This window comes from Prosopis cineraria, unplaced genomic scaffold (genome assembly GCF_029017545.1).
Source record: "Prosopis cineraria cultivar Desert tree isolate PC_DT_omini unplaced genomic scaffold, ASM2901754v1 PC12, whole genome shotgun sequence".
Classification (NCBI taxonomy): domain Eukaryota; kingdom Viridiplantae; phylum Streptophyta; class Magnoliopsida; order Fabales; family Fabaceae; genus Prosopis; species Prosopis cineraria.
The window spans coordinates 789923-934101 of NW_026555343.1; the positions used below are offsets into that span (position 1 = coordinate 789923).

Sequence of the window (144179 nt, forward strand, 5' to 3'; positions counted from 1 at the left end):
AGCTTGTGCCATTGAACTACCAGGTAGTTGGGATAATCATTTGCCATTAGCTGAATTTGCTTATAATAACAGCTATCATTCTAGTATTGGGATGGCGCCTTATGAGGCCTTGTATGGAAGGAAGTGTAGATCGCCTTTGTGTTGGACAGAATTAAGTGAGAGGAGTATCATTGGTCCAGAAATTGTAGAGCAGACCACCCAGAAGATTGCAATGATTAAGCAAAAATTGCTAACCGCTCAGAGCCGACAGAAGAGCTATGCTGATAAGAGGAGACGGCCGTTAGAGTTTGAAGTAGGAGATCATGTATTTTTGAAGGTTTCTCCAGTGACAGGCATTGGTAGATCCATTAAGGCAAAAAAGTTGACACCTAGATTTATGGGCCCGTATGAGATCTTGGAGCGAATTGGATCTACTGCATATAGAGTTGCATTACCTCCACAGATTGCAGGTATCCATAATGTGTTCCACGTATCACAGTTGAAGAAGTACAACCCGGATCCCTCCCATGTTATTGAACCTGAAGAAGTAGAATTGAGGGAGAATTTGACCTTTAGATCCGAACCGGAGCGAATTGAGGACTTTAAGGACAAACAACTACGCAATAAGACCATCCGACTCGTGAAGGTGATTTGGAAGGGTGGAGCCCTAGGTGATGCTACTTGGGAACCGAGGAGAGTATGAGGCGAGATTATCCACATTTATTTGCTTAGGTACATAGTTTCTATGCTTATCTATTAAATTTTGAGGACAAAATTTCTAAAAGGAGGGGAGAATTGTAACATCCTGATTTTTTATATAATAAAGAAATTGTGGAATTTAGGTTTTGAGAAAAAAAATGATAATAATAGGAATTTATATTATTTGAGGTTATTTAGAAATAATATTATGGTTAGGTATTTAATTATGAATTTAAAAATTTAAATTTAAAACCACATAAGCAATATTTAGTTAAGATATAATACATAAATAATTTTTTTTATGTATGTGTTAAAAAAAAAAGAGAGAAGGTAGAAGGAACAAAAAAAAGGGGGTGGAAGGTTGTTGTTTCTAAGTCCCACATTGGTTAGATGAGGGAAGAGAAGAGGTGCCTTCATGTATAAAAAGGAGGGGGTGTGTGCATTAGGAAGCATGAGAGGCTAAGATGCAATTTAGAGAAAATTGCAACTTTTGGCCCAAAGGTTTGAATAATTAAATTCAAACCTATAGTTTTTTTTAATATAATTTTGGGACTCACAATCCCATTTTTATATTATTTTTCTCTCTTCCTCTCACGTTGCTCGGCGTTTTCTCACAAGGGGGATTATTTTCTTTTTCTTCAGGTATGTTCTAACTTTCCTGTTTAGATTAGCATTTAAAAATTTATTTAATTACAAAATTAATTTTATAGTTATTTTTAAATAATATTAGCTTTCTAGTGATATGATTATTTTGTAGGATAGAGTAAATATTTTGATTAGGATTTTTCTATAGGATAGTTAATCTGATGATATGATGGATTAAAAATATAGGTTAAAATTCTTAGGGATATAATAAATATTATAGAATATTTTCTTGAGGTTGAAACTCATGTTTAAGAATTTTTGAGTTAAAATCTAGATCTATATGGTTGAATTATGTGGAATCTGAGATGTAGGGATAAACCTATGATTATTAAATATTTATTTAAGTATGAATAGGTATTTTTGAGGTTATAGAAAGGTGATTTGAGGCTTCAGGATAATTCTAAATTTTTAATTTATTTTTGGATGAATTTTTAGAATATAGAAGGATGAAATTGTGATACTAGAAGTGAATTGAGGATAAAAAAAAATAGTTCATTAGGGTACGAGAATTTTAGAAAAGAATTTGGGAAGTTAAATGAGGCATAAATCTTAAATTAGTGTTAATATGGATATAGATCTAAGACTTTCTAACTCTTTAAATTAGAGTTATTTATTTTAATGTAAAATTAATATATAGTATTGTGAAATAATTATGTAGATTATATTGACAAAGATAGTGGTGAAAAAGGAGTTGTGAAGGGAACTTGTTATTCAAGACACAAGGTAACCATTATTAATGTGTTGTGATGAGTGTGTTTGTGAATGGTTATGTGTTGTTTTGTTGTTTGGAAAAATTATGAATTATTGAAAATAAATACTGTATATACTTGTTTAAAATTATTGCCAAGTGGGTTAAAAATTTATTTTTGTTTATCATGATGAGATATTATTGTTCGGATATATTCCTGTTTGGATATTTGAATGATGCATGACTTGTCAGGGTATTTTAATGTATGGTGTTAATGGGAATTTCTGTTCGGTTAATTATTACCACGTGGTAAGCCCTCATTGGACCCAATGAGTGGCGTGTCGCTTGGTCCAACTCACCTTTGGCCGGGTGATTTGGCGTCCGAGCATGGCGAAAGGAGGATATAAGGTGCAGTCATGCAAATTAAATACTTGTTCGGTTTGTTTGAAAGTATTGTTCGGTTAATGTTTTGTGTGCCCACTTAGCAATCGCATGATTAGTTACATCCGCATGCATCATTACATATTAATTTTTGGTTACTGGGACTTTTAAGTCTCATTCCCCGTGGTTAATATTTTTACAGGAGCGAGTCCGGCCGAGAAAGCACCAGAGGTGTAACTTGGTGTATGAGACACCATCTTTTACGTTGCCTCTTATTTTAGATTATACAATGTATCTTGTGCCAACTTAGGACATATCTTTTGTGAAGCATGTAAACTCTAATCCTTTTTATTAAAAGTATTTATATGACCAAGAGGATTATGTCTGTCCCTCTTGATTTCTGATTTGAATAACATGCTATGAGGATCATGTCTGTCCCTCATGGTTCTAATTGTTTTTTAGATATTTTAAGACCTGTGGTATATTGTCTTGGATGTATCATGGTAGAAATTTTTCTACCATGATAATGGTTTGAATAATTTGCGAAAAATCGGTCTGTAAATTTGAGGGGTTACATTGTTGATGTTGAAAATGTATTTGGACTCTAGGTGCACATATGCTATGTTATGTGAGCCTTTTAGAAAGACCAAAATAATTAGTGTAAAAAAAAGAATGTGTATGTGTGATTGTGACGAATATTGCAATGTTTTACATGAAATTGACTTCTCCTATTTTTTTTCGATTTAAGAGTAAGCTGAGAATTAATGTATATGTTTATTAGAGGATGGTGGTGTATTACATAGTTATATTGACATATTGAGTGTGGTCGCACTAGTTGTGAGAATATGTTTGGTCATTAATTTTAAAACACTCTAATTGTATTTTGAAAGTATAAAGAAAGAGATTTTGCATTTGAGTATTCAACTTTTTATTGAGAAATGATTTGAAAGTAAAGCTAGTGCTATTAGTCAAAGCTCTGAAAGAGCTTTTTATAAACACTAGATCACCTTAATCGGATATCGGATGGAGATTCAAGGCACGTCAAAATTTTACCCCTGGTTACTGTCAAATTACAACAACAAATCTATCAATTATATGTAATGCATCATGGCACATGAAATAGAGAGGATTGTGCCACGCCACATGGGAGACATGTGTAGTGCACCTCCCTTTTTCTGCACTAAAATGATGTTTTCACCTTGATGCAAATGCTTTATAACAAATTGATATCTCATACTTCGTGAACATATTGTACTCTAATATTGCTTCATAGCATTACTTTCTATCACTTTTGGAACTTTTAAAATTTATGATTTTTCTAATGTCTTGACAATCCATTTGAGTTAACTCATTGATTATCATTGAATGTTATAATTAAGTTAAAGTAGTAAAGACAACCTTACAAAAACACTAGGTTACAAAGTCTCCTTATAGTACTAACGTTACCTTAGGAGGATGTGAGTATGGATTTTATGATCGGACTACCCAAACATAGAGGTAAAAAGACTCTATCATGGTTGTTTTATATTATTGATTTTCAAATAGCATATTTCATTCCATGCCAAAAGACAAATGACATAATTCAAGTTGTAATTTGTACTTTAAAGAAATTGTTATCTTCATGGCATTCTCAAGTCTATTATCTTTAATCGTAATGTTATGTTTCTTAACCACTTTTGGAGAACATATAGAAGAAAATGAAAACTAAGATTCAATTTAGTAGTAAAAGTCATCCCAGACAAATGGCCAAATTGAAGCTATAAATAGAATTCTTGATCATCTCCTTTACAGTTTTTTTGGGAAAAATTTGAAGTAATGGAATCTTATTCTTACTCAAGTTGAATTTGCTCATAACAATTCTGTCAACCATATGAAGCTGTGTATGGCACCCATCCTCTTAGCCCACTTGGTTTGACTCCTTACTTGATAAGCAATACTATAGTTCTTATGCAAATCAAAGGGCTAAAGAAATGAATAAAAATTGCATGAACAAGTTTGTGACCAATCCAAAAGAAGAATTTGTCATCTAGAGTTGATGGACCATTCAAGATTATACAAAAGATCAATAAAATACATTAAAGTTGAATTGCCTTGTGCTTATGATGTTTCTGCTACTTCAATGCTACTGATCTATCTTAATATTTGTTGATAATGATGTTAAATTTGACTTAAGGGGCGGTCACATCTAACTCGAGGAAGATGAAATAGAAAAATCTCATAGAATTCCAGAAACTTAATTTTGCCTCTCCATGAATTCTAATAACACTTTCATTATTACATAATTCTTTATGAATTCTCATGACCCTCATAAATTGTGTAACTCCTATTTAGTTTTAATGTTATTGTTTGAAATTTGACTCTAGGAATTAGTATAAATAAGGCCTCACTCCTTGTACTTCATCATTGAAGAATTGAATTTGAGCATTCTTAAAGTGAAAGTTCTCCCTCTTGAGTTTTTATACCATATACTCCTTCCATTTAGTATTACTCTCTTCGAATCACAAGATAATATATCTTATAGAGCTCTACTTAGTCTAAAAGCATAGGACATTATGTAATTTTTATAATTATTTTTTCAACTATACACATATTTCATTATTACTCTTTTAAAAAAAAATGAGGCATTAGAATTTCAATTATCATTAATAAAAACTTATATATGATATTAATAAGAGTATAATTAAAAAGATATAATTATTTATTCTCTTTGATTTTAATATAAGACAAAGTTACAAAACTGCATCTTTTATTAAGAATCAAAGTAGTACTTATTTACTCTTATTTAATGAGACAACAGTATATGTTTGTGATATTTCAATTCAAAAAAAACTTTGCTTATTACACTCTTAATGAGGATATTTAAAAAAAATTATTGATCACATGTTAAAGACCTAAAATGTCTTATGTATTGAACATAATACTTTAACAAAAGGTCTATAAAACTAAAGGGATGGGATGGTTGGATCATAAGTTGTTGCAATAGGATAGCTAAGTGGAAATTAATTTTATAAGGTATAAGTGGGACACAGTGATGAGCTACAGTGAGACGCGTTAAGGAGACATTGAAAGGGAATTCTGATTCTTGATTCGGCAAATATGTGCATATGAATTCAATGCCATTTTCTTTATTGATTTCGTTATATTCCCACCTTGCATCTATGGGACTACTTTCAATCATACCACCAGTTTTTCTTTCAAGTCATTTGGTACTCTCTTTGTTCATCATTACTAATTCGAAGTTATATTGTCGGTAAACAAAAACCTGTTCAACCTCACCATCGTGTTAAGATTTCATCGCTTATCCTTTTTTCTTCTACCACCACTCAACTAATATTCATCTGCATCAGACTTTTTTCCCATGTAAAGCAATCCGTGTGTTATACATAACTACTACCACCTTCGTGTTTTTATCTTATTTAAGGTTTTACACCCTTCGAAATATTTAATTATTAAATAAACTTTTCAAATTTCTAATACACTCTTATTTTATTTTGTCTATCTCTTTCCCTGTATAATATACCCATGATTAAAGTTCCTGAAAATAAGAATATAGCAATTGAAGAAAATATTTTTACCCCTCCCTCGGGGTGCCCTTCATCCTCCCGCATTCTAGGGATTGCCACCACTTCCCTCCCACCCAACATTTTTCCTTATTAAATTTTTTTTTTGGTGTCGGGTAAAATAGACTTTTTACTAGTACATATTTTATTGACAGAACTATAATCATGTCTCGCATATAAAAAAAATCTCAATATTTACATGTCAGGCTTTCGTATTCTTTGCTATAGAAAAGGAGTAAACTTTCTTATGCGATATATAATGGGGCTATCCTAATTTTTTGACAGTGAATAAATAAATAGTTAAGTATAGCTTACAAAAGTTAGTAATTAGACTCATACGACACAGGGATTTTAATTAGTTCAAATCTTATTACTGATTTGATAAGGACAACATTAATGGATAATTGTAAGTGCTTTTTAAGTAGTGATGCACTGATGCTTGTCTTAACATGAACAAGCACCTCATTTACTCGATTATTTTGTTTATGAAAGACCAAATGCTAATCTATATAGAGATTACACTTTATTTGCATGCGATGATGCAGAAAGGCACGCTTAATGTAAACTCCTAAAATGCAATGTGATAATTAATTTTCAAATATGAAAATCGGGGATTTGACTAATTTTTCTCTCTGTGCTGGAAAGTTTTGACTTCGATGCTTACATCACTCATTGACCAAGTTTGAAACAAGGGCGATTTTGAGAATGTGGGATGTGTTTCAGTCAAAGCACCAAAGTGTGACATGAGTTGATAATGATTAAAAATTACAATAAGGGAAGAAGAGGGTATGGCATGAAGGTTGAAATGAGAAAGGTGACGCAGGGGATAAGGGAGGCATAGTGCGTGGGAAGCAACCTGGCTATTATGGTCATCCATTCCAATAATTTCATCCACTTTAATTCTCTCTCGTGGGTTTCACCGCTTCCACTGTTTTTGTGCTTCTTTATTTCCCCACTGGCTCACTCAATCCTTCACATTTATCCTCCTTTTTTCCCTTCACAATTTCCATCTACATAATTCATTTTAAAATTTGATCCCACTATCAACAATTCTAATCGTCATGATAGTGTCCATCGGTCTATATGTGCCCCATTAACATGTTAAGGATGTCAAGTGTAAGTTGACTTGACTTGGTATTGAGACAATTGAACAAGTCCTGCATCAAATGAAGTGAGGCTAGAAAAGAGGTATATATAAATTTTCAATGTCTTAAAATTTTAAATATTGTGTAGCACACATTTATGTATGGGTCTTTGGAAATTGTTAGGGGGCCAACTGTGTTCTCCTTACTTCCGAACTGCTACTAGGCACAACAAAACATGCCCTGATGCTCTCCTTGAAATTTTGATTTGAACAATTGACTTGTAGCAACTACAACAAATTACTTTAATTTGGACAAACCATTTCAAACACCCACTAATAAGTCCTATGAACACCTTATTCAGTGTCTGACCGAGCCTGATATGCTTGTGCAACCAAATTTCTTAGGTAAGGCCGCATAATCTATCAGAGTACGTAGGACTAATTGAACATCATTGATTCCATTCCAAATCTATTCAGTGCTATATATATTTAGAAAATATAATTTTGAAATTGATGTGGAGGAATTATTGGGAAGGATTTTGGCGATTATGATAGAAGAGGTAGGCATGAAAACGATAGAATTAGCTTCAGTATATGATGGATTTGACATGACTTTGGGGGAACTCTTCTCTCCCTGCGCGCTTTGCATTTTGCTGATATGCGCCATGAAACTTGAAAAGCGACACCGGCATTACTTCTGTTCGTTCTATTTTCATGAGGTTCTTGTTTTCGTATGTTATATTAAATATTGTGGCTTTCCTTTCTGGCGGAAACAATCATTTGGCTAACTTTTCGCTATTTGTTCCAAAACAAAAAGTTTCTGTGTTTGGGCGTTGAGATGGTCCCCCTTCGATGCTATAATGTAATACAAGTTGTACCTCCTCTGGCGGTACAAAACCCTGTGCCCTCACAGTGCAAACCCTGACATGTTTATTTATTTTCCTCCTCAGCTTCGCGTTTTTGAGTGGTTCCTATGGGTTCCACGGAGGCCACCCCACTGCTACTGGATTACCACCCCCTTTTTGTTATTCACTCAACTAGTAAATGTATATTGTACACACGTAGTAGTAAAAAGATAATATTTTTACTCTCAAGGCTGAAATTTGTAAATCCTTCTACTTCCTTATATATTAATTATAAAACTCAACTTTATTTAAGATTTTTTTTTTTTAATCAACTCAAATCTACCCACCGTTGAACACCCGGGAAAGAATAGGACATCGTTGGGTTAAGGAGAGCCAGAAAGGGTGTGGCAGCTGGCAATGATTGAAATGAACGGGGGAGAACAGGCTGGTGGAGAATTTCGGGATGCAGAGAGGGGAGCAACCGAAACTGTTGGGAATTGTCGTCATCAAAAGCAAAATAGTCAAACCCAGCCGTACTATATCCTCTTCCTGGGGTGGGCCCCGAATAATCCGACATTATCTTTCCATCCTGCTTCGTCCCTCTCTTGCATCCCGCGCCATTACCGGATCTCAGCGCCCATCCCTATCATTCTCATTTCTACTTATTTTCCTTAGTCCTTACCATTCATCTTTTTATAAGGGCAGTCCTACTCGACATCTTTCTTCACTTGTTCAACAATTTCTTGCATGATCACTTAGCCCACTCCCCAGGCACGTTCAAGGCTGCGGCCCATTCCATGATTCCAAAGCCCATATTTCAAACTTCCAAACTCCATCCTCATTTCAGGTGCCAACCATAACCAACCCTTGGTGGAAAACAACAGATGGAGGAATGCAGGTTGACGAGAAATGATTAAGGATTCGGAAGGAATATGCCTAGCTTTAAATTCCCATAAACTCACCACCAGATCATCCTTTTAAGACCAGACAAAGCATGTTTCATTCAAATTTTGTATTGTTTGCCACAATAAACAATTCCCTCCTCATAAATTTGCAAAACAAAGAGAACGCACATAATCTCGTCCCTTTCCCCCATCTCGCACATAATTTTTTTCCCACTTCCAAGCCGGGCAGCTTCCCAAGTTACAAGCACCTTCTACTTGTCTGAAGCGCAGAGATTAGTTGCCATCATGAATCAAGAATATTGATACTTGCATAGGAATCTACAAGAGATGGAATAGCAGCTCATTCCACACATCAGGTACGCCTGGCAGGCACCAATGTATGCAATCCGAGTAAGATGGAGGATTTGACAGTTGTTCGGGTCGCAAGGGCTCCCAAAACTTCCGGAAGATTGATGGGTGGCCGTCCTTTCTGTACTCTGACAGCTGCGTTATGTTGAGGACAGAAACTTTAGAGCTCAACCTGCCCAGGATATTCTCCACCATGCGCATTGTTGGCAAATCGGAACCACTTCCCAATATCCCTCAACATCGATGGGCTTCTTCTCCCCGTAACAGTTTCCCTCACTTTCTGGCTTCCACTCTCTGCTCCTGAATAAGATTAGAGCTCAACTCAATCAGATATGTAGTGCAAAACTTGTGTTTGTTACCAGCAAAGATAATAGTCAAAACTTGAAAGACCAAATGAAGAACAGTATTGCATTACAAATTTACAGTATGACGTGGGATATTTTCATTTTTACTCTGCAATTATCATTGTTTGTATTAAGGTCAAGGATATCCTTGGGAATCAATCAGGCAAAGTTCTTTGTCGGGTAATCTCAACGTCACCCTTCCCAATATCGGCTCACTGATATTTTATTCTTAGATGCTTGTATGATAATCGAATCCAAGTTGACCAGAAGAGATATTATCTCCTTTTATCAACCAAGTTAACTCCTTTGGATCCCATCAAGAATCATAACTGAACTCTCATCCCATAACTCACCAAGTAGTTGTCTTGTCACGTGTTACACTAACTGTGTTCAGATAGACGCTTTAGTAAAACTCTACCCATAGGATAATAGTTCAAAAACCAAGTATTCCACTTCACAGAATCATTCTAAACAATTCTCTATCCAACAACAAAATGGCCATTGCACAAGCTAGTTGGACTTGCTTACCATAATGTACTCTAGGTGAAAGAGGGGGGCAGCCTGATTCTCATCAATGAGAAAGTTAGTTCCAGAAAACCCTGAAGAGAATTTCTTTGAATAAGAATATAAATAAAATCACACCATGAATTAAGTAGGGAGTTGTGACACTGGAAAATTTCATGAGAGATTCATTCAGGAAGCCAAGGGAGGGGGATCCGGTCTGCCAATACCTTGGTCACTAATCATAACCAACCATAACACGGAGCCTACATTGGACTATCGATAATGAAGCAACCTTGATGGTCATTTACGTAAGTGTAGCTATCAATTTCTTCAATAGAAGCTTAACAACGGAGGAGCTTGGGTGAAGGATCAGTATTGTGGTGTTGAGTATGAAAAATGTTCACATGTTATACTGTATTTTCATTAGAGAACTTGGAAACACTTAACAGCCACCTAATGAATTAAAACAGTGAGTTATCTAATGAACATTAGCTCAGCTCGAATGTGGCCCAAAGTTTGCTTCGAAGTATGAAAATTGGTATAGATAATTCCTGCAATGGTACTAACTCTAAAACACAATCAGATATAAGGTAAGTGCTCACCAAAGATGTGTCGGGGACATGGTCACAAAGAAAACCCGCTTCTTAAGTGGATCAACTTTAGAAGATACCCAGTCTGCCCAGGCTCCCATAGCCAACTCCATGGCTCCTAAACCATCTAATTCTTCACAGACCCCCTTTTCTGCATCAGTCCATCTGCAGAAGCACATAAGACAATTAGACGACAGTGGAAAGATCTTGTGATTCCATTCATATATTGATGTATAAACACTGACAATAGCTTGACTGGGCCTTGTCTCCACCACAAGTAAGTGTTGAAAACAAGTATATCAGCACTCTCAAACCGTGATGCGTGCTTAAGAACAGAATCTGGACGAATTATCCGATCATTTAATCTGTGATTTACAGGATCATCAGAATTAGATTCAACAAGCAATGGAGCCCAGAGGAATTCCACAGTAGCATTGTACTCCTGCAAATGAGAGATAAATAACAGGACAATGATGTTAATGGGATTTTCAGCTATTAGTTCAATTGATAAGCGAAACATACCCATAAGCTCAAAATCTTAGACCATCACATGGCATAACGATAAGATAGAAAAGTAAACTGGTCATTGAAAAAATGGAGGAACACTAAATTAATATGAAGGCACATATATATTATGGTAACTACAATTGGCGAAACTTTTTTGCTGACCTCTGCTCGGAAAATTGTCAAATGGGCATTTGGTGACATTGACCTCTTATCAGCAGGAATTGATGATTGTAACAAACACACCATAGATATCCATTGTCCTCTGTTTAGGGAATCGCCAACAAACATCAGCCTTTTATTTCTCAACTTCTCCCACATTTCAGCCACATTCCATCTGTTTGAAAAAGAACTCAATAAACCTTAACAGAATGTACTTGTCACAGTATTAATTACATTTTCCACATCCTAACTCAAATACTTCAATAGACAGCACAAAGATTAAGTTCTGCTTGAACTCTACGTATTCATACTTAGTCCTCCATTAAGTACTTTAAAAATGTTATAACCTTAATTAAACCTTCTATTTTGGGCATTCAATCTAATGCCACCAAAGTAGCATAGATTATGCATAAATAGAAAACCATGTCAAGGGGGAAGCGAGATCCTAAATGCCCAAATAGTTTGCCCTTGTAATAAAAATCCTAACTAATAATAGCAGCGGGTTGTTGGGGGTGGGGGAAGCTAAGAAAAAGAAGCACCTCTTCAAATTACAGTTATGTGGTTGCCATCTCCAGTATTGGTACCCCAAATCCGACCGTCCATGCCTGTGGCAAGCCAATTGGTCCGACATGTAAGGACAATCCGATTCATTGTATAGCGGGTACGAAGTATTGTCATAAACCCATTTCCCGAGAAGATGTCACAGCCTTCGAGATTCTCTCTCCGGCTGCTGGAATGCTGGGAAGGGTCTGCCCACGAAATTTTCGGGCACTGTACTCTTGGTGGAGTTGCACCTACTGAATCTATCCAGAATCCCTAAAATCCAACCAGACCAACTTCAAAATCCAAGCTAAAAGAAGCAAAAATAAATAAATAAATAAATAAAAAAAGGCAAGGAAATGGACGAAAAATCCCGAAGTCTTGAGTGAACAACCATACCTGAATCACGGTTGAGGTAAGCAGGAAGATTGGGTTTGACATAAGTGAATGGAGAAGCTTCTTGGTGATTATGAACATGATCGGGGTTTTCATGAATTTGAAGTATACTATTTTCACTGTGGAGGAAGGTTGTGATGACTAAGAAGATTAGGAAGGAGAGCACCAGCAAAGGAAAATGGGCCTTCTTTCTGTTCCACCTCTGCATGATGAGGACGATGGTGATTCACATATGAAAGAAAGGAAGGAACGAGATCGTGGTGAAGGCTAAAGTTTGACCAAGTAGACCAGTGAAAGGACCGCGAACTGGCTTAGGATTTGTTCCTAAATTTGGGATCCGTTATTATTAAGCGTAATGAGCATGATGGGGTGCTTTACTCTTGTTGGAAACCCCAAAAAGGCCCTTCGCTTCATTAGTAACCACCACTCTTCCATTTTCCTCCTGCCTTAACCACTTCTGTCGGGAATAATTTAGTTTGATCATATCTTGCTCATTAATTTGTCTTTCATTAAATTATTATGAAATTAATATTATTGTATATGTTTACACAGTAGTTGAATAAATAATTTGGTGGTCTGGTAAGCTTGGCGTCAATCATATTAAATTGGATGTAATTTTTTTGCTTTTTCTTTTTTTTTTTGGGGATGGGGGTAAATTGAGCAACCAAGTTGAACATGGTTACAGATAACAGAATATTAATTGAAGAGGAAAGTGAATGATGTGGAAGTTTACTGTGATTGTGTGGAAGCCATCTACATCTTGACAAGGTAGCAGTACCTTAATCATGCTTCCCAAGACATCATACAAAAAATCTCTGATATTATTTGTAAGATTTAATTTTGTGTAAAAGGAAGTTAAATTGTATTGGTAACAGTTTAGCTAAGAAAGCTCATAACTTTACAAATTACTTTTGTATCTTTGATATTCTTATTCTTTATAAGGAGGCAGCTAATGATGAAATATGATCTTGTAAGTCTCTTTGACAACCTTATTGCACTCAAAACCATTGTTATCCCTGTGCGTTGAGGACAAGAGAGTATACTGTATTCTTTTGGTTTTAATTATCGGACAAAATTTTAAAGACACATAATTAAAAGTTAAATTTTTTATAAGTTTAAGAATATAACCATCATTTTTGAGAACTTTTTATGAGTGACTTTGCCACATAATTAAATATGGAGGGAATGCATGACAATTGGTACATTGGGGAGTTCTTGTTATTATTTTTTTTCTTTTTTTAGTTTTTTAATAAATGAGAGTTACCGGGTATCAAAAGGTGCTTGGAGCAAGATTAGGAAATTGTCAAAGTGATGACTTTCTAGGGAAGCAGAGATGAAAGAAATGAGGCTGACGGAAGCATGTTCAAACTCTGCCTTACGGTTGGTAGGACCTCACTGTTCAAAGCTGTATTTGTCTCATTTGCTCTTCTGGGCACCGAAGACTCCTATTTTGATTAAGCATTCCCCACTTATATCGTTTTTGAAGCTACACCGTAACCTCTTCTTATGAATTTCAATTCTTCGGGATACCATGGAATTTCAAACAACATCATGATTATGACTTTTCTTCAAATAATATGAAACACGCCTAGGGGATTTTTACTTTTTTTATTTTCCAGGAGCAATGCCTTCACCTCCTGAGCAACCTCCATGATTCTGGACCCTTATCAACTAGATAACCAAAAACCACAATTAACAAAAAAAAAAAACTTTATATAACATTTTGAGGATTAGGAGACTTACAATATTGTTTACACTTCCGCCCCCTTCCCAGACCAAAAATGACAAAAAAAAAAAAAGGAAAAAGGAAAAACTCAGACACTCGACAGTAGAATATGCGCACTAACATAATCCAGTCATTCAAGAATGTGTACACATGTGTTACCTAGAATGTGTCTGGAAATATTTGTGTCATTGAGGAAGAAGATGGGCATAGAGGAGGTGATTCCAGACATCAGAACTCCAGGGAGGCACCAGTGAATGCAATCTGCATAAGTAATTGGATTAGCCATTTGTTGTGGAGTCAAAGGCTCCCACTGCTTCCTGTAGATGGAAGGGTGGCCTTCTTTTCTGTACTCTGAGAGCTGTGTGATGTTCAGCATCTCAACATTTATGCCTCTTCCTCTCAGATCTTCCAGCACTCTCTCAACCACTCTCATCATTCTTGGTTCTGATCCACTCCCACTGAATCCCTCTTTCTCTATCATTCTTTCTTCTCTGTAACAGTTCTCATCCTCCTGTCTCCTCCCCACTCCTCTGCCCTGAAATTGTTACATTTCATCCATGCAATGGGATGTTAGAAAATGGGCGGGCAGGGAAAGGCCCAATGGGCCCATCTCATTCATAAGTACCGAAGTGAATGAAGTACATATAGATCAAAAGGATGAAAAGGAAAGGTACGTTTGATGCGTTGGTGACATGCTGACAAAGAACAATTTGGTCTTGTTATGATTGACGTGAACCTCCAACCATCAGACCAAGTCCTCAGTGCCATTTCATACACCCTCACCATCCCCACTCCTTTGTAAATCCCATCTGGGTCATCGAATGAGCCCCACCTGCCCCATCAATTGCCCCGCGTGCAGAAAAAGAAAACGTTTGAATTAAGTGAGTTGCGGAGTAGGGATGCAAAATCAGGGATCATCAAAGAGAGTGATATGATAGTTAGATGAATAAATAAGCAATGCATGTTGGCACTTACAGGACATTCATAACAGGTCTCTTCCACCAGAGGTAAGTGTTGAAAACCAGAATGTCAGCATCAGTCCAGTACCTGGCATGCTTTTCAATGGCCTTCACTCTCACAATCCGATCCGGTACCCGGGTGATGACCGATCATCCGAGTTCGATTCCACCAGCAGGGGAGCCCAGTAGAACTCTATGGTGGCATTGTATTCCTTGTGTATGTTTCCAATTAAGTGGCCATTCATTAGAACCATGAACAATATATATATATTATAATATATAAACTTCACAGGAATTGTCACAAGAATGAAGCTAAGGCTGCCATACTTTGGCCCTGAAAATGCTGAGCGAACCATTGGCGATGGTGCGCATGGATTTGAGGGATGAAGGGATGGCAGCGTCAACAAGGCAAACCACGGAAACCCATTGGCCTCTGTTGAGGGAATCCCCCACACGAGCCTCTTGTTCCTTAGCCTTTCAAGCAGTGCTGTGGCATTGAACCTTATTAACATAGAAACGACAACATTCCACAAACCTCAAAACATCATCAACGTACGTACCCTTCATTCCTTCTACACTCCATTTTTTGTGGCGACACACCACAAGAAACTTCCAACAAAATTTGCCAGGAACTTGAGTGTTTCATCCGAGTAAAACATACGAGTATTTCTTAATTGTTTTTAATATTGTTTAAAAACTTATATAAATATATTTGCCACAAAATTGAATCTATTTAAACTTGATGAGTAATTTCAACATTATAATGCGGGTCAAAAACCATTACTATATGCAAAACAATGAAATGTAATTATTAAAGGATGTGGTATATATTGAGTGGAAGGCATGTGAAGCTGAGAGCGAGGGAGGAGGGAGACCTGGGTAGGTCACACTGGTGGGGCTGCCATCTCCAATATTGATAGCTCAAGTCCTCTCTGCCAAACTTCTCGCAGGCCACTGATCCGACATGAACGTGCATTGTTCCTCTTTGTAAAGTGGGTAAGATTCGTTGTCGAAAACCCACTTCCCAGAGAAGAAGTCGCACTTTGATGATGAAGATGATGATGATGATAAGACAGTCTCTTGTGTGTTGGACAGCCATGTTAATCCTCCTTCCTGTGTCATAGAAATGGCTGTCACGACGAGAACAGTGGCGAGAATGGCCACAAGAGAATGGAAGGTGTTTCTGATTCCCCATGAACTCCTACCACCACTACTTGCGGCGGCGGCGGTGTCTTTGCCATTTCGATTCTGATTCTTCTCTGTCTCTGAAGCTGACCCTCCCCCTTTAACAAGCTTCTTTTCCTACGGTAGTTGGCGGCAACACAGAAAAATCAAGGCTCTTATGTTTTCCATATCAGCCCACTTGCGCATAGTAGGTACATCATGATGCATTTAGACGTTTCCTCCTGCTGCTTGCAAACCACAATTTATTTTCTCTGTATTTCACACAAATATATATATATATATATATCCAATTCACCCTATTCAACTTCTGAAATTCAATATATAGTTAATTTTTCAAATGCATATGTATATAAACTACATCGATCGACATTCTATTTTTAAGGCGTAGTCACTCATGTGGAACACAGGTATTTAAAAGTCACATGTTTAACGATTATTGTTGAAGTCGCTCATGGATCATGGGCAAGACTTTTGTTTTCTTAGTTAAAATCTGTTGGTCAAGTACGCATACATGACGAAATAAATAATATATGCCACGATGCTATGTATTTATATATATATATATATATATATATGGAGTTTCAAATTAACTTTGGTTTCGGCATGACTGAGAAGGGACATTTAATTTAAGAAACCCCCCCCCCCCAATTAGGTTGTGTTATTGACGTTTCCGCAACCGAGTACATTGCTTCAAGAAAGCTCAACGCCCGTCTTCCTCAACCCCCCCTTCTCCCCCATAAATATGTAATATGTAATATGTAATAATTAATATTCTTTTTGTTGGATTTTCTGTGTGGATTTTATAAATAATGTTTTGTTTACTAAAACTCATTTGATATAATTTATGAGCTTGTAATCTCATATTCTGTTATTCCTCTTACATTAGACTTAACCTTTTAATGCCATTATGCCGACGAGTTCATACATATACATGCAATAGTTTTTGTGTGAATTATAGGGATACATTCACTTTCGTCCTATTGTACATGTGGAACGAGGAATAAACATACTTTGATTTGATTATCTGTTAGCTTCTTGTCTTCTATACAAACAATAACATCAAGACAATACTAAATACATACTACTACATACATATATATATATATATATATATAGCAGCTTGTGCTAATGGAGACTCGGGAGGGGATCCTCTCATTCTCCGTTCTCTTCTAACTATTGGATCAAAATTTAATGGTTGAGATTTAATATTTTATAAAAACATTATTATAATTTTACATAAAAATATCTAGATAAATTTAATAGTATAATTAAAATATGCATTTTTCTTTCTATAATTTCCTTTGAGAAGCGTTGAACACCATATGCTAATAAGTGTGGCATTTTTTTTCGAACCATTTTGTTGAGAAAAAATCTCCTGTCATAAGTGATCCATGAACTCTACCACTTTCTATCGACATGGTATATCCTTTAGTATTAATTTGTCTATAAACTCTTTTTCTATGAATGTTAGGCATTTGAAGTTTGGTTAAAATAAAATTTAATAAATATGTTAAAATATTTAATATTGATTAAGTATTTTAAATTTTTAGGCCATTTTTTATAATTTTTTATCAACTAATAATCAAATTAACGGATGTTTAAAATTGTAGTGTCACTTATTCTTAATTGATATTTTTATAATATGAAATATATTTTCAATTTTAAAACTGAAAAAAATGAGTAATTCAACAAGACAATATTAATTTTATCCTTTTTTTGGAGGTTCATTCCCTTCTTTTTAATACAAAGTTATAAAATATTAAAATATTAAATTTAAATTATGCAATTTTTGAAAAAAAAAAATGTTAGTTGACAAAAAAAATTATAGAGGATGACCTAAAAGATATCTAAAAGGACTTAATCATTATCAATTTTCTTATAAGATCATTTTCTATGTTTATTTAAAAATATTATTGTTATTATTATTAGGGTTAAACTGTATTTCCTCCCTGTATTTCTGTTCAAAGAGTGTTGAATATCTTGTATTAATAAGTGAGGTATTTTATCTCTCTGAATCCTTTCTTACAGGAGCAAAAACCCTCCTCCATTAACAGATCACTAATGGGGGGATTTCGTCTTTTCAGAAAAATTGTTTAGGAAAAAAAAACCCCACTTTTCAAAATAATCCCTTACACTGTAATTTGAGGTTTTTTAGCCGACGAAGTTCTCTTAGCTCATGGAACAGCCCACGACATCAGCACAATCCCCTCCTCCGGCTATTGCCGCTATGTCGTCTTTGCCTCCCATCGTTTGGGGTCCATTCCATTGTTTGCCAAAATTTTGAGATGACGAAGAAGAAGAAGAATGAGGAGTAATGAGAGAACAATGACACGCTGCAGCAATGGTTAATGCTTAATCAGCAAGGGAAAACCAGACGACAAAAGTCAGCTGAAAATTTCTATGGTCAAAGTTACATTTTAACAGTCAACTAATATATAATCTAATATTTAACAGCAAAGCAACATTAATTACACTGTTTTAAAAAGTCTTGGAATGTCATTGCTCAAAATAATAATTAAAATACTAGATATTTTTGAGGAAAAGTTGTAGGATGTTTTTGTCTTTTTGTCTAATGTCAAATGCTGAAATTTAAATTCAATGACAGGGATGACAAGAGTCGAGGAGAAGCCGGTCACAGGCTCATGAAACATCAGAAGGAGGGAGAAAGGTGGCGTGAGAGGTGAGAGAGAGAAAGGGGGAGTCCACCTTAGTCAAGTCAAAACTAACAAAAAAGAAAAAGAGAATGCACGAGAATTTCATTTTGTGAAGATGAAGCATCTCTTTCGCCCTCTCATTCTCTGCTCATCTTCTTCCCACTTGCTCCCCCAACTTGCATCCCCCTCCCACGCTCCTTCTTCAATCTTTCCCCACCAAATGTCACCCCCACTTGCCCCCTCCCTCGTTTAATTTCATTTCTCATTATACAAATGAGTACTCAAAACCTATCACTCCTAAACCGTTTCCATCTAATTTTTATAATTTAAATTTATAGTTTTTAAACAGGAGTTTTTAAATTTTGTATCCATTAAAATAATTTTTTTAAAAAAAATAAAAAATAAAAATTTTAAATCTAGATCATTCAAATTAAATCTGAACAACCCAAAAGTGATAAGATCTTTTCATTTTTATTGTTTACATGTATTCTCTTTTTCATTTTTAAAAAAACAAAACAAATGAAAGTAGCAAGTTAAAAGCACTGAAACTCCCTAATTCTCTTTTCATATATTTTCATATGGGTACTATCATTCCTGACATAGTTAGACATGAAATGTAGGCATATTTTTTAATGATGATTTAAATATTGGTTTGACGTGAAGAATTAGCTCCTCGCAAATACAAAATCACACTTTTTTTAAATTATAAATCCATGAACCATCAATTTCCACAAAAAAAAAATCAAAACAAATGAAAATAGCAAGCTACAGCTTTTAACTTCTTAAGAAGCAAAACTTCTCTACAAGTCAAGTAAATTGAACAAACAATTCAACATATAATCCTTCAATTTCAAAAATATAAAACATTTTTTAAAAAGTGTATTTAAAAAATGTAAAGTATTTTTAGTCTTTCAAAATTATAATTATTGTTTTTTTTTAAAGTGTCTCTATTGATAATGACTTTGTATTTATTATAGACTATCTAATAAAAGTAAATATAAAAAATAGGGTTAATTAAAAAAGCAGATAAATTTTTTATTGAGGGGTGAGATTTAATTAAAATTGTTTTTATATTTTTAAATAAGAGGAAACATAATATATATCTTATATAGATAGATAGATAGAGAGAGAGAGAGAGAGATGGGGGTGTCTAACCCCACCTTCCGTAACTCTTTCCTATCGATCCCCTTTACTCATTTCTGTATTTCCCACTTTTGGCTCTTCTTCACAGTTCTCTTATTATTTGTTTTTTTACTGCTACAAAAATAAGAGGAAAGTTCAGAGTGCTGCCTCTTTAATATAATATATATATATATATATTTATAATAATACTGCAACTTGCATGTCACTTTTTTTCCCTTTCATGTGCATCCAGAAATTATTTAATTATTCACAAAAAGGTCTCGGTACAGCTTATCACAGCTAGCTATTACCAGAGACTCATGTTCCCTCCTCCTCAGGCTACCCCTCACCTTATTTTATCATCCCCAAATTAAAACTCTATTTTCTCTTTCATTTCTTTCTTTCTTTTTAAATGCTATATATTTTCTCTTTTGTAATTTCATCCATCCATTTCCTTGCTTCGTAAACAAATACCAATATATCCATAACATTCAGTATTCTTCTATCTGTCAATGCTCATACATGAATATTGCATCAATTAAAAATACACTTTTAAAACTGATTAAAATTTAAGATAAAAAAAATTCAGGACTAAAAAAAATTACAACGTTGTATAGATTTACGTGACAATGAATGGACTACCATAGCTTCAGCAACTCTTTTTTTTTCTTTTTAATTAAACTAGCTAGTGATGCCCGCACACATATAATTCACTCAATTATCATATGCATTGCAGGGTGAAGCGTGATCTCACTTCATGCAAGCTAAGACAACTCAAAAACTAGACAGCTAGAGTTGACCCCAAACCCCAAAAAAAAAAAACAAAAGAAAAAAACCTAGACAGCCAGCCATGTCCAAGAAGCCAACTTGCTATCTTCGTAATCGGTAAGCCACAAAACAAGGCGGTGCCCTATTTCAAGAATACAGAAACATAATAAAATACTATTGAACTTCTAATATTCGGAAAATATCTCAATAAAAAAAAAGAACAAAGAACAATTACGAAGAACAATTTGCTAATGGTGGATGTCGTTTAGTCGTCTGGCCAGGTCCTCGGCCTTTTGCGCCAGTGACTGTAGGTTGCACCGGACGATCGTGTCCGCGAACACGCACGTGTCCTCCTTCGTGTTCCCCTGCGGCACGTCCACCACGTACGACTCCACCACCACCGTGCCCTCGCCGTCGCCGGAGGGGTGAAGCGTCGTCACGGAGCGGTAGTTGGACAGCCTGTGCTCCCCGCCGACGACGCTGAAGCTGAGAACGTGGCGCTCGTCGTCGAGGATCTCAAGACGCTCCGTGCTGTTGGCTGCGGGAAGGCCGGATATGACGTGGACCTCGCGGAGGGTGCCGACGTCGCCGTCTCCGACGAGGACGTGGCAGCTCTTGACGAAGTGTTTGTAAGCCTGGGGGTTATCGAAGCGGCGCACGACGGACCAGACGGTGGGAACCGGGGCGATGATGTTCTGCGTGACGGCGGAGCAGCACTGGTTGGGAGAAATGGCGTGGGTATGGTAGCGAGCCACCTGGTCGGGTATGGTGGCGGTGGAAGAAGCGGCGAGAGGATCGTCCCAGAGGCGGCGGTGGGGGACGGCGGAGGCCTCGTGGTCGATTCTGTGAAGGAGAAAAGAAGATTTAGGAGGCATTTTCGACAATGAAGATTTGCGCGTGTGAATTTGGAGGGTGTGGGGGGATTCGGTGGTTACGCGGTGAGTTATAGAGCAATGGTAAGATCAGAAGGAAGGAAGGGGAAGAAGGTGGTAATGATGGGGGGTGGACTTTGGAAAGATGGAAAGGTTAACGAAGTTCTTGTGGGCTGATACAGTTAGGGCCAAGTTGCTCGCTATGAATTCACCAAAATGGCCTTTCTTTGACCATTCCGAAATACCACTTCGCCCCTGTCAAGTGTCACCTACCCGCGTGCATGCTTACTTCAAACTTCTCAGTATATTTGATTTGAAAGAAACATTCCACTGCCTCAGAATTCATTATTTCGGTACTGATACAAATTTTTCTTGAAATATTTCTGAGAAACACTCAATATTTTAACGTATTTGTTGAAACATTTTTACTTATAAAATAATTAAATCAGGGCAGCTTTTACCTTGCCATTATAAACTCCCAAAAAGCGTTCATTAAGTTAGAGTTTAACCTAAGTCAAATTTTTTTAACAAACATTCTGAAAATCTAATGACAAGGTAGAAGATGTCCCAGTTTGATTCCTTTAAAGAAAAAATCCTCAAATAAATACTTTCAAATACTGGATATTTCTTAAAAAATATTTTAAAAATAAAAATACGCATTTATTCTTCATTATTTTGGTAGGCTTGCACAGTCTGGTAAATAACAAGTTAATTTCATCTATGGGTGCCAAATTGTCAGACAACTTGTGAGGTCAACTTGTCAAATCACAATTTTTGAACCTTATAAGGCGGTTGTCATAGAAACTTTTCACAATGGTGGGATATATGATTTATCCAAATATAACTGAATTTGTTTCTTATAAAAACAAATTTTCTTTTACTACCCCCTCACAAATACTTCAAAAATATTGTTTTGCCAATAAAAGTTGGATTTATTCAAAAAGGTAGTTTCTACAAATCAAAATTTAAATTCTTACTATGAGTTATGCTTTTTTTTAATGCTTAATCATACCTCATACAAAATTTTCCCCAATAACAAAACACATGTACATAATAAAAAAATAATTAGTATCAATTTTGTTATAGTGTTGTCTGTAATTTTTTAGATCCTTTTACACAATCCTAGAGTTTTTTTTTTGTAAATTTTAATCAACTAATGATTAAAATTAATATTTATTGATAAAAGTATAACGTTATATCATTTTTAAATATTGAAAGGGGATAATGTATTAAAAAAATTTAGAGTTTTTAATTTCACACTCATGGACTCATAGATTTATAGTTGAAAAATAAAATTATCCTTTAACCTAACTGAAATTATGATAATATTTTCAACAAATTCATCATCAAAACTCGTTTTTAGTGTTTTAGGAGAGGTTCAAATCAAGAAATTTGAGGTCTCTTCATTTTTTATTTTTTTCATTTCTCTCATTTCCACCATTCATTAATTTAATTATTTAAAAAAATTATTTAATAAAATAATTTAAATAATAGAAATTAAAACAATAAAAAAAAAAAAATAGAGAGACCCTTCCCCAAGTCAGGGCCTTAGTCTTTTTTTAAAAAAAAAAAAAGTCGTTTGTTGAAAAGCAAAAAGCGGGCGGCGGGGGTATTAATGGGAATAGCGAAGAGTAGAGAAATGAAAGGTGAATGGCAGTTTAGTAAATATGAGGGCACAGAAAGGCAAGAGTGCATCCAAAGAAGGATCAACTTGCAACGAGATGATGACATCCTCTCCATCCTCATTTAATCACAATGCTGAATGCTCACAACATGGACGCCTCTTCTTTTATGATTTCCTTCCCTGCACCTTCCAATGACTTGTATTAATTATTCATGAATTTTATAAAATGGTCTTATATTTATCACTCATTTCACTCTCTGCCGTCACATGCATCCATCAAAATGGGGGACCACGCACAAAAGAAATCAACCAAAATTAAGAGTTGCTTCTGTTTGGAAGCGAGTGAAAGGATAGCTTAACTTCTTGAGAGACTCAATAAAATTAGTTTTGTTTAGTTTCTTAGAAACATATAATTTCCTGAAAAAGCTTTTTTCCCCTTTTGCCTAAATTTTGAAGGTAACTACGGTTCCCACTTCCCAGCTTTTTTTTTTATTAAGAGTAACTAATATGTGTAATAATTTAAATAAATAATAATATATAAGTTAAATTATAAACTTACATTGTTATTACAGAAAAATAACTTTTAAATTAAAGAAATTGATTTTTTAATAATAATAATAATAATAGGTTAAATGTAATAATGATTTAAAAATATCCCTGTAACTTCTCCACATAATGAATTTAAAAACTAAATATTTTTTATAAAAATATATTTAAATTAAGATTTTATAATTAAATTTAAATTTTTGAATAAGAAGTTAGAAATTATAATAATGGATAGGATTATGGGAGGGAAGATTTAAGGAGAAAAGTAGTTTCACAGTTTTAGAGATACTGTTGTTATTATTTTTAGAGATGAAAAGAAGTTGTTTTTACGATAGAGACAAGAATGTTGAATTATGAAATTTGGAGAGAATATTACTTATCATGATTTTCTATTTAAATTCAAGAATTCAGGTAAATCAATGCTGCCACTTAGAGAGTTAAAGTCATAATTTCATGACTTATGTATTGCCCATTACATTGAAATTTAAGAAAAGACTGCAAGACTAAATATAGACATAAAATTATGACTAAATATTGCTAGTTACCTTTCTGTTGTGATTATTTGTGGAACAAAATATTGACTACGCTTGCTATATCATAGTATATATATCTTTAATATCTTCGAACATTTTAAAGAAAGTATCAAAACATCACTGTATTTGCATTCATCACACATACACACATATTTGAGGATAAATATGATATTTTCATTTGTATATATAAGGTATTTAATAAGCACACATACATAAGACAATCTCATAACTAGTCAATCAATAATTTACACTATAAAGCATTCATGAGTTCCAAAGTTTGCAATCCACACACCATTTTCCCTTGTTTTTGCTACCTTTGTTCATATATCTCCTTAAATTATGTTCCTGATAAACATATGAAGAGATTATGCCTACACTAGTATAAAATAAGCTTATAAGAATGCTTTTTTTTTAACCTTAGAAAAGCGCTCCCATATTAAGTGCTTCGAAATATACCATAGCGCTTTACATATGTTTTAAATGCATGAACTCTTTTCAAAAAGCGTTCCCATATGTATAAAAATAAAAAAAGCATTAGAAATGGCCTACGAAAGCGCTCTCATAAGGGTGACCAAACGGGAGCGCTCTTGTAAAAGATTTACTATTATTGAAAGAATTTTTAACAATAATTATTTTAAACTTTTTACATTGGTTATTAGGAGAAAGTAAAATAAATGAAAGTAAAAAGTTGCCTTTTTATGTCAGTTGTTTAACCAACATGGAAAAGACTTTCCACAACAGTTATTTCCTTTTAATTGTTGTAGAAAGTTTTTTTACAATAGTTTTCTGCATAACTATTGTTAAAAGTATATTTTTTTTATTTTTTTATATATCCATAATCCATAATTTAAAACCTATAAATTGTATAGATTACACAACACATAAACATTCAGCCAACAGAATTACAATGACTATATAACAAGTTACAACTATACTAAATATACATAATTAATCCAATATCAATAGCAATGTTAACTAAGCAACCAAACAATTTAAATACCCAATTTCATTTATACAAATACCTAATAACTATCATAAAATATAAATTTGAAAATTAAAATAAAGATTTGAAGGCACAAATTCATCTATTAAAATACCTAACTATACAAATATTCAGTTAAATCAACTATTTATAGTACCAATAAGCAATAAAAATTGACAAAAATAAATAAAAATAAAGATTTATGGTAGATTTTGCAAAAATTCTCTAATAAAAGAGGAAAATGGAAGAAGATGAGTAGCACCCACACTTGTAAGTTGAAATGGCAAGGCGAGGAGAAAAGTGAAAGGTTTGAGTGAGAAAGAAAAAAGAGAGAAGATAAGAGTTTACTCACAGATTTGAAAAAGTTGAAAAAAATGTATTTGAAGAGTCGTTCAACCAAACAATGGAAGAGGAAAAAGATGAAAGAACCTAAAGAGAAAATGTATTTGAAGAAGATTATCAACAATTGAAGAAAGAAGGAAAGAAAATGGAGAAAAAGACCTCCAGAATGAAACCTACTAACCTCTAAAGTACTCAAAATAGCGAATGACAATGAATAGAGAATGGCCGACGGCAACAAATTGACAAAGAATGGCATGAGTTGACGCAACTATGATGAAAGGTCAAACCTTTTCGACATCTTATGGATGTGAGAGAGTTGTTTTTTAAAACACAAAATGGTATGTTGAATTAGTTAAACTGATATTGTTTCATACTTGTTATGTTAGTTTATATAAAAAATTGATGTAAAAAGTGCATATTTTTTAGTCTTTTTTTGTTTTTGAAAGTTTTCCATGTCTTTTTCCTATATAATCAATGTGAAAAAACTTTTTTTTGTCAGTTGTTTGTCTAACCAACATTAAAAATCTTATATATAATTACATTTATGTCAGCATCTTTTTTTATTATGGTTTTTTTATAAACCTAACATTAATTAGCAACATAAAAAGCTTATTTTTCAGTAGTGATTCTCATCATGCATGTTCAACATCAACAAATCCAGTAAAATTATTTTTTACCTTAAGGGAAAAGAAGTGGCTTTTAAAATAATTAAGATAATTGATAACATCATGCTTTTAAGATAAAGTTTGAGTAGAAGAGAAAGAAGTATGAGATAGTTAAGAAATTATAAATATAAATTTATTAAAGTGTATATACGGAAATATAAATGTGGAGGCAGTAAATCACAAGCTTGTTTGATTCATTGTAAAATATAAAAATAGAATCATAAGCATAAGCTTGCATGGTTCATTGTAATATATCATTGATATTAAAAGTCAAATTTTAGTAACATCAAATATGCATGTTAGTTATAATATTCTTCCTGACATTATCAAGTTTATCTACAAATAATATAAAAAGATAAATAAATGTCCTTTAAACCTCTAAATTTCCTAAATTACAAATATTAAAAAAATAGAGAAATCAATTCTTTTAAAATAGTTGGGATCCAAAAACCCTCTCGAAAAACAGTTCAAACCTTTTTTCAAGATTAGGTGGTGCTCATTCAGCAGATTTTGATGGATGCTAATGAAGCTGCTAACCTTCTTTCCAAGCTAGCTTTTTCTTGTGTTAATGGGTACCTTGTCTTCTCCCCTCCCCTTGAGTTCATTTTTGTTTTGGTGTAGGACATTAGCACTGGCATTTAGTTTCTTACTTTGTAATAAAAAATAAAACCAAATGTGTACCAGTGTAATGCATTGAAATTTGAATAACAGAATATGGATATCGGATAGCGTGAGTCGAAAATAATTTGTTTATTGCATAATATTAAAAAGAAAAAGAAATTTTCCCTAGTTTTTTATCCAAGTACATAAAAACATAAAATCGCTTTTTTAATAACATGGCCACAATCGAAGTCGTGCAAAACTACACTAAAATGGCAATCCCAAGCTGCTTTTTTAGAAAAGGCGAGTCAAGCCTCCACCAAAGTCCAAATTAAGGTATATCATCTCCACCCTCGGGGTTTGGCGGTTGAACCAATTAAGGAGATTTGATGAAGAATCATATCATTGGGAAGTTTAGAGCAGGCCATTCTGTTGTAATTCCATCTTCTTGTGGAGGTCATGATGTTGGCAACTCCTATGTGGATCTGTATTCAACAAGCAGTCTAGAAAGAGACTTGATCATATGAATTTACCTTCCAAGTCAAAGAGGGTGAGCTCTCGCTTTGTGGGAATATAATAATATGCTTGTTACATTTATATTTGTCCTCAAAACCTTCACCCGCAAGCTATTGAATTTAGTGATCTGATTCTAACAAAGCTTTATGATAAAAGTAATGTTTTAATTTTGTGAGCTTTCTAAAATTGATATTATCGTCTTTTTCTAAATTAACTCTTAACTGACTTGCAGGGCTCTATTGACATTAACATTTTTTAAACAAAAGATTTTTTATTTACAAGTATTAATTCTTTTCTTTGTCTTCAAGCTAAGCCATATAGAAATCTTTCTGTTGGATAAATTAAATCTTGCTTGGTTGAGAGACATATATGCAAATAACATTAAGTCATTAGTGAAAGAGTGATGGGATATATAGGAGGAACCTTAGTTGATGAGAGTTATGGGCCTTCATTCATTTCCATCAACACTACTAAAAATGTGATGGCTAAATTTTGCAATGCAAAGAACAAAGATAATGAAAGAGAGTCTCTATCTGATACCATACGAAGGGTTGAACTCCTTAGAGGAATCGCGGTTGTAAAGTGCTCTCATACAATTGTCATGACTCATGATTATTTTCTTGAGGTGATTATTAGCATCAATAATGTTAATTATTTTTGTTTTTATTACTAATACGGGTACGAAATTAAGTCAAGCCTAGAAAATAAACTGACTGGGTTCTTTTTGGGTGTATCCAAGTTTCTTGGCATTAATGTAATATTAGACACAGAGGCACTTTTTTGAGGGGTAGGTCTTAAAAATAAAGAAAATGAAGGTCTTAAAAATGTGGACGGCGTAAACTGGGAAATCGCATGTGAGCTGGTGACTTGAAATTAATAGCACATGTGTTCCCTTTGATTCGTAGTTTCGTACCCTTATCTCCCTCCCTCCTTCAAGTGGACCCCAACATCCCCACACCATTTTTTGACTTTTGACCTGTCCTCCTTCCTCACGCTCAGCTTCTTCTTCTTCTTCTTCTTCTCCTCCTCCTCCCCCATTTTTTATAGGTAGGTGGAAATTCTTAAAATATGCAATTAATTAATGTGCCTCAATTTTCTCAAACTCATTTGCAGGTTATATATGGATTAATCCATCACGTTGGGCTCATATTTCTGGCTTTGATTGATGACCATCATCACATTAGGAGTGCTGTGTGCTTGTATATCAATGTTCAACCCCCCCCCCGGGGGGAATAGGAACAACCTTTTGCATGGAACATATGATGCCCTACATCCATCCCATATTAAATTGAGACAATGAGACATTTTTGGGCAAAAACTTTATCACTTTAACTATGTTTGCATTCCCAAAATTTTAATTCAAGATTTTTTATTTAAAATAATCTTGAAATACATTCAACATTAAATATAAGAACCTCTATTCTAATTTTTAATTAAGTTATACAACTCTTTATCATTTGAATTTTGGTGAGATGGTTGAATGGTACCTTCCTTCATTGGGAAGTCAACTCCACAAACTTTAGAGAAGTACATGTGCCATTGGTGATTGGCCCAAGAGGCCAAGAGATTAGTGGCAAGTGGCACCTTACTCGTATGCTTATTTTAATTTTCTGCTCTGTTTTATTTAATAAGATGGTATTTATATATTTTTTTAATGGAAAGGAAAATTTCATTTAAAAAACTGTACAGTTACAAAAAGGCAAAAGCGAATAACATCATACTAGTATTTATATTTTAAATTGGGAGGTTGCATATTCAAATTAAATATCAAGAAAGTTCATATTTTCTCTCTTTCCATGTTTCTTCCAGTGATGGCTGCATGCCAATGGATCCGTATGGCAATATGACCGATTCCTATTGGCCCCCCCGCCCACCCCCCCCCCCAAAAAAAAACCCCCAAATAGAAAGAAAAGCCTTGTTAAAGTATCTAAATTATTCATAAACAACAGAACTTTAATATTAACACGGTAGATATCTTGTATTCCATTTTTAAAATTAAGTAAGAACTTTCTGCAGCCTCAGTTTTTTTTTAATTTATTCCCAAAAGATAAAAGCTAAATGAAAAGTAATATCTGGGGATACTATACGATATCTTGTATGTACTTTTACAAGTGAATTGAAGTTCATAGATGTCACCCTTGCTATAATTAATATCAATGAACTATATAAGACCGATGAAATATTCAAAAGGTGAAGTGGCTTCTGGGAATCTGCTGGTCATCAAACGCCTTATGTTAAATATCATTTTCCCGAGAAAATAAAGGCGAAAATAATCATGGAGAATCATACTTCCAAATTTTGCAGAACAAGTCGTAACTAGCTACAAGAAGCATCCTCCAGAATTTTCCACAACAATACCAACCACTTGGCTATTGTAAGACTTTGATTCACTCCAGAATCGATCGACCGCCTTATCCAAGAGTTCAAGTTAAGTTTGTATTTATTACTAGATGGAAAAATTGGGATAGTACGTAAAATTTTTAATTTTTTTAAGTTTGTCTTAATTATTAACTTGACCCTTTAGATTTAATTTTTATCAATTTGATTCCTTAACTTTGTTTCAGTTATTGATTTAGTACTTATTGTTTAAATAGGAGGTAACACCATTAAAATTTATTAACATGAATGATGAATATTAACAGCAACTGCACAAATTAATGAACATAGGGGAGGGGAGAGGAGGAAAGGAGTTTTAATAAACCTTTATTTAATTTAAGAGGGGAGGAGAGGGGAATAAAAAATAAGTTAACAATTTTATTTTTGTCAAATTTAACTTGATTTTTTTTTTTGCTTTGAACAACAATTGTGACATTATAATTTGTTAAATTTTAATTTTAATAATTTGAACTTATATTAATAAAAAATTGAAGAATAAATACATTAATATTATATTTTATTAGTGAGTCTAATGAAAAATATTACAATTTTATGCATTAGAAAATTATATATTAATTTTTATAAGGTGATAAAATTTATTTTATTATAAGAAAGAGAGAAAGAAAGATAATATATAATCTCTTAACATTAAAGGTATTTTAAAATTTTTAAAATAAATGTTTAAATTATTTTAAATTATTTTCTCACTTTTCTCCCCTCCAAAAAACCCCCAAATTGAAGAGAAGGGCCCTCCCCTCTAATTTTTAAACCAAATAAGGGGCTGCCTTCCTCTTCCTTTATTAGATACCTTGTGGGACAGGAAGCAAGCCCCCTCCCCTCTCATCCTCTCTAAAAACTTTCAACCAAACACACTTTTAATGATGAGTTTTATTGGTAAATATGTTTTTTTTAAAAGTATCTTATCAATTAAAATTGAGAGAGTATTTTGTTAGCTTGAATTTTATCCCTTTTGTTAAATAAGAGATAAATCTTAAAACTATGTTGACTTTACTATCAAAAATGATATTCCCTTGATCCAAACTACAATATAAATTTTTTTCTAGAAATACTGCTTGATCCAAAATATATGGAAATAGGTAGGTTTTATATATTATTTTTCAATTATCGCCTTACTTTATTATACTTCACTTAAGTAATTAATGATAATATTTTAAATAAATTTAATTTTATATTTATTCCACTATAATGATACAATTGGAAAGATGTGGATTTTTAAAAAAAAAAATTTAACCAACTCTTTTTGAGGAATGTAAATTAATTAGCAATGATTTATATTGTAGTTTAGAAAGAGTATACATAAATAAAATTTAAATCATTTAAAGTTAAGATTTGCACATTTATGTGAAGTTTGCATTTTCAAGAAAGGAGAAGAATATTTTATATTTTATATAAAAAATTCACAAAAGTTTAGGAATTTTAACTTTACAAGAAAATATGCATTTTGAAAATATATAGTAAATTGTGAGTTAAAATTTTATTTAAAAGTAAGAGATTGAATAGGTCAACTAAAATAAGAATTTTTTAATATGGATTCAATCTTAATTTATTATATTATGAGAGATTAGCCTTTTTTACTATATTAGTCCTTATTAAATGTATCTTTTAGTAGTTAATAAATAAATCATTATGTGGGGTCATGAGCATCATACAGAACTAAATCATTGAGCCACGTTATGGGATATGGTAAATTTTTAAATATACAAATACAAATATAAATGTGTTATGAATATAATTAAAAGTGTGGGTATCCATTTTTCTTACCTCCTCCATAAAATTTCCACCGTCACGAGTGTTACATTAATTATGTTTTATATGCCATTGCATTTATATAACTCTTGATGTAAGCTCATGTTTAAGACATGCCATTTTTATTTTATGTATGAAAGAGAATATAAGAGAAGTCATCCTCATTTCTGTTACTTTTATTCTTCTCTTCCTCCTCTTTCTTTTCATTTTTATTCTTTTCATATTTTATTCATAACAAAATGTAAATATATAAGAATATATAAAAGGTTGAATTACTTTGATTATCCTCATAAAATATATATCTCTTGATGTTTGTTGATCCTAAACATTTTTTTAACAATATTCTTTGGCAATTTTTAACAATATTATACATACTTAATTTTTTTTTATTAATATTTATTTATATAGTATAATTTTATAGTTATTATTATTGCTAATAAAATTATATATTACAGAAACCCAAAAAAAAAAACATAAGACAGAACAGAGACATTCCAATCGTTACATTTGATCCCGTGACAATATTTTATTGTATTTTTATCTAATGAGATTTTTTAATTCGGTGTACTGTAGATTCTAGGTTTTGGAAAACTAATAATGATCAGTAAAGTAATTAAGAACTGATATTTGAAAACTGTATTGTTGGGAACGTCCGAGTCATGCACATATGACCTAACCATGGAAAAGAATTATAAGATAATGAATACTGACATCTAACAAATGTATTTATTTTTAGGGTTAATATATACTTCAAACATTGAACTATAGATTCAAAAGTGATTTGAATCCTAGACATATTTGATACATTTTAAACCCTTAACAAATAAAATTTGTATGATTTTGCTCCTACTATTAAATTAAAACAAATGTATGTTATTTTAAAAAAATTAAGTATAATATGTTATTTTTATCAAATTTTACTCCCTCTCTCTCCTACTCTCATTTAAAAAAAATTGCACATTAGACATTAATTTTTTAAAATATAATAGTGTTTGTTTTAATTTAACAATGAGGTGAAATTATATAAACTTTAATTGTTTAAATTCAAAATGTACAGGATAAGAATTTAGGGTTTAAATCACCTTTAAATTTATAGTTTAAAATTTAAATTATATATTAACCCTCACTTTTATTTAAGAATGAATTTGAACTTCATTGGTGGCTAATTAAGGAAATGCAACGAGGCATGTAGGGCCAAAAGAAAGAGTGGGCAGCGAGGCTGGTTCTCCTTCTCCTTCGCTCTGAAAATTTCGTTGTTTTCTCTTCCCCTGGGGACGAAGAGAGAAAGAGACTCAAGGGTTCAATTTTGCGATCGACCAGATTTGACAATGGATCAAGTGGTCAACGTTGTCGGAACATACTGGTTCAAGGACAAGGCTACCAAGGAACTCACTTCTGTTGGCAATGATATCAATGTATCTCATCCATTTTCTTTGCTTTTTTCCATTTCCTTTGTTCCTTTTTTCAATTTTGTTCATAATATTAATTACAACCTCTCTAGCTCTAAAACCTGGCTCGTACAGATTTCGTTGATATCAAAGTGTGAAAGAGGTGCATGTGTCTCACAAGTCACATTCTAAAAGTCAACAACTCAAATTTGTGCAAGGATAACACCCGCAAATCGAGAATAACTCAAAATTTTGGATTCAAATCAAATCTCAATAGTACCTTCTGCACACCCACCCATATATCATATAACTTTGCAATTATGATGTCTTTTTACACGTTGGGTTCATGGTTTAATTTCCTATTTAATTATTAGATGATCCTTAGTGGGGAACCCCATTAACTTGATGGTCTTTTTTTTTTTTTTTCATGTTTAGTTCTTTGAATGTTTCCACTAAACTACAAAAATTGAAAATGACTTTTGAAATATGATCCATTCGTTATATGAGCTTTTGACATAAAATATTTTTTTTCCATCTTTGCGCTAATCAATTTTTTTTTTAATGATTGGTAATTATATAGTCATTGACAAACAGTATTGAAGGAGGAACAAAATGGTTGGTTAACAAAGTTAAAGGTTTGTATCTCTTTCCTTGTTGCACCTTATAGATTAGAAATCATCATATATATCACATTCCATTTACTTAGTATCATTGGATGAATGTCAGTTAAAAATGAATTTTGTTAAAAATTTTGTCTCTGTAGGAAAGATGCAAAAGCCATTGGCAGAGTTTCTAAAGGACAATGATCTACCTATAGGAATGTTTCCGCGAGACGCAACAAACTATGAATATAATGAACAAACAAAGAAATTGATGGTTTACATTCCAAAGGTGTGTGAGGTAGGATACAAGGATTCATCAGTATTGCGTTTTGATAAAACGGTGAGTGGTGTTTTGGGAACGGGGAGGCTGGTAGAAATAGAGGGAATGAAGACCAAGATGTTGATTTGGATCAAAGTGACCAACATTGCTTCTGAAGGGCCTTCTAAGCTCCACATCACAGCAGGCTTGAAGAAAACTAGGAGCAGGGAAGCTTACGAAGTTTCTAGGGATGGTGTTGGTGTAGAAAAATTCTAATTCTGTTTTAGACCATTTTAATGCTTTTGTTTTCCCGTTGTATTGATGCATTGTTGCAAGTAGAATGATTGATGATCTATACTTTTAAGACTGCGTTTGGGAAAGAAGGAAGTGCTGTGATTCGGACTTCGGTGAATTCCAACATAACATGCAAATTGCAAAATGGAAAAGACAAACAAAGACATGCACCAGCCGGGAATCGAACCCGGGTCTGTACCGTGGCAGGGTACTATTCTACCACTAGACCACTGGTGCTGGGTGGCGAGAAGGTGAATATATAGTCAATATGAAAATATCCGTTCCAATTTGTCCTGCCCAAAGCAACATTCATTTCAGAGTGGTGTTCTGGTGTGATGAATGATTTGGCTCTCTTTATATTTTTATTTTTAACTTTATTTATTTAGTTGAATGCATTTCATTTTTCATCCCAAAAAAGAAATTATCCAAATAACTAAGTCAGGGATTTGATTTAATCTCATTAACCTAATGATATCAATTCTTTTCATGTAAAAAATACTAATAACATTTCTTAGTCTAATAAACAACAAGTTTTCATGGGGGGAAAAAAAACTTTTTCCATGGACCTGTTATTTGTGTGACAATCATGTATTTCACAGCAAAAGCAGTTCATAGAGATGTACATATATAATTATATACAGAGCACTCGTACATTTCACGGGAGGAGGCTAGCCAGGATAGTTGGGTTTGGTTTGGGATAATGATTACTAAATTGGACATTCCATGGTAGCCACATAAACACAGAATTTAGACTCTGCTCCAAGACAGAAGCAAGCACATGGCCGTGTTTTGGAAGATCCAAATGAGGTAGGGAAAGTAGAGTCAGTACGTAATTCAAAAACGGAGGAAGAAAGATTTGGAAGCTTCATAAGAGGACCAACAAATAGCAGCGGCGGGAGCATGAAAGAGCATCCTCGGCAGACAGCCTCTCATGAGCCCTCTGTATCCCTCCTTCTTGATCACGCTCTCAATCACATCCCCTATCGAACTGCTGCACAATTTATCACACCCACAAACCCCCTGTCACAATCCACATCAAATTTCATTACTTTCATTTTCTTAATCAACCAACCACCAATGACCAATCCAAATTTATACATCACTTACTTACCTGGCATTGCAGCTGAGTTTTCACTACATCTAGTGGCGTAGTCACCGCCGCAGCCGCCACCCCTGACACCGCTCCCGCTGTGGCGTGTACCACCACTCTTTCATCTTCTTCTGAATTCACCGGCGACAACTCCGTCAGCCCCCTCTTCACAGCCTCGTATGTCGCAAAATGCACCGCTGTGAACGGCGCATTCATCACCACCGTCGTCCTGTACGACGCGTACAACGCACCCGCCCCTTCTTCCTTCAACACCTTCTTCACGCAATCCCACACACCCTTGTACGGACTGCTCTTCAGCTGTAATCTCTGCTTCACTACATCCATCGGCGTCATCACGCCGTCGCTCGCGATGGTGGCGCAGACTCCGGAAGCTGCGTGGGCGGCGGGGTTGTTCCGGTTTCCCCCGGAGAATTTCTCTTTGCAGATTTCGTACACCGAGAAATACACGGCGTGTGCGGGACCAGCTCCGAGACCCATGGCGGCAATCCCGCGATAGAGTCCCGAAGGGCCTTCCAGCTTCAGGATGGAACCGAGGGCTCGCCGGACTCCGCCATGATGGCCTGGGTCCAACCCGGTCATGGCTTGCATTCGGGTCTTGAGCGTGTCCACGGGAAACATCGCCATGTGCTCGATTGAACCAGCGATTGACCCCGCTGCCATGTACTGGCAGAACTCTAAGCCGTCATGGGTTAGCAACGGAGAGGCGTCGGTGACCATTGGGGGCGGTTTACGAAGCAGGTACGAATATGATAACTTAGAATATAACACTTGAAATTATATTCTAACTGGTTGGGGAGGCTTAAAGAGAGAGTGAAGGGGGAGGGGCTTGAGGGTAAGTGAAAAATATCTGAACTTGCTTTCAGTGGGAGAATATTTGAGAGATGGAAGAGGGGATGGGGAAGAACAAAGAGACTGAAAGGGGAAGAAAAGGAGCTTTCAGGATTACATTTTTCTTGCTATTATTGGAGACCCAAAAGGAGGAGCAGAATCTAGGAATACCAGGTGTATGACAGTGAAAATGGGTGCGAAATTGATGGAAAGGAAGGAATTGAAGCTACAATGTTATTATCTGAATTGGCCATCTCGCTGTACTCTTCTTGCCAGAACGACTTGCATAAGCTTAGTGTCTAGCGAGATGACATTAATTAAGGGCATTATTTGTCAACTCATAAGAATCCAATCGAGCGGATGGCATATGATCTCTTAATTAGCCCCTCTACGTCACACGTGTTTATGTTACCTTGTGAGGCTAAACAATTGTCAATCTTTAAAGCTGCTTTGTTTTAGATCCTTCGTTTTGTCTCACATGTCGCTTTATTCCTGTATGTAACTGATAACCCCTTTGAAAGACTTCAACTTTAGGGTAAATCGGTGCACTACTCAAATATTCCAAATGATATATGATATATTTTGCATCATATCATGCTGACTCTGAAGTTACATGTGTGCTTGTGCTTAATTTGATTTTTTCTAAGGACACGCGTGTTATGTCGAATTTACCATCTGAACATCAATGAGTAGAATATAGCAAGTAATATCACGTATAGCTGTGGCCAGATGCCTCGTCTTCTTGTGTTCAATCTCAAGTAGCTGTTTTAACATCATATCGTTGGAAAGCATCTTACCAATTTTCACCTATCAGGTAACTCTCATTGAGCTGAAATATCCCCATAGGATGAACAAGACAAGACATGCACGTTTCATTATGTGAATGTGTTTTTAACTTCATATATAAAGTTTTGTTAAAAGACCTTAATTTTTTTATTTTGGACCCTGTATAATCATGTTTTCAAGTCATGATATCGCTTGGCCTAGGATGCCTTGTTGCTTATAGATGAACTGCAAGATTATGTTCAGCTTGTTTCAAAATATAAGTACATTTTAACCATTTTACAAGAATTAAGAAAAAAATAATTAAAAATATTTTGTATAATTAAAATGATAAAAAAAAATAATCTCTTTCGAATGTTACTCTCCAATTAAAATCAATTCATCTTAATTATATTTAATTTTTTTAATACAGTCTCTCTGGAAATTTATATATATATATATATAACCTCTTTTTATAATATAATTCATAAAAAAATATGAAAAAGAAGAATTTAATATTATTGACTTTTTGTAAAGTGTCATTCCCTTTGTTTAAATTATAAGACATTTTTAAATAAAATCTCACATATTAATAAATCTTATTAAATACATTTAATAATTTTATTTTTTAAAATAAATATATAAACTTTCAAAAATATCTTTAATTTAATTAACATTAAATAAAAAGAAAGAGAAAATAATATTAAAATAAATATATTTAATAAAACTTTAATCTTTTTAAAATATTTTATATTTTAATATAATAATTTTTTTAAAAAATATTTTATAATTTAAGAAAAAAAATATAGTTGCTAGTAGAAAAGGGTTTATATTTTGAAAAGGGCGGGGGGTATTGTATATGCCGATATAATTTATTAACTCAAGACCTCTATACATGCCAACAGCAGCACTAATATTTTAAAATGTTCTTAAACGTCACCTACTGTGCACGCGTGCAATTATGATTCAAATTTCACTAAGTGTTGAATATGAGAAATACTGGTTATAGGGGTTATCCTAGCTGTGTTGGCTTGTGATTGTGATCCTGGTGATAGGGGTTTAGCCTAAGTGGGCTTGGTTTCGTCGCTTGTATTTAAAAAAAAAAAAAGAAAGAAATACTTGTATTATATGTTATCCTATAGTTTTTTTTTTTTCCCAATGACATTACCTTTTTAATGTAGAACCCTAAACCCTAAATCCAATAAAAATTAAAATCAAATAAAAAAAATACTCGATTGATATGTGAAATAAACCTCCCATTTAATTATTTTTTTAAGGATAATAAAAAGAGATCAATACGTATTATTGATTAACAAAGGCAAAAAATTTACTAAAACATTCAATTTTGATCCTCAAAAACTTCATGTTTCTAATTATCAAAGGAGTTAACAATAAACATCAAATTAATCTTTTTATTAATTTAATCTTGAAATCTTGCGTGTTTTGAAAAGATCAAGAGATCATTCATTTTCTTTTGTAGGTAAACCTTTTTTTTTGTCAAGGCAGATCATTCCTAGGCAGAGAGCAAGCTCAGAAGACAAGCCCAAAAGTACAAAGACTAAAAACCCGTTAATGTTTGATCGAGCAACGAGCCCGGTTTCTCTAATCATTATTCAAAATTGTTACTTCTGTATTACCAAAAAAAAAAAAAAGGAAGTATTACTCCTATTCCTGTAGATGAAATGAATGCGAAAACTTGTAAAGTTTACTGTATGAGAGTGAAATTGCACCTTTGGAAGCTTTGTTGACAGGTAGGAAAAGTGCTCTGACATCTTTGAACATAAATTACTCGTTTTTTGGCCGGAGGAGCTGAATTTCTCAGGCTACTTGGGTTACCGATCACTGCATATTTCCAAACATGCACTCAATTATTTGTCCGAAAGCACTATACAAAAGATGGTTAGTCTTTTCTTCTCGAAACGTTAAAAAAAATTATCATATATATTTTTTATTTATAAACAAAATTATAAATTTTAATAAGTTTTTATTACATTTTTTTAAATTGTCATTCATGAAGTCCATGTTTATTTTTAGCTAAATAAATTTATTTCATCAATTACAAGAATAATTTAGTCTAAATTTTTTAATTTTAGATATAATTATATACTTAATCAACTTTTTTAAACTACACATGAATTAATTATTTTTTTTGCATATTTAAAAAATGTTTAGGAGTAAAATTTGACAAGAAGAGCTTCTTTGTTCCCGTACGAATCAAAGTGAGGAAATAAATATGGCAACAGGAATGAGCAAAACATGAGTGATCACCGGAAACATGTTTAAGTGAAAAGCAAAAAATGTGAACCAATTAGAAGGCAGTATGAACCAATGGCAATTCATTGGAAAAGCCACGTGGCTTTCATGCTTCATAAACAAGAGCTCCACTGCAATAACATGAACAGATCGTTTCCTGAACCAATCAACGTTGTGACACGCGTAGAAGCTTGGAGGGGAATAGTGGCCGTAATTGTGAGGGTGGCAACATTTTGGATCAACACCGCCAATGCATCTCATTGGTGCTCAAGGTGGCAGCCCCCTTGTTACCTTATGCATGCACGTGCTGACTAATCAAAACATCACACGTCATAAAATTTTAATCAGAGTTAGGCAGCCAGCACGCATTTGTAAATATAAATAAGAAAAATATAAATGGCAAGTCACAGCTTAAATTAAAATGCACAATTAGAGGTACTCGCTCTGAGTCCATCCAAGGAATTTTTCACTGTTATATTAGTATGTTCTTTACATGTCAAAGATATTTCTTCAATCTTCACATTTTTTATCATAACTTCAACAAACTCAAGCATTTTAAACCCCAATCCCTCCAACAAGGATCAGCCTCATTCATGTCAACTATTTAAGCCGCTCTTTTGGGATGTAACTTCGGTTTACATGCACAACACAACTCTCTTCATATTTCATGATGATTTGGCTTGTCAAAATTAAATGCTCATTTTTCTATGCATAAAAAATAGGGTTATGATATAATCTACTATCAATGTGTCCATGCAGTTGCACTTCATGTCTTTAATTTTTTTTTGACTCGTCCCAATTTTTTTGGTATGACTAACAAATTTAAATAGATTGGAGTTTCAGTATATGCAATATATTTTTTTTAATTCTATTTATAAGTTACTATATGTGCCGTATACTTTTTTCAATTCTATTTATAAGTTATTTATAATTATATTATCAAAATTAAGGAAATGTAATCAAATCATTAACGTTGTTTAATTTTTTTTTTTCAAATTATCCTTATTAAATGTATTGTTTTTAAAAATAATTTCTCTCCGACAAGTTTTTTGTTTTTGCTCATCAAATATTGTGAAAGAATAACATTAAAAAAATTAATAAAACCACCTTTTAATACGAGGTGACTTGTTAAAAAAAAAAAAATCTTTTAGAGAAGGACTCATACATGGAGAGCATCGTTCTACTTTCTAGTGCCAAACCCACGAGTCCGCCACACGCCTGAGCTTTTCCCAAGATCGCGATCGTCCACCTGTTCTCGATTCGACGGGCTATATTGAAATACATTCAGCTTCTGTCACGGCTCCTCGCCACGATTGCTTCCTTTCACCTTTACCATTCAAAGTTTTAGCACACCACCGTTCATTGATTCTTCTTCATTGCTGCTTCTCAAATCTATTATCTTTTCCACTGCTGGTTTTCCAGATTACACCGACTTGTGTCAGAAATGGCTCTTGCATGTTCCCGAGTATCTTCCTTTTCTCTTTCGCCCATTGGTGCGGGTGGTCTCCCAATAAATCACACTTCTTTGCGTTCTTCGTCTCTGAGTCTTGCGAAGATCAGAGGACGCCGAAGAAATTTCATGGTCAGGGCGTCGCCTCAGGCGAACTCTGCAGCCACTGCCGTTATTTTCGAACCATTTCAGGAGATCGAGAAGGAGGTTCTTGCTGTTCCCATTTCCCCTCAAGTTTCGTTGGCTCGCCAGTTCTACCAAGATGAATGTGAAGCTGCCATCAACGAGCAGATCAAGTGAGTGCTTGTCATCTTACTCATGACATCTTTTTCTTCTTAGCCAAAAGGCCGAAAAGATATTTTGTATCATATTTTTTCTTTTCTTTAGAGTACTGTTGGTAATAACTCTAATTAAATTCGCCTGACAGTGTGGAGTACAATGTTTCCTATGTGTACCACTCCATGTTTGCATACTTTGACAGAGACAACGTTGCTCTGAAGGGCTTTGCCAAGTAACATTCGGACAAACCCATAGGCTTCCTTCATATAATTCATTCTCTAATGAATTGCATGTTATGATTTCCTGGAGGAAACAGGTTTTTCAAGGCATCAAGTGAAGAAGAAAGAGGTCATGCTGAAAAACTTATGAAATATCAGGTTTTTGCCTCCTCATAATCCATGAGCTAAAACCTTTTAGATTCTTGCTTGAGGTATATAGATGGGTCCACCTAATGATTCTTGTAACTGAGAATTTTATAGAACGATCGTGGTGGACGAGTGTTACTTCACCCTATCAAGAATCCTCCCTCGGATTTTGAGCATGTTGAAAAGGGGGATGCTTTGTATGGTGAGTCTTCTGGTTGCATTATTCAAATCACTTGGTAAATTTCATCGTGAAGTATATGTTCATGCTCTTCAGTCGGATTGTGATTCTCCATATCTATTCAAAAATTGACATTCTTTAATCACTCCTTATCCCAGCTATTATATAATTCACTTGCTTAAACTTTCATTTTTTATACTACTAAACTTTTGGTTCCCTATTTTACTTGCGTGATTTATGCAGCTATGGAATTAGCTCTGTCTTTGGAGAAGTTAACAAACGAGAAACTGCTGAATGTGTACAGTGTAATGTCTTTTTCTTTCGCTTCCGGTTGAAAATTTTCCGGTTTTCCCTGATAGCAAACTGCAAATTATTATTATACCTTTGTGTTTAAAGGCTAATCAATACTAGATTTTCCTTGTTCTTGAATCTTGATCAATGGTAGGTTGCAGACCGCAACAATGATCCTGAATTGGCCCACTTCATTCAGAGCGAGTTTCTCCGTGAGCAGGTAACATTGATCCGTTTTATGGCCCTTTTTAACTCACTTGAATTCTGGAGCTAGAGCCAAGAGATAGGCACGAAATTTGAAAGGAAATCCCTATATAGTCATTCTTATAATTTCTTGAGTATTCCATTGTGTTTTTTTTCCGTGAGTATTTTATTACGTTAAAGGATTAAAAGGAAAAAATACTTCAAAAGTGTTTTAAAAGGAATGTTGGATACCCTTGCATTTTAGAAGAAGTAACATTGCCCTGAAAGCATAAAAAGTAGAGCAATGTTGTCCTTTTCTAATGGTTGACTAATGTTGGCTAATGGGTTGCTGAAATCACTTGAAGACTGTCACAACCACAAGCTATTTGGGTAGAACTCACTTTCAAAAGGCATCTCCTAAGGGGAGGGTGCCTAGCTGACTTATAAACCACATTCCACTAATGTGGTCTCCCATTGTGGGACTCATGACATAGCCCACCCTTTAAGAGCTGACATCCGCGACAACTCACGCTCCACGAGGCTTTACTCAGCCTTCGGCCAATCAGCCCCTCCGTGGGTAGCCCTTTCTGCAAATGGCAACTCTCAATGAAAGCACCAATGTGACGAATACAAACTCAAAGGGAGAGCCCATCCCAAAAGACTAACTTGTTGGGTAGGAGAGCCCCTCACATTTATAAACCCCACAATATTTATGAGGCTCCTTGATGTGGGACTTGTGACAATGCCACCCCGTCAAGAGCCGACGTCCCTAGCGGTTTCACTCCACAGCACTTTACTTGGCCTTCTGCAGATCAGAACCCTTCGTGGGTAGCCCTTTCCATGACACCGAACTCTCAATGAAAGCACCAATGTAACGAGCACAAGCCTAAAGGGAGAGCCCATCCCAAAAGACTAGCCTGTTGGGTGGGAGAGTTTCTCACACTTATAAACCCTACAATACTTGTGAGGCTCCCTGATGTGGGACTCGTGACAATCAATGTCACAACCACAAGCCATCTGGGTAGAACTTATCCCCAAAAGGCGCCTCATAAGAGGAGGATTCCCAACTGACTTATAAACCACATTCCACTAATGTGGCCTCCCGATATGGGACTCATGATATAGCCCACCCCTTAAGAGTCGACGTCCGCGACAGCTCACATTCCACGACGCTTCACTTGGCTTTTGGCCAGTCAGTCCCTCTATGGATAGCCCTTTCTGCAAACAACGACTCTCAATGAGAGCACCAATGTCACAATCATAAGCCATCTGGGTAGAACTCACCCCCAAAAGGCCCTTTGTAAGGGGAGGGTGCCCAACTGACTTATAAATCATATTCCATCAATGTGGCCTCCCGATATGGGACTTATGACATAGCCCACCCTTAAAGAGCCGACGTTCGTGAAGGCTCACACTCCACGATGCTTTACTCAGCCTTCGGCCGGTTAACCCCTTCATGGGTAGCCCTTTTCGCGAACGTCGACTCTCAATGAAAGCACCAATATCATAACCACAAGCTATCTGCATAGAACTCACCCTCAAAAGATGCCTCACAAGGGGAGGGTGCCCGACTGACTTATAAACCACATTCCACTAATGTGGCCTCCCGATGTGGGACTCATGACAAAGATTGAACACTTGGAATGATGCAATAGGGCTAGAACGATTGTGGGGCAAGCAAGCTCAAATTTTCATGGTTTTACAAAAGAGAGGAATTTGGAAACTGATTCATGTCGCATTCTAGGTGTTCAATCTTCAGGAATCACCGTGTAAGGGCCGAGCTATTGAACTATACTATTTTCAAGAAGGGAAGAAGATGCAGCATAATTTCTTCACTACAAAGGGAAGAAGATGCAGCATAATTTCTTCACTACTATGTGTATTTCAAAGGTAATGGATGGGTGTAAGGGCACTCAGATCTACACTGATGCTCTGACTGCCACTGCCGGCGGCGACAAGCTAGGCCACCTTAGAGCCCAATCTATTTGGTCCAAATCGATTAGGAATCTGAACGCTACAGTAATTGCTGACATTGTCTAAGGGCCTTCTGCCTTATGGGTTACCTTTGATTGATCTTCTAGAACTAAAAATTGAACTATTATCAAGCCCATTGATTTTCTTGAAACTCTAGCTGATTTATATCAAAGAATCAACACTTGCCCTCAATTCGAGAAACCCAAGGTGTGTTTCGAGCAATACGCAATATTTCATGGGTTGTCGGATTCGAAGTTGCTTCGACGAAGCCTTCAGTCAGCAAGACAACATGCAGTTGATGTGCATTCTAAGGTCGTCTTGGCTTCTTGGTTAAGGTAGGAAAGAAAAGAGGATGAGCTTATTGGATCATCTGCTATGAATTGTGGACGAAACATTGAGTGTCCCAAAGTTACCTAACAGCCTGTGTATGACTCAGAACTAGTATTTGATCCTTGTATGTATACTTCTCGAATGCTTTGTACTCCTCTAGAGGAGGTCGATGATGAAACTTCAATGGATGATTTCAAAGCTTATTTGCCATGTCACGTTCTCAGTGTTCAGGAGATTTGAATAAGCTGTCAATCAACGTTAGTTAACCATTGAAAAATGGCGACATTGCTCTATTTTTTTTTTATTGGGTAACATTGCTCATTCTAAAAATAAGAATATTCAATACTCCTTTTAAAAAAATTTTGAACATTTTTGCCCTTTAAACCAAAAAATATAGAGAAGGAAACATGAAAATTGATGCAACACATACTCGCTCATTTAAAAAAGAAAGGGAAATGGGAGATGAAACAGAAACCAGAGAGTGAGAGATGAGGGGACAAGAACATAGAGGGAGAGAAGAGAAACAGAATACTTGAAAAAGATGAAGGCAAAAGAGTGGAGGGGAAGGAGGCAGATGAAGAGGGAGTGAGAGTGAGCTTCCAGAGAATCATAATACTCAAATATTCTTTCTTCCAAGTCTGATCCCACTTACATGAGACAACCTATTTATAAGCATGAGGTTTCCTTCCCAACAAAGAAACCTCTACCCACTTGCTAAAACAAAATATTTAAAATCTTCCCACTTGCTGGCTGGTTTCCTTCATAGGGAAATTTACAAAAAGTAGTTAAACAAAAAGTAACACAAAGCTATTTAACTATTTTCTTCTAAAGTAATATTTACCATATTTTCTATCAACAATGTTCTTCAGTAAGGTAAACCAAACACGTTTTCCTTTGTACAGGTTGAAGCAATCGAGGAGATAGCGAACTATGTGGCTCAATTGAGAATGGTTGGCAAGGGTCACGGTATGTATCCATTTATAATACATTTCATTCCCTATTGTTCATCCAATATTGCTTTGTGTATTAACGCAACAAAATTCAAAATATATAGACTCAAACCAATCATAAGTAGGCGTATAGTTTAGAAACTTGTCAAAAGTGAATTCCCTGATAGTCCACTGGATAAAAAAAAATTGTTACATTCATGGATGATTATTATCACAATTGCTGGTTCTTGGCTTGTAGGCGTGTGGCACTTTGATCAAAGACTTCGTCATCATGCGTGAGGAAGACAAGGGATGACCAGTTTGGTCTTGTGATTCTCAGACGATTGCTTTGCTCTAGTTTGGCTTGTCGGTTTGCTGTTTTCGTGTTTGCAGGATGTTGAAATTAGTGCGGCTAGGTGGTTTATTAATTAACGGTGAGAACTGGAATGGAAATAATAGTTCTACGCAATCGCCTTGGGTTAGAAATGAAAATCGCCGTTTCAATCGTGCACATGAGCTCACACAGAAATTCCACGAGACCAATTAAAGCTTCACTTCAAATCCAGAGCCGTCATAGGAAATGTTAAATTTAGTTCTGCCGCTTGCATAATAGCATAGCCGGAATTGCACTACTTTATATGGAAAGACTAATTCTACGTGGAAACATTCAACATAATACCGAAAACAAGAGAAATTAAAATTAAAAAAACAATTGAGTTGCTCAAAATTTCACTGTTGAATTGAACAAAATTGAAAAGGAAAAAAAAGAGACTACTCTCAAACTAAGCCGCAAGGCCAACTCTGACGAACAATCTAAGAGTCGAAATATGATGCGAATCAGATTTATGCAGCTGCCTCATTTTGAGCAGCAAGTCTCTTTCTAGCCTCCTCAATGATAGACAACTTGATACCACGGCCTTTAGGAAGAGACACCCACGGCTTTGACCCTTTACCGATAATGAACACATTACCCATGCGAGTAGCAAACTCATGCCCAGTAGCATCCTGGACGTGGATGGTTTCAAAGCTTCCCTTGTGCTTTTCTCTGTTCTTGATCACCCCGACACGACCTCTGTTCCTTCCTCCAGTCACCATAACAACATTCCCAACATCAAATTTGATGAAGTCAGTGATCTTGTTGGTTTCCAGGTCCAGCTTAATGGTGTCATTTGCTTTGATCAACGGATCTGGATATCGGATGGTGCGGCCATCATAGGTGTTCAGATAAGGGATGCCCTTCTGTCCAAACTGAACAGATCGAACCTTGCAAAGCTTAAACTGCAATGTGTAAAATACAGAAATCACTTAGGCAAAAACTACAACAACTAACATAAATCCAGGTAAAAGGTCCAAAGTGTCCATACAACCGCGTGCTTCCTTTTGCAATGTCAATTAGCAACAGCAACTAATGATACGGTAATATAGTCTACTTGAGAAGTTTTTGGAAAGCGAAGCACAAATTAATCATTCGCAACATCCACATACTATAGACATGTTACTGTTAAGATTTGATATCGTAGGTTGAAAAATCAGATCAGACATACCTTTGCCTCTTCATCCCTTAATGAGTGGAGACGGAAACGGCCCTTTGTGTCATAGAGAAGCCGGAAGCTTTCATTGGTCTTTGGAATAGATACAACATCTGATAATAATGATGGAAAAGAAGAAAGGTAACCATATGAAACAGTTGCAACATTATCAAGAATAACTAATCACGTTTATTGCAGGCTGTTGGACCATACAAAAGTAGTGTGGAGAAAGATATTACTCCGAATGAAAAATTACTTGAACAAAGAAATGGCAACCGACTAAGATTTTGAGTTTTGTTGCTTAGACATCTATATCCGAAGCATTGAAACGAATTATACTTGAAAAGTTGCACCATTGTCCAATAAATCAAATCAATAATAAGCTGAAAACACAGTTTGATCAACATCATCCAGCAATCAAGTTGAATTCACATACCCATGAAACCAGCCGGGTATGTCTTATCTGTCCTAACCTTGCCATCAACAAGAACATGGCGCTGCATCAAGATGGAAATGACTTCTCTATATGTGAGAGCATATTTCAATCTGTTTCGCAGTATAAGGATAAGAGGTAAACATTCCCTTGACTTGTGGGGTCCAGATGATGGCTTCGGTGCCTGCACAAACAGAATTTTGAGTAGGTGCATTGGAACGTAAATGAATGTTTCAAAAGAAAACAAGTAAATAAAACCAAAACAAGAACTAGAAAAGAAGCATACAAAGGCACCACCAAGCTTATCAAGCATCCAATGCTTGGGAGCATTGAGCCTCTTCAAGTGTTTCTTCAATCCCCTAGCCTGAAATTCAAGAAAAAAGTTACCACAGATAATATGAGTTTATAAGCGCATACCATTATCCGCAGTATTACAGCAAATATCATAAAGTCGTTCAAAAAATAAATAAGTGAACATTGAAATTAGGACAAATGGGTTAAAATAGCCTTTAGTCACAAACAGATATCAAATTGAAAGTATTGAATATGTTGGGTACAATGGATCCAGGCTTTTGAACCCATGCAACAAATGGAAGCATTAAGCATGTAGAACAACATTTTCTACATTGATAGAATATCGACGGAAAACATTTTGATTGACGACCTTGATTGAACCGAAGGAGAGAATATCCACGGGACTAATAATTCCAATAGCAAAATGTGAAAGTGGGAAAACATTTTCTCGTCCAGGATCAGGCATATAGAACTTTGAGATAAGTTGTAAACTCCATAGGAGCTCGAACTCATATTTTCATTTTTCAGGGGTTTATCTACCCAGCAGATAATGTAGATATCTTCTACAGCGCAAAAACGCATCAGCGAATAGAGCACACAGGAAGAAGGAGCATCGCTGTTCGCAGCTATGAAATAAACCGACAGTACATACCATAACATGACACACCGAAATTTATCTCCCTCCGCACTGGAAGGCCGATCGATCAAAGTCATAAAAAATAAAAATATAAGCATCATGGTCAAAATCAAGAACTTATTTAATTCACATAGACGCTAAATACGCCAGTCAGAAGCATGGGGCTCCGACCATGGATGAAAAAGATCACAAATGAGGAAACTTTGAAGCTACAGGTAAGAAACTGTAATCACATAGGAAAGCGTAATAAGATTTGGGAGGAATGACTGACCATCTTGGTATCCTGAGCTCAGTAATGAAATCCTTAGTCCGCTAGCCACTGCTCCCAGTCCCTGGCCTGAAACCCTAGGCTGCGTTTAAGTATATATATCGAGTCGAAGAAGAAGAGGAATTTCGGGGATTTAGCGAGTTTAAAATGAAACGGGTTATGGGTAGTTTTGATTTATTGTCCAAACAAAGTTGGACTTTTTTCTTCTTCTGGGCTGATGAATGTTGGAATTTTTCCAGTTTTTATGTGGATTTTTTTTACCCAAATAAAAAAGGAGAAAACCCATTTCTTAACCTTTGTTTGGTTTTTTTAACCAACAATCCATTTCTTAACGTTAAGTCTTATACTTTGTAATTTTCCTTTTCTTTGCTTTGTAAATTCTCTTTTATGAAATTTTACTTTCCATTAAAAAAGTGAAAAAACCCGGACATTTTTAGGTCATAAATGTCAAGTTAATAAAATAAAACCATACAATTAAATCTTAAAGTTAAAGGATAAAAATGTCCTGAAATGTTTTCTCTACGAACACCTATCACCCTATTATTAATAAAAAATAAAAAATTATTAAAAATAATTTTTTATTTTAAAATTTCTATGTTGAGTATAATAATTTATGAATGTAGATAAAATTAATTTTAATAATTTATTTTTAAATATATTTAAATTAAATTATGATCATATTTTATATTTTAATTATTCAATCATATATTTTTAAATGCTATTTATTAATAAATGTAAATTCTTATATATTTATAATTTGAGTTTATGTTTTGAGTTTAGATTTCTGTCATAAATTTACTTAAAGTTGTGGCCATTATATGAATGATGGAACTATTTCATTGTCAACAACAGTTACAATAATTAACACACGTCATAATTCATAATTTTTTTAACCAACATAATTCATTTTGTTAACGAATTTATAGTATTGCCATTTAATGTCACTAGCTCGATGCTTTATTTTGTTTGTTATGATTCTAAATTTATGCAAACTCATTTAAAGCATAGAGTGTTAAGGTGTCTTTTAACAAAAGAAAGGTGAGAAATAATATTAAGTTTTAATTATAAATATGTATTTTTAGATTACTATAAATGTTTATATTATTTAGGGATCTATTGAATACAAATTGCCATTAAAACTTGGATTTAGTGAACAGGCACAGGTGGTAAAACGAGAAAGGTCAATCAAATTTAGAGTTGGAGTTTGTACACAAGCACAAGTGGTGGAATGATAATTGATTAATGAAATGTGAAAATTTAGACTTTGTCAGTAGGAACCAATTTCAATAATGCTCATCATACGTATGAGTATTTAGAGCTTATAATCTTTTGATTGTTCAATTCCAATTTTCATAGTCTAAATTTATAGTTTTTTAATGGGTGCTTTTTGAATAAAAATTACTCCCTTCGTTTAAAAATATAATGTATTTTTTTAAGGGTTTGGTGTTAAAAAAATATAAAATATTTTTAACTTTTCAAAGTATAATCATTACTTTTTTAAAAAAATACTTCTATTAAATAAATCACTTTATATTTATTTTAAGGTGAAATATCTTATTATTAAATAGAAATAAATATAAAAATATAGAGTTAGTTTGAAAATAAATAACTACTTTATTGGAGGTAAGATTCAATTAAAATTGTTTTATATTTTTTTAACAGAAGGAGTATTTTTTTTAAATTGATAGTTAAGAGATTGTCTTTATTTTAGATTTTATATCCATTAAAATAATTATTTAAAAAATGAAAGTACAAAAATTTTAAATCAAAACCATTTAGAGCTGAATGGTCTAGATGTGATGAACTCTCAGTGCTAGATGAGCAATGAAACTGGATTCTATTGTTGGTATTCAAGAAAATATTTCAATACAGTTATTAATTGATTATCAATTGATGTAAATATTTTTAAAAAGCACCTCTCTCAAGGGAATTCTTTCTATTACATCATCGTGCATGCTGAAGTCAATTTCCTTCGTTTTCATCATATGGATACACAATATTTTAAACCTGCTTGTTGTTGATCATTAGTAATTTTTTTGATTGATTCATGTCAATTTATGTAAGAATTAAACCAAATTGAATTCACTATAACTCAAATTCAATTGTTTTATTTTGTCAAACTAACTTGTTCAATTGAACTTCATCATAATAAAAAATGAAATTGAACTGAATCAACCTTTGAAACCTATTAAATTAACTTATGGTTGAAGTAGTTTCTTCGTTTGCTCTCTTAAGGTTTCTCCTAAGTTTTTGGATTTTTCTATGGTGGGAGTATGGTTGTGCTCTCGACAGCTACGATGGCCAATGAATAAAGGTGAGATGATGTTTGTTGAGTGTCTAAATGGAAGTGAGTGGTAGATTGTTGAAGGATTATGGCTGGAAGGAAAGCAAAGGAGGGCAATGGAGTAGAAGATGCCAACACTTTGAAGATCTTGATTCAAATGATTGGCAAGCTTCTTTTGGCTTCAAAGTTGGGGATGGCTATGGAATCAAAACTTAAGAGCTAGAGCTATATTGACAATGTGTTTGGTACATATTCAAAGGTTGGGAAATGAGAGCAAAAGGACGGTTCGAGTAAAGGAATTAAGACAATAGTAGATAAATCCAAGGCTATGAAGGTAGATAATTCAAGGCTTTGATGGAATTCAATAACACAAGTTTGCAATGTTGAGGGCACTAGGCATATGCTAAACACATTGAGCCAGTTGTTGTGAATTTTGACTGTTTACTCTAAGCTTCTTGGTGGCTATTCTGCAGCTACCTTAGGACATCGGGAGAATCATGGTAGTGTGGCTAGGAATGGGGATTCCCTAGGTTTGCTTAGATTACTTGGTACCCCTTGGCTATGTCTAGGATTATCTTTTATCATGTATTTGTGTTTTTTTCTAGCTTGTTTCTTCTTTTTAGGAGTTTTATTGTTTTCTGGATTTTTTTTTTGTTAATAGATATGGCTAGTTTGAGCCTACTATAATTTTTCTAATTTTGAAAGTTGTTTTCAATTTTCAAAAATCTATTATTCCTCTTCTTGAAGAAGGAGCTTCCTTTTTTGCAGTGATATATTTGCAACTCTGTGTTACGGGATCATTACTCTTTTCTCAAAAAGCTAGTTTATTAGGGTGTGCAACGCACCCACTTATATAGTGGGGATCTTTCCCAAGTCTCTCCAATGTGAGATCAAACAACTCCTCTAGCCAACCCATGATGCCCCATCACAGGTGACCCACCAACTGAATAAATTTAGATCTAGCTATGACACTATTTTGTCATGGGGTCATTACTCTCTCCTCAAAAAGCTAGCTGACTGGAGTGTACAGTACACCCACTTATATAGTGGGGACCCTCCTTAAGTCTCTTAATGTGGAACCTGACATTTGGCATCAAAGGCTGTGGGACATCCATCACCTATTGCTTTTTTTTTTTCCCTTCTGATCATAATAGACAAAAAACTATTCACTCCTCTTAATTTGCAAGGCACGGGGTTTGCTAATGTTGGCTATTGGTCTCTTTTTCATGTGATTTTCGTACTCTTTACTTTGTTTTGTTTCATGCCTCTCCCATGGCCTTGTGGCTTTTATTTGAACCCTTGTCTTGTTCTCAATAAATATATCAATATTGCTGATTGGTTAAAAAACAATTAAATTATATAAATTATTTAATATTTAATTCAATATACAAAATGTCACTCACAATTCTATTAATAATAAAGGAAAAATCACACTTAAGGACCATTGAATAATATTATTCACAGACAATGACTAATAACAAGTTATCACTTAACAAAAAATAAATTTATATTCTCATTTTAAAAACAATCAATTTCATATTAGTCTTTATTTATGAATAATATTTTTCAATGATATTCTTGTATGCAATTTTTTTAAATAATAAATACTAATGTGATGCGATGGTCAAAAAATAATAAATACTAATGTATTACGACTATCTTGGTAAGTGTTCTCTTCTTTGGGCATGACAACTCCTGGTAAATGGACAAATAAAAATAGTACTAAAAATGTGATAATTAAGCCAAAAAAGAAAAAAGAATTGTTGAAATTAAAAGGGTTTAAGGTCACTCTCACTTGCACAAGTAAAAAAGGGGGGAAGTGACAATGCGAGAGATATATACCTAACTTGCATGAAAAGCCTAGTATGCAAGAAATACACAACACAAACAAGTGAAGCAAAGTCCTGTACTTGAAAATGAAAATGCCAAATCGGTCCTCTTCTTGTTCTCCTCGTTCTGTCTTCTTCTTCATCCTGTGCTTCCTCCTTCTTCCTCTGTCGTTGCTCTTGCTGTTGCTACTGGTCGTCCCTTCTTCTTCTTCTTCTTCTTCTTCTTCTTCTGCTTCTTCATCATCTTCTTCACATGGAGGAGATCGCCTCGAAGCCGAGAAGGTGACGGTGTCTGTGTACTACGAGACTCTGTGTCCGTATTGTGCAGAATTCATAGTGAATCATCTGGTGAGAATCTTCCAAACGGGTCTCATCTCCATTGTTAATCTCGCAATGATCCCCTGGGGCAACGCCTTCATCACACCCGATGGTTCCTTTCTTTGTCAGGTTGCCCACCGTTCTTCAAGCCACTGTTTGAATGACTGACTCATAAGTAGTCATTATTATCATTAGCATTTTCATGTCATATTTCATCACTCTTGCCCATTAATATCTTGTCTTCAAATGGATGATGTTCAAGAATATATTGCTGTTTGGCTTTTAAAATATTTATTATTATTTTTTTTTGTTTTTTGCCAACGAATTTCTTTGCACTACTCCTCTAATTATTCAAGGGAACTCTGAATTTTGTGATGACGAAACGAAATTTATTACAGAAACTGGTCTTTTAATTTTCTGGAATCATTATCACATCAACATAGGTACTCTGACTTTTATTAATTTCATGTTTATGTTGCTGATTTATTACCCATCTATGTTTTTCATCTACCACCAGTTTATCTATTTTTTTCAAATTTAACACCGACAACAAGGACTTGATAGATCATGTCGTTATGACATTAATGATTAATGATTTCATATTTCAAGTTACACTATACAACAGCTTAATTAATATAGTACTTTTTTTTTGAACTAATAGTAGATTTATTTATAATTCTGTAATGTTAACAACGATTTTTATTATGGTTTAAAGTGCAGCATGGAGAGGAGGAATGCTTACTCAACACAGTCGAGGCCTGCACTATCAAAATCTATCCTGATGTGGTATGTACTACCACCTTTACATTTTCATTTGCTCATGCATAGTTCTCAAATTGATTTATTTCTTAATCACTGTTTTTATAAAGTGAGAGATGTCTTCGAATTTTGCATTCTGGTTTTAATATTATGCAACTAAGCAAGCACAAAGATCCTAAAAATTCTGTTTTTATAGCAAGAACCTTCAATTGATAATCTTACTTAGCCAATGATGCTCACAAGAACTGATATAATGGCTCTCTGTTTTTAGTTCACTGGATCACATTTTGCATGCCACTGTCTTAATGATGAATTATTATATATTTTACAATTTTATTAGATATTATGTTTTTTCTTGTTCAAGTCGGACACTTATTATATTTTTTTTAATTTTAAAATTAGGAAACTTGAATTAGGTTATGTAAACAAGTACTCTTGTGAAACTTGTTTTGAATTTCATAGAACAAGTTGATTGTTAAAACTTAAAGCCATTGAGAAAAACAAAAATTCAAATCAACATCCTAACTTCAAAGACTTTCAAATGGATAGGAATTTTGAATTTTATTACAGATCATAATATAGAATATAAAATATAAAATTATTACAAATAGCAACTTATTTTCCAGCAGTTGTACTGCAATGAAGGAAGACCCACCTAGTTAGAAATAATCCTAGCTTTTTTTAATTTGATACTCATCTTTTCAATCTTTCAATTCTATTAAAATATTTGGCCCAAAAAAGAAAAAATCTATTAAAATATATAGAAACGGAAAAATAAAATAGAACTGCATTCTTGCATGTTGTATTTTTATAAGTCAAGAGCCCAATATAATCCCGATCGCCCGATGAGTGGATTTTGAGGCCCAACAATATTTGAACTTCACGGCTTTTTAGACTATTGCATGCAGTTGTAGTGTCTTCTTGTTTTTTTTTTTTTTTTAAATAAAAGATATGATGCTGAGAATTAATTAAAAGGAGGCATGTTCAGATGAAGCATTTCAGATTCATACACTGCGTGGAGAGAGTAACGCTAGAGAAGATGCAAAACCAATGGGTGAACTGCTTCCAAATGAGCGGCTTAGACTCTTCTCCTCTTGATTGCTACTCCAACGGCTCTGGCAGATTGGTCTCTTCTTTGTCCTTTTCCTCTCCGTTTCCGTTCCTTTTCTTTTTCTTTCATTATTCACCACATCATCAATCTCACCTTCATTTTCTTGTAATATGAAAAACGAAGCAGATTGAGCAAATATACGCCAACCAAACTGCTCAGCTTGATCCACCCATTAGATTTGTTCCCTGGGTGGTAGTGGACAACCACTCACTTCAAGAGGTTTCGTCTTCTTAACCAAACTTAATTCAAGTAAGGATCTCGACTCAATCACTGTGAAGGCAACATTTTGGTCTGACTCTGCTTTTTATTGTGACTGCAGGACTATCCCAATTTTCTCAAGTATATCTGCGCTGCTTTCAAGGGCAATCCTAAACCAGATGCTTGTCTTTCACTTTCAGTCCCCACCACCACTGACTCTAATCACTACACCAATTCCTTTATTCCTGTTTGCCATGCCTCTCACTATCTACCACATTAGGGACAGATTCCTCCTAAATATTACATATAATTATTTTTCCTGTTCTGCATCCTTTTTGGAAATATTCTGAAGGTTACACAGCATGTCTGCGAATGTGCGAGCCAAAATTATTATAAATCGTTCGATTTGTCTTTATAGACTGCAAAATTTGTTTGCATTTTGCACTAAATTGCTGTAAACTTTATAATTGTAATTGGATCGGATATAAATTTTAGACGATCATCATGTACTAAAATCTATCTAATGAGAGAATCTAAATTTTAAAGTCTGAAATGAATTTTTTTTTTAATCTTGATTTGAAGTCATATCACAAAAAGAACCATAATGATTAAGTTGGAGTAATCATATTAACTCAACCATTTGCACTGTTAAACTATTGAATTAGTATTTCAATTGACTTAATAAAATGCTTTGTTCGTAACCAATTTAACATGATTCAACTATGTTTTAAACATTTTCTTTTGAACTAGTCTCTAGACCAATTCAATTACCTGTTTGGTGTTGGAGTGGACTATAGAGCTCTGTGCTTCCTCTGAATATTGTGAACATCATGCCCCTTTGGTAACCCTAAACAAAGAAGAGATTCTTTTAGTTTCCATAAAAGAACTCAAACTTGACCTAACCAACAGAAATAGAAACTACCTAACGGTTGTAGTATTGAGGTTTTATAGATAAAGAAACATAAAAACACCTTTTGTCAACGACTTGACTTTTATTGATACGTATTCCCTCTCCTCTTCAGAATCAGACTCGGAATGGAGATTCCGAAAATGGCTTCTTTCAAACTAGCAATCACAATTATAATATCCTTTTCCCTCTGCTTTCTAATGCTTGAAACTGAGGCTGCTGCTTCGTCTTCCGAGAAAGTTAATCTAACAGTGTACTATGAAAGCCTCAGCAAACCTTGTGCTGAATTCATCATAAGAAATTTAGTCGAAGTCTTTAACAGAGACCTCAGCGATATCTTGAGTCTGCAGCTAGTCCCTTGGGCAAATGCTTCAATCAACAGCACCAACAACTCCATCTCATGTCAGGTTCCTGTTTAATCTCTGCATCATCAATACTACCTTTGGTCTGTATTTGTGTTCATATCTTACTTCTTTTTTTGATATACTCATATCTTGCTTCTTTCATACTATCATCTTGGTTATGTAATTTACAGAAAACTGAGGGAGTGCAAATTGTGGTCTTTCTGCTAATTCATAATTATTTTCACGTGTGGTGTTCCTTCTTATATCCGGCTTATAATTATACAAAACTTGGCAGAATGGCCTGGATGAATGTAACCTGAACTCTTTGGAATCCTGTATCCTCAATCTTTCCGATGATGTGGTACGCTTGAGATGCTTTCTCTGCTGCTGCTGCTTCTTCTTTTTTAATACTATGCTGGCTCTGCTTCTTTAAGAGCATGTATGGATTAGAAAGAAAATGGGATATCTTGATCTTTAGTTTGAAATCAAACAGTTTCTTTGTTTTTTTTTTTTGGGCCAGTAAATCAAACAGTTTCAGTTCGTTCATTCTCTTCCATCTAAACATGTTCTTCAATACGTATAAAGAAATCTGGCCTCTGAGAAGGTATGTGACAGAATATATAATAAAACTGTTATGCAGAGCAAAAATTATGCTTTGATTTACTGCTTTGAATTTCTGGTTATTGAGGGAAGGCTCAAGCAGTGGGAAAGCTGCTTCAGTGAATTGGATCTGCCTCAAAAGCCTGTACTCAAGTGTTATAACCAAGGCAATGGAACACAGGTTCTTTCACATCTCTCTGACTTTATCCATATATACTCTTCTTCCATAGGCCTGTATGCTTCTCAAAATGTAAATTATAAAGTTTTAAAGCTATAACTACTATTAATCCATCAATACTATTGTCTTCAAATTTAACATTATTTGAATTTCTGTGCAGCCGGGAAGAAAATATGTGAATGAAACCGCAAATCTTAGGCCATCCCATAAATTTCTCCCATGGGTGGTGGTGAACAATCAACCTATTGGAAAGGTTTCTCTCTTTAACCGTCTTTGCCTTCCTTTAATTCAAAGATTTTCATCAAGATTAATTGATTAATCGATGTTTTTGGTAATGCAGGACTATGCAAATTTTACAACTTACGTTTGCAGGGCCTACAATGGCCCTGCTTTGCCAGCAGCCTGCAATAAACAACAAAGCAACTGATCACTTTGTGAAATGAATTCAGGAAAAGAGCAGTTGTTATTATCCCGGATTTAAAAATGATTGCTGGAAAGGCTCTTTGCACTTCCTGAAAGGCTGAAACAATATTGAAACTACGGAGTATGGCAGATTCATCTTGATCTATCTCACAGTATTATATCAACTTAACATTTTTAATATTACGAGCTTATAATCAATGCAAAGAACTCATTAATTTACCAACTAATTAAAGTTGGTGTAAGTAGTGTGTGTTTGGTCTGGGAAGCATCTTGAAAACACCCACACATAGAAACTAGTGGGTTTCCAAGATCTTTTTCACACTATAGGTTCACTTGTTAGGATCGGGAGCATCTAGAAAGAGGTGAGAACACAGCTACACCACCAATGGTTTCAAGAAGATATATATAAGTAAGCATGATACTACATCTTTATCTAAAACATTAAAGCGTTTATTTTATTAATCCTTTTCACTCCTATACCTCTTTTTTAATTCAAATTTATTTGATGTGAGATTTTTTTATCATGTCACATCAACCTAAGTAACACTTAATATTTAAAAGTATCAACTCTCGTTATTTAAGGGAGTGGATTAGAGGTTTGAATCTCATCTCTTGTATATGAAACGACTTAGTTGAGAGGTATTTATTTTTTACTCTCAGTACTTTGGGAAAGATAATCTTTGTTATCAAGCAGAGACTATTCCTCATGCTTATAAAAAAGAACTCATTAATTTGTGATTTGATCTTCACTCATAAAAGGAGTAGACGAGCAACTTGGAACACAGATGAAATATGCGATAGAATATCTCACTAAGAATAAAATAATTTTTCATGTTTAGTTATTTAAAAACTAATTTACTTGAAACTCTACTTGTGGCCTTTCTTTGATTCAACGGCGTGAAGGAAAGGCACGAGCACGACATATGCATGAAACAGAAATAGATACATGCACGTAAGTGACGATGTTCACATAATTATTAGCTTATTGCCGTATTCCATCACACGAGACAAAAGGTTCATCAAAGAGACTAAAGAAGGCATTTGGCATCTCAGATGCTGTATAAATATACTAAAAGCCTGAGTGAGAGTTTATTCAAATCAAAGCATATATTATGCACAGGCTCTGAAAGAGAAATGGCTCTAAACACAAATTTCTTTTGCTGCTCCTATATTATGATTTCTCTGATTTTGATGATGACCTATGCATCTCATTCTTTTAATAATATCTCAGATGATCGGTTTTCCTATCGTTTTCATCAAAGTCAACCTCGGAAGGTCAACCTTGCCTTGTACTACGAAACCCTCTGTCCAGATTCTCAGTCCTTCATTTTAGATCATCTTGTGCGCGTGTTTGACACAGATCTGAAATTTATTGTTAACCTTCACTTGGTTCCATTTGGCAATGCTCGCATCTTTCCGCACAACAAAACTGTGAATTGCCAGGTTCCATTTTCTTCATTATTCCTTTGCTCTAATTATCTTAGAATCTATATCTATCTATTGTATTTACTGTCGGATGATACTATATGTATACAGTAACATCCGACCATTTTACTTTTTTTTTTTTAAATTTTTATTCATCACTGTCGGATCACTATTGGATTGCACTTTTCATTTTTTTTATTTTAATTTTTTTTTGTCACTGTCGGATGTCCGACTTTTTAAATCTTTTTTGGTTTTTTTTTAATATGATACATTAAAAAAGATACAAAATAATATGGGCCCTTTAATAAAAGAAGTACATGTAAAACCTAAAAAAATAACTTGCTAATATGAAACTTATAATTAAAAATTTAAAAAATATTTGTTGTTTTTATCTTAATTAATGATACATCTCTTCTGCTTTTTAAAATTTATATAAACATTTTTTAGTATGAATAGTTATAAAATATAAACTTGTCTTCTATTTTTATGATTTTATTTTTATTCATCTAACCATTAGTTGATTATTAAGTTATGCATATTAGACCAAAATACCCCTATTTAAATATAAATATTGCCTAAAAAATTTAAATAATAAAAAAATTAATTTTTTACCATTTAGATGTATTTATTTTGTAAATTTTTTAAAAATTAAATATATAAATTAACCAAAAAATTATGCAAAGGTAGGGATCTGCATTTATAAATGTGAGGGGGACCTATAATTTAATTAATAAAATTTATTTAGGTACGATGAAAAACATTTGCCATATAAATTTTCATTTGTAAATGTCAAAATTTTAGATAAGATGTAAAAAAGAATAAGATTTTTATATTTTAAAAAATTATATAAGATATATATCGTAAAAATTGGAGGTGGATAGAATATTCTTATTGAAAATAATAAGTATTTGACATATAATAAAATTTATATGGGATAATACGATTTAGATAAAAAATTTCTATTTATCTATTATTAATGCATAGTAACAAACCAAAATATTTTGTAAGACTATATATAAGATAAGTTTTTGTTTATATTCTTCACATGTATAAGATATAAAATCTATTATTCTTTATTTATATGTAAAAGTTGATTATAGTTTGAACATCTATGGAAAATATTGATGTGGTTATGTGCCTCAAGTCCAAGCAAAAAATATTATGAGCTACAAGTTAATTATATAATATTAATGAATTTATCTTCTATTGCACACTTAATCTTTTCTTAATAATCATTATGTTACTTGTAATGCTTGTACATATGGTTGGTCAATGGTATTAAAACATGGATTATATCATTTTCTTAATTTACAACCATTATAATGATAATTTATGAATAATATTATCACCTAAATTGTAGTACGATTCATTATAGTATATGTTTTATTTTCCTTAAGGTGATACATTGAGCAACACATTTTTAAAAAAGAAGTTAGATTATATTTCAAATTGTAAGAGGCAAGAAATGTTAAAAAAAAATTATACTTTTTAGTATATATAAAAGTAACTCATTGCAAAATAAAATATATTCTTTATAGGTATCATCCTATTAAAATTTTGATCTCATACCTGTCAGCTATGAGATATTTTAGGGAAAAAAGAAGAAGTTGTTCATTAAATTTTAACTTATATGGGATAATACATTCTAAAATAAAATAAATTATGATTTATATTTTTAATATATACGAACAAAACAAATTTTAAAATAAAATATTCTTTAGATTTTAATTTTGACAAATTAACATATTATAGAGTAAAATACACTAGCATTCCTTTTGTTTTGTTAGAATTATAGAGACCTCTTCTTTATTTAAAAAACTCATACTTTAGTCTCATTTTCAATATGGTTAGGAATATTATGTTAAATACTCTAGAATATTTGATTTATTATTTGTATTTATGTTGACAAAATTTAAATTATTAATTTACCCCTATAATCTATTTGTCTATCCTCTTGTTTCCTAATTTAAGGAACTTCAAATAATTTTTGAAAAAGAAAATTTTAACAATTAATTATGACAATAATTTAAAAATATTTTATCAAAATTATAAAATTTAAACAAACATAAAACATAAATTATATTGATTAATTTATCTCTTATTTCATTAATTTTTTTTGCACATGTTTGAAATATTATTTTAGTAAACTTACTCTCTTAGTTAAAAAATATAAGGTATTTTTTAATGTTATTTCTTAGGGGTTGGATGTTAAAAAATATAAGACATTTTTAGTGTAATCATTTTTCCAAAAGTGTCCCTAATAAATAAATTATTTTATATTTATTTTAGAGTAAAACACTTAATTAAATAGTAAATATAGAAAGATGATGTTATTTTAAAAATAAATAACTACTTTATTAGAGGTAAAATTTAGTTAAAAATGTTTTACATTTTTTAAAAGATGGAGTATATTTAATTTTTTTAAAAAATACTAAATAAATTAGTTTATATGACTAATAAATTTAAAATATAAATAGAAATTTAAAAGAATATATTAATAATGGTATTTTAGTCTAATATATGTGACTTAACTATCAACTAATAATTGGATGATAAAAATAAGAACTTAAATATAGAAGGCATATTTTTAATTTATAACTATTACCCCCTCTGTTAAAAAATATGAGGTATTTTTTGAAGAGTTAAATTTTAAAAAATGTAAAATATTTTTTATTTTTTTGAGGTGTAATAATTACTTTTTTTTTAAAAGTGCCCATATTAATAATAACTTTATATTTATTATAGGGTATTGAATATGAGTAAATATGAAAAGATATAATTAGTTTGAAAGTAAAGAACTATTTTATTGGGGGTGAGATTTAATTAAAAATGCCTTACATTTTTAAAAGGAGGAAGTAACTATTAATTTTAAGAGAGATTCATAAAATTTTAAGCGGGATTTATATATATTTTAAAAGTAAAAAATATTTATAATTAAGATAAAATAAAGAGAAAAGTAATATATTTTACTTTAAAGATATTAACATAATTTTTGAATAGGGTTAATATGGGATTTGAACCTTAAACTATAGGTCCAAAGGCGATTTGAATCTTAAATTTTTAAAATATATATTTTAAACCTTAAATAATTAAAGTTAGAATAATTTTATCCCATCATTAAATTTGAACAAATATCTTTTGTTTTTCAAAATTAAAATCTAATGTATAGTTTTTATCAAATTTTATCATATCTCTCTCACCCATGCATTGCACAGGATAAAATTCTAGTTAAGATATAACCTCAAGTATATCCTCTTCTTGGTGACTTCTTCCTTTTCCTTTTTAATACAACTTCTTCCTTAGTTTAGTCCTCTATAGATGTGTCAATTTATAAATTTTTATTCTCATTGGCCCCAATGAATTGTTGATCTCTCTAGATTCTGGTGACATGAGGCATGTTTTTGGAGACAAGATATCACCAGACATTCACTGAATTCATTAATTAATTGAAGTAATGGAATTAAACATTTTCCATTTTCAAAATTTTTCATCAAAACTTTTCTTGGATTTCATTTGAATTACACAGTACATGTTTTTTTATTTTTTATTTTACTAGAACATGTTTTTGATTTTTAAAAATATGTGTAGATCTCTTCGATCGGAAATAAAAAGTGAATTATACAAACTTTCTCCAAGTTTTGTTGAAATTCCATAGATCTCTTGACCATCTTGAAAATACTCACAGCCCTTCCTTGAAAATAGGAGAAGAATTAGGGCTTATTTGGTATTGTTATTGTTTTTTTTTTTGTTTTTAAAACCATTTTGTAGACTAATTTTTAAAATGATAAATTGGCCTTCTGGCCCAAAAATTTGAGAGCTCAAAAAAGATCGACCAAATTTTAAAAAATTTAAAGTGAGGCCAATTCACATTGATATAAAAAAAGTCTGTCAATATAATAAATTAACCATAATGTAAAATATAATAAATGTTAAACTGTTTACTTAATTTAGTCTTATAATAGAGCATGAGCTATATATGCAGAAGTCCATTTTTAAAAATTGTTTTTCAAAACATAATTTATAATAATAGTCAAATGTGGTTTGCTTAAAAAAAATAAAGAAAACAAAAAGCAAAACAACAATAAGTTGTTTTCATTTTCTTTAAAAATAAAAAATAAGAACAATTTTGACAATATCTAAATCCAAGATACATATCCCAATGAATTTTTTATTTTTAAAAATAGAAAATATTTTTTAAAAAATAGAAACCAAACATGCGTTTTAATTGCAAGGTTAGTGGTTTTGTATTATAAGGACTAAAATGAGAACAAAAATGGGCTTTTGTGACAATGTGAAAAATAACTGTTATATTTCATTTATAGTAGGAATGAAGTAATGCTTAGTCCTTTTTGATGTCTCCCGCTATTAATAATTTTGTTTGCCTATAATATGTATTTGGGTTTGAATTGAATCTGAAGCATGGTTCTCTTGAGTGCTACTACAACACCATAGAAGCATGTGCTCTTAAAGTCTGGCCATTGGTAAGTCTTATTTCCAAACCTTCCCCCACTTTTTTTCATTAAATTTCTCATTGGCGCCATACTCGTAACTTTGTTTCTTTTTTTTACTGAATGCTGATACTGTAGACACTGAATTTCCCATTCATTCACTGTGTTGAGACCCGTTTGCACCAGAAAGACAAGGATACAAATGTGTGGCAACTTTGTGCTAACCATCTCGGATTGAACCCTGGATCCATTAAAAAATGTTGTACAACTGGGCTTGGAAATAAGGTTTGCTTTTACTTTTCAGAAAAAAAAAAGGGGTCTCCGTTGAAATATAAAAAGAGGCATTCATATAATTCAACAATTTTTTTACACATCATTCCTTCGATAAAAAGGCCCTAAAACCAAGTCGATCGAGTTTATCTTGATCTTAAGGACTGAAACTAATTAATCTTTAAGAAATTATTACCTACTTGGCTATTCTGATTCCATTTGAAGTTGAACTTGGACATGTAGATTGGTTCAGAAATCTCACTAACAGGTCCATGCCAAAAAAAAAAAAAAATGAAAATGCAGTTGATTCTGCACAATGCTGAGGAAACTTCAAAACTGAATCCTCCTCTGAAGTATCTACCCTGGGTGACTGTGAATGATGAACCACTCTTCCGGGTTAGTAAGAGTACATAACACACACACACACACATATTGCCTCTATAATTTCATTTGGTCTGCGTGTGAAGAACCTGTGTTTGCCTGTGCAGGACTATAACAATGTCATAAATTATATCTGCAATGCCTACAGAGGAAACCCCAAACCCAGTGCCTGCAAAACCACCTCATCAATTCCCCAATCTCCTTCACTTTGTGATCCGCCAAATTTGGAAAAATAATAATATGTAGCCTTCATTCATTAATTTATCAATGCACACTCAACACTTATTTATTGTTTTCATTTTGTCATAATGAAATGATCATTTGGCATGAACCTCTCCCCCTTCATGCAAGGGGTTGTGGATTCAATAATGTCTGTAGGCCCTAAATGGGTGGGGATTTAAGTCAGATGGGCATGTGCGGGTTAATCAGATGTTGTGTGTTGTCTATTGAGTAAGTGAATGATGCATGTATATGAGACTCTATTTTCTGTAGAGAAGAGTTAGAGAGGTTAAGGGGCAAAAAAAAAAAAAAAAAACTACAAGTTGCTTTAAAATATATTTAATGGTCGATGAAAGGTTTTGTTTGAGGAGTTTATCCTTTATTGTCTAATGAATCACTTGTTAACAAAGGGAGATTATTTTAACCTTGCAAATGTTCACTATGAGACAAAATACTAAGGTCTCCTCGCTAATAAGCAGCAAATTTGTGTCATTGAAAGAGCCCCTCAAACACTTGAGAATAAAAAAAGCTCTGAAAATTATAAATCCCACCCTATCTATTATGAGGTTGATAATGTGGGACTCAACACCTCGTTGAACATTTCCTTTACACGCTGTGGTTGATCTGATGAAAGAAAGCTGGAACCTGGGAATTCAAAATGGGATCAAAAGCATCCAAATCCATAGAGAAATCCTCAGTCAGTCATTGATTGAAGTTGTAGATTGTCTTCAAATTCAGTGACGGGGAGATTTCTCTACGGATTTGGATTCTCCTGATCCCCATTTCAACTAGGTATTGCAAACGATCTTCAGAGAAGAAGATGGAAGCGACTTGAGATTGATACGAACTTAGGCTGCTTCATCATCTTGATTGTTTTGGGATGTTGATCGGATAGATGAGTGATCCTCTTGAAAATCGCATCACAATTTATATGAAAAATGGAGGACCATGTGAGGACTGAGGACAAATGACGGTATCAATCCGAGAAGCTAGAAAAGAGGAATCTTTTTTTCCCGAGGTTGGACCATTCCTGGAGACCAACATGTATAATGAATGATTAAGAAAACTACGTTGTGACTACTTTGAATCTTGAATCTTGTTTGAGTTTCTTTTCTTTCAATCCAATCTTTTGAATCCTAATGGGAAATGATTCAGTTTTAACTTGGATGGTTTTCTTCATCCAATAAACTAATAATTTGGTCCTAAGATTGTCACTTGTAGATGTAGTCTTTTTTCCTTTTTTTTTTTTTAATTGCACAACACAACTGTTAGATTATCAGGCACAAAAAACTATTCTTGATTAAATTTATGCGAACCGATAAAGAGAACTTCTTTCCCCTTTCTTTAGGCTATTGCCAAACGAGTAAACAAAACTCTCGAAAGCAAACGAGTAAACAGAACTTTTCCCCCCTTTCTTTGGTTGGCTTGTTCGTGAAGGGCCTTGTCAAAGGGAGATGCGTTTCAGCCGAAGTAGGGAAAGAGAAACTAAATTACAAAAATGCCCTCAAGTCGGAAAGGGCAAGTCATTGGTCTTAAGCAGTGTGAGAAGTGAGAACAGTGGAGGGAAGAATGGAGAGTTGATTCCGACTAGCAACAACCTGACGGACGACGACGGAGGTAAGCACCATTGTGGTTTGATCCTGCTCTTCTCTGCGCATTGTGGTTTTACTATGTATTGTTTGAAGAAGAGTAGCTTCTGGAAATTCTTCTGAAATGGGTTTCTTAAATGGAATGGTGTAATACCATAGATTGGATTAGCATGTGCAGCGTTTGCTAGAGTGTGTGCGTGAGAGAGAGAGAGAGAGAGAGAGAGAGAGAGAGAGGCGGGGGCTGGGATGGCCAAGGCCATATACAAGATATTCAAAGTTTAAAAGAACCATGTCAAGTGGTAATCTTAGAAATTCCCTGAATTTATGGGTGGGTTATTAAAGATCCTCATATCATAGCAATTATGATCAGCCAAATGAGTATGTTAATCTGTGCAGTAGTTAGTTTCTTTGAAAACATGTTTCAGAGATTATCTATTCATACTTAATGAGATTACTAGCCTATTAATGAGATGATATTGATTCTCATAATTTTATTGAATTTTACTTTTAATTTTTATAATCTTTTTTAACATTTTTATTTTTTGTAGGGACTAAAAATATTTAAACTATAGAGATTTGATTAATAAATATCATATAATCTTGTTAAAATTATAAGAATTAAAAATATTAAAAAATTATAAAAATTAAAAGTAAAATCTGATAAAATTATAAGAATCTATCATTATATTTTTTCATGTGAATAAGATTTATAGCCTGGATAAAATTGTAAAAATCATCCACTTGTGAATAATTTTTACCATAATAAAGTTCTGCAACTCTGCTAAGTTGAAATCCACTAAATTTGGTGAAACTTTTAATCTAGGACTTCGATTGCCAACGACTGAGACCTTTCCTTCATTAATATTGACTAATAGTCCACATCAAGCCTAACCTTATCGGTTGAGGTGCAAATCATTCGGAGTGCATTTCCCCAGATCTTGTGGTCAAGCAGTGCAATAATCATAATTGGAGTTAAAAGTATTAATTTTAAAATAATAAAACTTCGGTTGGAAATAATGAAATTTTAGTTGAAAACGATGCTTAACTCTAATGATTCTGCTTGAAAGCTCTCACAGAGGATCATGGGCATTGATTTTAGGATTAAAGGGAATTTTGGACAGTTTCACCTTTCTTTTTCCTTCTTCCATTGCTCTTCTTTAAAAAAAAAAAACCAAAAAATAATGTCTTATGAAATGTCTTCTTTAAATCATATCATTACTTACCGTTTTATTAATCACGATATTAAATCACATCATTAATAACCCAAATATGGAGATGAGGGATAACCCCACCATGACTAGGTCATGTCACTATTACATATACTTGCCTTTGCACAGTTTTGCAAGAAAATCATAAGAGGCTTTAATTTTCTGAGCATTTATAATAGAGCAAAACTAATCATGACCCAAATTTCTCCAACAGCACTCTCAATGAACGAAAACAAGAAGGAAGGAAGATGAAGGATTTTGAATGCTTGTTGCAGTTCCATCCGAGCAATAACAGGCATTGTTTGCACTGACGGGGTTTTATACTCTAACTTCTTTTAATCTCCTAATTTCTATCCCTTTTTATTGAATTTTTATCTACTAATTTTCATTTGACATGTTAACTTTAACATATATTTATAGTTCACTTTTGATCCCCAAATTTACTTTGATTTCGATAATCTATTTCAACTGTTAATTTTAAAATAATAATGATTTTTAATAATAAAACATTTAATTAAAAATTTCAAATAGTTTTTTTAGGCTAAAATTAGACAAAATAATCAGTTTCATGAAATAAAACTGAATAAAAAACACTTTAAATGAAAATAATTAATTAATACCCACTTAAAAATCAATTCATTTAAGTAACACTTAAAAAAATTTTAAATAATTCTAATGAAATAAAATTAAAATTGACTGAACTGGCTTGATTTTTTATTTTTATTTGACTCTTTAATCCTCAATTTTCTCAATGTAAATAAAATGCTGCTTTTATAGTTTTCCTAATATTATGTGTTTACAAATTACAACTGATTCCTAGACACAAACGGAAAAAGGGGGCAAAAAAAAAAAAAAAAGACTGAGCAATAATGCAGACCATCAATTCTGGCCTAAACTACCTCTTGGGAAAAGGGAAAAGGGAAAAGAAAAGCGAGTGGTCAGGAGGTATGAACTGGGATGAGAGCGAAAGGATAGATGAGAAGTGAGAAGAAGCACCGAGTGACTAGACATGGTGTTAGGTTTGTGACAAGATGGTGATTTTGCAGCAGTTGTTAACCATGAATATGCATGTTAAGCACAATGGACGAAGCAGTGTTATGTATTCACACTTCAATTTGCCTCTTTCCTCTCACTTCTCTCTGCACTTCCACTTCAATATTTCTCACATTCTCAGTCTCCACCTTCCTTCTGTTTCCATCACACACACCATCACTCGTTGTATTACTCCTTTATCTCCTTCCTTCGTCCTTTTCCGAATGACCCCTTCTCATTGGATATTTCCGTCTGCGTGGCAGCCTATTGGCCTCTCCCTTATTCACCACCCAAACAACCAGACCATGAGAATCTCAGTGCGAGTCAAATGTAGCTCCCCTGTTCCCATCAGAGTGATCTATGTTGCTGCTCATAAACAGCTCATTGTGGTACTCATTTAGATCGGTCATCCAGACTAATTCAACGCAAATATCCAGCATTGACGTGCCTGAAGCGTTAAGCATCATTCTACTGCTGAATCAAAAACATGTGATGGAAGAGGATCAATTAAATTGAACAGTAAAAGCTTGAGCTTGTAATAGGTGGGTGATTTGTAGGGATGTGTCCACATGGTTGAAAGGCGTAGCTTTTAAGGGGCAAAGGGACAAAGAATGATACAGATTACAACAGTGTACAATACAGGAATTGATGATGAAAAGGGAAGGTGGGGATCAGTATGCCTTCTCATTGTTCCCTGTATACACACTTCTTTGCTTTGCTCATCTTGTCCCTTAAAAACAACCATCAGCTCGTATCTTTGAGGCCTCCCATTTCATCATCTATCGTCTAACGTTAGATGCTTGCACCAGATTATCTATCCAATCCTTCACAATGATTATCTATCCAAACATGGTGCTACCCAATGCTTCACAGTGATTATCCATCCAGTCCCTTGTTTTTGTTGCAAAAAAAACTGAAGTGAGTTAGGCCTCAGGATTCACCAAAATCAAGACAGGCCTCACTTATCATGGAATATGAGTCTTGTATGTATTAATAGTGCGATTTAGTCTGTATGCTCACACGATAGTAAGACTTGATAGTATGAGTTGGATTCCTATTCTTGTTCAATATAGGCCAATTCCTTAATATATTGGTCCCTTTTATCATGCTCTTGCATTATTCATCTATCAAAAAGCAAGATATACCATGTTGGGGACAGGCCAATATTTTCAAGTTGTTAGCTGATAGACTTTTAATATTATGAGCAAAAAATGAATGAATTCTATAGAAAATAGTAGAAAGTACTGTCAAAATAATTCCCAATATTGGGTAAAAATCAAGTCTTTGAATGGCATAATTGAGTACTCGGCCAAAAGAAAAAGGTGTAATTGAGCATAACCATGGAAAAGGGGGCTTATTCTTGGGTTCAAAATTCCACAATGTGGCATTTGTCAGACCCACTAATTTGCTGCGCACAGTCCACCAACATGTTACCATGCATCAATGTATCACATGATGTTGACGATGTTATTACCAAGCTAACATGTCCTCAATCATTTTAATTTCATTAATTATTCCCTTTTTAGTCTTCTTTCCCTTCAATGTGTGTGGCGGAGAGAGAGAGAGAGAGAGAGTGGAGTCACTGGGAGCTTCTATCTGCACTCATCATTTTCATAAATTAATTAATACAGACATATATGATAAAATTTCACCAAAAAAAAAAAAGACATATATGATTAAAACCTATCAATAAAAGATCTTCAATTCAAACCCTAGTTGCATGTTATGTAGCTTAAAAAACCAAGGAAAAATACACCGCAAGACCACATGCTTGTTAACAACTCTTTAGAAGCTATTCATCTTATTCAAAATGAAAACACGCTTAACCAACCCCTTATCAATTCTATTAGAAGAAGTGGGGATCTTCTTATGTGTGATTGGCAAATCTCCATTGATAATGTATCTAAATAAGAAAATCATTGTGCTGACTGGTTGATTCATCAAGCTGAAACTGATATTTTTAATATTAGGATTCTTAAAGAATCACTACTAGATTGTAGGTACTCTTCACATTCAAACATGTTCTGATTTGTAATTGCATGGTTTTGATTGTGCCTTATCAATAAAAAAGTGCTCCTAAAGTTGAAAAATAGGAAATAAACGAACGCTAAGAATTTGAAGAGGGTTCCATCAAATTAAACTACTTTTACAAACAACTTGCGTCATTCTGCAATGGACCAACTCAAGCAAAGAATGGTCCAACTTGGTGTGTCTGAAGAAAATCTGCACATGATTGTATTTTGGACCCCAGCAATATATATTGAACAGCAAATTCTATTCAGCCAGTTGGGTTATCTTGTCACTGCAATAAATAGCCTATTATTATTCCCTTCTCAAATGCTTGAGGACAATGATCTACTAAAGAGACGTATTCTCCTGTATATAGGATACACGTCAAACATAACACTCATTCCGTTTTAAATTATAGGATATTTTTGAAGGAGTTTCTCCATTCTAAAGTATAAAACATTTTAAGTGAATTAAAGTTTCATTAAATACTTCAATTTTAATATTACCCTTTCTCTCTCTATAATTAATTTTTATCCCTTCTCTTTTTAATATATCAAATAATGGGCATTTTTAAAAGTTTATATTTTTGTTTTGGAAAGATAAGGTTGTTAAGTATATTTAATGAGATTTATTGATATATAAAATTTTATCTAAAAATATTTTATAATTTAAGACGAAAAGAGTAATGTGAATTTTCTTGAGACAATCGATGTATGACACATTGCCACTAGATTCAATTCAATTGTAATTAGTGAAGCAATTACAGTTATAGCGGACCTTGCACAATGATCACATTAGCATTGATTAGGACCCACTAACCATTAGCCCACTTGATTCCTTATTGACATAGAATAGCAAACAAAATTTGTAAGTATCCCTCTGTTTTTTTCTCTTTTCAGCTCTCCAAACACGTAAGTAGAAGCTATGAGGAAGATCTTATATGTTCACCGTATAAACAATCATTCATTAAGTAAGAAAAAGAGCTCTTTCCTTCACTCCTATATTCACAAGCGAGCTACGCAATCAAAGCCGAAGATTTTGTGGAACACGATTAAAAGATGAAGGTGAGATTAAAATCAGTTTTCCAGCATTGCAAAACCTTAACTATTATTGCCTACTCCCTAAAACTGATTTCTTCTTTTGTTTTGCTCCCGCAGCTATTAGGTTGGATGCATAGGAAATTTCGCCAGAATAGTGGCGAACCCTTGAAAGATTTGATCATTGGTAAGCGACTCACACGTTGTTCTTCCCAAAGCACATTAACTACATGATTGATATATTGACCAACCTGTTGATTTTTTACATTTGGAAGTCGAAAGTAGAGTATGCAGTCAAAGAGATTATGAGCAATGCATGCATTATAGCATTGTACATATAGTAAAACAAATTAATTTAAACTCGTCATTTGATGGCCCAAGTTGGCCTTTCAAATTTCTTGTGTGGTACGAAGTGGAAATTTTCTTTAAAACGACATAAGATTAAGAAATAGACAATAATTCTTGCAAAATAGTATAGAATAGCATGTCATGGTTTGCCTTGTGCCATATAACCCAAGGTCCACCCAGCTATATTTGTTTTTGTGTCAGGGCATTCTTGTAATTGTCTTTCAGGGCAGTCAGCACTTGATGATCAACAAAACTACCAGAAACCAAACCATGGGACCAAGCATTTTAGGCAAGCACAGCGCGACCAAAACCTTAGAAAATCATTTGCTGGCCTTGAAGCAGCAAAGGTAGGAGATGATGACTATGAGGAAGAATCATCAGATGCTATATCTGATCTCTTCCATGGATTTCTTGCTATCGGAACTCTTGGTTCTGAGCAAGGTTTGACAGATCCATCCACACCAACATTTGCTATTTCTGTTGAAAATATTACTGAGAAAGAAGATGAAGTCACTGAGAATGAACTGAAGCTGATCAACGATGAGCTAGAGAAAGTGTTGGGGGCTGAAACCAAGGATGATTACTGCAATGATTCATCAGGAAGAAATAGCCATGTCAGTGCTGGGAGAAGCAGCCATGGAAGCATAATAACACTCAGTGGAAAACCACTTGAAGGCATTGAGTCCAATGGGCAGGGAACTGCAATCTGTCCACTTCAAGGGTATCTATTTGGATCAGCCATTGAATTATCAGAAACAACAACAGTGGCAAAGAAGGAACACAGGACATCACTTGGAGAGCTATTTCAGAGAAGCAAAGCGGAGGAGAATTCTGGAGCTAAATATGAAAAGGAAGACAAAAGGGAAGCAGATAAATCAGCTATGAACCTGATGAAGAAGAAACTGAAGAGAAGAATGCTCCTTGCTTCTTCGCGAAACTCTACATCCATAAATGGTGGACCTGTTGATTCTGCTGTAGCAGAGACAAAACTGCACAAGGTAAACTAATAGAATTTACGATTCTGTCCCCACCACTTAATCATTACAATTTAATCTAGTTCATCTTCATTTAACTCTTTTATCTTTTATTATTACTGTTTCTCTATTTCTAAAAATTTGCAAAAATATGTAAGGAAGACTGTAGAGTTATCCCATGATCACGTGGTAAATCAGTTTGCAACCAACATTGTACAGCCACTATTAGAAAACAGGTATTTTGTGACGGATTTTCTATTTTATAGGGGCATTACTTAGAGATGAAAATATTCTGTTCTAAATTCCGTTGCAAATATTTGAGACACAACATTATGTCCCAAAATCCATCACAAATACTTGAGATGCAAATATTTTGTCCTAAACTATATTCCATCGTGAATATTTGAGATGCAAGAGTCTATTTTAAATTTTATCGCAAATATTTGGGTCAGATTTGTGACGTCCTTGTGCGTTTTAATCCATCACACATTTTTCATTGCACATCTACTGTTTTCTAGTAGTGAGCTCAACTACAAAGTTTTGGCCTTTTCTGTTCTTTGTTGTCTTTCTTCAAAAAAGCCCTTTACCCTAGTTCAAATATGATTCATTTATACATCGTCAGAGTCTTTCGTTTTGGTTTCATTGGCCCATATTGACTTGTTGTCTGTAGATTCTCCACATGTTTCACAGGAAAGTTCATCCTGAAAGCTCAACAATTATTGATAAGTCTGGTAAAAACCAGAAGCATGAGAGCAAGAAGAAAATGATAAATGATGGAAACCACAACAAAGGCGACTTGGTGTATCCAGATGAAGATAGCATGGGACAGCCTAAAAGGTCTTTTCCAAACCCAAAGGATATCATGCGAAATTACAGGGGCCAAATGAATCCACACCAGTTTGCACTTGTGAGTGGAGACTCGTCTGGGAACAAGGAGCACTGGATCAAAACTGATGCTGATTGTAAGTGCTCAACTATTCACAATTTATGATCCAAGATTTAGATGTTCCTATAGAATTTTGGGGAACATTTAATGAAAAAAGAACACTTCTTCGAAATATCAGTGATCATGAACTTCTGATCGCTTAGTAAATCACTATTTCAGAACACTGAAGTAAGAATTATTTGTTTAGCTAAGGGATCCAGATTCTTCATATCTAACATGCCCAATAGTTTGTCCACTTTGACTCTAATTCCATTAACTAGACTGACACAAGTTATTGTGATACAATGCAGACCTAGTCCTGGAGCTGTGAAAGTAAAATAATCAAGTGCTGCATGCGCTCATTGAAGCAACGTTCTATAATCAGTAAAAAGTAATGTTGTGCTTGTATGATTTTCCTGCTTTGTGCTCTTGGCACTTAAAGATGACGTGTTATATATATGTGTTGTTATGAAGAACTTGTGATTGAGACTTAGAAAGCAAATAAAAGAGGTGGTTATCTCAATCGATGCTAACTCACTGCAATTACTAGCTAGCTAGCTAGTTAGCGTGAAACGTCACTTTGGTCTGAACATTGTAATAAATAATGTGTATCAGTTAAATGGAAAACCCCATGCATGCACATGTGTTCACAGTACCGATCATCATTATTTAACACGGACAACCCCACCGCCTTCGTGAATGTAATGGCCAAATTTTGTGTTATGTCGAAATGGTTGGGCTAGGGAGACATCCACACAGAAACGGTGGAAATAAAGATGGGACAGAGCCTACTGGAAGATTCGGATTCATATCTGCCAAATCTCTCTCGTGTCTTAATGAACAGTAATAATATAAAACAGTAAAAGCAGGCCGAAGCCATGGCTTTTGGAGGTTTTACAGTTCACATCTCTCGCATCCAGAGAAAGCCGACGCTGGCGGTGACGTTTAGCTGTTCGTCCTCGTTTGGGAGATGGATTATAAGAGGGTTGCTATTAACAGTTAATTGAATGAAGAGATAAATTAATTCATGGTCTCATTCATATATATATATATGATGTGAAACATTTTTCTCTCCCTGATTCTTCCTTTCTTACTTTTTTTTTTTTTTCAATAAAAAGTGTTAAAATGTTGAGTTACAAGCCCAATCAGAAATTACTAAAGCCCATATCATAAAAGCCCAAGACCCTGTACAAATTTACCTTTACTCAAATATTTTGTTTGTACACATTATTGTAATTTCATTATTTCATTCTTATCCTATTCATTGTATTAGGGTTTTAACCCTACAGCTATATAAGACCATAGGAACATTTGGGTTTGTGTGCCTCAATCAATATATTTCTATTTCAGTGAAAATCCCTCTTGGTATTAGAGTATTGACAGGCTAGCTATCATGGTTGACGAGTGCTCCCTGAAAACTCTAAATACTTCTACATCTCACAACTCTCTTGTCCCAACTATCAATCTTCCTAAAAACTCAATAGGGAACAATGCTCTCTCTCAATCTTGTTCTATTAAACTCGACAGAACCAATTATGTTCTCCTTATCATTAAAGGGCACAAGCTGGAAGGATTCATCAATGGTTCCAATATTTATCTCTCTCAATTTCTTATGGAAGACAATGTTTCCAAACCAAATCTTGCCTTTAAAGATTGGGTGGTTGTAGATCAACTGCTATTTAGATGGCTTCTCAATACCATATCTCTCGATGTCTCCTTTAAGATGACTAGAATATCCACCTTTACTAGACTTTGGCGTGCTGCTAGAGCTCTTTCAGGTGCTTGAAATAAAGCTAGGGTTCTAATGTTGAAAGCTAAGCTTTAGCATACAAGAAAAGGTTCATCTTCTATGTTTGAGTATTTAGCTAAAATGAAATCTCTCTCTAAATCTCTTTCACTTGCTGATAGTCCATTACCTTATGTTAATCTTCTTTTGTAAGTTATGGCTGGTTTAGTGAATACAATGCCATAGTTGTTCAACTTTCTTTAGAGTGTGGATCTAAGCTGGTTAGAGTTTCAAGCTTCTCTTTTGACTTTTGAATCACACCTTGAGCAACTAAATCAGATTACTCAAGCTAATGTTTCATCTCATTTTGCTCATCTGGTCATACCTGAACACTCACATGGTGGTTGGAGAAGTGGCCGTAGTGGTAGCAATGCTTGTGGAAGAGGAAGATTTAGTCGTGGTGGAGATAAAACATCATATGCGTTGTGTGACAAAACAGGTCATCATGTTAAAAATTACTACAAGTGATTTGATAGGTCTTTCAAACCACTAACTCACACTAGAAGCTCATTTGATAGAGGTGATTCTTCTCACAACTCTATTTTTTATGCTTCTCCAGAGGTGGTAAACGATGACTCTTGGTATTTAGACAGTAGTGCTACCACTCATGTGACAAATGATGCCTTAAGGCTTGACAATGCTACTCAAACAGATGATAAGGTTAAGTTGTTTGTTGCTAATGGCCAAAATATGAGTGTTGAGAAAAGAGGTTATTCTAAAATTCAAAATGTTCCTAGATAAAGTGTTGTTGTTAAAGATATTTTATATGCACCTATTGCTATGAAAAACCTACTTAGCATCCCTAAATTTTAGATGATAAACGTGCCATTGTTTCTCATTGTAGACTTGGTCATCCAAGTGAGAGTCTTGAATCAAGTTATTAGTGCTTGTAATGTGAAGATGAATAAAAATAGTGAACCTCTATTTTGTGAATCTTGCAAATTTGATAAATCTCACTCCCTTCCTTATAAGGTTTCTACTTCTCGAGCCTTTCACCCTCCTAAGCTCATTCATACAGATCTACAGGGACTTTCTCTTATTAAATTTTTAAATGGTTATCATTACTATGTGTGGTTTCTTGATGATTATAGTTGATATGGCTAGATTTTTTCACTAAAAACTAAAGATGAGGCTCTTCAAATGTTCATCAAGTTCAAACAATTTGCAGAGAATCAATCTGATAGAAAAATAAAGGCTATCCAAAGTGATTTAGGGGAGAATATAGAAGCTTTACTAAGACTTTACAAGATGCAGGCATTCACTTTTGTCATTCTTGGCCTCACACATCTCAAAATGGTAGGGTGGAAAGGAAACATAGACACGTTATTGGGGTTGGTTTAACACTATTAGCTCAAGCAAATATGCCTTTATTCTACTAGTGGAAAGCTTTTCATACAGTAACTAAACTTATAAACAAGCTACCCACTCCTGTTCTAAGTGATTATTCATCTTATCAACTCCTATTTAAGAACAATCTTGATTATGAAGGTTTGAAATTTTTTAGATTAGCATGTTATCCTTGCCTAAGAAACTACAACCAGCATAAGTTACAGTTTAAAACTACAAAGTGTGTTTTCTTGGGCTATAGCAATCATCGTAAAAGTTACAAGTACTTAAGTTCAATAGGAAGAGTTTATATCTCTAGAAATGTTGAATTTAATAAAAATTCCTTTCTTCTTGCATAAGGTTTTATGAATAAAAGAGTACCTAAACAAGATGTTGATCCTCCTATTTCTTTAAACCTTTGCTTACTGCACCATCTACTCAATGCCCAACTTTAGTTTTTGCTTCATATGAATCTTCTATTCAGGCTTTATTGTTACAATCCAATGCTTTTATTTTTGAATTTCCTGCACAAGACAATATTCATCCTGAATTAGCTGAATTAGGATTAGAAGTAAGACTATAAGAAATTCAAGAAAACAAAAATTCTACATTCAAAGGTGATGAGCCTGTATCTACTTCAATTACTGAAATGATTATTGCATAATAGCATGAAAATCAGAATCAAGCTACAACTACATCAAATCAACATCACATGGTCACAAGGAGTAAATCAGGTATTTTTAAGCCTAAAATTTCTTATGTTGACTTAATTACCACTATAAATGACATTATTTTTGAGCCTAACAGTGTTCAAGAAGTACTAAGATCCAGTTTATAGAGGAAAGCTATGGTTGAGGAATTTAATGCTCTCATCAGAAATAAAACTTGGGTTTTAATCCCTTACACTAGACAAGAGAGACCTGTATATTGTAAGGGTTTTTAAATAGAAATTTAACTTTAATGGATCCTTTCTAAAGGCCAAGGCTAGATTAGTAGCTAAGGGTTTCGACAGTATCCTAGCATAAATTATGAAAAAACATTTAATCCTATTTTAAAATCTTCCATATTGAGATTTGTGTTTACTATAGCTGTCTATTTCAATTGGCCAGTAAGACAATTGGATGTTAATAATGCCTTTTTGAACAGACTCCTTCAAGAGAAAATTTTGATGAAATAACCTAAAGAATTTGTTAATAAAAGGTTTCCCAACCATATTTGCCTACTGAACAAAGCTATATATGGGCTAAAACTAGCCCCAAGGGCTTAATTTGATAGACTGAAGAGCACTCTATTAAGCTGGAATTTTATTCATTCAAGGTGTGATACTTCATTATTCTTTCTCAAGCTATAGTCTAGTGTAATGCCCTACTTTATTTATGTTGATGATATAATCATCACAGGCGACAATCCTACAATGCTTTCTATGTTTGTGAAAGAGTTAAATTCTTCATTTCCTCTAAAGGATCTTGGTGATCTTCATCATTTTCTTGGGATTAAGGCTTATAGAGACTCTAATGGGCTTTATCTCAAACAAGAGCAATACATTATAGAAATTCTAAAGAAATTTAGGATGGAAACTTGCTCTCTCGTACCTACACCTATGGTTATAAGCAAAAACTTGTTGATTTATGATGGCATTCCTCTTTCAAATCCCACTGTTTATAGAAGATTAAGTGGGGCTCTACAATATCCAGTCAATACAAGACCAGACATCATGTTTGTTGTTAATAAGCTTAGTCAATTTCTACAATCGCCCACTAACGTACACTAGCAAGCAACCAAATGTATATTACGATATTTAAATGGCACAAAAGACTTAGCACTTCATATCAGACCAAGCAAATACTTGAATTTATATGGATTTTTTGATGCGGATTGGGCAATCTGTATTAATGATCGAAAATTGATTGGTGGACATTGTGTCTTCTTGTGTGACTCTCTCATTGCTTGGTCTGATAAAAAGCAGAGAGTTATAGCACTATCCAGCATAGAATCAGAATACAAAGCCCTTGTTAATCTTGCAATTGAAATTGCTTGGTTATAGCCTCTAATGTTTGAGATTGGATTCAAGCTTGATCAGATTCTAGTCGCCTGGTGGGATAACCTAAGTGCTAATGCGCTTGCTTCGAATATGGTCTACCTTGCTCGAACCAAACATATAGAACTTGATGTTCTCTACATCAAAGACAGGGTAGCTTATTAGAAACTTTTGGTTCAGCATGTATTTTCTTTAAATAATATTGCAAATCTATTTACCAAGGCTATGACTCACTTGCGTTTTCTAGCATTGAGAGACAAACTTAGACTGGTAAAAAGCACAGCCTCTCATTTGAGAGGGCATGCTAAGACGTTGAGTTGCAAGCTCAATCAGAAATTACTAAAGCCCATATCATAAAAGCCCAAGACTCTGTACAGATTTACCTTTACTCAAATATTTTGTTTGTACCCGTTATTGTAATTTCATTATTTTATTCTTATCCTATTCATTGTATTAGGGTTTTTACCCTTAAGCTACATAAGGCTACAGGAACATTTGGGTCTGCTTGCCTCAATCAATATATTTCTATTTCAGTGAAAATCTGTCTAAAAGTGACTTTGCATTCATGCCCCCTTGAATATGAGATCTTACTTGAGCTGCTATTTCTCTTTCCAGTAAAGGTAACGTCTGTTGGTCGCTCCATGTGATTTTATCGTTTTAAATCTCCTTCTCTTTGGATTATCTTCTCTTTGTTTTCTTTTTCAGTGCAGATAGTGATGTGTGGTTTATTATAGTCAAGTTTACAAGCTACTGTATGCTTCAGCTATATAGCTTTTCATTTAATATTACATGCTGATTCCGGCACCTAATTATATGGTAACAAAATGCTTGTCAAAAGATTTTTTTTAAAAAAAAAAAACTAGGATCTTAGAATTGGTTGAAGTTTGCGTTCAATCTTCAACGACAGCGGGCAATGGACAATGATTTGGAGGGACGATTAATTACTAAAGAAATATTTTCTTACATCTATTTAATAAAAATAAAATTAGTTTCATAAATTTGCTATAATTTTTTAGTTATTATTGTTTCCTCCTGCTCACTCATCTTTTTTAATTATTTTTTAAAATATGGATGAAGGACTTTTTTTTAATGTAATTATTTGACTAGGTCAAATTATTCAAGTATTGTCAATCTCAATTTAAAATAATTTTTAGAAATATTTTCTATATTCACATAAATTTAAGATTAAAATTTCATATTTAAACAGTCATAATTTTTTTAAACTAAAATCAATACTTATTGATTTAAAGATTTTTTTAGTAGTTTAGTTAGTTGTTTTCAATGGTCCTAAAAAGCCCAAATCTGTACAGAACTTTTGAGGAGGGCTTAGAAAAATCCACATCTGAGACTGGTTTCGTTACTCATCATGCGATAATGGTGCTCATTGGTCTATATTTTTATATTTTATTTTATATTTATTAAAATAAAAATTATAAATTTTAATAGATCTATTCTATCATCAATTTGGACAATTTAAATTTAATTTAAATGATATATTTAGTATAAAATATTTTTATAATTTTTATATATTAACCATTCAAATGTATTTTCGATAGTCTAAATTTAAAAATTTTAAATTATAAATTTTTTAATTTTTTTAATACTCCAATTTGAAAGTTATATTTATGTTTATTTTTAAAAATTATGTCTACTAAAATAAAAATTTTAAAAAATTTTAATATTAAATCCAGACTGTTTGAAATATATTTGGATAGTCAATTTATAAAAATTATAATTAAACTATTCAGATTAAATTTATATTATCTAAATTGATAATAGGATAAATTTTTCAAAATTTATAATTTTTATTTTAATAAATATAAAATAAAATATAAATATTTGGAGAGTCCATATTGTTCATCATGTTAGGAGCACCATGGTGCCGGGAAACCAGTCTCTCCAGATCTAGGGGCTTAAATGGGGATCAAAGTTGTTTTCAACATCGTTTAAGCCTCTTAGGATTCAGAGTCCATTCATTTGCACTTTTATTGGAATTGGTATTCCCATCATAGCGAGAGCCCATTAAAGCAGATATAGGGTATTACTAGAAGAAGCGATCGACATCTACTCGGAGCTATTTTCGAAGTTCGAAGGTAAACATTGATACAGGTTTAACATCTTTGACTCTCTGACTTTAAGTAAAAAGTAAAACAGAAAGTGATATCATTAACTGGACAATGGATTGTGTTACATTGATTTTTGAATATACATACATTACATGCACTTCATTTTTTTATATATACAAATCAAGTCACAACCATGTGCAAATTTAGTCGGAGCATAATGCATTACAGACACACAGGAACACACAGCTCACAACGCTTTTCACTTTCAGGCCTCTTGACTTCCCCAAGTTGATACTCTGACTAGCTGTGTTCCTTTCCATGCGAGAACCATTTCATTCCCATTTTGCCCTTCAATCCTTGCCTCGTATGACCCCACCATGCTTCCTCTCAACATTTCCCTCGCTTCCATTAAAATCTCTTGGCTCAATCTTCTACCCTCTATCCCAAAGCCATTTTCTGCCTGAAAATGGTTATTTTCTCTCAGTTCTTCCCATTTCTTCATCCAAGCAGCGGAAGACACATAAGGTCCCACGAATAAGAACTCTACGGCTGTTCTTGCTTGTGAGAAACAAGCTGGGAAATTTGATTCTACTGATTCCAGTAAGGCCTTGTAATGAATCATGTTGCCGTCAAAAAATGACCTGAAACTCAAGCTGTTTCTCAGTTTGTTGTCAGCTTCCCCATCCCCCAAAGTGATGATTCCCCTGTTGCAGGTGTTCTTGTTGATCATGTTCTTGGCTAAATTTAAAAACTCCATTACAGACCTTCTGCTTCTTCCTCTTCCCATGTGAGGAAGACCCACCATGCAGTTAAAGACTAGGAAATCTCTCTTCACGTTGCCTCCTCTTTTTTTCAATTTCTTGAGTTTCGAAACCAATTCCTCGAAACCTTTTTCTTCTATCTTCATCTTGAGACCGCAGGACCTTGCGTATTCAACAAGGTTCCTTCTGGGCTCCTCAGAGTTTTCTTGCTCTGTTTCCCATTTCATTGATGTTAACTTCAGCGCTCTGTTCTGTTGAGAAATGGCCTCGATCACAGGGGGCCACTGGACCCCTTCTCCGATGTCGAAATCTATTATGTGTATGGCCTCTGAATCCTTTGATATGGCTTCTAGAATTGCTGAATTGGCTCCAGAATGAGCAAATCTTCCATGGGGGGTGCTCTGGTAAAATGCCTTGAATGCAGGAACAAAATTTTTGTAAGCCTCCTGCTTGAGAAAATGGCCCTCAGGATTTCCTGTCCTGTTTTGGAAGGAATAGTGGAATGCTAGGCGTTCCAGAGGATCTTCTGCGAGTGGGCTTGTTTTCTGGTTTATGCATCTCAGGGTTTCTTCTGCCAAAACATCATGGTTCTGATCTCTGGCTTCACCGTGGGCTTCTAAAAGATGTGGAAGAATCAGCTGGGTGTCCATTTCCATGTCTTCTTGAGGCAAGTTCAGCAAACATTCTGATGATTTCATGCATGGACTACAACTCCAATAATCTTCTGCTTCAGAAGATAGATTCTGGGAAGGAAGGAAGCTCTCTTCACTATCTTCCGGGTATCCATGGATATTCAGAAATTGGTCACTCAAATCATGGTCATGAGCATCCAAATCCATTGATGGGACTCCCGTAATATCTTCTCCGTTAACTGGGTACTGGAAATTATGATCTCGAGAGAAGACGACAGAAGCAACTTCAAATTCATTGGGGGAGGAATTCTCTATGGATTTGGATGCTTCTGAACCCATTTCAACTGGGTACTGGAAATGATGGTCAGAGAAGAAGATGGAGGAAAGATCGAACGGATCAAAAACGGAGGGCATGTCATGGGAGACTGACCAGGTGGAGGGATGAAGATGAGTCTGATGATGCATCATCTTCTCGGTTAAAGAGTTGATTTGTGATGATTGTTTGCGTAGATCAAACCATCAGAATTTATAAGGAAGCGCAGGACAATGTGAAGACAAATAATCAAACAAGAGGAGATGAGGAACATCATGATCACAGAAACACCGTGGTAGTCTTGTTGGGGTTTTTTTTTTTTTTTTTTAACATGCAACTCATTTATAATTCATCATTAATAGATTTTCTATGTACTTTTAATTGCCCCTAGACTGTAACTAAAATAAGAATAAGTTATGCAATTTCTTTTTAATTTTAGTAAAAATTAGAAAAACTTTATTTTCCTTTCTTTTTTAAATATATATAAAACATTTATTAAAAATAAAATAAAATTTTTTTATGCTTTATTTCATGATGTTGTGGTAATGCATCAATATTTTTTTAATTGATAATAGAGGTTGTAGAATATTGAATAAAATTTTTTATGTTAGAAATGTATTCTATTACGTAATAAAATAATTACACATAAATTAATATAGCATCAATAAAAATAAATGTATAGTGTATGATTTGATATAATATTTGCTCCCGTGCAAGCTAGTTCATAAAAGAAACATGGGCAAAGGGTGGGTGAAAGCGTGAAGGATGTCACAGAACCTCGATGGAAGCTACCGATCACTTTCAGGCACCTCAGCACCTGCATCGGTTTTGTCACCCCAAGTCTCCTTCACTCCGTGGTTTTGTCTTTTTATAATTATTCTTCATTATAAATTTATAATTATAATACTCCCTCTTGCTCATTGATAAAACATTTTTAGCCAAAATCACATCTATTAATAAAATTTATTAAAATATTTTATAAAATTATATTTTTTAAAAAAATAATTTTTTTAAAATATTCATTTAATACTTTATTTATAAAATAATATTAAAAGGACAGAATATAATAAAAATTACAAAATAATATTAATAAAATATTATTTATTAAAATGCTTTATATTTTAAAATTTTAATTTTTTTTATTACAATTTAGAAAAGAAGTAGTACTTAATAATCTCTAATTTACTTTCTTTATAGTTCCTGTCTTTTCAGCATAACTGAATTGCGTCTTACTCTATAATAGATAGATGATTCCTTTATTATGAACAACTTCTTGTCTTCCTATCCTTTTAATTTCGAGTACTCTTTTCTTTACTCATATCAATAAAATTTAATAATAATATTTTATAAATTTATATTTTTAAAATAAAAATATAAACTTTTAAAGATAACATTCATTTAATACAATTTTAAATTCATAATTATTTCAATTTCCTCTCTACTTGAGAGATAATGCTAGAAAAGTATTATTAATAAAATTTTATTTTTATTAATTTATTTTATGTTTTGGAAGAATAAAATATCTTCAATACTGTCTTATAATTTGGGTGGAGTATTATAATTTAATTTTTTTCAAAAAAAATGTTTTGCTATACACTATATTTATAAAATGTGTGTGTGATTATATAAGCATATACATATTTGAGGAATAACAAATTTTAAAGTTTTCATCATGTTATTACCAAATATATTCTCACATTCTCTTATCTTTGTTTCGTAAAAAATGAAAATAATTCAATGAGAATAACAGAAAAGCTTTATTTAATTTCTTTCATAAGTATGAGAGGTTGTTTAAAAAGACTGCTTTAATCGTGTATAAAATACAATAAAAATATTTTTCTCAAATTCTATTTTTTATCGGCCGTAAATGACAAAAGTATTCATGATTAAATATATTTGCTAAAAGGTTGACCGCTGCTTTTGGCGTCTCTCTCTCTCTGTTTTGTTTTGTTATGTGTTTATTCTATTTATTTATAATTTATGCATTAACTAAGTTCATCATAAAAACTATGAATAATATTGTGAACCTTTAGTGGTTGAGAGGTGGGTAGACGAGGCGGTTGCAGTAGAATAATCACGATTTGTGTTGTGTCTCACCTCCACCAGAAACTGTCTATAATATTATAATTATTATCTAAAATATTCTAAAAATATATTACTATTTATTATATTATTATTGAGTAATATTATTTGATGAGATATCATTGTAAATAGTTTTTATTAAGTTATTTCTTCCATTTTGTACATATTGAACTCATCACAATAGTAATAGACATGATATTTTTTAATCTTATTTGGTCACTCTTTTATTTTTGATAGCTTTCATGGTACTAGAGTCATAAAATATTTTTTTTTATGAAAATTAAGTTTTCAAAAAGTGACAGCCTTCCTTAATATTTCTATCCTCCATCCTAAGTTCAAAGGAGTCATATTCAGATTGATGTATAACCATTTGCAAGAGAAAAAGAGTGAAAGTCATTTTCGCATCTTCATAAGATGGTCATGTTAAATTAGAGTTTTCCAATTTGTTAATTGTTAGATCAGGATAAAATTTAGTTAGCACGATCGTAACATCCAATTTGTCATTTTTAATGGTTGAATCGTCGATTTGTTATTTTGTCTGCACTACAACTTCTGTGGAGCACAACCTTATACATATAGTTAGTTCCCTAATTCATGCTACTTTATGATAGCTGATAAATTTTTTATTGGTGCTGGTTCTTTTCTTAAAAATGACTAAGTCATAAGTTGCTCAACCTATCTCATTTACTTTGAATCAATGGTTGAAATTACTGCCTTTAGTTGGAAAAATGTGATCTTGCTTGATCTCCTTTAGGATCCTCCCCTGTTGCACTTGAAGCTTAGTCTACTTTGGAATCCTTTACAGTTGAACTTGAAGTTTTGCTATGCATAATCATCTACTACTCCTACAGCTCATCTATTACCTTTTCTACTCCAACTAGTAAATCTATTTAGTATTTTTGACTTTGCTTGTTACAATCATGTGACAGGTCAGGCAAATTTTTTCTCCTCTATGACACCTAACTCTACTGCCTATCCCATACACAATGATGATAATTCGTAAATGCTTGTTAGTCACATTGGTACTATCTCATTGCCTTCCCTATCTATTTATGATATATATTTTGTTCTTGCCATTAGCTTTAACCTTTTCTCTATTAAACAACTTATAGTTGATATCGGTTATAATGTATTATTTAACAAACGTGGTTGTATTGTGATGAATTCTCAAATAGGATGGATTGTCAGGACCAAGCGCAAAGTTGGTTGTATGTTTGAGCTCACCTCAATGCACCTAGCAGAGGTTACTACTCCCACTTTATGTATTGCCTCCACATCCTCTTCTCCTGATTCCTCTCTTGACTTATGGCACTGTCGTTTTGCTCACCCTTCTTTGAATAAATTATAGCCTTTAATTTCTAAGAGTCTTTTAGGTCATATTCATAATCAATCTTTGCAATGTACTTTTTATCAACATGCTAAATAATCCACTTTGTCTTTTCATAATAATGATTCCATTGCTACTTCTCCATTTGATTTGATTCATTTTGACTTTTCTCATTTTACTTGGATCTAAATGGTGAAACATTGATCTGAGTTACTTGAACTTTATATTAAGTTTGTTTTGTGATTCACACTCAGTATTCTAAAGTCATCAAATTTTTTCATCATGATAATGCTTTGGAATATCGTGACTCTGAATTACTCAGTTTTCTTGATTCTTAAGGCACTATTTTTTTAGTATTTTTGTCTCTACACTTCTTAACAGAATGATCATGCTAAGTGTAAACACCGTCATATTCTTGATTCTGTTAGAGCATTGCGTATTTCCTCTTCTTGTCTTGAACCTTTTTAGGGTGAAGCAACTTTAACCTCTATTTTTTTACATCAACTGACTCCCGTCTCCTATCAATGATAACATTTTTCTTTTTGAGCGTCTTTATAGTTATCCTCTTGATTATAGTCTTTTAAAAGTCTTTGCTTATGCTTGTTTTGTTTTTCTTTTGTTTCATGAGATAAACAAACTTAAAGCTTGTGCCCGTGTCTGTTATTTCATTGGTTGTGATTCTAAGCATAAAGGTTATCATTGTTGGGATCCTCTCTCTCATCATATTTGCATTTCTTAGCATGTTATCTTTTAAGAAAATATCAATTTTTCATCTCTAACCAATCTTTTGTCTTTCTCCTCTTCTTCACCTTTTATTTTTACATATATTTCTACTAACCTTTTTCCCAGTAATTTAGGTATATGCTCTTCTATTGAACTCATTTCTATGACCAATATTGAGCCTACTCTAGATGTGCCTATTGTCACACCTACTGATCCTCTAGTATAAGTCATGCCTACTGAGTCCATATCATTCATAGACTTTTGGCCTAATCGTGTAAGAAATCCTCTCTCTCACTTCAATGATTGCCATTGTTTTTTTGCCATTCTCCAATTTCAGGAACCCAAATCCTTTAAGAAATCTTCTTATGATCCCCTCTGGATACAAGCTATGTATGAGGAATTACAAGCCCTAAAAAGAAAATACATATTTGGAATTTTGTTAATCTTCCTCCTGGTAAAAATCTAGTTGGGTATCGATGGGCCTACAAGAAAAAAACTCATTTTGATGGCTCTTTGAAACAAAGTAAGGCCTGCTTAGTAACTTAAGGATTCACTCAAGAGTATGTTATCGATCATGAGGAGACTTTTACACTTGTTACCCGTGTAACTTTTGTTCACGGCCTTCTATTTACAAAGTTTTTTCATCTAGGCTGTTCTCAATTTTTGGTAGACAAACTCAAGTTGCTCTCTATTAAGCCATCTTGAATTTAAGGAGAGATGTTATCTAAAATATTCTAAAAATATATTACTATTTATTATGTTATTATTGGGATATATTATTTGCTATTTTTGAGGGATATTGTTTGATAAGATATTATTATAAATAGTCATTATTAGTTTTTTTTCCTCCTTACATATATTATACTTATCACAATAATAATAGATATGATATTTTTTTAAATTTTTTTTGATATCTCTTTTATCTCTGCTAGCTTTCAAATAAAATTCAATCCTTAGATCAAATCAGTACGTCAATAAAATTCAATATAGAGTCATATATATAGTTTTTCCAATTAAAGATTTTTTTCAATTTAATAAAAATTAAAAGAAAGAATATGAATCAAAATTACAGTTTTCCAACCTATATAGTTTAGTTTTCATTAACTTAAAATTATCGTCCTTCCCCTTATATTTATTCATTCCAATGGTCACTAGCTAGCATATTGATTTTAAAGAGACAATGGTATTTTCCTCTCGAATAGTAGCATTTAAATACATTGAGATACATATAACACATTTTTAGGCCAACGGCATTCATGTAACTTGATGAATTAAATACATATACATAAAATATCCAAAAATATGATTGTTCGTTATTTAATACCTCGTTCAATTCGCTTCACATAAATAATGCAAGCGCACGTAATAAAAGTATTTATAGCATACCGACATTAAAAATGTCAATATCAAAAGTAATTATCCCCTCCCTTTAATTAAGAAAAACACCTAATTAGGAAAACTATCTCAATTAACTAGATCTAATAATAATACTGGAATACGCGTGACTCTTAATACTAATTAAATATTACATAATTGTATATATGAAAAAGGAAGTAGGAAAGGATGCGAAATTGTGGATAATGTTGCACATACATAGCCGCCATTTTAAAGAAACGTACACCAAATCATGATCCATAATATTTTTCTGGCTAAATTATGCAAAATTCTCCTAAACTCTAAACCATGTATAAATCACTCCCCTTAACTTTTAAAACTTAATAATATACTTCACTGAGCTTTCATGTTTATGCAAATAACCTCAAATCATTAATTATATATACCCTTTATTTTTTTGTGCATTTAAAGCTCCCAAATTTTGATTGATATATGAATAACCCCCTAAACTTTAGATTATGTGTAGATAATTAATGTATAAAATTAATCATACAGAATTATTTACATAAATATAAGAGCTGAGAGGGGTTCATTGTAAAATTTTAAAAGTTAAGGAGGTTTTGTATATGTGATTCAAAATTCAAGAGAGTAATGTATAATTTAACCCATTTTTTATGTATTTTTTTTGCTTTATATATATATATATATATATATATATAATGGTGAATATTAAGCTTTAACGGGATAACAAGAGCATAAAAGATAGAGCTGCAAAGATGAGAATGCTAAAATGGCTATGTGGCTATACATGTAAAGATAAAATTTAAAATGAGCACATACGAGGAAAAAGTAGATATAGCACTTATTGAAAAAAAATGATAAAAAATTATTTGAAATAATTTTCAAATAATTTTGGTTATATGCAAATAAGACTACAGGAAGCATCAATAAAAAAAGTAAAATGAATAATTTTGAGTGATATTAAGAGAGGTAAAGGAAGGGTAGAGAGAATATTTATAAATATTGTTGACTGAAAACTTTTAGTTAACAAAATGATAGAGTGAATTAGCATTGTATAATTTAAGTAGCCAACCTCACTTAAGAAAACAAGGTTTGTTGTTGTAGTATAATAGAGCACGTCCTGATCTCCTTATTCTCACGGCCGCTTATTATGCTTGAACATTATATAAATATATATATATTGGTACTGAATTAATTGTTTAATTGAATTATTTGAGGGCATGGAACAGCGCACGCCAAAAGGTGAATGTTTCTATGAAAACTACCTACGTGTGATTTGATTTCTTATGTGTATTAATAAGAATATATAAGATTGTCGATCATTTTGTCTCCATTTGCTTCTAGTGCAGGATTATTTGGATAAGAACAACATTATATTCCTTTGGGCTCCAGTGCATCATAAAGTTATTATTATTATTATTATTATTATTATTATTATTATTATTATTATTATTATTTATTTACCATTGAAAATCTTGTAGTTCTGGCAATGGATTTGGCTGAACAGAAATTAAATAATTCATATATATTCGTGATATTTTGTCATTAATGAGATAATCAGATTTTTCAGTCTAAACCACATGTATAACTACGTAATATGATACTCTCTCCATTCAAAAAATAAAACATTTTTTTAAAAAGTTAAATATTAAAAAATGTAAGATATTTTAAGTCTTTGAAAGTATAATTATTACTATTCTTTTTTTAAAAGTGCATCTACTAAATAGATTACTTTATATTTTTTTATGATAAAATACTTTATTAAATAACGATAAATATTAAAAGATAAGATTTGTTTAAAGATAAATAATTACTTTATTGAAAGGTAAAATTTAGTTAAAAATACTTTATATTTTTGAACAGAGGGAATATAAATTTAGCTTCAACTTGATGGACTAGGAATATCCATTTATATAGATTTGAAAAAAAAAGGCAATAAATAACAAAAGAACATTATATTATATTTTAACCTAAAATCCCAAGACTTAAATGTATTACTCTTTTGCATTTTTGTGTATTTCTCATAAACCAGTTTTATCGACCCACAAACAAGATCGTAACAATGAGTTGTGACAAACTCAATTATTTGTTTTGAAATTACTTTACCTAAGACGGCCGACGTGGTAGTTTTCATTGAAATTAGAAATATGGGGGCCGCACGTTCTTGAGAATATAATAAAGATGGTCAAATAACAAAAGTAGAGGATAAAAAGAGAGAATAATTGTATTAACTGAGTCAAAAATTAAAGAGTTACGTTGGAATTCTGAAGTCTGATAATAACTAAAAAACGGGTCAACTGAATGGACGGAAGGTAATCCAATAGTTAACTATTGGAAAGCAATATGAATGCAACGAAAGCATATACGACAAAATAAGATTAGATTAATTGATTCGAATTTTGAATAATATAATATCGAAGTTGCGTTAATCCTCTGTCACTGAAACTTGTTTCACGACACTTTTGGAAGATATATGTGCATAAAACAAGTGTTCGTTATTATTATAAAATTAAAATTAAAAATGGAAGCAAAACTATGGAAAACAGCGACGCGCACGGGTGTGTGAATTGATTCCATAATTTTGACATTGTGATTTTGTCTTCAAGCGTCAACTGTACATAATGCATGGCGAATCTGGCCATGTGGATAAGACTACAATATAAGAGCAACGCTTTTCTCTCTAAATCCTGAGGTCTAGCCTTTCTTATGCTAACCTATGACCTCCGCCTTTTTTCTTTTATTTTATTCTTCACCGGAATTAGGTGAATAATATTACTGAAATAAAACCAGCACAGAGGAAAGTTTTAAAAAGCGACGACATCCGTGAAAGCTGAACAAATTTTTGAATCAAATCCATGGAAAGATGATTTATTTTAGGATAAAGGTATAAATTTGATGGCGTATTATTTTTTTAAAAGTATCTAGTAACCTAAACTATCAGATGGTCAAAAAAAAAAACTATGAACTTTTAAAAATAAGTCATTCAATAACCCCTCATTAACTTCAATGGATAGATATTATGTGAGGCTTATAATGACATGTGGCATTTCACACAAATTATTTTTTAAAAAGCAGTGGATAGCTTCTATTGTAAGAAACAGACCATCCAACACTTTGTTATTAATTTTAACCAAACATCATTTATTTTTAAACTTATGAGATTCACAATGCATCAATCTCTTTAATTTTATTACCTTCATTCTCAAGTTCAGCTCGAAAAAAAAGAAGTTTAAAAAGTTTTTATTTAAAAACATTCACAAAGATGACACCAATAAGGTAAAAGAAATAATTCATGGTTAAATTAAGCTAAAATCAATCTTTTTTCATACATAGTAAAATCAAACTTTTACTTTATTGGCATTGTTCTCATGAATGCCTTTAGATATGAACTTTTTGAACCTCTTCTTTTCGAGCTGAGATTGAGAACAAAGGCAAGAAAATTGAAGAAATTGATACAATGTGGGCCTCATAAGTATGAAAATAAATGGTGTTTGGTTAAAAATTAATGGGAAGGTGTTGGATGGTCCGTTTTTTTATAGTAGAGACTATCCACTGCTCTTCGAAAAATAGTTCATGGCTAAATTTATATTTTTACACATATTAATATGGAGTACCCATGGAGTGTCTCGTGTTTTTATAGGCCCCATATAACGTCCATCTACTGAAGTTAACAGCGAGCTACTGGATATTCTGTATTGAAAGTTTATAGTTTATTTTATATTATCTGATAGTTTAGGCTATCACATGCTCCTAGAATAATAATATGTGACTAAATTTGCTACTTTATCCTTTATTTTATATATACAAGTATGTGTAAAAATTTATATAAACTAATAATCTACATAGCACCTATATGCATGGATGAATACACATATGTATATATAATATGACAATTTTAAAGGGAAAATAGCATCTAAGGACTACTGAGGAAAATTAATATCAATTAAAGACTAATTAACTTCAAAATTGTACTGCAATTCCTTGGTCCTTGATTGATATTAATTTTTCAAATTAAAGGTCCAAACTGCCCCTCTAGTTAATAAGACAAAGAAACCCTCACCATCACCCACATCGGCCAGTCATGGAAGTCCAAACTACCCCTCTAATCAAATTTATATCATACAAAGATCAAATGATTTAGTATTTGCTCTGCAATCTTCTAGTCCTTCTTTCATATTAATTTCATAAGCAAAATAATGAAATTGTCCCTCAAGTTAAAAAAAATCTCATTATCATTGGTAAGGTCACCGAAGCCCTTGCTGTAAGTGGGGTTACTGAAGCTCCAACACCGGTGACATTTTATTTAAAAAATAATTGGTTTAAGTGGTTAAGGGAGGTTTTAGTCTTATGACCTTTGGTGCTATTAGGCCAGCAAACCCTTTAATTATATATAACAAAAAAAAGTAATAAACCAAGCTTCTAACCATTTTCATGTAATAACATAACAGTGTGTTGTTAATTTTTGAACAGAACTTGTTATTTTATAAATGTTACTTGTTAATCTAACATGAACAATTACTTATTAGGAGCTTCAAAACTTCATACATTTTACTTGTTAAACATTCGAATATATTGTTGTTAATCACGAATAGGTTATTGTCAAAATTCAAATGGATACTTGTTAATGAATGACTAACGTGTACAACTAAGGCCTTCCTATCAGTTCTCCAAACTTGTTAAAATCATAATAGATTGTGGTTAATTTTAAATGAATTATTGTAAAAACCTACATGTGCACTTGTTGATGAAGAACTAACACATACAATTAAGCCCATTTTATCTATTTTCCTAACTTGTTAAATCTTGATTTGATTGTCATTAATTTAAAATAAATTGTTATCAAAACTCAAATAGATACTTGTAATTGATGATTAAAACTACAGGTCTAGTGGATTGTTGCTTTTCTAGTTTGTTAAAGCTAGAATTGACAGTTGTTAATTTAGAATGAATTATTGTCAGAACATGAATAGATACTTATTGATGAAAAACTAAAGCATACAATTATGCCAATCCTATATGCTTTTTAGCTTGTTAAAGCTTAAATGAACTATTGTTAATTTAAAATGAATTATTGTCAAAATTAAAATGAATACTTGATGCTAATGATTAAAAGCACAAGTGTATAAAAATAAGTCATTCTAAATTATCAACAGTCTATTCTAGCTTTAACAAGTTAGAAAATCATAAATGATGAGCATAATTATACATGTTAGTTTTTTATCAACAAATATCTATTTGAGTTTAACAACAACTCATTCTAAATTAATAACAGTCCATCTGAGCTTTAACAAGCTAAAAAAGCATATAAGATGAGCATAATTGTATGTGTTAGTCTTTCAACAACTATCTATTTAAGTTTTAACAATAACCCATTTAAAATTAACAATAATCTATTTGAAATTATCCATGTCCGATTAACAAGTAATATTTGTAAAATAACAAGTTACGTTTAGAAATTAACAATACATTGTTATGCATGTTATTACATGGAAGTAGTTAAAAGCTTGATTTACTAATAACTAAAAGGCTTTATGGCCTAGCAGTCACTAAGCTTTTTAGGTGGCCAAGAGCCATGAGATCAAACCCTCTTTTAATCACCTAAATAATTATTTTTTGAATAAATATGTTATCAGTGTCAAAGCTCCTGTGATCAATCGCCGCGACAAGGGCTCCTATGACCTTGTTGACACTCAAGGTCTCATGGCTAGCACCAATGACAATAGGGTTTTTTTTTTTAACTTGAGAGGCAATTTTGTTATTTTGCTTATAAAATTAATATGAAAGAAGGATCGAAAGATTGCAGAGCAAATGTCAAATCATTTAGTCCTTGTATGATATAAATTTGACACAGAGATCCTTGAATGCTATGTTCCCATTTTTAAATTAAAAACATTGTTTTGAAAATCAAGTTAGTCCGATCAATTGAATTAGTAAACTGTTAAATTAATAATTTGATTGGTTCAATAAAATACTTTGTTCGAGGTTAGTTTGATCATATTTCAACTATGATTTTATTGCGACTAGCTAGCTAGCTGTCTTATTTCCAATTTTTTTGCCATCCAAGCTGTAAGAATTGCACTTCTTTTAAACCCATGGTGAAATCATATGTGAATCATGAATTAAGATAAGAACATCACAAAACAGGGACAACAGAACGAAAATAAGAAATTTATAATTAGTTCCTGGCCATTGATTAATTGAAACCCGAGATTTAACATGCGCAGACATGTATAAGAGAGCAAGATTGGATTAATTCATTTCGATATATATAATAATGTTGCGTTAACCCTCTGTAATTGGAACTTCAGATTCTGGATTATTTCATGACGCTTTCGGAAGCTATAAAGGAAACGTTAATAGATTAATATTTGCAGGAACACTATGCGTTAAAATGTTGATACGTGATTAAGATATATAATGCATGGGGATATTAGAGTTCTCAATAATTATTATATAACTTCATTATTTGTCTGGATTGTTGTAAGTTCGAACTGGCTTGTTGATACGTGATTTAGAAAATAGTACCAGCACAAACAGCCAAAGGATTATTAATTTATTACAATTAGTTTAACAATTCTACGTGAAATATGGTCTTAAGACATATTCTCTTCATCTCTATACATAAAAAATTTTCTATAACTTTTTTTATCTTTAAATATAAGAAGTTGTTAGTATATTTTTTTATAAATATACTATTATACCCTTATTATATTGAATATAATAAAAAAGATAAGTACTCATTAATTTACTTTAAAAAAATTTATTTTTCATTTACAATAAATTGAGGTAAAACTGAAATATTGTTATGGTTTTGAATAGATAACTAACTTTTATTGATTTGTATAATTCAGTTAAAAATATTTTATATATACGGATGAAGGAAGTTGATGGCAAAAAAAAAAAAAACTCAAGATATATATAATTATGCATGATGATGACTTTATGTGGAGGTTACTCACTCGCTTAAATTAAATATATATGAGTATACCAATTAATGCTTACAAGTGTTCGGATCGGATCATCATTAGTTAGAGTTTTTAATCAAACGTCATATTTTTAAATGCTTTGATCACAAATCCAAAGAATGAATAGTTTAATTAGCTTGCCTTTGAGAATTACTTTATCTCAATTTCAATTTGATAAAGTTGCGGTTAGCCCCGAGTAATTGTACATTCAAATTTTGTACTGTTTCACATGACGATTTCGGAAGTCATAATTAAAGGAAGTATCAATAATGATTGAATAATTAATATATCAATATAATATTTCAGCAAAACATTATACTCGTATTTATGGGGATTATTAGGTTTTGTCAGAATTTTTATTATATAATTAGCTAAATTTCAAGCTCAATGTCATGCTTGAACATACTTAATATTAATTTAATCAAAGTGCCAACAGACAAGGTATCTAGAAAGCCAACAGATAAGGTATTTATAAAGTCACCAAGTCTATGTAACGAACCATTGCAGGCTTAAGAATTTGAGTAGCTTATTCTTTAATACTCATTGAATGGGAAGAATAAAATTAGAATCTGAGAAGAATTGAGAAAGCATTACTTTGAATCTATAAAGATTTAGAATATTAAAAAAATAAAAGTGTAAAAATCTTGAATATAAAAAAAAAGTACAGAAAATTATAATAAAGTTTGAATAAAATGTAAGAATAAAAGTTATGTTTTTTTAAGAAGAATTTCATTATTTGTTCCTTTTGGACGTATGCGTGCGTGCGCCTATGCCTGTGCCTGTGCCTCTGTGTGCGTGTGCGTGTTTTATGGTATGTGGGAAATTGTATTTTAAAGTGAGTGTTTTAAAAAGCATATAAGTTGGATGCTTTAATTGAATAAAAATTAAATGAGTTATTTATGATTAAAAGTTATCTGATAAATTTAAAAGAAAATTTTATCAAACTTTTTTAAAACTGACTGTGTTATATGATAATGAATGTTGTGTTTAACAAGATAGTTACATCATAAAGTTAGAATAGCATATATGAGAATGTTGAGATGAATATACATGTGTATAAAAAAAAATTTAAAATGAACATATATGAAAAAAATGAGCATAGCATTTATTGAGAGGGAGATAATTAAAAATTATTTAAAATGATGTGAACATTTAGAAAGAAGGCCATCAGAAGCACCAGCGAGGAGAGTGAAATCAATAAAATAATTTTGAATCTTGTAAAGATAAGTAAATGAAAATAAAAAAAAATACTTATAAAAGTTATTAAATAAGATCTCTTGATTAATAGCATTTTTAAAACCTTAATTGATGATAGAGTATGATAATGTTATATAATTCATACAACCAACTCTGTTTTGTGGAATAAAGCTGGTTATTGTTGTTTTTTAGAACAAGTTGTTGTTTTAACGGCACAAACATAATTTTTTTTGTATACACGAGCATATAATTTTTGATAAAAATGAATTTTGTTCTTGGAACAGAATTTTGGAAATGAAGAAGAAATTTATTTGATAAGGAATCCATATGGGCAAAAAATGTAATTCTCGAACAGGGACGACTTTATTAATCTGGGTTATTGGGCCGTTTTACTTCTGTAGCAGGAAAAGGATTTTTAGGCCCAAATGTTGCAAGAAGACTAGAAGACTTAGGAGTTAGGAGATCTAGGGCCCGTTTAATTTAGAGAGAAAGATAAATAAATATTTTTAAAATAGAAAAATGAAAATTTGATTCTGTAAAATATTATAATGATTTCTAAGTTTTAAAGGAATTAATTATCATTAAAGTTGTTGATCAAGCAATAGAAATACCCCTTAATTTAAAAAAAAAGGTGAAGGAAATGGTGAAAGAAAGTTGTAAATGCTTAAACTACTTTAATCATTTACTGAATTAGACTCATGAATTTTAAAATTAAAGTTATGAATTAAAAAAACTTTGTTGCATTTCATTGATTGAAAAAAATGATGAAAAAAAGTTACGAATGCTTAGACCATTTTAATCCTTTATTAAACTAGGTTTATGAATTTCAAAGTGGCAATTTATTTATTGAAGAAAAATAGTAAGAGAAAATTATAAATGTTAAAACAATTTGAGTCATTTGTTGAACTAAAGTTGTGAACGAACAAAAAATTGTTACACTTTTTTAAATTAAGAAGTATTTTTTCATTTGATTAAAACTTTAATCATAATTAAGTCCTTTGAAACTTAAAAGACATTATTATATTTCACAGGATCAAATTATTATTTTTCTAAAGAATTTATTTGTCATTCTTTCTTTAATTTATGTTTTTAAAAACTAATTTATATTTTTAAAAATAAAAAATAACAATTTTTTGTAAGTATTTTGGATTTAAATATTTTTAAAATTTTTCTTTTTTTTAAAAAAACCAAAAAAAAATTTATAATTTTTTTATTTTTTATTTTTAAAGCACACTACATTTTATTATTATAAATTACCTTTCACAATGATCAACTATTATTATGGACTATGATCAGTAAGTGTTGACAACTAGCACTATCGACCATTTTCTTAACTATAAAATTATTTTTAAATTAATATGATTAATCATATTTTCATTTTATTGTTTTTGAAAATAATTTTTAAAAATTAGTTTTCAAAAAAAAAGAGAAAAAACTAAACTTGCCCCTAGTTTTTATAAAAGGGGTGATAATAATTGGCCTATTTTATTTCACATAGTTGTAATTTTTCTTTGAAAATAAATTAGTGACTTTAACCCTCATAATGTGATGTGATAATTCCCCATCTGGGGGGGGGGAGGTGAATGGCTGAAAATAAGAAGAAGAAATCAAATGCAAAGAAATAAAAATATTTGAAATCAAATGAAAAGAAATAAAATATTTGAGTATATCATTGGACTATCATCACCATTTTTATGCCAAAATTTAAAACAAAATTAATTATAGCTAAAAAAATAGAAATGATTCCATCATTAATTTCTTGTAAAATGTATATACTTTTTATTACTATTTTACTCTTAATAACTTGCCGTTAAGATAGAATAAGTTTTGGTATTAATTTAAAGGAATAATACAACTTATAATCCTTGAAATTTTTCTCAATTATTAATTTAATTTTTTATTAGTTTAGTCTTTTAAATTTACTTTAATTTTGGATTTATTCCTTCTTATTTAAGAATAACCTTACACTGTTAGAATTTTCTAACATGGATAACAAAATATTAATGATAACCAAAATATTAATGATAACCTTGTAGATTAATGAAAATACTCATAATTATTTAGGTAAGAAAAAAATAGAGCTTGACATTTTAAAAATAAAATAAAATAAAGTATAAGGAATTATATTAATAAAAATTAAACTAATTTGATAGTTAATTTATTTTCATCTGGCTAGATATGCATGTCAAATCATAAAAATGACAAATAAATCCCACCTAGATAGACAAACCATAAAAATGGACCACAAAATGACGTAATTATTTTAAAGTCTCTAGAGGCTAATGTGATATTAATTTTTGACAAAATGCCCATATTACTCCTAAAGATAAATGTTAACCTCAAAGTACGTAGCAAATGACTATTTTTATTAAGAGAGTGACCAAAATAGTTCAAGAAATGACCACTTCTATTTCTCAACTCGTATGAAGTGAAATTGAAAAATTAAAACAGTTATTTATTACACTATTTTAGTTGCCTGTTTGATGAAAGTGGTTAAGTTTTTTTATTACTTAAAGATATCCTCTTATTATAAGTCATTAAAGCTGAAAATAAAAGTCAGACATGATGGTCGCTCATTTAAACTCATTTTTATGACAATTTAAATTTTAAAAAGAATTAATATGTGATTTGAACCCTAAACTATATATTTAAGGGCGATTAAAACTCTATATTTATAATTAATAAATTTTGAATTGTAAACAATTAAAATTGATACATTATTGATCCCATTGTTATGTTAATTTTTAAACATGGTGCTCACATTTTCTATGTACCCACGTTCTGCTTTTGGCTCTTTCTTCCCCCCTCCCCCGACCCTCTCTCTCCATCTCCCTCCTCCCCTGCTTTGAGACTACTGAAGCAGAAGAAGCGAACAAACAAGTATGGAACATGAAAAATGGAGCTTGATTCGACTATTACATTATGTGCTGATGCGGAGAGCGCATCATCATCATCAATGTTATGTTCCCATGAATCAAAAGAATGTTGGGGGAAAGTAGTAACTGCGTGTTCAATCGGCTAAAGTAGGAAGATGGGATGGTTGCCATCTTGGTTGATTCTCTCTCCACCCTTATATATAAAATATTTTTAAATAAATCACACAAACAAATAAAATTTAATTATTTAAATAAAAGCATAATAACATTTAATTTTATTTTTAATTATTGTAAATAAAAAATAAATTTCTTTTTTCAAAATAGATTAATAAAAATACTTATTTTTTTCTCTTCTCAATTTAATAAAGATATAATGACTCATTCATTCAAAAATATTCTAACAAGCTCTTTTTTTTTAAGACGAAAAAGTTTTAAAAAAATGTTTTAATATATAAGAACGGAAGGAGTATACATAAGAACCAACTATAACAATGGGATTCACGTCAAGCTCGGAAGTGAGAAATGGAGATTAAGTAGGCAGCCACGAAGCACTTCCCCTGCTCTCGCTGAATCACACGTCTCTGCTATGCAGATTCGTGTGGGACTCCGTGAGGTTCTATGAAGATGTATTGGGCTTCGTTCCCATTAAGCGTCCCTCAGCTGGTCAGCTACCGCTCTTTCTCTTCTTTCAAACCAATAATATGCATCCTCTGTCTATCTATGAATCCATGCCTTTGATCTTCATTGTACAGTTATGGTATAGGGACTCACCTGATCGAGAATCCAGACACCAGCGATTTGACGCTTGCATGAATGAGCTGCAGCCCATCAACCCCAAGGATAACCATATCTCCTTCCAGGCGAGCTTGCAATGAACCAATAGTCCAATATACATAAGACCAGTACAATGGTTTGCATTATATATATAGCTTAGGGGGGATCGAAACTGAGTTGGCAGTGTATGGACATGCAGCTAGTGGAAGACTGAAGAGGAGGCTAGAAGAACTGGGGATGAGGTACGTGACGTTGGTGGTGTAAGGGGACGAAGACAGCAAGGTGGATCAAATGTTGCGTTGTCGTACTTCTTAGAGCGAGAGAGGAGGGAGAGAATGTGGGCAGCCAGAGATGCAGATAGAGAACATTGTGGGTCCCATTGTGTTTAATTTAACACCTTCAGTTTCAAATTTACGGTGGGCGTACGTAAGGATGAATTAACTTTAATGGTTAAAGATTCAAAATGTATTAATTATAAATATAGGGTTTAAATTGTTTTAGATCTATAGATTGATGTTTAAATTATATATTAATCCTTTTAAGAAAACATGACATTTTTTATGGAAACTAAGAGTTGAAACGTGGTCGTGATAAACTTAAAAAAAAAAAAACTCAAACAACCCATTTAGGCTGTTTTTGTTTTATCCCAGAAAAATAAAATATTTTTAATTTTTAAACTGAATTTAAATTTTAAAATATATACTTATATTTTAAAATTGAAATTTTTAGTATTTATTTTTATATTTTTAACATTATAATTTGTATTTTAAAAAATAAAATTAGATATTATATTTAAAAAATTTTAATTTCTAAACAATTCAAGACTTTGAGCTTCTTAAATAAGGGCCATACTTTAAAAAATGATTGATTTTAGAGTAATCAGAATTATGATCTTGAGCCCATGAGGGCCAGATTCATATGAACTTGGTCTGTCCATTTCAAGGCTCTAGCGACTATTCTGTTCAGTCGGGTACTAATTGTGGGTATTTTCTTTAATAAGAATTTGAACATGAAGTCCATATGTTGTGAGTGACTAGCTTCTCCCACTCAATTCAATTACTATTTTAAAATTATCGTTTATGTTTGAAAGTATTATGGTTATTTCATAAAAGAATTAATATCATGTAAGTTTATAGAAACTTCAAAATAACTATTTTATGTTGTTATTCTGTTTTATTATTTATCTATATTTAGATAATAAGAAAAATATAATTTGAGATCTCTGTACTTTGCTCACGTTTTGCTGTTAATCCCTGTATTTTTTTTATATTTTTAGTCCCTATACTTTTATTTTGTTATTATTTTAGACCCCTCCACCTAAAATGATTAAAAAATAAAAATACAGAAACCAAATACATAAAAAATAGAAAGATTAATAATAAAATTGAGTAAAATATAAAAATATAGAGTTGTATTTTTTTTAGATAATATTTATTTGTTATTTAAAAATCATAGAGCTTGCTTGATTAGAACAGGAATTGTTACACTGGTAGTCATGTCATATCACTCCAAATTCAAATTCGAAGGAAACGGGAAACCTCTTGCAAATTGGCAAACGGCCGCCTGGCGGTCTCAAGTGATCGAAGAAGAAGATGAAGCCCTCTCGACCATTGCATAATTATCAAACGTCCCTGAATTTCTGGGAAGCAAATTAATACCGGGCCCCCTAATGCATCTTCTGTGCTCGATCGTATCACCTTTCTGATCATCTGACTGGCTTTTCAATTTTCACAGCCTAGAAGCCTGGAAAATTCAAACCCCTCATTCATCACGGCACTTTGATAGCGCCATGATGCATCTCTCTCTATTTACTCTCCCTTGCCATTTCAACTCCTTCCTTAACGTCCCTCGACAATGAAACTCCTCACTTTTGTCTTCTCTTGGATATTATTCCACCTCCTTCCTTTATGCTTTTAGTTTATATCTATGAATGATTGACTTGCTGTGGTCACCACCATATACTGTTGTTTCTCTTTGACTTGCATTTCATTTAATTAACGACCCCCCATTACGTGTTCGAGGCTTTGACCCAGTTAGATATTTCCCACATGGCGCTCACCCTTCTTCAATATAAAGCGTGAGATTCACATCTGAGCACATTGTGTAAGCTTTTTGTGTTTCCAGAATCGACAACAATGGCTGCATCATCATCGTTAACACTTGGTTTTCTGCTCCATCTTCTTCTTCTCCTTCTTGTTTCAGCCACGGCTCAAGAAGACACCCAGTTTTCCTATGAGGGATTCGATGACAATGGGAATCTGACTCTTCAAGAAGCTGCGCAAGTTACGACTGAACGTACGCTTCAGCTCACCAACATGTCCCGCGATATTGTAGGCCGTGCTTTCCATAACAGAAGCATTCAGATGCTTCACAATTCATCAGACCAGCGACAGAAAGCTTCTTCCTTTAGCGCATACTTCGTTTTCTCCATTGTCCCCTCAACCTCTGCTCCCGGCGGCTTCGGCCTTGCTTTCGTCCTAGCACCATTCAAGGATATGTTTGAAGACGCTAGAGACGGCCACTATCTTGGTATTTATAACGATTCCAACTATGCGAATGGCATATTTGCTGTGGAATTTGATACGGTAGTGTACATAGCTCAATTAAAGTTTGAGTTAAGTTACTCTTTTGATCTTCTAAATATTTAAATTTAGTTTCACACGAAATTGCCTGTACAGGTGAATGGCTCTGGAGAAGGAGAGTCAGACTCAGAAGCGAACGAAGTTGGGATCAATATTAAAGACACAACCTCATTTGTCTCTGAACGAGCTGCTTACGTTGGGAACGATTCTAAAAGGGTAAATTTCAGTTTCGAGGAAGTTGATGCTGTACAAGCTTGGATAGATTATGATGGTGACAACAAAATTGTGAATGTGACTGTAGCTCCGATGTCAGTGCCAAGACCCTCCACACCACTTTTATCAACGAAACCTGCCGATTTTAACCTTACCGCCGTTATAACCCAAGACATGTACGCCGGTTTCTCAGCATCAACAGGGGCAAGCAAAGCAAGCTCTCATTACATTCTGGGATGGAGCTTTGCAGTCAATGCCCCTGCTCGCATGCTTGACTTTTCCAAGCTTCCACGCCCACCATCAAAAGTCAAAGACCCTTCCTCTTTTCCTTGGGTAAACTTTGCCATAGGAGTTTTGTCTTCTTTAACCTTGATATTATTGCTTTCTTTGTGCTCTGTAACGTTGTACAAGAGGTACACCAATTTTGAAACTCTCGAGGATTGGGAGCTAGATTGTCCTCACAGATTCAGATACAGAGATCTCCGTACGGCAACAAAAGATTTCAAGGAGAGTGAGCTAATAGGAGTTGGAGGCTTTGGTTCTGTGTACAAAGGTGTCTTGCCTTCCACAGGAACTGAAGTTGCTGTGAAGAGGATCATGCGAGGGCCAATCCAAGGAATGAGGGAATTTGCGGCAGAAATTGAAAGCTTAGGAAGATTAAGACACAAGAATTTAGTCAATCTTCAAGGATGGTGCAAGCAAAAGAATGATCTCCTTCTAATCTATGACTATATCCCTAACGGAAGCCTTGACTCACTCCTCTTCAAGCAAAGCCTTCTCTTGAACTGGGAACAAAGGTTCAACATCATCAAAGGCGAAGCTAACGGGCTGTTATATCTTCATGAAGATTGGGAGCAGGTGGTGGTCCATAGAGATATCAAAACCAGTAATATTCTCATCGATGGAGATTTAAATGCTCGTTTGGGCGATTTTGGCCTCGCTAGGCTATATGATCATGGTGAAGCATCACACACGACCAACGTGGTGGGGACAATTGGGTATATCGCACCAGAATTGACTCGCACGGGAAAGGCATCCACAAGCTCTGATGTTTATGCTTATGGAGTTGTGCTTCTTGAAGTTGTCAGCGGGAGGAAAGCCGTTGGGCCAGGACAATTCTTTTTGGTGGATTGGGTTGTGGAGAATCACAATATGGGTCAGATTCTTGAAGTGGTTGATCCAAAGTTGGGATCAGTTTATGTTGAGGAAGAGGTGGAGTTGGTTCTGAAACTGGGTCTTCTCTGTGCTCAACATAATGCAGATTCAAGGCCCACCACGAGGCAAGTGATGAGGTACCTAAATTTGATGACCCTCTGCCTGATATGGGAGATTGGAGAAGACAGACAGATTCAGGTAGTGGAAGAATGAGTCTGGGTTTCTTAGAAATTGTATCTACAAGTACTTCCTCAACTTCATATAACATAACCTCTAATAGTGGCATGAATAGCAGGCCTATCCAAGCTGGTAGATAGCATGTATGAATATATATACTGTTCATACAATTTTTTGCCTCCTTTCTTTTAACTTCCCCATAATTTGTTCTGTGGACTTGAGTTATAGTAATCCCAACTTCAATTTTTTCGTCTCTCTAAATCAACCCTTTTAAACACATCCTAAAATAACTATAAATATTAGAGAGAGTGACAATCAGGTAAGTCTCGGAACATTAAATTAATGATAATTAGATTCTCAACAAAATATCTTTAGCAAATAAGTTAAAAATTATCAATCTAGATAATTGTAAATTCAAGAGTTTCAATTAAAAAACTTTATTTAAATATCAAATGCTTTAAATTATAACATAAATTTCTATTTATAACAATTTGAAATTTTGCAAATTTCTATTTACAACTTATTTTTTAAAATTTTTTGTTGAGGATCCAACTATCAATAACATAACATTTTTGGACTTAATTGTCATTTTTTCTATATATTATGCATTTTTTTAATCATATCCCATATTCCTTTCATTGTTGAGTATGTCCTTCAATTCTTTCCAATGTTATGAAAATCGAATTGGCCATTGAACTAATCTAACCAGTCATGAATAAATTAATATATTTTAAATATTATATATTTAAAGTAAAAAGAAATAATCATATATAGTGACAAAATGTATGTTTAAATTTTAAACAAACTAATATACAATAAAAAAGATAATATACATCAATATTACATCATTTTCATCTAAAATAGATATATTTATTTCATAATTTATAATTTATAAATTTAAAATATATACATATATACATAATTCTTATATATCTTGCATTTTTTTCATTTTATAATGCTTATTAGGTATAATATATATATATATATATATATAAATTATGATTTAGAAATAAGAATTAAAAGAATAAAAAATAATGTGTCCAGTTCAAGGTTGATTTGGCTGGTTCTTAACTAATTCTCAAAATTGCCAGTTTTTTACAATCATCGAACTGAACTTCAGTTTAACTGGTTGACTGATCGGCCCAATCCAATTTTAATAACACTGATTCTCTCCACTATGTGGTAATGAGGTATGTTTCTTATCTATATTTTTCAAATGATCAAAGCAACAACAAATGATTAAAACAGACAAGTTTGCTAACATATGCAATTCAATATATATGGCTGATTAGACTTCAAGATCTTTAATCTCCCCTCATTAGTTCATTAATATACTCATACATAACTTATTTTATATATGATATAGGGAGATAGGGAAATTGGATTTTTTAATTTTGCTTTTGTTAATTGAGTGGGTGTTCATTATTGTGTGCAGTGATTTATTAATAAGAGGAACCTTTAATTTGTTTTATCAAGTTTAATTTTTTTTTTTTCAATGAAAGATCAATATTATAGAAAACTTTGATACTTGTAACCACATTTTTTCAATGCACATTGATCATCCTTTATCAAAATGTGATCAGATAAAAAGATTCTAAAATTATATTTAAAAATAGTTATATATTGGATAAATTAACTAAACAATTATGCATACTGGATATAAATGATAAAATGATCATCATCACATTTCAAGACGAAGCATGACAATTTTTTTAAAAACAATTTATGTAATGAAGCACTGTTACGTTAGTTTTTAAAGATATTCTTACTATGTTAACGTAGAATGAGAAAGCTAAAACAATAATAATTTGTTCAAATTTTTTTATCAAAATTAACTCATAAGGATAATATTAACAAGGAAAAGTTATAATATGTTTCATTCTATTTATTTTACAATAAATATCAAATAACATTGTTTTTATGATAAAATTTCAATAACAATGCAATATTTTATTCCCTTTTTTTCCATCTCATTTTTTATTACATTTTATTCCATCTCATTTTGTTAATTTTTTTTTTGGGCCAAATATCTCATTTTGTTAATACTGTTCATTTCTTTCCAGCCAAAACTTCTAAACGTGGTGATAATGGGGAATAGTTACGGGACCTTATACCTTTAATGAAAAATGATCATAAAGATTAATGTTAGAAAATAAAACAAAATTTCAGATTGTACACACACATATAAGGATTGGCAGCTCATTGTTGTGGCTCAAAATTTGAAAGGTTTAAAGTGATGAAAATATCTTAAATTTTTTTTTTTAAAAAAAACACCTAATATTTTTATCATTTAAAAAGAGCAACATTTTTATAAAAATATTAAAAGTGGAGCAATGTAATTATTTTCTAACATTGACTAACGGAATGTGATGACAAACACTTTGGCTTTGCCACATGAGATAATGCCTACTCCTCTTCAGACTTCAGGTAACTCAACCTCTTCCTTTTGCTGGGTTAACTCCGGCAACTTTAATCAAACACCACCAACCCAATCTACTTGTACATCTCCAGCATTCCTCCCTCCCAACCTACTCCAATACCATCAACCCCTGAACTCCTCTTCAAGCTCTCTCTCTCTCCTTGTCGCCTTCGATGTCTACGGAAAGGTTCCTCGAGAGGCGGTCGATCAGCTCAACGGCTTACTTTCGGTGCTGGAAGTTGGAAGAGGCATGAATTGCAAAACCCATCAGACTCGAATGGAGAAATCATTCACAAACAAAAAAGCAATGAGTCGCGAATGGTGAATGGAGAAGAGCTTAAATGCAGAACCGACTTGAATGAGCACGTGAATGGCAAACCAAATTGAAGGAGATGGTGAACTCGAAATCAGGGATGAGCATCAGATCAGTGACCAAGGTTAACTACTAAACTTAGAAGATGAGAATAAGGAAAAAGATTCTTGGGAAGAAGCCGAAAGACGAATAAGCTCTTGTTCTTATGCAAATTCAAAAAGCAAACAAAACATGTAAAAGTCTGATCTGGAAAAACCTGCAAAATCCCACAACCTCAAGCTGATAATGAATCCGTCAAGTACCTGCAAAAGAAGATAGAAGGAGAGAAGGAAGATTGGGGTGTGGTGGATCGGAGAAGACGAAGAGGGTTGGGGAAGGTGAAAGAGAAGTTTTGGTCTTGAATGGATTTGTTGATCCCATTCTCATAAGCTTCTTAATTACTTTTTTTATTAAAAATTATAAAATATTTTTAATTAAATTTTATCTTAATAAAATAATTATTTATTTTTAAACTAGCATTATTTTTATATTTATTTTATTAAATATTCTACAATAAATATAAAATTATTATTAATAAAAACACTTAAAAAATAATAATTATATTTTAAAAGATTAAAAATATTATATATTTTTTAATATTTATTTTTTAAAAAATATCTTACATTTTGTAATAAAAATTTTTAATGAAGAGAGTATTTATTTTAGCTTGGTTTCTCTCTCTCTCTCAGCTTTGTTCTATCCATGTTAAGTATCTTTTCTAGTGTTCTCAAGCGACAAGATTGGAAAATAGTGTGTGTGATTTTTCAATACGAGGCACAAAGAGAGAGAAGACGCAGCATCACAGGAGAAAAGCATCACCAACAACGGGAGGACGTGCTCGCCAGAGAAAAACCAATGAGTGTGGGGACCAATTTAGTTGGACTTGAGTTCGCATGGCAGTGCACTGATAAAATACACACACACACACACATATATGTCTGGTGACAATTTCAACGGCCAAGCTTTTATTTTAACGGCAATGTTACCTAAATTTAATGGTGAGGTGAAATTATTTCACTTTTAATTAGTAGTTAAAAAACCAAACAAGATTGATCTGACTATTTTAGGAGTTGAATCAGGTTGGGCCACTTTAAACTAATAGTGGGACTGAAAATTAAAATCAACCCAGGAACTGAATTTGATTTTTAAAAATTAAACTGTTTAAGTTTTTTTTTTTTTATCAAAATTTTTTGGAAAATGATCACTTTTTTTAATTATTTGATATTATCTTGCATCATATGACTAGTTAAGTCATAATAAAATTAAAATATTTGGTTTTATTTTTAAGTTAAGTAACGATTTCATATTTATTTTTTATGTTTAGATTATTATATATATATATATATATATATAATTTTTTAATTTAATTATTAAGTCATCGATTTGACTATTGATCCAACTCGATTGAACCATGTGAATCATGAACTGCTGACCTTTCTAATTTATTATCCAACCCAATTTTCAAAACATTTCTTTTAACAATTTTAAAGTAACTTTTTTTTTTCTTTTAAAAGTTAAAGGTATTGATTGCTTTGAGGAAACTTTCCAGATATATATTTTTATCTCTTGATGCAATTTGAAATAAATTACATTATTGTTGAGGCAATTGTTTGCCAATATTCGGGTGTCATGCATGAGGATAATGATCCTCCCTCATGTAACTGTGTTCAAAAAAATAAACCAATTGTTTATAATTTTATATCAAAAAAAATTAATCATTTAATTTTTATAATTATAAATTCTTAAACTTTAACTCATTATAATTTAATTTTTATAATTTTAACTTAATTATAATTCAATCTTTAAATTTTTTTCTTGCAATATAGTCTTTACGATTTCAATCACTTAAATATTGATCCTTATATTTTTAAAAAATAAAAATATAAAGATAAAAAAATGGTAAAATTTTAGTATTTAATATTTATAAAGATTGAAAGAGTTTAAAAATTTAAAATTTTTGTTATAAATTTTAACATAATTCTAATCTTTATAATTTTATTACTAATATTATAAATAGTAAAAGTTCAAATTTAAAATATTATAATTTTAATATTTAATTATAAAATATTAAAAGTTTAAAAATTTTTAATCTTTATACTTTTATTTTTTTTAAAAATATAGGGATCAATAGTTAAGTGATTAAAATATAAGGACTGAATGTAAGAGAGAAAATGTTAGGGACAAGTTACAATTGAATTAAAACTATAAAAACTGAGTTATATAAATTAAAGTTTAAAAATTAAGTTATAATTAAGTCAAAACTAAAAACTACAATAATAATTTTTCTTTTATATATTATATTGGTACATAATTAAGCTTAAATTTTAGGGTTAAATAAAATTAGCCCCCGAAATTTTTCGAAGAGATATGTTCAAAGGTATAATGTTACCACAATGAATTTTTTAATAAATTGTTAAATTTTTAAAATACCACATTGAATTTAACAATCAAAAATTTAAAAATAATCAATGTCAAGTTTCCTCTTCCCCAAATTATTTTTAATAAATTTTTTAATTTTTTAAATACCACATTGAATTTTAACAATCAAAAAATTAAAATAAATAGTTAATATAGTAAAATCATCAACTTGGGCAAAATTATACCGTTTTGAAAAACGTCAAGATAATATTATACTTTTAAATACTTTAATATACCAATTGTATTTTCAAAGACACTGAAAGATAGATTTATACTTTAATCCTAAATGTTATATAGGGTTTATATTCAAGCTTAAGTTGAATTTAATTATTTTAATATGATCTTTTCAAAAAATTCATACTAACTATAACTTATTGTAGAAATAATTTAAAATTTATAATACTTGTATCATTTACAATTAAAGAGAGATATGAATGTAGGATTCATACAAATGAAACCTATCATTAAAATTAATCTTCTCTTTTTAATGCATAACTGGCATCAAGAAGTAACATAAAATATACTAATTAATAATATAATTTGTTTACATTAAATATGTAAGAATATTTAGGTATGGGTATACTTGAATAAATGTGGGAAATTTCACATCAAATTGAGTTTAATAATATATATATATATAATATATATATAAAACAAAAACTGAAAAATTTTAAGTTTTTGAGTTAAATGATGTTATTACCAATTAAATTAGACATGAATAGTAGAGGCTTTTATCATTTAAGCAAGTAGTTGAAAATTGAATCCCAATTTTATTTAACAACTTAATTAGAGATAGTCTATCATTTCCTCCAATATAGAAGATAATTTTTTGCAGGTGGCATAACCTAACTACTATTAAAAAAGAAAAAAAAAAGATGTCATTCCTCAACATCTATTTGTTCTCCCGCTACTCCTTATGTATTATTATTACTACTTGTCATGGATCCATCCTGTATTTTCATGGATATTAATATTGAGTTGTACTTTGACCCAAAAAAAAAATTATTGAGTTGTACGGCTACAGCAGTTGCATACATATTTGTAGTTCTTCTTATCTTGATTAGTGGTTGCACATAATCAATGTCAACTATTGAAAAAGATATATTCATTATCATACACCCCAAATTCAAAGAAATATAATAAACCAATGAAACAGGTCAGGAAAATCCCTTCCAAATTTCATCTTATAGCGGTCTCCAACGAATATTGAGTCGTTCTCTTGCCTTTCTATTCCATTTCCACAATATCAGCAAGCCAAGACTTCTTCCCAAATCATTTGTGGCTCTCGTCTCTTCTGCATTTAAATCTTTAGAAAATTTCAAACCCATTTTTCCTCACGGCGGTCAGAAAGTGCCGTCTCGACTTAGCTTGTCCCTTGGACCCCAAAAGACAACGAAACCTTTTGATCATATTATATATGATGCATTAGTCGCAGACATTTTTGAGTTTTTGAGTTCACATGCATGAACTCTTAATGTGAAATGATCGTGTGGTTTTTAAGTTGGATTCTCATCATCGTCTGTTAATCTAAAAGTTAAATATGCCTGTGTTTTATTCAACTGAGACAGAATTCATTGTCTTTTGCCTTGCCCAATACTAGTTTGAGACTGACACATGAAGGTTTCCAACCACTTCGTGCACCTCCTATAAGGCAATAAAGCTGTACCGGCACAGTTTTAATTCTTCTGCGCATCCAGAATCTGATGGCTTCATCTTCAACACTTGGTTTCCTCCTTCTCTTCCTTTCTCTAGTTGCATGAAAGTAATCTAACCCGTGAAGGAGCTACGGTTGTCAAACCCAGTGGTTCCCTTAAACTCACCAACAGATCATACAATGTTGTAGGCCATGCTTTCTATGACAAACCCTTCCAGATGCTCATACAACCAATATAACCAACCGAAAAGTTTCTTCCTTTAGCACATCCTTTGTTTTCTCCATTGTCCCTTCAGCCTCGGACCCGGAGGCTTTGGCCTTGCTTTCTTCATAGCTCCCTCAACTCAATTTCCACGGGCGAGTCCTGGCCATTTTCTTGGTCTTGTTAACTCCTCCAATGATGGCAGTACTTCAAATCACCTTTTGTAGTCGAATTTGATACGGTAACATTATATATGAATATATACATTTGCCATACTATATTTTGACTGTCAACAACTAAGTTTATGTGTGCAGGTAAATGGCTACAGAAGTCAGGCTGACACTAAAGCGAACCATGTTTGGAGTCAATATCAATGGCCTGAACTCGAGCGTCAGTGAAACCGGCTGCTTATGTTAAAGAAGGCACAGAAGCTCAGAAGGAAGAATTCAGCATGGAGGAAGGAAACTGATGCTGTACACGCTTGGATAGATTATGATTGGTGACAAGGAAAATTGTGAACGTGACTGTAGCTCCTATATCGTTGCCTGCTAAACCCTCCATACCACTCATATCTGTCCCGATTAACCTTGAGGGGGTCTGAAGGACACCATGTTTGTTGGTTTCTCAGCGTCAACTGGGGAAAGCAAAGCAAGCTCCCATTACATTCTGGGATGGAGCTTTTCAGTGAATGGGCCTTCTGCTTCATCACCATCTCCAAGCTTCCAGAGCCACCCAAAGGAGAATGATCCAAGTTACCCTCTTTCCCTTGGGTCCACGTTGCCATAGGAGTTCTGTCTGCTCTCACCTTAATATTGCTGTTTTCCTTGTGTTCAGTAACCTTGTACAGGAGGTACACCAATTTCGAGACTTTTGAGGATTGGGAACTAGATTGTCCACACAGATTCAGATACAGAGATCTTTACTCGGCAACAAAAGGATTCAGAGAGAGTGAGCTGATAGGGATCGGAGGCTTTGGTGCTGTCTACAAAGGTGTCTTGCCGAATGGAAGCCTCGACTCACTCCTCTTCAATCCAGCGTTGTTTTGAGTTGGGATCAAAGGTTCGATATCATCAAAGGCGTAGCTAAGGGATATTATATCTGCATGAAGAGTGGGAGCAAGTGGTGATCCACAGAGACAATCAAAACCGGCAATATTCTCATAGAAAGATTTAGATGCTCGTGTAGGTGATTTTTGCCTTGCTAGGCTATATGATCATGGTGAAGTGTCTCACACAACCAATGTGGTGGGCACAATTGGGTACATAGCACCAGAATTGACTCGCACAGGAAAGGCATCCACAAGTTCTGATGTTTATGCTTATGGAGTCTTCTTCTTCTTGAAGTTGCTAGTGGGAGGAGACCTACTGAGTCGGGGCAATTTTTCTTGCTAGATTGGGTTGTAGAGAATCACAGTCTGGGTCAGATTCTTGAAGTAGTGGACCCAAAGTTGAACTTGGTTTATGATGAAGAAGAGGTGGAATTGGTTCTGAAACTGGGTCTTCTCTGTGCTCAACACAGAGCAGATTTGAGACACCCACCATGAGGACAAGTGACTACATATCTAAACCTTGATGACCCTGTTCCAGTTATTGGGGATTGGAGGGGGCAAATTAGTTCTGGAAGTAGCAGAATGAGCTCTTTGTTCCTGGAAATGTGTCTGCAAGTATTGTCCCAACTTCAAATAACTTATCCTCCATCAATAGCATGAGTAGCAGGCTTCTTGAAGCTGGTAGATAGCAATGCGTATATATTAATGTTCTCGAGTTCGTTCCCTTTCACTTTAATACACACAAATATCGAAGCAGGAATTGATGAAGCCTGTGCTGGAAATAGAATTCAACATATGAGCCACACATGTAAATATTAAAAATGCATGATCATTATTTAATTAAGCCTAAATAAAGTGACAGATCTATGTCGATTTAATGTTTTATAGTTTAGGAGTGTAATTGTTATGAAATTAATATATGAAGACTAGAGCAATATTTATAATTTGTAAAGAGGCCAAGTAGTAAATATCACAAATTTAGTTCTATTAATAGAGGTAATCGTTATTGACTCACTAGTTTGGTCCACCACTTGGAATGTTCTCAATTTTCCTTTTTAGCTTGGAAATATTTGGAAACTTCTTTTAATAACAATCCAAAAAATAGTCCCGTTTGTAATCAAATCAATCAAATCAAAGTAATGGATTCAGGTATGCTTCCATGTGCCATACCTGCTTCTAGGAATTGATTGATATATGATTGACCAAATAAATTTTATAGATTTGATTATAGAGATAGTTCATTCTTCCATTTCTTCAAGTCTATCAGCCCCAGTATTAATCAAAGGCATATTGAGAAGATTATCAGAGTTTCGGAAATTAGTTTAAATAGTCATTCAAGATAAATTTAATTCCTGTAAATTAACAAAGGGTACCTGATAACCATTTTTCCATTAAACTAGTAAATCAAATCAACAGTTGCATAAAAGATTAATCAACAGTTATCGTAGTCAAGAACCTGATAGTACGTAAACTTGGAACTAGGTAATTGTATAGTTCATTCTTCCATTTCTTCAAGTCTCTCAGCCCAATTATCAGAGTTTCGGAAATTAGTTTACATAGTCATTCAAGATAAAATTAATTCCTGTAAATTAACAAAGGTTACCTGATAACCATTTTCCCATTAAACTAGTAAATCAAATCAACAGTTGCATAAAAGATTAATCAACAGTTATCGTAGTCAAGAACCTGATAGTACGTAAACTTGGAACTAGGTAATTGTGGCCTCCGTTCATTTGTTTTCTTAATTATCCGAGTTTAGGATGAAAAATGGAGAGAATGATAAAGAGATTCTAAAAGAATCAATTAATTTAAATTATGTCTTAAATGTTAAATTTCAGAAATTTATAAATTTATCTCTCAATTTTACAACTATATTATAATGAATTTGTAACTCTCTTTTTTAATTTTAACATGGTTAAAAAATAAAAAAATTATTTTTTCTATTAATTTTTTGAATACAAATTGAAAATTCATCACATTGGAGTTACCAAATTGAGAGATTGAATTACAAATTCTTAAAATTTAACACTTGAGACCTGCTATTTTTTTTTTTTTTGACCAGTCTGCTGATTTACCAAAAGAAAATTTATTTACCTGCTAATTTAAATTAGTTAATCTTTTTGGGACTTTTCTGTCATAGTACCATGCAAAATATTCTGTTATTTAATATCTTTGGTGCTGTCATTTCTTTTGCTGTGGCTGTGACTTGGAAAAATATTCTGTAAAAGAGTTATATCTGTGAGAAGTTTTTTGAATCATATATAATCTTCAGAGTATGATTATTATTTCCAGAATGCAATTTACTATTATAAAATAGAGATATGATAGATGTGTCAACAACATTAAAAAACAAAGTGATTAGCAAATAAAATAAAGATGACCATCATGCATAGTCACATCTAATGCGAGAACAGGGGCGGAACCAGCTTTGTTTTGGCGGGGTTTGGGAGGGGGAATTTTTGAAAAATTAAACATAGTTGATTTTGTTATAAATAAAAATAAAAAGAAAGAGAACAGGGAGACAAGAAGAATTGAAAGAGGAAACGAAGGATTGAAAGAGTATATTTTATTTACTTGGTGCTCAAAATTTTGTACATGGCCTCTATTTATACCCCTTCAACCATCAAAGCATAACATTAATGTCACAAATGAATAAAGAAAGACATCATAACATAATATGTAATCTTTGGAGGTTATAAGGCATTAACCTTGAGAAACTCATTCTAAGTCATTCATTAGGAGGTCATGGAAGATAAAGAATCCTAAACATTAGGAGCTAAGGCAACCACTGATCATATAATCATATAATATTCATAATAATTCCCTTTAAATATTTATAATAAATATGTGTGCCTCATTAAAACCTCACTAAAAAAACCTCATGAGACAAAAACTTAATGAAAAAAAAAAGAGTACATAATATATATCAAGCTGCCTTATTAAAAACTTTATTAGAAAAATCTAATGAGACAAAATATCGATTAAAAAAAAGAGTATAGCATAATATATACTCCCCCTGATGACAATACTATTATTACTTCTCCTCCTAACAACATCACTTTTACTCCCTCTAATAACACATCACTCTTTGTTATCATATCTTAATAAGTATACTAATTTCTCAAATGAATATTGTTAATGTTTTGAGAGAATAATAGAGAGGTCTCAAAAAGATTCATTAATTTAAGTTACATCCCAAGTGCTAAACTCTAAAAATTTGTAACTTAATTTTTAATTTTGCAATTTCATTGTGATGAATTTGTAGCTTTTTTAACAAGAAAAATAATTTTTTTATTCCTCACTATGTTAAAATTTAAAAAATAAGTTATAAATTTATCATAATATAGTTGTAAAATTGAGAGATTGAATTATAAATTTTGAAGTTTGATACTTAAAATCTAACTTAAATTAATTGGTTCTTTCAAGACTTCTTTGTCATTTTTCCATATTTTTTCAAGCAAATTCCATGTAAGTTGAACTATTATGATGCATTGTCATCGTATAATATTTTTTTCAAGTATATTCCTTTAATATATCTTCTGAATATGTTGAGCCATCAATATACTCTCCATTTGCCTTATGCAAATAGTTTTATAAAGTTAACATATCAAATATTTATTTCATTATCCATTTGTGTACTTGCAGGAACTCATTTTGTCAACAAAATTATAACATGTGCATTATCAATAAAAAATTTGAATATTATCAGAGAATAAACATATGGATTTCTTGACCAATAAATTTAATATTTTTAGACAAAATTATCATAAAATAAATTCCAATGATTTTGTAATCATGGGGATATTGAAAATTCCATTTATGAATCAAATAAAATGTAAAATTTTTCGATGCACAACTATTGAGTTAATTATATATACTCAAATTATTTTAATCCACATAATAAATAATTGTCTTGGTCATGCTTCTAACATTTTTATTTTTCAAGGATTCTCATGTAAATTTCACTATTTAATGAATCATATGCATATATTATAATATCCAATAGACACATTATATTTCAATTTCATATATTGTCAAACTAAAGATATATACGAAAATCCACTACAAGATAACATGCTTGGTCATAATCATTATTAGATCATTGTGAAAAATCTTATTTTCTCATAATGTTCAATATTCATAATAATTTTACATTTCAAGTTTTTGGACTATAGATCCATGATTTTGATATACTTAAAATAAATGTAATCATACTCAAATTGTGTCATTTTCCTTTCTTTTCTTTTGACAAATCATCTTTCCATGACTTATTTGTGTGTAAGATAATCATTTGATAATTTGATATTACCATCAAAATTACTCATATTCATACATAAACATATATTTTCATTATTGATTAATAACATATTTTAATTAGCTTTTTTTATACATATTCTATGTATGAGATATAAAATATTCAAAATTTTCTACCCCTTATTTTTTTAAAGTATCTCTTCATCTGAAGAAAAACATTACTACTTTCACATGTATTTTTTAATATTTCAAAACTTATTTATTGAATTTATGAAGAAATTCAAGAGGAATTGAAGAGATCCATAAGAATTAAATCAAAAGACCAATGTATAATGATTGAAGATGTTTGAGGGCTGAAATGAAATAAAAGAAAAATTATAGATGAATGTGAAGAAAAAAATCATCAAGGAAGATTTATCATTTCAAAAAAATAAGATTTAACACATAGATTATTAACATTATCATATAGAATAATATATGAGATTTATAATTTTCTTTCAAATTATCCCAACTATTTAAACATTCATAAATTTTTCTTTCTATAATGTATATTTTGCACATATTACTAAAATGATTGTCAAAATTAATATCAATCATTCACAATAACTTTATCATCATGTACGAAATTAAAAACTATAAATTCAAACTAAGAAATCATTCTCAAATTCGAATGTGGAATAAAAATATATATTTTTCTTTGCCTCAAAAAACACATAAAATGAATTTAATCCCATAGATATATATATATATATATATAATTATCTTTATTAATGTATAAAACTTGTGTAAATAATATTCACACTCATATATTTATATCAACAAATAAATTGGCACAATAAATTAATATCTCAATTTATGATAAATAATGGATTTTTTTTTATTTAGCTTCATATCAGTCTTTGAACACTTGTTAATATCATAATGTCAAATGTTTATAATAATTTCTCTCTCACAAATTAATCACAATAAATTTAAATACAATAAAAATTAAATAACATATAGTCTTCTAGGCATATAGCCTCCGGTCTTTTTTTAATAATTTTTTTTTTTTGCTCCATAACTAATTTTGGCATTTACTTTCAATGAATTGACACGTATCTGTATATTTGGCTTCTAGCCAATATTTTCTCACAATTTTAATCACCATAGAGATATTATTTCAACAATTGTGGCAAGACAATTTTTTCAATAGCCATGACAAAATATCATCGTGTTTCAAGTGTCAATTCTATAATGCAATGTGATCATAGTCATTATTACTCTCACAGGTATATCTCGTGCTTTCAAAAGTACATTATCGTTTTTTGCATATATCAGTCTTTAGGACCAAGCAAAAATTTCTCATAATGACAAGTTCTTTTGTGCTATTTGATGTTTGAATCAATAGCCTTCAAGGCTTTAATATTTGTAACCAAATGAATAATCAAAATACCACAAATTTAATTAGTCTTTAAGACCATTACTTTTTAGTGACATGGTTTTTTATAAGCTATTAATCTTCAAGACTATAACAAAAATATTTTCCAATGCTATCAAAGCCTTTTGGTGCCATGAAATGTTTGGATTATTTGTAGCAGCAATACTTTTCATAACATTTATTGAAACATACAGTAATAATTTACAAAAGGCTATTATTAAAAGTGATAGGACTTGGCTAAATCACATGATTTGCACACTTTTCTATTTTTTGACCACAGTTGAGTAGTTGAGACTTTATATGCATGATTTTAACATTGAATTTGATCATTGACTCAGTTACATTGAGTGTTAGCATTAAAGGCATTTTAATTATTTTGCACATTTTATTAAGGCTAATTATTTTAATCTGGAATTTCAGTTCTTTGACACATTTTATTACTTAGACAATTTTTATTCTCAGTTTTAAATTTTATTTGGTTCAATTTTATTGGATTGATTTAGTTTGGTTTGCTTTGTGTTTTTAGGGATTAAGGGGGCAATTTGGTAATTATATTATTTTTATTTTTGAATCAGACTTAGCACTTTCAGAAAAGAAGAAGACGTGGGGCGAAGAAAAGGAGGAGGAGGAAAATGGAGAACTGAAGCGGAGTAGCGCTCAGTTTTGAATCATCACACACGAACGCTCGTCTAGTTTTTGAGTACGATTTTCGACCATTCACACGGAAGACTCTTGCCGCCACCACATATTGTTCGCACATCTTCCTCTGGGTTCAGAGTTCATCTATCACTGATCGCACAGCCACTTCAACACACGCAATCGCTTATCTTCATCTTTGGCTCGGTTCGACGCCCACACCCAATCATCACACACTATCGCAAAACCTCCTCTCTTGGCTTTAGTTCTCTCTCTCGCCTCATTTCCTTCACTCATTCAGTTTGATCGCATGGCATTCATTAACAGACTTCTTCAAGCAATCATCCATGGTAGTTTCTTGTGGACGTCTTCTTCAATCAATCATTGAGGAGACCGAAATAAGCAGCTGAATCTTCTCTAGAGTTCTTCAAGGAAGATGAAACTTTTACTTGAGTTTTTAAGTTTCTTTCCAATTCGATTATGCTGTAAATCACTTTTGATTTCTCTAATTTTTTTGTTGCTGTTGACTTGATGATTAAGTTCTTGTTAGATTGAATTCTCTATTTAGTTTCATTCCTTTAAGAGAATTAGATATTATGATTTAACTTTTTAATTGGATATTATACACTATATGTTTGAATTTATACTTCAATGATTATTGATGCGCAAATGTTAATATGTCCAATTCTTGTGATGATGTCTAAACCAGTTAGCTTCTATTTAGATTTAAAATTGAAGTTAATTGTTTAATTTTTGATTGGTTCTAAATGTTAAAACATGGTCAAGGCAAGATCTAATTCTAGAATCAAGTCATAATTTGGCATAATTTTCATAGAGATTGTATCTTGATTTAAGCCATGATCACCTAGTCCTAATGATAATTCATTTGCTTAATGTCAAATGAATTGCAAGAACTAAATGAATTGAAGTTAGGAGTTTATAAAGTGAAAGTAGGTTCAAACCTTAGAGAACTCATTTGTTTGGTTGGTTAAGTTAATTTCATTTCACTCTACATTTTCCTATAAAATTCAAAAAAAAATATCATAATCACCTTAAACCTTGAATTCTTTTCTAAACCAACATTGTTTTAAACTTGTGAAAATAGTTTATGAATTGTCTTTGGTTGTTTAAGCTTGCTTTTCCTTGGGTGCAATCAACTATATTTTAATTTCTTTGAGAAGTTTGATATGACTTTAGGGCTTTTTAGGCTTCTGGCCATCTAATCACAAGATAAAATATCGATGGATATTAAATTAATTGTCGCAAATATATAAGAATAAATTTTGGAATTTTAAATGATAAAATATAAATATAAGAATGGCATAAATTAAAAATAGAATAAAATAAATTCTTATACCTATATATGAATATCAAATAAGCCATGAATAAATAAAGTTCATACTTTTTTGAAATTGCAAGGTCATAATTCATTCTAAATAAGTTTGCAAATTTTTGCCCACTCCATTTGGACAAACCATCTTTAAGCCACAAGCAAAAATGAACAAGTATCAATGAGAAATTTTTTTAAATTTATGCCATGAACTAGTTCAATTGAGCATGTTCTGATAACATGTTATGACAATAAGGAGAAAAAGAGTAGGAAAAGAGAATAGCAAGACAAGAAGAGTTGGGAGAGGGAACAAGGGAACATATTTTATTCATTTAGGTGCCTAATATTTTGTACATGCATGACCTTTATTTATAGGTTTTTAATCATTAATGTCTAACCTTAATGTTATAAATGAATAAAAAAAGATATCATAGTATAGTACCTTTGGAGGTTATAAAGCGTTAACCTTGAAAAGCTCCATCTAAGTCATTTAGTGAAAAGTTTATGAAAAATGAAGAATTTTAAACATTAGAAGTTATAAACATCCACTCATATGATAATATAATATTCATAATAGGTTTTATTTTTTAAAATATTTATCATGATCAATATTTTAAAATAAATCTATTATTTAAAATTGTTAGATAATAAATTTTTCATAATTATATAATATTTGTAAAAAAAAAAAACTATACAAATTGAAAATGTATATCTAGCATATTTCATTGGGTTTATTTATAAGACAGATGTAAAAGATTTTTTTGGCTTATTTATAAGGCATGTTCTCAACTTTTTAACACAAGATTTTTTTTTAAAAGAAAAAAAAGCACAAGAGAAAGTAGGTTATTAAAATTAGTAAGAGAAATGTAACATCCTGATTTTATATAATAAAGAAATTGTAGAATTTAGGTTTTGAGGAAAAAAATGATAATAATAGGAATTTATATTATTTGAGGTTATTTAGAAATGATATTATGGTTAGATATTTAATTATAAATTTAAAAATTTAAATTTAAAATCACATAAGCAATATTTAGTTAAGATATAATACATAAATAATTTTTATTGTGTAAAAAAAAAGAGAGAAGGTAGAAAGAATAAAAAAAAAGGGGGTGGAAGGTTGTTGTTTCTAAATCCCACATTGGTTAGATGAGGGAAGAGAAGAGGTGCCTTCATGTATAAAAAAGAGGGGGTGTGTGCATTAGGAAGCATGAGAGGCTAAGATGCAATTTAGAGAAAATTGTAACTTTTGGCCCAAAGGTTTGAATAATTAAATTCGAACCTATAGTTTTTTTTAATATAATTTTGGGACCACAATTCCATTTTTATATTATTTTTCTCTCTTCCTCTCACGTTGCTCGGCGTTTTTCTCGCAAGGGGGGATTATTTTCTTTTTCTTCAGGTATGTTCTACCTTTCCTGTTTAGATTAGCATTTAAAAATTTATTTAATTACAAAATTAATTTTATAGTTATTTTCTAAATAACATTAGCTTTCTAGTGATATGATTATTTTATAGGATAGAGTAAATATTCTGATTAGAATTTTTTTTCTATAGGATAGTTAATCTGATGATATGATGGATTAAAACTATAGGTTAAAACTCTTAGGGATATAATAAATATTATAGAATATTTTCTTGAGATTGAAACTCATGTTTAAGAATTTTTGAGTTAAAATCTAGATCTATATGTTGAATTTATGTGGAATCTGAGATGTAGGGATAAACTTATGATTATTAAATATTTATTTAAGTATGAATAAGTATTTTTGAGGTTATAGAAAGGTGATTTGAGGCTTCAAGATAATTTTAAAATTTAATTTATTTTTGGATGAATTTTTAGAATATAGAAAGATGAAATTGTGATACTAGAAGTGATTTGAGGATAAAAAAAATAATTTATTAGGGTACGAGAATTTTAGAAAAGAATTTAGGAAGTTAAATGAGGCATAAATCTTAAATTAGTGTTAATATAGATTATAGATCTAAGACTTTCTAACTATTTAAATTAGAGTTATTTATTTTAATGTAAAATTAATATATAGTATTGTGAAATAATTATGTAGATTATATTGACAAAGATAGTGGTGAAAAAGGAGTTGTGAAGGGGAACTTGTTATTCAAGACACAAGGTAACCATTATTAATGTGTTGTAATGAGTGTGTTTGTGAATGGTTATGTGTTGTTTTGTTGTTTGGAAAAATTATGAATTATTGAAAAAAAATACTGTATATACTTGTTTGAATTATTGCCAAGTGGTTAAAAATTTATTTTTGTTTATCATGATGAGATATTATTGTTCGGATATATTCCTGTTTGGATATTTGAATGATGCATGACTTGTCAGGGTATTTTAATGTATGGTGTTAATGGGAATTTCTGTTCGGTTAATTATTACCACGTGGTAAGCCCTCATTGGACCCAATGAGTGGCGTGTCGCTTGGTCCAACTCACCTTTGGCCGGGTGATTTGGCGTCCGAGCATGGTGAAAGAAGGATATAAGGGGTGCAATCATGCAATTAAATACTTGTTCGATTTGTTTGAAAATATTGTTCGGTTAAATGTTTTGTGTGACCACTTAGCAATCGCATGATTAGTTACATCCGCATGCATCATTACATATTAATTTTTAGTTACGGGGACTTTTAAGTCTCATTCCCTGTAGTTAATAGTTTTACAAAAACGATAATTTGACATAGAAATACATTAAAAAAAATGGATAAAACTTCTCCAAATAATATTTAATAATTCATAATTTATTCCATCTAGTTATTTATATTAAAATTTTCTCGATACTCAATATTAATAAGATTTTCTCAAATCCTAATCATCATTCATTCTCCCTATCTTCCTTTTGTTCAAATTCAAATTACTATAATTAATGTATTCGGATATTCGTGTTACTTTAATTCCTCCAATGTCCCTACTACTTTTATCATCAACTATACCTTCTGTTAAAAAATATAAGATATCTTTAATTAAATATTATCTTTCATAAAATAGTTACTTGTCTTCAAACTAATTTTATCTTTTCATATTTACTATTATTTAATAAGGTATTTCACCTTAAAATAAATATAAAATAATTTATTTAATAGAGGTATTTTAAAAAATTAATAATTACACATTAAAAGACTAAAAATATTTTATATTTTTTAATATTTAAATTTTTAAAAAATACATTACATGTTTAAACGGATGGAGTATTAGTTAATGAATATAAAAGATACATTCCTCCATCTAAATATCATATTCTCCCATTATGTTTCTTACTTTTGTGTTAAGTTGGACATTTATTAGTAAAAATATTTTATGATGCTCTATCTTTTTCTTTTTTATTATTAAAAATAATATTTGAATATAATATCAATTATTTTTGGATACCCATGCAATGCACGGGATTATTTTCTAGTTACTTAACATAACTTGTTAAACGCATGATATGACTTATAATTTGTTAAATCCCTTATTTTGCTAAATGCATACTAAATTTTACAAGTTAAGCTAATAATTTAACATATAATGTTAAATCCCTTACTATATCAGTTGCAGCGTGAAATAAGATAATGGATTTTATAAGATAAATAATAATTTAACAAGTTGTAATGGATTTAACACAAGTCAGATGATTAACAAGCAATACAATGGACTTATCAAGTAATATAAATGAATTATAAGTGACATAACATTTTTAAAAAGTTAAGATAATCATTTAACAAATTATAGATTTAATTGAGGCCTGATAAATTCATATACAATGTTATAGATTTGGCAAGTAGTGTAATGGATTTAGCAAGTCATGTTATGCTTCCGCATCATATTAAAGAGCTATTTACATTTTCTTTTTTCATTTGTATTGATGACACTTTAATCATTTGTCTTGCAAAATTATTTTCATTTTAATATTGATATATTTTCATATTTATTTGATCCTAAATTTTAATTAAGTCACATCAATGGTCTTGATATGAAATTCTCCCTAAAATTTATGTTTGACATTGTTTTTATAAAAAATTTAATTTAGAGACAACTTATCAAATGGCGAGTAGCTAGAGATGAAAGCGAAAAGAAAATACAAATGCAAAAATATTTTGTAAGAGTAATAGGTCCATCAATAAAAACTTTTGATGATATTTTTAAAAATAAAAAATAGAAATGGCATGATACAATTGAATAGGTTGAAAAGCCTTGTTGTCTCTTTCCAAGTGGAGAACATATTCGTATTCCTAATGGGATCGGTTTTCTGCTCGTCCCAGGAATGAGATATAAACCATTTAGGTTTGATCCGAACGATTCAAATTTAAAATATTATATTATATTATATTTATTAAATAAAATTTATAAATAATTTTAATAAATTTTTTATTTTTAATTTGGTTTAGATTTAATTTAAAAGATCCAATTTAAAATTAAAATTTTTATTTAAACTGTGCAGAATGTATCTGGATAATCAATATATATTAATTATAAAAAATTTAATATTAAATTAGAGTTTCCAAATAAATAAGACCATATTAAAAATAAAAAATTATTAAAATTATTTTATAATTTTTATAAAATTTTATTTTAATAAATATAATATAAAATAATATAATAATATTTTAATATTAAAACTTGAATGGTTGAAATCTCATTTTAGAGATTAGCACATGAGATGAGTAGAGAAACCGGTTCCATTCCATTGGTAATCTCCTCACAGCCATGACTCCTTCCAACGAACTCAAACTCTCGCCGCCAGCCCCACAATCTTCTTTCAATAATAACGCGCTTTTGTCATTGTGTGTGTGACTTGTGAGAGAGAGAGAGACTTGCTTAATTGAATGAGCCTACATGCCAAAGGTATTAAATTCATGGAAGAATTGGAAATGATGCCAATTAAAGGCGGGGAAATAATGAAGAGAATGAAGTCATGAACCCTCTTCTTCCAAGAGTCTATCTTCTGGAAATAATTAAAGGCGCGGCTAGTTCATCTCAACTTGTTCAGTGAATGGTAAAAGCATCATCAGGAACTGCTCCACCAGTGCTTGAGAAAGTAGAGAAATCAAAGCATGTTTATTAATTTGATCAAGGAACAGGAACGCATCGTGACGGTTAATACATATAGAAATCAGTGAACATGGCATCCCTCGCAGACGGCATCTGTATTGGCCTCCAAAAAGACAGTGATGATCGGGACTTGTGCCTTCTATTAGAGGCTATTATGTGGACTTTTTCGCTTAGTTCCTTTCCCCGATAAGTTCTATGGATAAGTATTAAAAAATTGAAAAAATTATGTATAAGTTTTTTGGAACATATTTACTTGTAAATAAATACTGTAAAATTTAAAAATTATAATTAAATCTTTTAAAATCTAAGTGTAATTTGAATTTGAAATACAAGACAATATTATCTCTATTAAAAATATTAAAGTTAAAATTGTAAAATATTAAAGGGTGAGTTATAAATTACTAATGTGATAGTTATGAACAATTTGTGTTGAACTTTATTGGCAATACATAATCGATTTAACTATTAAATATGTGAAATTACTATTATAAAATATAAAATTTAACATATTTACTTATAAATAAATACTGTAAAATTTAAAATTATAATTAAGTCTTTTAAAATCTAAGTGTAATTTGAATTTGAAATACAAGACAATATTGTCCCTATTAAAAATACTAAAGTTACAATTGTAAAATATTAAAGGATGAGTTATAAATTACTGATATGATAGTTATGAACAATTTGTGTTGAACTTTGTTGGCATACATAATCAATTTAATTATTAAATATGTAAAATTATTATTGTAAAATGTTGAAGTGATAGTTGTAAATTATTGTTGAAGTAATTGTATACAATTAGTATCAAACTTGTAGTGTATGATCAATTTAAATATTGAATATATAGAGTTATAATTGTAAAAAGTTAAAATAATAATTATAAATTATTGATAAAATAGTTATAAATTATTTGATTGATGTAATATATTTTTAATAAAAGCATTATTATCTTTACACTTCAATTTTAAATTACAATTAAATAGAGAGATCATGAGATCACTCTAATTAGACTTATTAACAATCAAATTACTATTACATAGAGATCTAATTATGTTTTTGAATTTTATAAGATTTATTGATAAATAAATCTGTTACATTAGACCTATACATGATTTCCCTTTTAAATTTGTGTCGATGGGCGCAATTTTTTGATCTGAATTACTTCTATTAACTCAGATACAGCACAAGATATGGTAACTATTAGGCTTGTGTTTTAATTTGAGATTTGAACATTCAAATTGAAGTGGTCACTGTCCCTGTTCAGTGCCATTAACTCGATTCCTAACTGGTCTTGCCTATTAAGTGGTGGAGACTTTGACCCAGCCAGGTCTATCCTCTCAGACTTCATCCAATTGTTATATTGTAGCATCAAAATTCAAACCACTGAATCTCTGAGCATTATTTTATCCTTTTTTCCGATGGCAGCATCGTCATCGACGATTGGTTTCTTCCTCCTCTTTCTTTCACTCTTAGCTGTACCCCAGGCCCAACGAGAGGTCCCTTTTACGTACCATGGATTCAATAATGCTGATGAAACTCATGAACTTATCCTTGATGGAGCTACCATTATCAAACCCAGTGGTTTGCTCAGGCTCACCAACACATCAAATGACATTTCAGGTCGTGTTTTCTTCTCCCAACCCATTCAACTGCTTTCTAATTCAACCCCACACCGAAAAGCTGCTTCCTTCAGCACAACCTTCGTTTTCTCCATTGTCTCGCCAACCACTGGCCCAGGAGGCTTTGGCCTCGCTTTCACCATAGCACCAAAAGCCCAATTCCCAGAGGCGGAAGCTCAACACTACCTTGGTCTTTTTAACCGTGCCAATGATGGGATCACTTCAAATCACATATTTGCAGTCGAATTTGATACGGTAATGTTTTAAACTATTGGTCCTTGCGTTTATCCGGGATAAATGGGAATCATTTTATAATCGAAACAATCTTTTGAAAGATTAAAATATAACGTATGAACTTTGGGGGCAGAATCGAGATAAGGTGTATCCAGTGGAACATTAAAATTGAATTGTTCATCAAATTTTTCTTTTACTTTTGACACAATATTTGTGTTTACAGGTTAGTGGCGCCGGTAAAGGGGAATATGACACTGAAGGTAGCCATGTTGGGGTCAATCTCAATGGCATTGTCTCGCTCGTTGACACGCCAGCTGCTTACATTATTGAACAACGCCTAGATGCTCAAAAGTTGGAAAACATCAGTTTGGAGCGAGTTGATGGTGTACAAGCTTGGATAGATTACGATGGTGATGAGCAAATTGTGAATGTGACCATAGCTCCAACATCGGCAACTAAACCCTCCAAACCACTTATTTCCTATCATCCCATTAACCTTGCTGGTAATTTAACAGACATCGTGTATATTGGTTTCTCTGCATCAACAGGTAGGGCAAGTAAAGCAAGCTCTCATTACATTCTGGGATGGAGCTTTGCTGTCAATGCCCCCGCTCCTTTGCTCTACACTTCCAGGCTTCCACGCCCACCACCAAAAGTGAAAGACCCTTCCTCTTTTCCTTGGGTCAACTTTGCTATAGGAGTTCTGTCTGCTTTAACCTTGATATTGTTGGTTTCTTTGTGTTCTGTAACACTGTACAAGAGGTACACTAATTTTGAAGCTCTAGAGGATTGGGAGCTAGATTGTCCTCACAGATTCAGATACAGAGATCTTCACACGGCAACGAAAGGTTTCAAGGAGAGTGAGCTAATAGGAGTTGGAGGCTTTGGTGCTGTCTACAAAGGTGTCTTACCCTCCACAGGAGCTGAGGTTGCTGTGAAGAGGATTGTTCGAAGCCCAATTCACGGAATGAGGGAATTCGCAGCTGAGATTGAAAGCTTAGGAAGGTTAAGACACAAGAATTTAGTCAATCTTCAGGGATGGTGTAAGCAAAAGCATAATCTTCTTCTAATCTATGATTATATACCCAATGGAAGTCTTGACTCACTCCTCTATAATCAAAGCTTTGTTTTGAATTGGGACCGAAGGTTCAATATCATCAAAGGGATAGCTAATGGACTATTATATCTTCATGAAGAGTGGGAGCAAGTGGTGGTCCATAGAGACATCAAAACCAGCAATATTCTCATAGACGGAGATTTGAATGCTCGTTTAGGTGACTTCGGTCTAGCAAGGCTATATGATCATGGTGAAGCATCACACACAACTAGTGTGGTGGGAACAATTGGGTACATCGCACCAGAATTAACTCGCACAGGAAAGGCTTCTACAAGTTCGGATGTGTATGCTTATGGGGTTTTGCTCCTTGAAGTGGTTAGTGGGAGAAGGCCCATTGGCTCAGGACAATTCATTTTGGTAGATTGGGTTATTGAGAATTACCGCTTGGGTCAGATTCTTGAAGTTGTTGATCCAAAGTTGAACTCAGCTGATGCAGAAGAGGTGGAATTGGTTCTAAAACTGGGTCTTCTTTGTTCTCAATATAATGAAGATTCAAGGCCCACCATGAGACAGCTGACGAGGTACCTAAACTTTGATGACCCGCTTCCTAATATTGCCGGTATCCGACACAAGGATTCTCTGAGCAGTAGAATGAGCTTGGATTTCTTAGAAGGTGAGAGTGGTAGTGTAGTCTCAAGATCGCTTAATTTATCCTCCAGCATGAATAGCATGTCTACAGAAACAGGTAGATAGCATACATAGAATCTTAATACAATCTGTTATTTTTTCCTTTATTTCCCCTTAATTTGTATCCCCATACTTGGAGCTCCTGCTCTGTTATTTCCTTTCATTTCCCCTTAATTTGCGTTTTCTCCATACCCATAGTTGTCACCCATGCTCTCTATTTTTGTTTTTCGTATGATACAACCATTTATATTTTTGGGAGAACCGCATTGCAGTCCTTAAAAAATAGAAAAATTGTACTTTAAGCTTAATAAATTTTGATAATGCACTGCAGGTTCAACGGCCCTTATTGTAATTTTTTTTGAGAATAAAGATACAATTTTGTCCTTGTGTGATTTAAAAACTCAAAACTTGTGTGAAATTCTCATCCACGAAACACAACACGATATTCATGAATTCTCAATATGATGTTCATAAATTTTCAACACAATGTCCATGTGTATTCATTTGATCTGCAGGTTAATTAAAATACACAAGTCACACAAAGCATGCACAATACAATATTTATGAATTCTCAATACAATGTCTATGCATGTTTAATTGATCAAAGGTTTAATAAAAATACAAGTTACGTAGATAATGTACAATACAATTTTCGTAGACACATAACACGATGTTCATGCATTTTTAACTAAATGTCCATGCGTGTCAAGTTAATCAATAAGTTTAATAAAATATAAAGAATTACACAAACAATACACAACACAATGTCCATAGATACACAACATGATATTCATATATTCTCAACTGAATGTCCATACATGTTAGATTGATCATTCAACCACTTTCAATTTGTTTCTTTCATTTTGATTAAGGGCAAAATTGTACTTTCGCTCTCAAAAAAAATTGCATATTTTAATTAACCTATAAATCAACTGGATATGCATGGACATTGTGTTGAGAGTTCATAAATATCGTGTTGTGCTTCATTGATGTGTTTCATGCATGTTCCGAGTTTTCAAATCACACAAGGGCAAAATTGTACTTTCACTTTCAAAAAAAATTATAACAAGAACTCTTTGGCTTGCAGTATATTATCAAACTTATTTAGGCCTACAGTGCAATTTTTTCTGTTTTTAGGGCCTGCAGTGCAATTCCCCCTATATTCTTGGGTAAAGATACATTTTTTCCCTTAAGTATTTTTTGAGAAGCACCCAACACCCAACATTTTTGGAGCAATTTCACCCTTAAAGTTATTTAAATGATGTATTTGTTTTCCTTTCTATCAAATTTTGAATGTTGACCTCAAACGTTAACTATTAGAAACTTTAACAAAAAAAGCAAAAATACTTTGTTTTAATAATTTTGAAGGTAAAATTACTCCAACAAAAATATTAAGGTATTGGATGCTTCTCAAAAAATATTTTAAAGATAAAAATACACATTTATCCTATATTCTTTATCTGTTTATTTTTTGTTCTTTTGTACATCTATTTTGTTCTTTGTATATTATATATATATATATATATATATATGTCAGTGGCGTAGCCACATGTAATTGAGAGGGAGCATATGCCCCCCTCACTTGAAAAAAATGACATGTTAGAATATAGGTTTTTATACTTTATAATTTATACTTTTTACTTATTATATTTTGCATCCCCATATTTTCATATTTTAAAATTTAAACCCATTTCAATCTTACTTTTTTAGTCAAGATCTATTCAAATTTTTAACTTAGCCTCATGAATATTAATTCACAATTTCACTATACCTAAATACTAATATTATTTATTAATTGTTTAAAAATTAAAAAAAATCTAGTATGACTAAATAGACTCAATCCTCGTCTTGAATACTACTCAAGAATTAGTTAAAAAAAACAATGATAAATATGAAAATTCAAAACTCAAGAGTAAATTGGGTGAATGTTTTTCGTCAACTCACTGCACTTACAAATCTACAATTGAAAGCTGGATAGGAAATAAAGAAAAAAAAAGAGAAATAGTTGATTTAAAAAGGACAAAAATGTTTTTCTTTTATCGAGAATCCTAACTCTATCATTGCCCCCTAACCCAAAATCCTGACTCATTCACTGATATATATATATATATATATATATATGAAGAGAAAGGGGAGTGGCTTAAAACATTCTCAGAACTACTCCAGCCATATTTAATAATAAATTAATTGAATCAATTTAGTTTACGAGGTTGACTACAGTCAAAAAAAAAGATCATGGTTGGAAAACTATAAATGAATCATATACGTGCAAAATATTTATTGACCGTTAAAGATGTATAGTGTGTTTAAGAGGGTCACTAAGCCACTATCTTGAGCTTTTTTTTTTTTTTTTCAAAACGTTGTTTTAAAATGAATCATCATCATCTCAAACATACTATGTGACATGTTTTTTTGATAAAATATTTAGGAGTTTGATAAATTATGATACAGTGTAGGGTACATTGTAATTAATGGATGCATGCTAACAAACTGATTTTAAACCTCATTGTGAAGACTGATTTCGAAAATAATCATTATGAATTCGTTGTTTTTTTGGTTTGGAATTTTTTTTTTTTTTTTTTGAGGGGGTTGTGGTGGGGAATGTGATTGCATGCCATAAGTCGGCTGAATCAATAACTAATATTTTGATATTATGAATAAACCGCATGGTCCTTTTAAATTTATTTTCAGGTTCTAACTGATAATTATCCCCAATTGATCACATATCAAAAGACGCTAAACCCACGGCTGCCCAAGTCTCTTGAAATAGCAAAAATGAACCATTGCCACGGCAGAGTTGACTTTCTGATAGTCTATTGAATGTAAAGCATTGGCAAACAGAATGTGCAAGCAGGGAAAGGAAAAATAGAACGATAATTATGTATACAAGAAAAATGGTAGGAAAGAATTACAAGCAGGTAAAAGTAAGAAATATGTATAGAGTAGACCAAACCAGGATGAATATTCATCAATTATCTTCACACTTCGTACAGTCCTTGTGAGCTGATCGTCTTACTTTTCTTCTGTTCTGGTGCTGCTTCTGCATACTTGTACCTGAGCATGGCAAAACAGGGCTTTTCATAGCACAAAGCTTGTGTTTCAACCTCCATGGGAATAAAACTTCCAAGCCACAACCCTTTGGTGAAGCCACATAAGCCTCCAGATAGCTGCTAGAGCTATCACAAATCTTCTTGTCCATCATACTCTTGGAGAAATGCAATGTAGATGATGCAGCCAAAGCAGTAGCATCTGGAAGAAAGCGTTTGATCAAATAATTAGGAGACTCATTCCCATTATTGGACTCTTCTTCAAGCCTCAATCTTAAGCCTTCATTCGCGCTTTTCCTTCGAGCTTTCTCTGATTTCTGGACAATATCTAATGCCTCTGACAGGGAAAAAACTTCCATAGCATCTGATAAAAAATCACTGTCAAACTTTTCTTCATCATCACCGCCGCCGCCACTACTACCATCATCAACACAACCTTCATCTCGATGATGATCATCACCCATATCTGCTTCATCTGCTTCTGGTTCTTGATTTGGAGAATGCCAAAGGCAAGGAGGTAATCTTAACCGAGGGGTTTCTTCCTCATTATGATCATCAGCATCTTTTGGTTTGCCTGCAGCTTTTTCCCATGAAAATGGAACTCTTTCTTCACTTGTGTTGTTCTGTACAGTTTTGCCGACTGAGGTTGATGAACAAGATGTGTCTGCAACAACTATGCTAAGACGCTTTGTAGACAAGAGGGGTTTGTTCAAGTCTAACTTTCTAGGACGTTTCACATCCATTGTCTCCTTGATGCTCTAGCTCCAGATTTAATGGGCTGGAGCAGCTGGAGCTTGTTCAATTACCATGGAAGAAGTGTCAGAGATAATTTCTTGACATCTAGTGAAGTTGGTTGGGATAAATAGAAGCAGATGAAGATACGGATATCTCGTGAAAGTCATTTAAAAAAGTTATTGTACTTTAAAAAAAGTTATTGTACTTTAAAATGGTCACAGGTGTCCTTTCCAATCTTTCATGCAGGAAAAGATTCTAGAAAAACAAGGACCCAGAACAATATGTCCAAGTATCATCACTGGGTTATACATATTTGATATATTCGGTGTATCTTTGATAAACCCACTTGGTTCTAAATGTGAAGTGGGGCGTACTTATCTGACTAGTTAGATCTTAGTCTTATAATCTCATTTGTACATAAAATAAATTTTCACTTTTTAAAACTGCAAGATATCAAGAGGCTTTTAATGAGGTTTAAGAGGTTACTGACAAACTATAAACATGATCGTAAGTAAGCTAATTCTGGTGCTGATTAAATTGTTAACATGGCTCATAATATTGACTCGGAGGCTTTATTTTTCAAGAATCTCACAAAGAGATTGTAACCACTAACTTTGCTTGGACTTTATTGACCCTCCTTAAGGTTTTTGTCCCATTCCCTCGTATTGTATCCAAAAACAATATCTTTGCTTACCCCGAAAAAAAAAAAAAATCTTGCGACTCACATCGATAAGGAAACAAAAAAGTGGGCACTGCCATAGAGAACAAGCAAGAAACCCTTTTCAAAGGCCCGTCAATATCAAAATCAAGCATATCATAGCAAACCCATGTTTGGTCTTCGAAAAAGAAAATTATATGGTTGTACTATACATATATATATATATATATATAAAAATATATATCATTGCATATTTTTATATAATAAAATCAATAATATCATTAAAAAAAACAAGAGTTTACAATACATGAGTAGTAGAAAAAAGTATAAAAGAGAATGAGACAATAAACGAGGATCATTAGAAATATTAAATTCAATTGAGCTAAATAGAGAAACTAGCTTGTGGAAATCTTGTACTAAAAGATGAAACAAATAATATCTTAAAATTAATCCATGAAAAAGCTTCTTGTGAAAGCATTGGAGGAAGATAAAGCTCTGCAGAGAGGGAGAGTTATGGAAATAAGTCTTAATCCATGATAAATCAATTTGAATACAAATGAAATTGAAACAGTTTAGTTTTGTGATGCTGGAACGTCTTCATTTTATGTTGTGTAAAAGATTTAAATTACAATAGAACAAGGTTAACAAAAGGGAATTTTTTTAATTTTATATTTCTTCATTCTAACATTGCAAATCAAAGGATTTTGTATTTTAGCATCACAATTTAGAGTATAGGATATATACCATTGCGCATGAAGTGGTCTTCTTACTGTATTCATTTTTTTTCCTATTTCTTTCTAAATGTATCATATACGATCATTTTAGTAATTCAAAAGAATCTTAATTAATTTGGTCCCCCGCTGCCTCTGCAAAAATGAGATACGGGCAAAGTTGAAGTGCACTACGTGCCGCCAAGCAGCAAAAGCACGGGTGAAAGGTAACTCGTGTCGTGTTGGTATTAATTTCATCTTATGGACTCCGAAAGAGTCAAAAAGTGCCTACTTTTGTTGATAAACTTCATGTCAGCAAACGAAGCTCAAAACTAAATAACAGAAATAAAATTAGATGCATATCACCCTTACCTGGATCCAACCTCTACAAAAAATCTTTTCAATTTTAGAAAGCTCAGATACTTTACATTCATAACTTTGATTAATGCTGAATTCCATGAGCCAATCTGCACAAATTGTTTTCTCGATATGCATGATGCACAATCACCTTCCATTCGTCAAATTATAATGTTCAGTATCTGTCCAATATGCCGTTGCTGCAGTTCTCTTCCATCGATTGCATCTTGTAACTCCTTCACAATGGAGGCTGAGTCACTCTCAATTATCATCTTGGTTAGACCTCGACACCATGAAAAACACTCTATAGCTTGCATGCCTTTGCTATATACGAACCCAACTTACACACAAAACCACCAATCCAGACTTCGTCATTGTTTCTGAATACTCCTCCGCATTCCATCGCTCTTGGACTCCCCTTGCGGCACTATCAATGTTTAGTTTATCTATTTCTGGCCATGAGAATCCCCCCTTGCGCCTTCTACTTCTAATAGGCCATGAGTTAAGATTAGAATCATTATCAACGAATCCATACTTCTAACATTTAAGGCGAGGCATGGTTGGGTACAATATGTTTGCACCTCTTTTCATGAAAATTTTGAACATTAATTATGTTATAAGAAATTAGTCTCTTCTAATAAATCCAACCCCATTAACCCACAAGTCCATACATTCTATTAAACAAAAGAATTTTCGGAGACTTGGCTATTTCATATTTCTCTAGTTATCATCTTCATATGTCTATTTTGCTCATCCAGTCTAGGGCATATACAATAATTTAATATTTCTGGCAAAAAATAATAATAATTTAATATTTTTTTCAAGATTGTAATTATTTTTAATATAAATTATATTTGTTTCATAAAAACTTTACCTCATTGATCTGAAATGAATAAAATAAAATGCTTGAAGTTTAACTATTATTTAACTATAAACTATGTTTTTATTTTAAAAAATTTATAATAATTATATCACGTGAATAGCCGATAAAAAGAGTCTGATAATGAGAAAATTGTCTTTTATACATCAGAGAGGAGAGAGTATGAAAAAAAAGTTACAACATTTGAATTTGCTCTTCCAAAAATATAGCCATAAAATATCTAAACCGAAGACCTGAAAATAGATAGTCCCTTCATGTACATGCTTCGTCTAATTGAGGTAACTTATCACCACTCTTGCTGGCGTGGTATCAAGGAGCAAAGCAGTAACAGTTCTCTGCACTGCTTGAACCATGAGCTCTGAAAACCACAACCCATTACAACTATTTACAGTCTATCTTGCTCCTCTACTTCCCCTTCTGTCTAAAATCATTGACCATCTCAACTTTTTCTTTTCCCTTCTATGTCAGTTTCCAGAATGCAGGCCTAAGAGATATAGTCCCATCATTTCTCAGGAAACAAAAACCAATAGATAAAATCATACCGATGATTACCAGACTTTCTTGTGTTTACAACACAGCATGGCAGTAACACCAGTCTTATTCCCACGTGGAACAGAGAGAACATGATTACTGATTTCTCATTCTCTCACTTCTGTTCCTTGATCCCCTCCTGCGCTTTCTTACAAAGTTCGAGCGTGTCGGCATGCCCTGGATCAATGCAAAGGGCCGCTTCACAATCTCGCACCGTGGAAACATAATCGCCCATTGATTCATGAAAAGCTGCCCGAAGATGTAGTAGTTGCGGGTCTGGCTTAAAAGCAATAGCCCTCGTAAGCTCTTCTATTGCTTCAGCTTCCTTATGATCATCCATCAGAACTGGTAGCCATAGTTCCCATGTTAGAACACGAAAGGTTTTGTAGGACAATGTGACATACATTATCATGATTGCAATGCTCTGTTGTGATTATTATGACTAACCCACTTAAACACTCCATGGAGCATTGCATCACTTTTCCATGCAATTAATTTTCAATATTATAAAAAAAAAGGAGGAGGAACACCAGTATAATATTATGGGAAGACACAAGTATGACCATGATGGTATTCCATTCAAGTATAATTGATAGCTTATGAAACTGAGACCCAAGACGTTAATGGGACAGGTCCGATACGAAGGAAGAAGAAAGATTATGAAACTCAAGCATATCCAATGCATAAGTAAAGATATTAACACAAGCTTTCCACTTCACCAAGTTTGCAATTTCCACGCTACATAGAAACAAAGACTAGTTATCCCAAGCAACAATTGGGGCGGCAGGATATGATCATTTATAGGGTAATTAACTTTCTATGCCACAGGGGAGACGCCATTAACTGGCACTTGGCAAGAAAGAAGATGTAAGGTAAAGACGATGGACAAATCACGCAGAGGAATAAAATTTGTGATGAAATAAGGGTAAATAAGTGGGGAGTGTAGAACTCCTATCAAGTATATCTGATTCATTATAGAAATATAAATATCTTCAATCAATCAAGTTCCTCCAACTGATCATGTGGTTTTTCATTCAAAACAGTAAATAGGAAATCCTCTAGTCACGAGATCACTGAAAAATCTGGGACTCATAATAACAAAACAGTCTAGTCATGACAGATGCAGAAGAAGTCAATAGAAGAGCTTCTAGTCACATCCAAAATTTCTCCCTTCCTGACGCCATCACAAAAGGAATGAAATATCAAATAAAAAAAAGATCGGTTCTACAGTATTTACCTGCTGCCCTATATCTGTAAGGATATGTCCTTAAGGGATCCAACTGTGTTGCCATACTAAGATCATTCTTTGCCATGTCACGGTCACAATATTCTGATCGTTTCTCATAGGCTGATGCATTGTTCCGTGCCTTTTCTATTAACTTTGTCATCTCATCATATGCAGCTTTGCGCTGATGTTTAAGATAATACACCCGCGCTAGACCTTGATGTGCTCGTGTATGCTTGATGTTTAGAGCATTCGTGTAGCAGTCAGCAGCAAGGTCAAGCTCATCGCAATCTACATAGACACTTCCAAGATTATTTAGTGCCTACAATGTAAAAGAATGACAAAGGACAAATTCACTGTTTCAGCACTAAGATCAAGTTAAATATATTTAGTCTGAAAAATCACAATAACACTCACTTGTCCTTTTCGAAGACCATCTGAAGGGCATTTAAGAGCTTGATCCAAAAGACGGATGACATACTTTGAAGACTCTGGATCAAGACTTGAATCTGCTAATGCATAAGCTTTAAGAAAAAAAGCTTCAAATGATCTTTGGATGGAAATGGACTGTTCAGCCTTTGCTAATGCTTCTTCCCGATGACCAGTGTCATACAGTATCCATCCTTCGTAGACAAGCCTTTCATGCTCAGAAGTAGAATAATTTCTAGCCAGTCGCAAGCTACGCATGGCTGCCTTTTGACAATTTAGCCTGAAACATTCAAACATATCAACACCCACCGTAAGTCATGCATTGTGACTACAAAGGAGCAGAGCTAAGCAAAAATGCATAATCAAAACTCCCAATTCTCTATCAATGAGATAGAATTTGTACCTAGTAATTGATCCACACATTCTACTAGTCTTCCAAAGGAGATATCAGTACCCAATCCATTCATCTTATAGCTAGACAAGCACAATAACAACTTGGAAGTAAATGGCACACATTAACCAAAAAAGTGCAGAGAAGTGTCTCTGTTACAAAGAAACAGCTCAGCAGCACTAGCAATCCAACTGTTTTTTTGTCCTTTATTTTTGAAAGAGAACAATCAATTTGAATCTATTTTACTTTTAACTTTTTGATGATGGTTAAATGCATTGTATATAAACAATAAATAAAAGGATATTTTTAACAAACATATACGAGGATGTTTTTTTCTTAATCAAGATATGTGTAATTATAACTTATAGCTTGTAGGAGGGGAGGTCAATGTAGCGCTCTTTTTAATTCTCTCCTGTTGAAAAAGCAGGAGCACTAAGGCCTGAGGAACAGTGTAGTGCATCTTTTGATTTCAAGAAAGAAGAGCGCAATTTTTAAAAATAAATGATACATTACATGCTGACCAGTGAATAGCGATTATCCAAGTAGCTTCTTCAACAAGAATACTAAATTCTTCAACTAGGGAAGTAATAGGATCTTAAAATAAAAGATGTTCAGTTCGGGAACATTAAATTGAGAAGTGCTAGCTATGTTCTTGCAAATCTCTTGGCCAGAGACCCCAAGAAAATGAAGACCCTATCTTGAAAGAAAATTGAAAATACCATGGCTTTTCATGCCTTTTGCGTGCAATTTGCTGTTAGAAGGAAAACCTCTACCTAGTTACTGGCTAAACTCTCCTGCTTCACACTACCAGAAAACAGACACATTTCATCATGCTCAAGTTCGTCTGATGCTAAATTTTCCAATATAAGTTTCCATTCTTCTTGTGTGGATGCACCCTAAGGGAAACTTGAGAAAGAGATGAAATCTGGGCAAGGGATAATGAACTCAACTGAAACAGTCAAGTGACAATTAAAATGTTCAACTGTGCCAATTAGCCTAGGTTGCATTGATGGATTGAGTAACATGCTTCAATTTCCTTGAGCTACAACCAAGTACACTGTGGCAATTAGTTGGGATAAGTACTGTTAAAAAATATGATCAGTTAAGCTGAAAAGAAATTAAAAGCTCCCGTAGTCGTATTTAGATCATGCGTCCCAACTGTTAATACTTAATACAGAAAAGCAGTCCAATGAAAACAGTTCCATTGACAGAGAATACTTACCGAGGACAAGTCTAGATAAGTCAAAATAAAATTTACGATGAAATTCACTCATTACACAAGAAATTTATAATCTAACAAATGAAGGGCACTCACCGTAACAGAAGGAGAGATTGCCGAAAGCGCAGAAGACTTTTTCCTGGGTCATTTGCTAACATGTGGTGTACAACAGCCAGAGAACCAATGTCATCAACACAGGACCATCGATCATATAATTGCATCCAGCAATCGGCCTGACTCCACTGCTGAACAATAGGACTGAGTAATTCTACCAAGTGGTCACCATGCACATTACCATAGAACATCATATAGTCCGGATCCAATGTCAAGAGTGCTCGGATATCCCTAAGGGCTCCTTCATAATCCCCCATGGCAATTAAGAACCAAGCTCGCAATTCAAGACAATCAGGCAAAACCTTGAAACCAATTATCTTATTGATTTCTGAAACAGCAGCTCCAATCTTGTTCTCCTCCAACAAAGAAACCGCCCGGTATTTGTATGGAAATGAAAGAGTTGGATCTAATTCAGTTGCAGATGTCAAGTCTGCCATTTTCTCCTTCCCAGCACAATACAACGATCTTTCCTGATACATCCAGCCAACAGGTTTATAATCGGAAATGAGAGAGTTCATCATCTTGTAAGCCGAATATTTGTGATCACGCTTAAATTTGGCCCTTGCAACGCCCACTGTAGAATAAACATGCCCTGCCTCAGCTGCCTTTTGAAACCAACGCTTTGCATCCTTGTATTCCTTTCTCTGAAGCATAACAATACCTAACTGATGAAATGCAAGTTGCTTCTCCCAGCATTCTACTGAACATTCTCCTAATCTCTCTAGAAGCATCACCGTCATGTTTGACTTCATCTCTTCCTCCATTGCAACTTGACTTAAGAAATAATACAACATGAACGATGCATGCCCTGCCATAGCTAATCTATCTCTGCCCTCTGGGCTACAAAAAATCCTCATAAAATGTGGACTACGGATCGAACTAGGAAGCTCTCTAAGAAACACCTGCAAGCAAGCTGCAACTAGAAGATATGAAGTCTCCTCTAATCCATATTCAATCAGTAACGATGCATCATCAATGTCACAAACCAGAGATGCTAAATGGGCATCACAAGCAGACTTCATCTCCTCACAACAAAACTTGTTAGCGAAAGAGAGAAGCTCGAGCACAATGTTTGGGGGAAACTGACTTAACCTTCTTGTTCTACTGAATATCTCGGCAGCCTTCATTGCCTCTGCAGAAATCCCATTCTGTGAAAAATTTATCTTCCCTCTTCTTGACTCTATGAAGCCACCATACAACATTGTCTTGAATGGCCTCGATAGGGATGATATATTGTACCTTTTACACCTAATTTCAGTGACTCCGATGATAAATGACATATCACCATCATCTTCCTCGGAAGTTGAACATTCTTCATCATCCATTGATGTTTCATTATCGACCTCCCCTGGACGAGTACGAGGCACGCGAGAAGTACACATACAAGGATCGAATACTGGTTCTGGGTCATACCCAGGCTGTAAGGTCGCTTTGGGACACTCAACGTTTCGTCCACAACAATTCATTGCAGATGATCCAATAAGCTCATCCTCTCTTCTTTCATACCTTAACCAAGAAGCCAAGACAACCTTAGAATGCACATCAACCGCGTGCTGTCTTGCTGACCGAAGGCTCCGTCGGAACAACTTCGGATCCGACAACCCACGAAATATTGCGCATTGCTCCAAATACACCTTGGATTTCTCGAATTGAGGGCAAGCCTCGATTCTTCGATATAATTCGGCTAGAGTTTCGAGAAAATCAACGGGCTTGAGACACGGCTCAATTTGGGGTTCTAGAAGATCGGTCATGGGTAACCCATAAGGCAGAAGGCCCTCACCGACAACGTCAGCAATTGTTGTCGTATTCAGATTCCTCATCGATTTGGACCGAATAGGTTGGGCTCTGAGGTGGCCTTGAAGGTGTTGAATAAGCTTGTCACTGCCGGCTGTGTCGGTCGGAGCATCACTCACAGCGTAGATCTGAGTGCCCTTACACCCATCCATTATCTTCAAACTACGCATTGTAGCGAAGATATTATGCTGCATCTTCTTCCCTTCTCGAAAATAGTATAGTTCAATAGCTCAGCCCTTAAAAATATTCAAACTTTAATTAAGATTGAAACATTGAAAGGAAAAAACTGAAACCTAACTCACATATCATTTCAATTAGCCGATTCCACAGTAATACAAGCAAATTGAAATCGGACTACACGGACCAAATGGTTGAGTTGTCCCGAATGTTGGCTAACTCAGATTCCCCGTCCTCCTGTTGTTATCTGTCTCTCGATTTGATTCTCCGAGAAAATGGACGGAAAGAGAGAGTAGGAAACATGGAAGTAAGACGAAATAATAAGGAAAGGAGGAGCATCGCCAACCAGATGTTGAGATGGAGATGGAGGTGGCCGTTGAAACGGCCGCTCACGTTTTCTCTCTCTATTTTTCCTCTCCCACTATGAAGCTCGATGATCTAAATATAAATATCAATTTCTCACCTTAACCAGCTTTTGCTAAATTTTACGCGTCTTGGCATAGTTTTACGTTTCTATGAATGGAGTATATGGACAAAGGGCGAAAAAGAATAATATTATTTACTCCCATCCTATTTTACTGTAATTAATTACTATTAAATATTAATATTTCTGGCTAATAAGATTGTCATTGGGTTCATCTTCGTCTTCTTGCCCAGCATGTGTCAGTGGGGCGCATGTCCTAATGAAGAAGGTTTCATGCATGTTTAACGCCATGTCCTCCAAACTTACAGTAACCCCATCATTGTTAATTATTTGCAGTTTGTTCTCTCAATCTCTCACCAATCTGCTGACCCGCAACTCTCGGACCTGTGGAAGGAGAAGATGAAATCTTTTTTGTGGCTTTAAGCATGCAAGCAAGCGCGTGTGATTGAAGGGTATTTAATTATTTCGATGATTTATTGAGTTGTCTCTCGCTTTTTTAACTAGATTCATTATCCATCATTTGCTTCCTTCCCTTTCTTCTTTTTAACTTCAATTAATGATAGTCATGGTCCCTCTAAGTCTATTTTGTGGTGTTATAGTCATCCACATAATCATGCGCTGAATTATATAGTATATCTTTCATCACAGAATTATACATATATATTTTTTATTATTTGTTCACGAATTTTATAATTATATAATATTACTATCAAAGATGCAGTTTGTAATTTCACTGCGAATTTATCAACTTATTTAGTATCAGAAAAAATGTCAAGAGAAATTCTAAATATGATTTTAATATATTTCATATTTTTAAAAGATTACAATGTAATAAATAATTGTAAAAAATAATATATATATATATATATATATATAATCTCTCTATTAAAAAATATAAAGCATTTTTAACTGAATCTCACTCCTCAAAAAAGTAATTACCTACTTTTCAATTAACTCTATCTTTTCACATTTATCCATATTAAACACCCTATAATAAATATAAAGTTATTATTAATATGGATAAAAAAAGGTAATGATTACATTTTGAAAGATTAAAAATATCTTACATTTTTGAACATTCAACTCCTCAAAAAATATCTTACATTTTTTAATAAAGGAAGTATATGTATATATTTTACATACATTATTTAAAATATTTTTCTCATTTTTAATTAACCACAAGGACTCTTTTAATTCTTAAAATTTTAAAAATGTTTCATACAGCATCATCTTCCAAAATGGGAGATCAATATTTTTTTCAAGTACAACGATTATGGCGCCATGCCACCTTGATGATAGTAAATAAATAATTAGAAGTATGGAGCTGATTACAAATGTTAACTGGCAAAAAATTTTGTGTATGTTTTATATATGCTTTTAATTTGGGTTTTAATGTCGTTAGTTTTTTTTTTTTATGTAAGTTGACTTTTTTGTGTATGTATGTATGTATATATATAAAGGGGCTATCAACAAAGTTCTTCGCTAAGGGTGATTTTCTAGTAATTGCAATGCCTACCTCGCTCTCAGCATTTCATTTAGTCCAATCTCGTTTTGTCAAAATATTAAAAGAAAATATTACTCATATATAAATTGATTTACTATCATGGACAAGAATGCTTAAATGTAATCACAACCAATATGAATCACGTCAAATAATTTTAATTTATTATATGATACATTTTTTATTGTATACAAATGTCTCTTTATTAAAAAGAATTATATTTAAAAGATGATCATATATTAACTGTGAATACCCATCACATAAAAAAAATTGAACTTCCATGCACTTTCTTTTATTAACTAAGCTTTAATAGTGGTAATATTAACAATAACATTTTTTAAAGCAATAAGTATTATGGTATTTATATATCCTAAAAATTTTAAATACTTTTTTTGAGAAATGAGATTGACACGATTGCGGTCATGAAACGTTTTACCTTAAGATTTTAGATAAAAATTTCCAAACACATTTCAATAATTTTAAAAGCAAAGTTTGATGCAATAGAGAAATTATCATTATCATTGTCTTAATTTGACGTGACTTATGGTTGTTTCATTCATTAATAGATGCGCTTACTCTATTTAATGCATTGCTATTGTTCATTATATCTTGGTTAGGAATATTTGCCATATAAAAGCCAACATATGTGAAGCTGCTCCGAGAAAGCATGCTTTGATTTGGCAGCAAAATTGTTGGCAAAAAAGGGAAGAAAAAAAAAAACAAGATTAGGCTACAAAATCATCTGAAAATCCTTTTGACGTTTGGATCATTTGAAATGGCCAAGAGAGAGAGTTAAAATCGTTGGTGTAAAAAAAAAACATAAACAACAAAAGTCAAGACAACATGAGTTTTGGAAACTCACCAAAAAAGGCTTATGGAGATGGCAGATGTATGTATAATATCCCCCGGAATTTACATTTAAGAAAATGTTGGTGGAATAACTCCCTAACAAATAAAAGAAACAGAGATAAAGAGGAAATTTGTCGTAGGTAACACTTTTTTTAGACTTAATTTGCTCACTTATTCCAATCTCTGGGTGTAAAAATTGGTATATACCGGATTTCATTTAGGATTCCAAGACTTAAACCAATACAATAATAATTTTTATAAAATAATAATTTGACTTTATCTTTAATATGCTCAAAAACAAAAGTAGTGATTTTCAATCTTTGAATGTTGATAAATGAGTAAAGATGAAGGGTGTGTTATGTAACATCCTGATTTTTATATAATAAAGAAATTGTGGAATTTAGGTTTTGAGGAAAAAAAATGATAATAATAGAAATTTATATTATTTGAGGTTATTTAGAAATAATATTATGGTTAGGTATTTAATTATGAATTTAAAAATTTAAATTTAAAACCACATAAGCAATATTTAGTTAAGATATAATACATAAATAATTTTTTTTTATGTATGTGTTGAAAAAAAAAAGAGAAGGTAGAAGGAACAAAAAAAACGGGGGGTGTAAGGTTGTTGTTTCTAAGTCCCACATTGGTTAGATGAGGGAAGAGAAGAGGTGCCTTCATGTATAAAAAGGAGGGGGTGTGTGCATTAGGAAGCATGAGAGGCTAAGATGCAATTTAGAGAAAATTACAACTTTTGGCCCAAAGGTTTGAATAATTAAATTCAAACCTATAGTTCTTTTTAATATAATTTTGGGACTCACAATCCCATTTTTATATTATTTTTCTCTCTTCCTCTCACGTTGCTCGGCGTTTTCTCGCAAGGGGGGATTATTTTCTTTTTCTTCAGGTATGTTCTAACTTTCCTGTTTAGATTAGCATTTAAAAATTTATTTAATTACAAAATTAATTTTATAGTTATTTTCTAAATAATATTAGCTTTCTAGTGATATGATTATTTTGTAGGATAGAGTAAATATTTTGATTAGGATTTTTCTATAGGATAGTTAATCTGATGATATGATGGATTAAAAATATAGGTTAAAATTCTTAGGGATATAAAAAATATTATAGAATATTTTCTTAAGGTTGAAACTCATGTTTAAGAATTTTTGAGTTAAAATCTAGATCTATATGGTTGAATTTATGTGGAATCTGAGACGTAGGGATAAACCTATGATTATTAAATATTTATTTAAGTATGAATAGGTATTTTTGAGGTTATAGAAAGGTGATTTGAGGCTTCAGGATAATTCTAAAATTTTTAATTTATTTTTGGATGAATTTTTAGAATAAAGAAATTGTGATACTAGAAGTGAATTGAGGATAAAAAAAAATAGTTCATTAGGGTACGAGAATTTTAGAAAAGAATTTGGGAAGTTAAATGAGGCATAAATCTTAAATTAGTGTTAATATGGACTATAGATCTAAGACTTTCTAACTCTTTAAATTAGATTTATTTATTTTAATGTAAAATTAATATATAGTATTGTG

General features: G+C 32.5%; 16 protein-coding genes, 1 non-coding gene and 1 pseudogene across 24 annotated transcripts; 9 read left to right on the forward strand and 9 right to left on the reverse strand.

Moving 5' to 3' along the window:
* Positions 1-8856: 8856 nt before the first annotated feature.
* Positions 8857-12529, reverse strand: LOC129287718 (protein trichome birefringence-like 35). Its single transcript, XM_054923943.1, is given in 9 exon segments — positions 8857-9358; positions 9361-9434; positions 10585-10737; positions 10818-11014; positions 11242-11413; positions 11778-11931; positions 11934-12013; positions 12015-12054; positions 12187-12529. Coding segments are annotated over 9 exon segments (1320 nt in total). The 5' UTR covers positions 12383-12529; the 3' UTR covers positions 8857-9104.
* Positions 12530-14085: 1556 nt separating this feature from the next.
* On the reverse strand, positions 14086-16147 carry LOC129289630 (protein trichome birefringence-like 34). The gene is given in 10 exon segments (XM_054926432.1): positions 14086-14132; positions 14135-14414; positions 14417-14435; positions 14575-14647; positions 14650-14732; positions 14876-15008; positions 15011-15071; positions 15187-15314; positions 15317-15360; positions 15735-16147. Coding segments are annotated over 10 exon segments (1188 nt in total). The 5' UTR covers positions 16055-16147.
* A 4326-nt stretch (positions 16148-20473) lies between these two features.
* On the reverse strand, positions 20474-21644 carry LOC129288708 (abscisic acid receptor PYL4). The gene has a single exon (XM_054925433.1). It carries the CDS (start codon positions 21461-21463, stop codon positions 20837-20839), a length of 627 nt encoding a protein of 208 aa, XP_054781408.1. The 5' UTR covers positions 21464-21644; the 3' UTR covers positions 20474-20836.
* An 11095-nt stretch (positions 21645-32739) lies between these two features.
* LOC129288238 (uncharacterized protein At5g01610-like) lies at positions 32740-34297 on the forward strand. The gene is made up of 3 exons (XM_054924747.1): positions 32740-32826; positions 33380-33434; positions 33563-34297. Exons 1-3 carry the CDS (start codon positions 32740-32742, stop codon positions 33934-33936), a joined length of 516 nt encoding a protein of 171 aa, XP_054780722.1. The 3' UTR covers positions 33937-34297.
* Positions 34121-34191, reverse strand: TRNAG-GCC (transfer RNA glycine (anticodon GCC)). Its single transcript has one exon. It is a non-coding gene; the product is annotated as a tRNA-Gly (tRNA).
* A 248-nt stretch (positions 34298-34545) lies between the features above and the next one.
* On the reverse strand, positions 34546-36209 carry LOC129287813 (uncharacterized). 2 transcript variants are annotated; one of them, XM_054924060.1, is made up of 2 exons: positions 35066-36209; positions 34546-34945 (listed from the first exon to the last, which is right to left on the reverse strand). In XM_054924060.1, exons 1-2 carry the CDS (start codon positions 35780-35782, stop codon positions 34922-34924), a joined length of 741 nt encoding a protein of 246 aa, XP_054780035.1. In that variant the 5' UTR covers positions 35783-36209; the 3' UTR covers positions 34546-34921. The 2 variants fall into 2 exon arrangements, with proteins under 2 accessions (XP_054780035.1, XP_054780034.1); XM_054924059.1 differs by having other exon boundaries at positions 34546-34974.
* A 3982-nt stretch (positions 36210-40191) lies between these two features.
* Positions 40192-45398, forward strand: LOC129288424 (ferritin-1, chloroplastic-like). The gene is made up of 8 exons (XM_054924983.1): positions 40192-40654; positions 40786-40869; positions 40954-41014; positions 41117-41204; positions 41424-41485; positions 41626-41691; positions 44861-44924; positions 45147-45398. The coding sequence occupies exons 1-8, from the start codon at positions 40353-40355 to the stop codon at positions 45185-45187; spliced, it is 768 nt and encodes a 255-aa protein (XP_054780958.1). The 5' UTR covers positions 40192-40352; the 3' UTR covers positions 45188-45398.
* A 162-nt stretch (positions 45399-45560) lies between these two features.
* Positions 45561-48197, reverse strand: LOC129288423 (40S ribosomal protein S4-3). 2 transcript variants are annotated; one of them, XM_054924981.1, is made up of 6 exons: positions 48052-48144; positions 47796-47831; positions 47136-47213; positions 46853-47033; positions 46432-46529; positions 45561-46165 (listed from the first exon to the last, which is right to left on the reverse strand). In XM_054924981.1, exons 2-6 carry the CDS (start codon positions 47796-47798, stop codon positions 45731-45733), a joined length of 795 nt encoding a protein of 264 aa, XP_054780956.1. In that variant the 5' UTR covers positions 47799-47831; positions 48052-48144; the 3' UTR covers positions 45561-45730. The 2 variants fall into 2 exon arrangements, with proteins under 2 accessions (XP_054780956.1, XP_054780955.1); XM_054924980.1 differs by lacking the exon at positions 47796-47831 and having other exon boundaries at positions 48052-48197.
* A 4035-nt stretch (positions 48198-52232) lies between these two features.
* LOC129287648 (gamma-interferon-responsive lysosomal thiol protein-like) lies at positions 52233-54996 on the forward strand. Of its 2 annotated transcripts, none has more exons than XM_054923870.1 (5): positions 52233-52608; positions 53200-53265; positions 54227-54364; positions 54476-54568; positions 54669-54996. In XM_054923870.1, exons 1-5 carry the CDS (start codon positions 52249-52251, stop codon positions 54825-54827), a joined length of 816 nt encoding a protein of 271 aa, XP_054779845.1. In that variant the 5' UTR covers positions 52233-52248; the 3' UTR covers positions 54828-54996. The 2 variants fall into 2 exon arrangements, with proteins under 2 accessions (XP_054779845.1, XP_054779846.1); XM_054923871.1 differs by having other exon boundaries at positions 52233-52509.
* Positions 54997-55339: 343 nt separating this feature from the next.
* Positions 55340-57241, forward strand: LOC129289486 (gamma-interferon-responsive lysosomal thiol protein-like). The gene is made up of 5 exons (XM_054926255.1): positions 55340-55861; positions 56094-56159; positions 56439-56579; positions 56737-56829; positions 56917-57241. Exons 1-5 carry the CDS (start codon positions 55583-55585, stop codon positions 57001-57003), a joined length of 666 nt encoding a protein of 221 aa, XP_054782230.1. The 5' UTR covers positions 55340-55582; the 3' UTR covers positions 57004-57241.
* A 952-nt stretch (positions 57242-58193) lies between these two features.
* LOC129288240 (gamma-interferon-responsive lysosomal thiol protein-like) lies at positions 58194-64034 on the forward strand. The gene is made up of 5 exons (XM_054924748.1): positions 58194-58442; positions 62843-62905; positions 63011-63157; positions 63446-63538; positions 63631-64034. The coding sequence occupies exons 1-5, from the start codon at positions 58194-58196 to the stop codon at positions 63757-63759; spliced, it is 681 nt and encodes a 226-aa protein (XP_054780723.1). The 3' UTR covers positions 63760-64034.
* Positions 64035-70534: 6500 nt separating this feature from the next.
* Positions 70535-73498, forward strand: LOC129288984 (protein LAZY 1-like). 2 transcript variants are annotated; one of them, XM_054925813.1, is made up of 5 exons: positions 70535-70645; positions 70739-70805; positions 71168-71964; positions 72611-72902; positions 73177-73498. In XM_054925813.1, the coding sequence occupies exons 1-5, from the start codon at positions 70640-70642 to the stop codon at positions 73194-73196; spliced, it is 1182 nt and encodes a 393-aa protein (XP_054781788.1). In that variant the 5' UTR covers positions 70535-70639; the 3' UTR covers positions 73197-73498. The 2 variants fall into 2 exon arrangements, with proteins under 2 accessions (XP_054781788.1, XP_054781789.1); XM_054925814.1 differs by having other exon boundaries at positions 71192-71964.
* Positions 73499-80346: 6848 nt separating this feature from the next.
* On the reverse strand, positions 80347-81942 carry LOC129288241 (protein NODULATION SIGNALING PATHWAY 2-like). Its single transcript, XM_054924749.1, has one exon. The coding sequence runs from the start codon at positions 81940-81942 to the stop codon at positions 80347-80349; it is 1596 nt and encodes a 531-aa protein (XP_054780724.1).
* A 19271-nt stretch (positions 81943-101213) lies between these two features.
* Positions 101214-103475, forward strand: LOC129288811 (lectin-domain containing receptor kinase VI.3-like). The gene is given in 3 exon segments (XM_054925572.1): positions 101214-101672; positions 101766-103182; positions 103185-103475. Coding segments are annotated over 3 exon segments (2037 nt in total). The 5' UTR covers positions 101214-101222; the 3' UTR covers positions 103355-103475.
* A 6542-nt stretch (positions 103476-110017) lies between these two features.
* LOC129288243 (probable L-type lectin-domain containing receptor kinase VI.1) lies at positions 110018-112243 on the forward strand (annotated as a pseudogene).
* Positions 112244-125366: 13123 nt separating this feature from the next.
* LOC129288979 (lectin-domain containing receptor kinase VI.4-like) lies at positions 125367-127838 on the forward strand. Its single transcript, XM_054925809.1, has 2 exons — positions 125367-125864; positions 126067-127838. The coding sequence occupies exons 1-2, from the start codon at positions 125409-125411 to the stop codon at positions 127651-127653; spliced, it is 2043 nt and encodes a 680-aa protein (XP_054781784.1). The 5' UTR covers positions 125367-125408; the 3' UTR covers positions 127654-127838.
* Positions 127839-130453: 2615 nt separating this feature from the next.
* Positions 130454-131436, reverse strand: LOC129287528 (uncharacterized). The gene has a single exon (XM_054923720.1). It carries the CDS (start codon positions 131375-131377, stop codon positions 130556-130558), a length of 822 nt encoding a protein of 273 aa, XP_054779695.1. The 5' UTR covers positions 131378-131436; the 3' UTR covers positions 130454-130555.
* Positions 131437-134074: 2638 nt separating this feature from the next.
* Positions 134075-140295, reverse strand: LOC129288289 (ethylene-overproduction protein 1). 4 transcript variants are annotated; one of them, XR_008587978.1, is made up of 6 exons: positions 139980-140292; positions 137866-139879; positions 136148-136439; positions 135743-136052; positions 134527-134850; positions 134075-134458 (listed from the first exon to the last, which is right to left on the reverse strand). XR_008587978.1 is itself a non-coding variant. In XM_054924801.1 (5 exons), the coding sequence occupies exons 2-5, from the start codon at positions 139869-139871 to the stop codon at positions 134621-134623; spliced, it is 2838 nt and encodes a 945-aa protein (XP_054780776.1). In that variant the 5' UTR covers positions 139872-139913; positions 140042-140292; the 3' UTR covers positions 134075-134620. The 4 variants fall into 4 exon arrangements, 3 of the variants coding, with proteins under 3 accessions (XP_054780776.1, XP_054780775.1, XP_054780778.1); XM_054924801.1 differs by having other exon boundaries at positions 134075-134850; positions 137866-139913; positions 140042-140292; XM_054924800.1 differs by having other exon boundaries at positions 134075-134850.
* Positions 140296-144179: the final 3884 nt, after the last annotated feature.

Excerpts from the sequence above, each read along its gene's own strand:
- LOC129288240 (XM_054924748.1), top strand. The coding sequence starts at position 58,194 with ATGACCTATGCATCTCATTCTTTTAATAATATCTCAGATGATCGGTTT. Across the intron at positions 58,443-62,842 it reads ACAAAACTGTGAATTGCCAG|CATGGTTCTCTTGAGTGCTA; the intron begins GTTCCATTTTCT and ends TTGAATCTGAAG. Across the intron at positions 62,906-63,010 it reads CTCTTAAAGTCTGGCCATTG|ACACTGAATTTCCCATTCAT; the intron begins GTAAGTCTTATT and ends CTGATACTGTAG.
- LOC129287813 (XM_054924059.1), bottom strand. The coding sequence starts at position 35,782 with ATGGTCACCGACGCCTCTCCGTTGCTAACCCATGACGGCTTAGAGTTC. Across the intron at positions 34,975-35,065 it reads AAACTCAGCTGCAATGCCAG|GGGGTTTGTGGGTGTGATAA; the intron begins GTAAGTAAGTGA and ends GGATTGTGACAG.
- LOC129288979 (XM_054925809.1), top strand. The coding sequence starts at position 125,409 with ATGGCAGCATCGTCATCGACGATTGGTTTCTTCCTCCTCTTTCTTTCA. Across the intron at positions 125,865-126,066 it reads TTGCAGTCGAATTTGATACG|GTTAGTGGCGCCGGTAAAGG; the intron begins GTAATGTTTTAA and ends TTGTGTTTACAG.
- LOC129287528 (XM_054923720.1), bottom strand. The coding sequence starts at position 131,377 with ATGGATGTGAAACGTCCTAGAAAGTTAGACTTGAACAAACCCCTCTTG.
- LOC129287648 (XM_054923870.1), top strand. The coding sequence starts at position 52,249 with ATGAAAATGCCAAATCGGTCCTCTTCTTGTTCTCCTCGTTCTGTCTTC. Across the intron at positions 52,609-53,199 it reads ATGGTTCCTTTCTTTGTCAG|CATGGAGAGGAGGAATGCTT; the intron begins GTTGCCCACCGT and ends TTTAAAGTGCAG. Across the intron at positions 54,569-54,668 it reads ACAACCACTCACTTCAAGAG|GACTATCCCAATTTTCTCAA; the intron begins GTTTCGTCTTCT and ends TTGTGACTGCAG.
- LOC129288708 (XM_054925433.1), bottom strand. The coding sequence starts at position 21,463 with ATGCCTCCTAAATCTTCTTTTCTCCTTCACAGAATCGACCACGAGGCC.
- LOC129289486 (XM_054926255.1), top strand. The coding sequence starts at position 55,583 with ATGGAGATTCCGAAAATGGCTTCTTTCAAACTAGCAATCACAATTATA. Across the intron at positions 56,580-56,736 it reads ACCAAGGCAATGGAACACAG|CCGGGAAGAAAATATGTGAA; the intron begins GTTCTTTCACAT and ends ATTTCTGTGCAG. Across the intron at positions 56,830-56,916 it reads ACAATCAACCTATTGGAAAG|GACTATGCAAATTTTACAAC; the intron begins GTTTCTCTCTTT and ends TTGGTAATGCAG.
- LOC129288984 (XM_054925813.1), top strand. Across the intron at positions 70,806-71,167 it reads CTTGAAAGATTTGATCATTG|GGCATTCTTGTAATTGTCTT; the intron begins GTAAGCGACTCA and ends TTTTTGTGTCAG. Across the intron at positions 72,903-73,176 it reads GATCAAAACTGATGCTGATT|ACCTAGTCCTGGAGCTGTGA; the intron begins GTAAGTGCTCAA and ends GATACAATGCAG.
- LOC129288238 (XM_054924747.1), top strand. The coding sequence starts at position 32,740 with ATGGATCAAGTGGTCAACGTTGTCGGAACATACTGGTTCAAGGACAAG. Across the intron at positions 32,827-33,379 it reads CTGTTGGCAATGATATCAAT|TCATTGACAAACAGTATTGA; the intron begins GTATCTCATCCA and ends GTAATTATATAG. Across the intron at positions 33,435-33,562 it reads GTTGGTTAACAAAGTTAAAG|GAAAGATGCAAAAGCCATTG; the intron begins GTTTGTATCTCT and ends TTGTCTCTGTAG.
- LOC129288241 (XM_054924749.1), bottom strand. The coding sequence starts at position 81,942 with ATGATGCATCATCAGACTCATCTTCATCCCTCCACCTGGTCAGTCTCC.
- LOC129288289 (XM_054924800.1), bottom strand. Across the intron at positions 136,440-137,865 it reads CAATCTCTCCTTCTGTTACG|GCTAAATTGTCAAAAGGCAG; the intron begins GTGAGTGCCCTT and ends TGAATGTTTCAG. Across the intron at positions 136,053-136,147 it reads ATGGTCTTCGAAAAGGACAA|GCACTAAATAATCTTGGAAG; the intron begins GTGAGTGTTATT and ends TTTACATTGTAG.
- LOC129288423 (XM_054924980.1), bottom strand. Across the intron at positions 47,034-47,135 it reads ATAAGCTTGGTGGTGCCTTT|GCACCGAAGCCATCATCTGG; the intron begins GTATGCTTCTTT and ends CTGTTTGTGCAG. Across the intron at positions 46,530-46,852 it reads ATACCCGGCTGGTTTCATGG|ATGTTGTATCTATTCCAAAG; the intron begins GTATGTGAATTC and ends CATTATTATCAG.
- LOC129288424 (XM_054924983.1), top strand. The coding sequence starts at position 40,353 with ATGGCTCTTGCATGTTCCCGAGTATCTTCCTTTTCTCTTTCGCCCATT. Across the intron at positions 41,205-41,423 it reads AAAGGGGGATGCTTTGTATG|CTATGGAATTAGCTCTGTCT; the intron begins GTGAGTCTTCTG and ends TGATTTATGCAG. Across the intron at positions 44,925-45,146 it reads AATGGTTGGCAAGGGTCACG|GCGTGTGGCACTTTGATCAA; the intron begins GTATGTATCCAT and ends CTTGGCTTGTAG.